This window comes from Scaptodrosophila lebanonensis, unplaced genomic scaffold, assembly GCF_003285725.1.
Source record: "Scaptodrosophila lebanonensis strain 11010-0011.00,11010-0021.00 unplaced genomic scaffold, SlebRS2 tig00001412-arrow-pilon, whole genome shotgun sequence".
Taxonomy (NCBI): Eukaryota; Metazoa; Arthropoda; class Insecta; order Diptera; family Drosophilidae; genus Scaptodrosophila; species Scaptodrosophila lebanonensis.
The window spans coordinates 11,499,138-11,628,605 of NW_022060739.1; the positions used below are offsets into that span (position 1 = coordinate 11,499,138).

At 41.4% G+C, this 129,468-nt stretch overlaps 17 protein-coding genes across 32 annotated transcripts; 9 read left to right on the forward strand and 8 right to left on the reverse strand.

The window, feature by feature from the left end:
* The first annotated feature begins 7,883 nt into the window (after positions 1-7,883).
* On the forward strand, positions 7,884-10,430 carry LOC115631591. Its single transcript, XM_030528392.1, has 3 exons — positions 7,884-9,590; positions 9,793-9,889; positions 9,950-10,430. Exons 1-3 carry the CDS (start codon positions 7,911-7,913, stop codon positions 10,342-10,344), a joined length of 2,172 nt encoding a protein of 723 aa, XP_030384252.1. The 5' UTR covers positions 7,884-7,910; the 3' UTR covers positions 10,345-10,430.
* Positions 10,431-11,605: 1,175 nt separating this feature from the next.
* Positions 11,606-12,764, reverse strand: LOC115631815. Its single transcript, XM_030528651.1, has 2 exons — positions 12,500-12,764; positions 11,606-12,446 (listed from the first exon to the last, which is right to left on the reverse strand). The coding sequence occupies exons 1-2, from the start codon at positions 12,702-12,704 to the stop codon at positions 11,824-11,826; spliced, it is 828 nt and encodes a 275-aa protein (XP_030384511.1). The 5' UTR covers positions 12,705-12,764; the 3' UTR covers positions 11,606-11,823.
* Positions 12,765-18,401: 5,637 nt separating this feature from the next.
* On the reverse strand, positions 18,402-20,094 carry LOC115631733 (uncharacterized protein At4g17910). Its single transcript, XM_030528572.1, has 2 exons — positions 19,286-20,094; positions 18,402-19,221 (listed from the first exon to the last, which is right to left on the reverse strand). The coding sequence occupies exons 1-2, from the start codon at positions 20,004-20,006 to the stop codon at positions 18,569-18,571; spliced, it is 1,374 nt and encodes a 457-aa protein (XP_030384432.1). The 5' UTR covers positions 20,007-20,094; the 3' UTR covers positions 18,402-18,568.
* A 222-nt stretch (positions 20,095-20,316) lies between these two features.
* Positions 20,317-22,307, reverse strand: LOC115631559 (EGF domain-specific O-linked N-acetylglucosamine transferase). The gene is made up of 3 exons (XM_030528350.1): positions 21,144-22,307; positions 20,854-21,071; positions 20,317-20,798 (listed from the first exon to the last, which is right to left on the reverse strand). The coding sequence occupies exons 1-3, from the start codon at positions 22,107-22,109 to the stop codon at positions 20,420-20,422; spliced, it is 1,563 nt and encodes a 520-aa protein (XP_030384210.1). The 5' UTR covers positions 22,110-22,307; the 3' UTR covers positions 20,317-20,419.
* A 315-nt stretch (positions 22,308-22,622) lies between these two features.
* Positions 22,623-29,589, forward strand: LOC115631411 (probable phosphorylase b kinase regulatory subunit beta). Of its 5 annotated transcripts, none has more exons than XM_030528133.1 (11): positions 22,623-22,751; positions 22,815-22,981; positions 23,274-23,822; positions 23,872-24,023; positions 24,081-24,629; positions 26,749-26,784; positions 27,160-27,264; positions 27,323-27,895; positions 28,001-28,617; positions 28,678-28,950; positions 29,020-29,589. In XM_030528133.1, the coding sequence occupies exons 1-11, from the start codon at positions 22,732-22,734 to the stop codon at positions 29,297-29,299; spliced, it is 3,321 nt and encodes a 1,106-aa protein (XP_030383993.1). In that variant the 5' UTR covers positions 22,623-22,731; the 3' UTR covers positions 29,300-29,589. The 5 variants fall into 5 exon arrangements, 4 of the variants coding, with proteins under 4 accessions (XP_030383993.1, XP_030383994.1, XP_030383995.1 ...); XM_030528134.1 differs by lacking the exon at positions 26,749-26,784 and adding an exon at positions 26,411-26,425 and having other exon boundaries at positions 22,732-22,751; positions 29,020-29,299; XM_030528135.1 differs by lacking the exon at positions 26,749-26,784 and having other exon boundaries at positions 22,732-22,751; positions 29,020-29,299.
* A 199-nt stretch (positions 29,590-29,788) lies between these two features.
* Positions 29,789-30,274, forward strand: LOC115631412. The gene has a single exon (XM_030528138.1). The coding sequence runs from the start codon at positions 29,797-29,799 to the stop codon at positions 30,160-30,162; it is 366 nt and encodes a 121-aa protein (XP_030383998.1). The 5' UTR covers positions 29,789-29,796; the 3' UTR covers positions 30,163-30,274.
* An 837-nt stretch (positions 30,275-31,111) lies between these two features.
* On the forward strand, positions 31,112-31,771 carry LOC115631380. Its single transcript, XM_030528102.1, has 2 exons — positions 31,112-31,162; positions 31,229-31,771. The coding sequence occupies exons 1-2, from the start codon at positions 31,112-31,114 to the stop codon at positions 31,769-31,771; spliced, it is 594 nt and encodes a 197-aa protein (XP_030383962.1).
* An 837-nt stretch (positions 31,772-32,608) lies between these two features.
* Positions 32,609-65,410, reverse strand: LOC115632019 (piezo-type mechanosensitive ion channel component). Of its 8 annotated transcripts, XM_030528962.1 has the most exons (31): positions 65,286-65,410; positions 50,196-50,442; positions 49,847-50,111; positions 49,484-49,773; positions 48,932-49,058; positions 48,731-48,850; positions 48,503-48,665; positions 46,647-46,898; positions 46,389-46,586; positions 45,767-46,326; positions 45,087-45,708; positions 44,479-44,971; positions 43,624-44,422; positions 43,373-43,530; positions 42,887-43,180; positions 42,430-42,812; positions 41,942-42,197; positions 40,580-40,725; positions 39,467-39,835; positions 39,278-39,354; positions 38,619-38,888; positions 37,833-37,868; positions 37,006-37,179; positions 36,411-36,549; positions 35,985-36,349; positions 35,773-35,925; positions 35,566-35,710; positions 34,302-35,235; positions 33,766-34,240; positions 33,554-33,695; positions 32,609-33,483 (listed from the first exon to the last, which is right to left on the reverse strand). In XM_030528962.1, exons 2-31 carry the CDS (start codon positions 50,257-50,259, stop codon positions 33,283-33,285), a joined length of 8,670 nt encoding a protein of 2,889 aa, XP_030384822.1. In that variant the 5' UTR covers positions 50,260-50,442; positions 65,286-65,410; the 3' UTR covers positions 32,609-33,282. The 8 variants fall into 8 exon arrangements, with proteins under 8 accessions (XP_030384822.1, XP_030384817.1, XP_030384820.1 ...); XM_030528956.1 differs by lacking the exons at positions 41,942-42,197; positions 42,430-42,812; positions 42,887-43,180; positions 65,286-65,410 and adding exons at positions 41,119-41,184; positions 47,495-47,551 and having other exon boundaries at positions 33,283-33,483; positions 50,196-50,259; XM_030528957.1 differs by lacking the exons at positions 37,006-37,179; positions 41,942-42,197; positions 42,430-42,812; positions 42,887-43,180; positions 65,286-65,410 and adding exons at positions 41,119-41,184; positions 47,992-48,219 and having other exon boundaries at positions 32,610-33,483; positions 50,196-50,259.
* A 584-nt stretch (positions 65,411-65,994) lies between these two features.
* LOC115631183 (acyl-CoA-binding protein homolog) lies at positions 65,995-66,684 on the forward strand. The gene is made up of 3 exons (XM_030527873.1): positions 65,995-66,123; positions 66,187-66,301; positions 66,389-66,684. The coding sequence occupies exons 1-3, from the start codon at positions 66,109-66,111 to the stop codon at positions 66,529-66,531; spliced, it is 273 nt and encodes a 90-aa protein (XP_030383733.1). The 5' UTR covers positions 65,995-66,108; the 3' UTR covers positions 66,532-66,684.
* A 2-nt stretch (positions 66,685-66,686) lies between these two features.
* Positions 66,687-68,538, reverse strand: LOC115631182 (rabenosyn-5). Its single transcript, XM_030527872.1, has 3 exons — positions 67,768-68,538; positions 67,104-67,711; positions 66,687-67,048 (listed from the first exon to the last, which is right to left on the reverse strand). Exons 1-3 carry the CDS (start codon positions 68,420-68,422, stop codon positions 66,812-66,814), a joined length of 1,500 nt encoding a protein of 499 aa, XP_030383732.1. The 5' UTR covers positions 68,423-68,538; the 3' UTR covers positions 66,687-66,811.
* A 727-nt stretch (positions 68,539-69,265) lies between these two features.
* LOC115631947 (nascent polypeptide-associated complex subunit alpha, muscle-specific form) lies at positions 69,266-95,230 on the forward strand. 2 transcript variants are annotated; one of them, XM_030528801.1, is made up of 9 exons: positions 69,266-69,526; positions 89,055-92,536; positions 92,606-92,720; positions 92,781-93,257; positions 93,325-93,743; positions 93,807-94,343; positions 94,412-94,647; positions 94,722-94,859; positions 94,963-95,230. In XM_030528801.1, exons 1-9 carry the CDS (start codon positions 69,322-69,324, stop codon positions 95,051-95,053), a joined length of 5,700 nt encoding a protein of 1,899 aa, XP_030384661.1. In that variant the 5' UTR covers positions 69,266-69,321; the 3' UTR covers positions 95,054-95,230. The 2 variants fall into 2 exon arrangements, with proteins under 2 accessions (XP_030384661.1, XP_030384662.1); XM_030528802.1 differs by having other exon boundaries at positions 94,722-95,230.
* On the reverse strand, positions 69,632-84,068 carry LOC115631949. The gene is made up of 9 exons (XM_030528803.1): positions 84,041-84,068; positions 74,873-76,284; positions 74,587-74,804; positions 74,288-74,440; positions 73,602-73,731; positions 71,305-71,514; positions 70,485-70,980; positions 70,267-70,429; positions 69,632-70,203 (listed from the first exon to the last, which is right to left on the reverse strand). The coding sequence occupies exons 2-9, from the start codon at positions 76,155-76,157 to the stop codon at positions 69,736-69,738; spliced, it is 3,123 nt and encodes a 1,040-aa protein (XP_030384663.1). The 5' UTR covers positions 76,158-76,284; positions 84,041-84,068; the 3' UTR covers positions 69,632-69,735.
* A 195-nt stretch (positions 95,231-95,425) lies between the features above and the next one.
* LOC115631979 (UPF0518 protein GG24907) lies at positions 95,426-101,326 on the forward strand. Of its 4 annotated transcripts, none has more exons than XM_030528880.1 (7): positions 95,426-95,742; positions 96,022-96,959; positions 97,018-97,414; positions 97,993-99,022; positions 99,079-99,636; positions 100,108-100,146; positions 100,423-101,326. In XM_030528880.1, exons 2-7 carry the CDS (start codon positions 96,202-96,204, stop codon positions 100,857-100,859), a joined length of 3,219 nt encoding a protein of 1,072 aa, XP_030384740.1. In that variant the 5' UTR covers positions 95,426-95,742; positions 96,022-96,201; the 3' UTR covers positions 100,860-101,326. The 4 variants fall into 4 exon arrangements, with proteins under 4 accessions (XP_030384740.1, XP_030384741.1, XP_030384742.1 ...); XM_030528881.1 differs by having other exon boundaries at positions 98,020-99,022; XM_030528882.1 differs by lacking the exon at positions 100,108-100,146.
* Positions 101,327-101,493: 167 nt separating this feature from the next.
* LOC115631980 (cysteine desulfurase, mitochondrial) lies at positions 101,494-103,159 on the forward strand. The gene is made up of 2 exons (XM_030528884.1): positions 101,494-101,747; positions 101,808-103,159. Exons 1-2 carry the CDS (start codon positions 101,621-101,623, stop codon positions 103,064-103,066), a joined length of 1,386 nt encoding a protein of 461 aa, XP_030384744.1. The 5' UTR covers positions 101,494-101,620; the 3' UTR covers positions 103,067-103,159.
* Positions 103,160-104,259, reverse strand: LOC115631981 (very-long-chain (3R)-3-hydroxyacyl-CoA dehydratase hpo-8). The gene has a single exon (XM_030528885.1). It carries the CDS (start codon positions 104,127-104,129, stop codon positions 103,407-103,409), a length of 723 nt encoding a protein of 240 aa, XP_030384745.1. The 5' UTR covers positions 104,130-104,259; the 3' UTR covers positions 103,160-103,406.
* A 6,716-nt stretch (positions 104,260-110,975) lies between these two features.
* On the forward strand, positions 110,976-112,475 carry LOC115631872 (opsin Rh5). Its single transcript, XM_030528720.1, has 3 exons — positions 110,976-111,298; positions 111,357-111,703; positions 111,760-112,475. Exons 1-3 carry the CDS (start codon positions 111,039-111,041, stop codon positions 112,320-112,322), a joined length of 1,170 nt encoding a protein of 389 aa, XP_030384580.1. The 5' UTR covers positions 110,976-111,038; the 3' UTR covers positions 112,323-112,475.
* A 6,223-nt stretch (positions 112,476-118,698) lies between these two features.
* Positions 118,699-126,489, reverse strand: LOC115631469 (WD repeat-containing protein 81). Its single transcript, XM_030528222.1, has 5 exons — positions 126,275-126,489; positions 124,301-126,085; positions 121,310-123,834; positions 119,372-120,959; positions 118,699-119,309 (listed from the first exon to the last, which is right to left on the reverse strand). The coding sequence occupies exons 2-5, from the start codon at positions 125,992-125,994 to the stop codon at positions 119,075-119,077; spliced, it is 6,042 nt and encodes a 2,013-aa protein (XP_030384082.1). The 5' UTR covers positions 125,995-126,085; positions 126,275-126,489; the 3' UTR covers positions 118,699-119,074.
* Between the last annotated feature and the right edge of the window lie 2,979 nt (positions 126,490-129,468).

Consider the following 129,468-nt stretch of genomic DNA (forward strand, 5'->3'; position numbering starts at 1 on the left):
TGTTGCCATTGAGAATTTTAATAACCGCAGCGCGCCCGTGAATGAGGGAGAACGAGCTTTGGCAAGCGATAAATTATTATGCCACCCACTGGCTAAAAAACGCATTGACAATTCCTACCCGTCGCGCGATTTGTAATACACATTATCATTTTTGTTGACGATTGCGCTTTTTGCGCTCACACTCCCATCCTGAGACTTGGCGATGGGGGGCGTGCCCAGTGGGCGGTTGCGCTGACTTCATGTTTGATATATGGCTGAAATTTAAACTTTAAAAGGGCACAAATTGGAGTGGATGGGAATTGTCTGTACTTTTGCTGAGTGGACAATGCGACGGCGTCATAATGCAATTGTATAATATTCCTAAAAGCTGCTACAATGTCTCAAGTGGACTCGAGAGCAAAGTGCAAAAGCATTACAAAAATTGCAAAAGCCAAATAAACACAAAAACCCAAATGGGCAATAACCCCAATGGCCGTGCACACATTTGGTCAGCAGCTCGGACAACAATCGGCCAAATGGTGTGAACGAGCGTTTTAGCTAATTGAAATGCCAGGACGAATTGACCAGAGAATGAGAGCGCTGGCGATGTTTGCCAAAAGCATAGCTATCGTTATTTTGAAGCACATTGCTTTAACAGTTGCTTTTTGCAGCTAATATGCATTCTAAACTGATGTTTCTTAAGATGTTTAGGTACAGTTTCTGAAATAAAATTGTCAACAAATATACCTTCAAACCAACATCTAGTATTCAGATTTCTCATCTCAGAGTTCTCCCAGCTCTTTCATTACAGATACTTCCAATTTAAGCCACTCATGCTTTAGAATCACTAAATTTATTAAAAGTTTTTCTGCATTCTTGTGAGCGTGATTAGCACAAACATTGCTCACGCAGCTAGCTCTAGTCGGAATGTGTTTGTGTGTGCCTCAAGCTATGCAAATAAAAACTAAAGGAAAAATCTTCAATAAATACAAATAGAGACGGCAATGATAAAGAGAGAGAAACGCTTCGCAACTAGGAATCCCCGCCAGCCTTAAGCAGTCACGTTTCAGCGGCAGGGATTTAGTTGAAGCTCAAGCAGGCAGCCGTGGCTGCCACCTGTGGCGCATGTTGCACAAACCGGGGCCTTGGCACGTCCCAGGTGCAAATGAAGATTTATAAAATGGCAAATTGATTTAACGTGCAAGTGTTTTTTAATTTGCCAACAGCCAGAAGCCGCGCCTGTCATCGCCACTTAATAAAACTTTTATGCCTCCTTTGGGCATTCACACTCACACACTCACACACACCCGTCAGGGCTTGTGGCATGCGGTCGCGTCAATTTCACCCCTGAGACGTAATTTGAGGGCTCAACTAACTATGTGTGTGTGTGAGTGTGTGTGTGTGTGCTCATCAACAGGTAATTGCCGGTCACCTTTTTATGACAACTTGTGGATTGTTAAGCTTCGCAGTCGCATCCAGTTGCATAATTCATGAGAATACAGAAGAGTGTTTGTTGCTGTCTTTATTGGCGTTTCTTCCTATATGGCATACGTACGAGTATATAGTATAGTCTATATATATTGTTTTGTATTATTACAGCCACTTATTGCACAGAAGCCACCCTCCAATTTCGTTGCCAATTTCGGCGGCTTAACGGCACGAAATTTGAATACGCAAACATTTTTAAGCGTCACGTTTTTCCCAATCGAGTCGCGCGTTCCTTCATTTTCTTTTAGATTTCTCGTTTGGTAATATAATACGAACATTTTTCTTCAACTTTTCAGCCATAATGTGGCACAATTGCAGCAAACAAATTCAATTAAATGTAATCGTATCTTTGCTATCGGCATGACTGAGTAGCGTCTTGAAAAGAAGCGCTAACGAACAAAAAAAAAATTGAAATAGAAATTGAATAAATAGCTAAATAAACACAATTCCAAAAATGCTAATTTCTTTTTTGCCTTGTCAGTTTTGTTATTGTTTCTATTGCAAGCGAATGTTCTAAGTTTCAGCTTTTTATTTTCCATTTTGCAGCTCATTTTAATGTCTAGGCACGTGCCACGGAAATCCTTTTAATGTGGCGCTTCACTTCCATTTTTTTAAAGTCGTTCCAAAAACAAAAGGGAAACAATAACTAAAGCTTTTTAAGCACGCTTTTTAGACTGACAGTTATTTTTGTTAGTTAAAGTTTTGTTCATAATTTTATTTACTTAAGTTAGCGTCAGAGTTCAATTTGGGAAAAAAAGACTACAAGTATTGAGAGGATAGAGACTTTTTGAGGCTTCTTCTTCTGAGGCAATGCTTTGGTTATGGATCAATGCAGCACTCTCCACTCCTACAATATTAAGGACCAGCTTGTGCCCATGTCATTCTGCCCATAGCTGTCCATTTTCTGCTCCCTTTAGCGAACTGTTTTTTCCTATAGCTGAATATATAGTTTAATTAAATGCATTCCTTTTGAAGATCTATTTACAATGTACGTGAAAAAAGTGCAGGAAATCGCCGCAAATACGCCTTTAATGAATTTTAGCTGCCAGTCAAAGCAAATCTCAGTCATTATGCAGCATAACTGAATTAGAAGCGGAAAAACTTTCCAATTGACGTCAGATTCAATTAATTACAATATGAGCGCATTAAGCGGCTACCAGCACACTATCGGCTCCCAGTTTGTCTCTCCAACCAGCTTAAAAGCAGAGAAACGTTTTCAATTTCGCGCCACAACATCCGCAACAGCAGCAGCAGCAGGACCAGAAAACGAAGCAATATGTAAAGAAATTCAATTAAACTCAAGTGTGCTGCATATTGTGGGGCGTAAGACAAAGAGCCGTGGCAGCGGCATTCACACCTCATCAACATCAACATCAGCATCACCAACGGTAGCTTCTGCAGTAGAGATGTGCGCGTGAAGAGTCATTCACTCACGAGGGAGTTGCTGTATTTCACAAAACTATTTTCTGTTTTCAAGGGAGAATTCGCTAAAGTTGATAAAAGAAATATTTGTTTGCTACTTATTTAATACATTTTTAGTGACATTTTCATTTAATATTTAATGAGCATTAGAAAACTAGTTTATTTATTTAAGTTATTGGGACTTATAGATCCACCAGTTGTGTAAATCTTCTGAGAAATATTATCAGAATTCAGCAGTTGAGTGTACAGAGAAAATATTCCCAATCGAATAAGTATTTGCAGCATCTAATTAATTAATAGATTCACCATTTGTGTAAGTCCTCCGGGTAATATTTTCCGAATTCAGCAGTTGAGTGAACGGAGAAAATATTCCTATTCGATTAAGTATTTGCAGCATCTAATTAATTAATAGATTCACCATTTGTGTATTTGCAGTATCTAATTAATTTTTTTTGTCGAATCGTGCAGCAAAGTCCTAAGGATCCTAAATGACTTGACAAATGACAGCTTTTATAGACTTTATAGCACTTTCTTAAAAGCCTTCGTCAAGTTTTTAAGCTTTAAGAGAAAATATATTGAGCTAATGAGGCACATCATTAATTGATTTCCTTCATGTTATAATTATATTAGATTATTTATCTAAAAATGTTCCATGTTTCTAAGATGGGCTAAAAAATTTAAATAACAAATATTTATATATAAATTGATCAGCCAGTTTGCCTTTGAAAATTGTCGTGAGTTATAGTTTTATTTATGTCAAGTCGAAATGTGGTAAGCTCTGCAGAAATTCGTGGTACTCTACAGTTTTTCACGCACACACACAGCTCTAATCTGCACCCTTACCCGCTTACAAGGAGAGACACCGCAGGGCAATCTGCGGCAGCAGTCGAATGTTATTAAAGGGAAAGTTTGTTTGCCCTAACGCCATAGCGTTTAACCCCCTGCTCGCACTCCCGGAAGGACTGTGATATCTGTGCCTCAGGTTAGTAGCATTATTAAACTGCCGCTGCCTTAAAAGAGGGCGTTCGGCCAACAGTCAATAAAGACGGGCTCACAGCCTTACCCGCTGATTAAGAGCTCGGCAAACAAATCAGTTGGCTGGCTGGTTGCCTATTTGTTCAGTCTGTGTCTAAACAGCGCACTCGACTGTTTTTTAAACTGTTTGCCGAGCGCGAGCGTTACGCGATCTGGGATATGGGATACGGTGTACTTGTATTGGAGGCCTGCTCATGTGGTCTGAAGCTTGTAGCCATGACGTGTAATTAACATTTCAATTTGATGCTCAGCCGCTTCAGTTGTTTGCCCATTCGACATCATCGGGCAAATGTATCTCTTGTGGTTCGCTGCGTCCCCGAATGCTGCTCCGGCAATAAATAAATTGTGTTTCGGGCCCTTCTTCTCTTCTTTGTTGACATATGCAAATTTTTTGGCTGCACGCGTACAAGAACATTTTACGAGATTTCTGCCATGTATCGCGTCTGCTGTAAATATTTGAATAGCGGGGTAATGGTTATATTCCAGCCACTAAAGTGGTTGTCAGGCTCGGTTGTTTAAATGAGTTTTTGATACTCGCATTTAAAAGTCCGAATAGAGTTCTGCATACAGCAAATCTACTATATCTACGATTTGACAGGTCGTCGATAGTATCATCTCTCTTAATCACTAGTTTAAGACCATTGGACTACAATTTTACAGCACGAGCTGATGCGACGCTATTGCCAGTATATTAAGAAAAGTGTTCAGTTTTGGCAAGAAGCGATAAATCTAGTAAATACTAAAGGTATATACATATTATTATTTTTATTTTATGTAATAAATCAACAAAAATCAGCTAAATTTTTAATGTTTGAATCATATGGAAATGTTATTGTTAAACGACTTCAAAAAAGCAGGAGGCGTTCAATTCTTCTGTATTTTTTTTTAACATTTTTTAAACGCTTAGGAAAACCAGACTGCTCGCCAAGTTAAGAGCCTAGCGACGGAAATAAAACGTCCACTATGCACATTTTGTGTCGTCTCTAATATGCTTGTTTCCTAATTCCTCTAAATGAATATTAAAGATCTTCGCGACGTTGTTAAGTATTCTTATGTATTTATCAAATAAAATGTTAAAATAAATAAACTCTAACATTCCTGGCACATCATATAGTTTGGAAAATACGCATTAGTGTGCTTTGCAAGGAATTACAAAAATTTTCGTCCCGTTGCCAAATCTCTATTTATTTATATAAAGCTAATAGATCAGCTTTGTCTCAAAATATATATCCGCCAAGTAAATACCAGTCAGATGGAAAAACTGACATTTTAGCGTTGCACTATAATTCTGGAATATGTCTATCAAATAATTTCGTCACGCTGCGAGTGCTATGTAACTCCCTTTTTCGAGGTTTCAATAAAATTACAAACATTGTGCCTTTGATTATGAATTAATAGATTTATTTTGATATCCCATATAGTATTGGTAATTTAAAATCACACAAAAGAATAGTTGTCATTAATAATACAATTTTTTATAGCGTTGCACAATAATTAAGGAATATGTCTATCAAATAATTTCGTCACTCCCTTTTTTCTCGTTTCCATAAAATTACAAACATTGTGCAATTGCTTATGAATTAATTGATTTATTTTGATATCCAATATGGTATTGGTAATTTAAAATCACACAAAAGAATAGTTGTCATTAATAATACAATTTTTTATAGCGTTGCACAATAATTAAGGAATATGTCTATCAAATAATTTCGTCACTCCCTTTTTTCTCGTTTCCATAAAATTACAAACATTGTGCAATTGCTTATGAATTAATTGATTTATTTTGATATCCAATATGGTATTGGTAATTTAAAATCACACAAAAGAATAGTTTTCCTTAATAGTACAATATGATATTATCAATAGCTTTAAGATATGAATTGATATGGTGTTGCTATGATATTCTTTAGGTTTTATAGTCAACATTAAAACTACAAATCCGCACTAAGCCATGGAAACTCCGGTTGGTATGTGCGTCAAATGAATCGTCTGTATTTCCAGATGCCTAGAGTCCATGTAGTGCTCAGTATTCCGAGACCTCTGCCATTTCCTCTGCGAAGCACCCAGTCGAAGGACACGGAATTCCGTCGGCGAAACGGCCAGGAATGGAAAGCGCGCCCTTTCCGAGCCATGGCAGCAGCTCTGCGTGCCGCACCCCCGGAACGTGTTGTGGTTTGTGTTTGGCGCCAATCGCAGGACCCGGGCTTTTATAGCCGCCATTGGGCGAAAGCTTCCGCCAAAGTTTCGTGTTGAGTTTTCGCCCGTCGAGTTGAGTTTCGAGCGCTCTGACAAGGGCAAGATACAAATGTTGCTGCCTAATTGGATGTAAGTACATATATATGTACTGAACGACCCCCATATAGCACACATTACTAGACTGGGTAAGCAGGTAGAGCTATATGCATATATATGTACACATGTATATACTCACACGCTTTCATATTTATATATCCATGGGCTGCCATTGTATTTTGTCTGACCTTACCCATAAAAACAAGGATATAGTTTATCATCCATTGGCAACAAGGAGGAGCCAAATCTTGAATCGATTCCGCCAGTCTCTTCAGCTGCAAATGAACAATGTCTGTGGAAGAAAAATAAAATTTAAATAAAATTAGATGCCAGCTCTTCCATCGTCTGACTGTCTGTCTATGTGCCCATGCGCCTGCCTAAGCCTTTGAGCAGCGTCCTGTTTCTGCGCTCTTGTTGTGTAAGTGATTAAAGCCATTAACGAAATTATCAAGGATTATAAAGATTTGTCCACATTTCGATGCGCAGCCACGCCAACGTTGAGGAAGACAATGCAATATACCGTAATCCACGGGCTTCAATTAATGGAGTGTCGACAACGGCCTTCCCCCTCCATGCCGGAGGCATTATGCCAAAGGGGTTGACGGGCCCACCACCCCGCACAATGGCACATGGGACCGTTTTCTGGTGGGCGCTAAAAACCGTAAAGTTGGAAGACAATGCAATGCATTAAAAGCCGCTTGAAACTCTTTAGCAAGGACGGAGTTGACTTCCTGCTGGGAAGTTAGATTTTTATTAAGAATATACTTTGAATTGCGACTAGTTTCGATGGCAGCATAGAATGGGAGAATGTCGACATTAACAAATGTTTTCAAGAAGTATACAACTCACAATTTTTATTAACTAATTAGATCAAATCATTTCTCAGCTTCGAGATCTTTTTAAAACAAAGATCACAGAGCTTGCAGATCCTGTTGCTTATCCTGTTAACTTTCTTTTATAGGTTTCTACAATGACTTAATAAACACAAATCAGTACCTTCTACGCCGCAAACTGGGCCTTGTAAAAAGCTGAGAAGAGCTTTAAAGAGACAATGTTGGTTTAAAAAAAAAGTATGAGAGTGCCAAGAAAGTTGTTGGTCTTATAAATAAGAAGTGTTCAAGCCTAGAGACTTATAGTAAGAAAGTTATAAGATATTATTGTAATATTTAAAAGCCTCATTTCGACAATGTTGTTTATGAATACATTTATCCTTACTTATTTTTCAAAGTAGAACTCAAATCATATTAGTCCTTTAAGTAAAAAAAAAAAAAATATAGTACACAATATATAGTATTGTAGTGTATTTCAAGCTTTTTTCATTCACTACCCACAATATTTTGACGAGTTTAGTGAACTCTTTGCTGCTTCAGAACAACCCAGTGGGGTCAGCAATTGCGCTGTCAGCCGTGAATGTGAAAAATGAATAGAGTTTGTGACCAAATCTGGTAATGTGAATGAAAATCATGAAAAATATCTGATAAGAGCGCCGTAAAGTGCCCCGAATAATTTATCACAATCAATGTATTTGTGCCCGCTGGCTAGTCGGGAAAGAAGTAAAATGTTGTTGGCAAGGGCAGTGGAAATTATTCCAGACAAATACGAATATTTATTTCATTGCAAGAGAAAACTGTCATAAGTACAAACAAAGCCAAAACAACCACAATCATACAATAACTTTATTTTATACGAAGATAATGGAAGCTGAACAGCCAACAGTGCCTACAGAAGGTGTTGTGTCTGAAGAGCCAAGAACAGAAGCGGTATTGGAAGAGCAACATAAAGAAGAAGATGGAGGAAATGACTCCAAAAAGAAAGAGAAAAGAGTTTCATTTGAACCAAAAGATGAAGACACAGTTGAAGAGGCTAATAAAGAAACTAATCAGGAACCGAAAGATGGAGTCCAGCCAAAAGATGAAGAACCGTCTACAGTAACGAAAGCTGTGATGTTTGAAGAGGCAGAAGCACAGGGGGCCGATGAGATGTCAGTGGATACAGTCTTAGATGCAGTGTCAGAGGTAGGCTCAAGAAATGAGGAACAGGATGCTGAAGAAAAAGAAAAAGAAGAGATACCAGAAACTTCAGAAGAGCACGAAGGAGTTGAGAATGTAGAAAGAAAACTAACGGTTGAAGAAATCGAAGCCATAGAACGTCAGAAACGCAAGCAGAGGCTACAAGAAAACCAGCGAACAAGAGAAAGAATCATCAAGGCGTTCGATGCCTACAAGCAAGAGGCTAATGAAGCTCTCACAACAAGTACATCCAAGGAAGTATTTCAATCAAACGTTAATTCACTGCTTCAGGGCACATATGATGAAATGATGTTGGACGAACTTGAAGATGCTGAATCGGTTTTATCGCTCGCCTCATTAGTCTCAATTCCCTCCAACGCAGTGACTCACAAGGACGAATTTTTAGATAATTTTGGGGAAATGATTCACGTTTCGGACATATCGTTGGATGTGGAGTCCGAGGAAGAACCTGTTCTATTGACACCCGTATTAAGCAAACGGCGTACTGAAGAAGATGGCCAATTTGTGGACCCGTTAACCGGTGAGCCAGATTCCGAATCAGAGGAAGAGGAAATAGAAACTGGACCCGAGCTAGACAAAGTAGACATACCAGAAGAGGAGCAGGAACTAGAATCAAGCGATTTGGCAGATTTCGAATCGGCGATAATCCTCCCAGCTGTTACGTTCGCGGACGAAGCCGATACTTTTGATGTATTGAAAGGGTTGCAAGAAACGATTCCCATAGAGGATAGGGAATCGGGGCCCACATATGATGAACATGCCAGGAAACTCAAGACTGAAAGGATTGTAAGAGATTTTATTCATAATATGATAAATCGTGTGGTCAATCATGTGGAATATATGGATCCACGTGAAGTATTATCAAAAAGCCTAAGCATACCGAAGCTATATAGCGATCTGGAGAGAGTACTTAGTGAATATATATCGGAAAGGATGTTTAATGAGTGCATTGGTTCAAAAGTCGTCGAATTCTTCAGACGCGCCAAAATGTTTCGCGCCCTTTCTGCCCTTCATCCCGAAACAAAAGTGCAGGAGCGAGAGAGATATCGTAAAGCCCTTCTCCAGCTCGACCACTTGAAGAAAATCGAAAAGTCTACCAAACACCAGTGCAGTTATCTGATGGCCAGCGTTTGGATGGATATCACGAGTAACCAAACAATTTGCTTCGATACGGACGACCGTTTTTCCGAGGTGGTACGAAAAACATTGCTGCGCAAGGACTCGGAGCATCTAAAGCGGGTCATTGATGTGGAACTGCGCCGCATGATAAATGTACGGAATCAAATCAGCGATGTGCGCATCAAGCTAATAAGCAGAAAACACACGGAGGGTCGCCTTCATGAGGTGAGCTGTCTTTTAAAATCCAAATATATATGATTACTAAAAGCTGGGGCTATCAAAATTAGTATGTAGACTTGTCTTATCTATGTATTTGCAAAGCGAGTTCATCACAAATCATATACATATAGTCATATTTTTCATAGCATTTATATTTCCTGACTGACTCACCTATTTAACTGATCTTTCTGTACTCTTATTTATGTAGCGCTCGGCCAAATTTGATCAAATTACCGAAGATCTAACCATGAATCACTTCCTTGCCGTGTATCGCGAAGTTCAGACTATGGATGAACTGGCAGAGGGTAAGTCGCATGGCACTTTCAACACCTAATCTAAGCCATATAATATATTCACGAATCTAGAACAAAACCTCGAGATTACAAGGCTACACAGTCAGGTTAATAAGGAGCTCCACATGCTGATGCATATGCGCGAGAAAACGGACATGATCAAGGAAACGCTTGGGCACGATAAACTCAATTTACAGAAAAAGATATGCGAAAAGGAGGCAATGCGTAAGCAATTATATAGGGCCGAGATGGAACATGGAAATAATAAAAAAATTAAAATGGAAATACATCATCAGGGCGGCTTACTGTTCAATCCTAAGCTGATGTACGATTATGATAAGACCATGGACTATGTGAACGGAAAACGCGCCTCTGTGCAGAAATTGAAGAGAGTTATGAGACACTTGGAACAGAGGATCCGTAATGTCGAAGCCAAACTCCCAATTGAACCAACCAGGAAAGTTTGATTTTATAGTTCTTTGATCTGTTGGCTTTCCACGTTGAAATTCATTGAGATTACTTGTTACATAAAATCAAAATAAACCCTAAAACACATAACACTAAGTTATACTCAGTATGAATATTTATTATTATACTCTGTACATGAAATGTACAGAAGTATATTAGGTTTGCGGGAGCTGAAAGTGTAACAGGCACAAGGAGGCGTGGCAGACCCCATAAAGTATATATATTCTTGATCAGCATGACGAGACGAGTCGATCTAGCCCTGTATGTCTGTCCGTCTGTCCGTATGAACACCTGGATCTCAGAGACTATAAGAGCTAGAGACACCAAATTTTGCACAAAGATGCCTTATGTGTGTACGCTGTGCAAGTTTGTTTTATTTTTTTGATTTTTCCCCCCACTTCCCCCCTATGGGGGTTTTACCGATTTTCCATTCGTATAATCGCCTATATCTCGGAGACTATAAGACCTGGGTACACCAAATTTTAGTCCAAGATGCCTTATGTGAATACGCAGAAAATGTATGTTTTGGAATCTCCCTCCCTCCCCCCTCTCCCCCGCAAATCGTAACTCCCGTAATTCTTGGAATTTCGAACTCAAAACTCGAACTTGGCAAATACCTCCATTTAGTTATTATAAGTCCGCAGATGTTGTTGTTATTACTGCTTTGCTCAGGCAAAGGAGACATACACAGACACACACAAACACACACATACACGCATAATTATTCTACACATATGTACAGAGTATATCAAAGTCGGGATACACGACTTTAGCTTCTCTACTTGTTTTAAATTGTGATATTGCTTAGTATTGTAAGGGGCAATCATTTCTAGAGGCTATTAAATGACAAACTAGCTATCTTTCTAGATAGCTTATTTACAAACTCATTATCTGGAAACCTCATTGTGTTGAAGGTTTCCAAATATGATGTGTTTCTAAGCATCTAACTCCTCTTTGGAACCTTCTTCTGTGACAGGTAAAATATCAATTACATAAAAAGAATACGGATTTGTCTGCAACGTGTGTTCGAAGAAGATGCTTCTGGTTGCATCCCAACTGCGCGGCTTCTACAGAAGATGATCTTGCGATAACATTCTTTGCCAAACCCAATAGTTAGAAGCACAATCGAATTAATTTCGGAATTTATCTGAATAAAAATGTACAGGAAGCATTAACAAATGTTTTCATTTTAAGTCGATTTAATAAACTAAAATAGAATCCAAAAAAACATTACTAAAAATCTATTCAGCAGGCGGTTGATTAAAACTGGAACTACATAACGTTTGTTGAGATATATTCTAAATATGATTTTGACATTAATACTTGAATTGGCACTTGGCAGTCAGCAAATCAAATGAATCACATATATTAATTAATGCACCCGTCCTATACTTGTATACTATAAATACAGAGAATTTCGTTGAGCTGCTGTCTTTCCAACATTAAAAACATAAAAACAAAACAAAACTGCTTCCTCCCTAGCAGTGCGACAGAGATTCAAAGGGCATGATGTAACCGTTGGGCATGACCAGGAAGATGATAACCGGACTTCCCTCCTTTTCGCAAGGTGCCTTCGATGAGTCCGAGTCCTTGTACACCTCGTACACCTTGCAGCCATTGTCCTGGCACACCATGCGCGTCCACAGCCAGCGCTGTCCGTCGGCTCTTGGCTCGCAACGGGAAGTCACTTTGCTCTTCAGCCGGCGAACAGCCATCGAGCACATGGAGAGCGAACGCTTCATGCGGTCCGTGAACGAAGGTCCGCCACCATCGGACCGTTTGGTCTTAGGACACATATCCACTGGATTTGCAAAGTCCACGCGCGGCGTACGCTGACGAGGAGGTGGCGAGCACTTCGTAACCGATGGCTTCAGGCAAGGCGGCTTTGTATTACAGACGCTCAGCGTGGAGGAACCACAGCCCCGTGAGACGCAGGGCACGGCACATTTTGGCTTGGACTTGGGCGTGCAGCCAGAAGACTTATCCTTGGCGCAAAAGAGACTGCAAACCGAACAGCTGCTGGTCGCCTGCGCAGAACAGGCCGGTGGAGGACAGCCCACCGATGTGACCGAACTACAATTTCCCGTTTCATTCGAAGGAGCTGTGATTTGCGGAATAAATGCATTAAATGGTTGGAGCTGCTTCACCTCTTACCCAGCTTGGCCAGATCGAGCATACGCAGGATTTTAGTGGCACCTGCATAGTAGAGAATGCGATCAAGCGCCGACATGAGTGCTTCGTCCGGATACGGACCCAATGCATCATAAACGAGGGGTTGTTGCAATTTTCTGAATACGGCCACGGGTTGGGGGGAAGTGCTGCATCCACAGCAGATTTCCTGGTTGGGACAACAACTCATTGCAGTTTTATATGTCTCTGTTTTGAGGTTTTTTCCTAAAATATTTAATAGCTTGCTGGAAGTAATGAACATTAAATGCTCTGTGAATGCTTAGGCTCCTAAGATTTATTTACATTTCCATTCAAAGTCGTCCTATCCCATGTACAAATACAGCGACCAAGTAGATCCCCTCAAGTGCTTAGTCCTTAGTCCTTCTAGTATTTACTTTTAACACCTCCCCTCATCGGTGCACAGTGACACAAATCGAAAAAACCTCCAGTTTTGGTTAAAATGGCGCCCCTTTAGTCATTTATAACAAAACTCTTTAAGCCTAAATCGCATATAACTCTCGCAAATTGTTGGAATTACAATTCAAAACGATAGCAAGAAAATATGTTTTCAAACATAACTTTAATTGAATTCTAATAGCTATTGGAGAAATTGCTCCAACTACTCCAACAACTATCAACGAAAGTAAATTAAGTAAAAATATTGCGGAAATAAATTGTGAAATTTCTGGTAAATTAAATAAAAATATTGTGGGCGCCCTCCTCTGCGATTCTCATACCAAGTACCTAAGCGCTGGCTAATCGAGAATTAAATTGTGTGAAATTAAATTGTGAAATTTCAAAAAAAATTAAATTAAATAAAAATATTGCGGCCGCCCTCCTCTGCGATTCTCATACCAAGTACCTAAGCGCTGACAAATCGAGAATTTATTTGTGAAATTAAAAAAATTAAATAATAAAATTGTGGATTTAAATTGTGAAATTGCTGATAAATTAAATCAAATAAAAATATTGTGGACGCCCTCCTCTGCGATTCTCATACCAAGTACCTAAGCGTTGACAAATCGAGAATTTAATTGTGAAATAAAAAAAAATTAAATAATAAATTGTGGATTTCAATTGTGAAATTGCTGATAAATTAAATAAAATTATTGTGGCCGCCCTCCTCTGCGATTCTCATACTAAGTACATAAGCGCTGGCTAACCGAGAATTAAATTGTAAAATTTCTGAAAAATTAAATAATAAAATTGTGGATTTAAATTGTGAAATTTCTGATAAATTATCATCATTTTGTAAAGTTGACGTTGAATATCGAGCCACTGTGGCGAAGCTAGCCGGCAGATGTCAAAGGTGCGATATCCGACTTAACGCCGAGCGATGCTGCTCGACAAAAGATAAAATTTCTATTAAGGAAATGACAAAAATTGCTCGTATTGTGCCTGAAAGGCGAGGCTCGGCACAAGGATATTTAACTTAATGACGCAAACAAAGGCGCCGGGCGCAAATGACCAGCGTTGAATTTTTTTTAGCTTAGCCATTCGTTTAGCTTCTGCTCTTTGCCCCCTTGTCCTTGTCTCTGTGCCCCTTCCTTTTCTCCTTTTCATGATGTAATTACGAGGACAGTTTCCGCTTCTCGGCGCTGATTTGAACTATTATGTCTACATTCTCTCTGGTTAGTCTATTCTTTGCGCTTCCTGTTTGCGCATTTGATGCGCTTTTAATGCCATATCCTGACCTGACCTGAGCTGAACTGAACAATTTATCTGATTTCGGCAGCAGAAATGTAATTTCCGCACGCAACCCTTCCATCCATCCAACAATAAATAGAGTTGATGGTCGAAGTCAACGCGCACACACACATACGTTCCAAACTTCGTTTCGCATCGATATATATCGTATGTATACGTATATGTGTATGTCGTGCGTCGCATAATCATATTCATTAAGGCATGTGACGTGTGCTCCTGCGATTTGGTGGCAAAGGATAGAGCTGTGCGTGAAATAAATGAAGTTGTCTCCACTCACGCGTTCACGATGGCACGAAGTCGTTAATTTGTTACGAAAGTTAGACGAAGTTTGTTTCCTTTATTTGACTTACATCGTGAACTACGCACTATATTTCCCCTAAATAGTCTTTTCAGTGCTTAATAATGCTTATCTACTACTTAAGCATCATTTTTCTAAGGCATGGTTATTACTTTAAAATCCTCAAATGGGCTTTCTTCGGCAAGATATATACTATATAAATATATGCTGTTATTCTTCGATTGTTGTATTCGTAAGTACTATCAATTATTCTGGAGTAGAAACGTAGCCAGATATGTAGTAAGACTATATATGCTTGATCGTGAGTGAATTTTTGTCACGCGGGCATTTCTAGTTGAGGATAGCTTCGAATGTGACGCCCACCTGTTCTCACATGGGGTTGCTTTCTGGTTTTCCACGCTCGCCGCCTGCCGTTTACTTTGATGACAGATTATTTTCATTAGCAAAGCAACGCTGACGCTGTCCATTTGGGGGTCTCACGTGCCACTCGCGCCACAAAGACGATGGAAAAACGAAAAATTATTAACGTTAATTATTATTTTCATGCTGGCCGCTATTATGTAAAACATGACAAAGTACACGACTGCCGCCCCACACGAAGTGGAGCGGGGGCTGCGGTCACCCTCGCAGATGTTGCTCCGGGTCCTTACAATTGGTGTCCTCAATTTCCTGACTTTGTAGTTAGATTTTTGCCTGCCAAATCGGATTTCATTCATTGCAGCTGCAAAGCTTTGATAAAAAAAATAAACGAATGGAAAAATGTGCATATGTTCGAGAGTTTGTTTCGTTGTGGTTGATGAGCTGTCATATCTGTAAGTGTGTGTGTGTGTGCGTGTGTGTGTGTGTGAGTGTGTGGAGTCACAATCACTGTGAAGAGGCTTACGGCAGACCCAGGGGAAATCGCTTAAGCCGTTCATAATGAATATTACGACTGTATGTTTGGGTTTGTGGAATGAGTGCCTTTGGCACAACAATTTGCCAGTTGCTTTTTTTTGTTGTGCAAAAATCATTACATATATGCACCCACACACATAGTAAGCTGTATGAGCTTTCTTTTTTGCATTTCCAATTTATTTGAAAGAGTTCACAAAATTTACATCCCATATAAGTATAGTATGCATAGGAGAAGAATTCTCTATGTTTATTTAGTAATTATTTAATAAAAATAAAGGATTTTTCTCTTCCATACTTAGAGCAAGTTTATTACAAACCTATATAGCCATACTAAATAGATATGTCATAGTAAACAATAATTGGGTAATTATAATTAAATCTCGTTATTATAAACCTCTCGATATTCTAAAGTTGCTTCAAAATCGGTGCAGTCTATTATATAGCTGACATAGAAACAAATGCTGCAGAAATCAAGCCTTAGTACACAAAACTTTGATGCTTTAGCGTCGGTTCCTAATATAAAGTTTTAATAAAATCAATGAATCAATATAATATAGCTACCATAGGAATAATTGCAATGACAAAGTTTATTTTAGTTGAATAGCTGTAGCAAGGAAAAAGGTGGATATTTACAAAGTTGTCCAGTTAACAAAAACAAGTCATTATCTCACACGCAGTTCATTTCCTCTATAGAAATAACAGCTGCTTCGTCAACAACATACAAAGCTGTTTGGTTAAAAATATAGTATGTAGGTAGCTGGCTACTATCAGTTATGATGGCATAACGTGGCCTCAAGCGATCTACTCAAAAGCTTAAGCGCCATGGCAGCGGGAAGCACCTCAAACAATCCCACAAATGTTTGGCACTAAGTATTCCCGTTTGCTTTTATCGAGAAAATTGCGCAATTTTCATGCAATCAATGCGAAGCCAAAGAGTGATGGAAAGTGGGGGGAAACTACAAGTGCTCTCTGGGCAACACACACAATCGCTGCGTTGCCATGCAAGGACGTCGACAATGTCTGTCGATTGTGCTGCCTGTTAAATCGTGTGGAAGCTGATATGATTATGCGTACCCATAGTTACACTCTTTGTTGATGTACACCGAGAATTCCTTGTCCAGTCCCGCTCCGGCTCCCGCACTCGCTCCCGTTGCTGTTGCCATGCCATTTACTTGTATGCGAGAATGCAGGCAGCAATTAGCGTTGGGAGCTCTAAAGCTGCAGCCCACAACAATCCTATTAAGTGATTTAAAAAACATAAGCATCGTACTTAGTGCTCCACAGCTGCAAACTTAAAGGCACAGCATTAAGAAGATTAATTCCGCAAAGCTGTTGTTATTTTTTTCCACATACAGCCCCCAACCATACGCTCACAAATCTCAGATAACATTATGCATCATTGTGTCGCACACACAAACGCACACACACACAAGTTTGACAAATCTTTGGCAGGCAGAACAAAAAAATAACAAAAAAATTGGAACAATTTCACATTTTGAGTTGAAATGTGAAACCCCCAATCGATTTGCCAAAAGCTACAGTGCTGGAATCATTAAATAAAAAAGTTTGCGCACACACACTCTCCCACATGTGTGTGCGTCCCATTTTACAACAAAACAAATGCACACAAGGAGTTTGATAAAGTCGAGCAAAAGAAGTCCGCAAACACGAAAAGCAACAACAAGGAGAAAAAATCGCAATAAAAATCTTACAAAAGCAACATCCCTCGGCCCGCCTATCGACGCATTTAATAAAGCCCAAATGGAATGACTTCGTTTTTTGCTTCATTCTCAGATTCAGAAGCGTAACCGCAACACGTTAACGGTTTCGGTTTCACTTTGTGATTTACAACAATAACAACAACCGTTGTGGACGGACTGACTTTGTCTAACCGCCCTTGTCGGTTGAGTTTCTTGTATCCTAACTGTGCATTGCTCTCTGGGCGCGCTCATGTGTGAAAAGGTGGCTGTGCACACACTGAGAGAAATTGGCGACCAGACGTCAAACTGTAAGAACTTTTATGTGAGGATAAACATGAAATGTCTCTCTTGGCTGCTCAAAATTAATTGCAGAATTCGCTCTCATGTTAAATTTAGCAAACCCAATTTTTTCTCTCTGTGTACATACGTAAGTTGTTGCGAGCGCGCCGTCCTCATCATCATCATCATCATTTGTATCACAATCATTATTGCTGTCGCAGCCTTAGTACAAAGCTTTTAGGGAAGCCTCTCCCCAGACGCTGGCAAATGCACTTGACGCCTCGAAGTATGCAATGAAAAATGCTCTAAATGTGAATTCTATCGTCTCCCGAAAGCATCTCCGAGCAATGACCCCTTAGCCAGCCAGCTTCTGCACATTTCCATTTCATTAATTTCATTTAACAAACTCAAAAGCCAACTGAAGAAGAAGATAACGGTTAGTGGCAAAGGGAGGGGCAAAATGACGTGCGCCGAGCCTGATTCTCTGATTGTGTGATTGTCGTCTAAGCAACCAACGTGGTCGAGGCATATTTCAAGTGTTATCAGGCGGACAGCATCATGCATATATTAAGCCTAAATTGGCTTGGAATTTTGTCCTTCAACCCTCAGCTTTCAACACAGCTAATAGAAATGTTTGGCAGTTAATTTACCGTTATGAAGTTGCACATTATTAACGTTTGCCCAATCAGAGGCAGAGAGGGAAAGTCAGAAAGTCAAGGCAACCGGTTGCTCCACGAACAGCGCTTTTTATTTTAGAAAAACGTGGGTGATGCATAAACTAACCAAAAAGGAACTTTTTAGCCCGAGTAAGCGAATAAATAAAGAATAAATGAATATCGTTGCCCTTATTTTATTTTCTATTTTATATTAGCTTTTATTTTTTTTTTATTATAATAATTTAACTAATGGACAATTTTACTTAAAGAAATTTTATTATTTAAAATAATAATCTTCTTGGTGATATTTCTAAACTAATTCAACTGATTTTAAATATTCAGAATTGGCAAATTGAAACTTAACACTAACAATCCTTTATGATTTAAAAAATTTATCTTATTAAATACGAAATTTATTTACAAGTTCTAAGAAACAACTTTTGTGTTTTTTATGTAATAGAGTGTAAAATGGAAATATCACATTACCAGCAACTGCAACGGCAGCTGCTGTTTCGCATACTCAAGCGATTCGTATGCCCCTGCGATAAAGGACAAAAGAAACGCACGAACTGCTCAGCATATAAATGGTCATTATAAGAACACTCTCGAAACGGTTGCGCTCGTCCGGCTTTAGCGTCATGTTGACAAATCCTGTGAGCAAATTGGAGAGCATAAAATGCAAGAGTCCATTCATATTGAGCGCCTCCACGAACATCGGTAGCTGAATTTGTTGTGTCTTTGTGGGCGCCTCGGCATCGCCAATGAGCTGCTGCTGTGCCTCCTGGTTGGACGGCTTCAATGCCAACTCGTACAGCAACATGTAGATTAGAAGCAAAGAGGCGCAAGTGGCAAAAACCCAGATGTTGTAGCCAGCGCTGAAGGTAACGCGGGCAATTCCCAGTACATGGGCGCTGACGAAAACCAAACACCAACTAGAAATGGACATTATCAGCATTTGGCAGAGCTTGCGTCGCATCTCCACGTAGCTAAGCGTCTGTTTGGATGTGTACCATTTGGCAAAGTAAATACTGAAGATATAAAGACCAATGCATCCGGGTAAGGCACTAAGACCCTCACGGTTAGCGGTTAGCAAATTCTCGCGCCCTGCACTCTCAGACATGACAAAGTTTGAAAGCCCCATTTGCAGACCTAACTCCTGCAGAAAGAGAATGCCTGTTAAGATAAAATCAAACGTTAAACAAGTGATTCCCAATTTTGTAGTGCTTCTAAAACTTACCTAACGACAAAGGGAGCAGCTGCCAATCTGAGCGCACAGCCAAGGTGCAGAGCGATCCAAATAGCTTAGTGAAGCCCAGCATGAAGAAGGCATTTAGGTGCGTGCCATACTCGTGCTCATCCTGATTATAGTTGATCAATGATATAATCAAGGTGCGTCCCAGGCCCAGCACCAGCAGCGGCGCCACCACCTTGGGCAGTCGACCCAAGTCCCTTAAGTTTCGAGCCCGATGAGAAACCAAACCCATGTTCCACACAAACACACCAATTCCCAAGTCCATCACCGAAGCACCAAAGTAACGACTTTTGCGACACGCGTGCGGAAAGAGGGGAAAGTCCACAGCCAAGATAGCAGCACAGACCCCAATATAGGCGTTCGAACGCAACAAAGTAAACACCACCGGCCGCTTGCCCACATCGAACGTACGGTTATCCAATTCCTGCCAGAAACGCGTACGCCACACCCTATACAGAATCAGCACAATGGACACCACGCAGAACCAATCATTGAATTTAACATTGACAGTCGAATTCAAAACATTCGGCAAAATAACGAGCAGTCCCTCCACGAGAAAGCGTCGGTTGGGTGGCATCTTCTGACAGTACAGATAACCCAGTGTGAAGCCCAGCAAGCTGGTCAGGGTGTACATAAAACTATGCACACTCTCCTCTATAGTGTTCCACGGTTTCCTATCCAAGCTAACCGTCAAGTATTCCGGCATGTTGAGCGGACAAGCCGGTTGCTCTATAAACGCTTGAAATACGTAGAACGGTGATGACAGCCAACAAAATTTTGTCGACGACGAGACGTAGGCATCATAGCTGGCTTGGGCATCCGAGTCCATGGTAGTTAATATAATTTTTCACCTAATCTACAATGGTTTTAATGCGGCAATTGGAAACACAAACCGTCTATAAAAAAAACCCGCATATGAACAGTAACAGCTGTTGGCAGTGTTGCCAGACCAATGTACCATTATACGTTAGCAAGCAGTGCAAATGCAAGCAGTTTATAAACAAACTCCACCCACATATCGCGCTCATTGCATACTATTAAATAGTTCATTTTAGTTTATTCGAAAAGCAAATACTACTATGTATTATTATAAATAAATGCATTGATCACATAACTAAACTAAAGCTCTTCGTGCGGATTCATGGTTGGAGTTGGCTGAGGGAATTCCTTATGCAATCTCACCTGTGCAGCAGCCTCCGCCACAAGACGACCAAATTCCACAGCATCGAAACGATAATTTGTAAACTTGGCATGCGCCCCACCCTCTGGATGGTGGCCTTCGTCGTTTGGATATACCAAGTGCCGATGCTTCCACGTAATGTAATGCACGCCACGCAGACGTGCGAGATCTTTGTAGCAATTGGGGTCTTCGCAGTTGTACAATTCAAAAATGCAAGCCCAATTGGGCAAAAACAACAGATGCGTCAGTCCGGCGCCATGCATGCCAATGAGTATGTCAGAATTCCGAGTGATGGCCAATTGCTCGGTAAAGGAGAGACTGTGCGGATACAAACATTTAAGAGCCAGACATATGTAAATTAATTTATACGCACCGCTCGTATGAGACGCGTTGTACAACATAATCCTCGTTGGTATCGAGCTTCGCCAAAAGCTCCTGTTCATTGAGTACTTGACGGTATTTTGTGCGACGCGACAAATACGTTATGCGTAGCTTACGTTGAGGTAGTGGGGCCTGGAATGGGATCTGTAGGCGGTGCAGAATGAACTCAGAAAAGGCTCGAAACAGACCACTGTTTGAGCAGCCTTGTATCTGTAAGACAATAAAAATGTACATATGTACATATGTATATAGATATGATTTGTCTGTAGCTATTTAGCTTACAATTGGCGTGTTGTAGAACAGTCCGAAGATCATGCGTGGCAGCAATGGCAGTACAACGTTACGAAAGCACACACGCTTCCCCTGCACATCGCTCAATGTCCAGACTGGGCGCTGTGTAAATGCCTTGAATGTGTCGCGAAATGGCGAATCATATGGATAGGTCTCCCATATCAATATTTGCACATCTGTATTGAAGGCGGCAGGATGCGATTGATTCACAAACAGCGAGGCATACAAATTGAAAAAGTCGCAGAAATGATGATACATATTGTAAGTGGCATCGATTTTCATCACAAAAGTGGGCGTATCTACAACCAAATCGCAAGCATCGCTGCCCAGCACCGGATAAGGAAGCACATCAAAATTGCGAAGCTCTGGCGCCCAAGACTGCAGCGCGCCCATATGTTCCTGCTCCGCACTAAGGCGTGTGCGGTTAAGCTCACAGTGGCCCAGCAGCTGCCCAGGACTCAACACGTCCATATGGTATCGAATGCGCTCCTTACGATTAGCCACATCCCGCAAATCGAACAGCAAGTTGCGGCCCCGACAGAAGCGCAAATACTTGGTGCACTCCAACGACGAATCGGTGACAAATTTGGGCACGCACTGTGGTGTAAGCTCGACCAGTTGTTGTTGTATATAGCCAAAGTCGGTCTGGTAGTAGAAGGTCTGCACTTGCGCGTCTTTGCTCTGCACCCAGCCTGTGTGATCGCCTGGACAGTGTGGCGTCTGGAAACGGGCCTCAGCGCTGCAGTTGCGCTCATGGCCCCAACAGGCATGCTTTTTCGTCACTGTTGCATTGATGGGCAATTGCGTGCGAAGTTTGGGAAATGTGTTTAGGAAACGTATCAAATGGTCGCTCGGCAGATTAGGCAGCAGTGTATGTTTCACTTCCGCCTCCCTTTGGGCCAAAGATGGCATCAGCAGGGCGTTGAGTATTAATACTAATAAGTGCAATTGTTGCATTGTTTCAGCTTTAAGTACTTCGTTGCAGTTTTTCACTTTCTAAATGCATCTTCCAAGCTTTTCCATCTACATTTCACGGCCAACCATAGCATTGGCTTTGCCTTGCTTTGCTCAGAGCGATGATCTCACTTCTCAGCGAGTAGTTAATGTGATTATTAAGTTTATTATTTAGCGGCTACAAGCTTTATTGTGAGCTGTCCATCAAGCCAGCCACGCCGCTCCATGGCCAAACAAAAAATCAAACTAACAAAACCTGCTTTGAAACAGCTGATTGGTCCAATGTGACCAAATCTCCTATGCTGGCAAAGCAAGGTGCAAATGTTAGGCGCGAAAATATTTATTTTCAAAATAAAATGTAATGGCGCATAGCTTACAAAATAAAAACCAATGAATCTTATTAAGTGTATATAAACTGTTTCTGTTAATATTTCAATTGAACATTAAATTAAACATGAGAACATGGATGCCCCTGCAACATCTGGCTGTGCGCCCGCATCCAATCTGGTCACACAGCTCTTCGCGTTTGACTTCTGAAGGGTATATTTTTTATTGCTGCATATATGTACATTTTTCACTTGTGGCTCGAAATTAATTGATTAGTGTTGACTTGCAGCGCAGAAAAATGCGTAATGCGCCGAAATCGTTCGTATTACAACCCCCACCGCTCTGTTTTCTATTACTTTATTGCCTTTTCGTGTTTCTTAGACTCGGTCTGATGGTTACAACTCCGGGTGGAAGCGCCGTGCCTGCGGAAGGGGGTGTCGCTACGAGTGGACGCCAGAACAGTTTGGAGGACATAAATCTGGATCAGTTCCTGAAGACGTCCAACTATGAGGATACCGTCAAACAATTGGACATTTATTATGGCATTGGTACGTATCTGATATCGCAAATAATATAAACTGCATGTTTTTATATAACCTTGAGGCGCCTCTGTGGCCAGCCAATTAAGCAAATTCTTGTCACACACACACACATGACTTGACTAAATTGGGTGCTATTTTTAAATTGTTCAACGATTTAGCGTCCCTTCTTCAAAAAACACTTTGCAGAGCCGGCACCGTTTGTTTATTTGCAATTGACAACAAGTGCCGATTGCGTGCCATTGACTCTAGATTGTTTACTGTTCTTTATTTAATCACACACTCACTTTCCTTTGCACAGTTAAACGGCAACTGCTACGCTATCAGAGTCCCATTACGGGCCTCTTCCCCGTGATGAGCACCGATCAAGAAGTTGGCTCGGTCCGTGACAGTGTCTATTGCGCCGCCGCCGTTTGGAGTCTTTATCAAGCCTACAGACGCATTGACGATGATCGCGGCAAGTCCTATGAACTGGGCCAAAGCACAGTCAAGTGTATGCGCGGAATTTTAGAGTGTTGGGTTAAACAAGCCTCACGTGTGGAGCTCTTCAAGCAGCGCCAATCGAATCAGCATGCTTTACACTCCAAGTTCCAGCTGCACACTGGCGAGGAAATCTATTCTGACGAGCTGTACAATCACTTACAAATAGACGTCGTCTCGCTTTATATACTGTTCCTGGTCCAGATGATTACCTCCGGCCTGCAGATCGTTTATACCCACGATGAGGTAGCATTTGTGCAGAATTTGGTTTACTATGTGGAGCGTGCCTATCGTACGCCAGACTTTGGCATGTGGGAGCGCGGCTCGAAATACAACAACGGCACACCCGAGATACACGCCTCCTCCATTGGTAACTAGTACGTTGATTGTTAAAATCATTTACTAACCAAGTATTCTAGGCATGGCCAAATCTGCATTGGAGGCCATCAATGGCTGCAATTTGTTCGGCGAGAAGGGCGCCTCCTGGAGCGTGGTTTATGTGGACATCGATGCGCATAATCGCAATCGCAGCATCTTCGAAACTATGCTGCCACGCGAATCCAGCTCGAAGGTATGTGAAAGCCAATCAACCGAGATTGAATGTACAACAATTGTATTTCCATTGCAGGGGGTCGATGCTTCTTTGCTGCTAACACTCTCGTTTCCGGCATTTGCCTCGCACGAGGATCGGCTAGTAGAGCAGACCAAGCTCAATGTTGTCAATCGTTTGCGAAGCAAGAAAGGCTTTAAACGCTTCACACGGGACGGTTTTCTTAGCAAAACAGAGGACAAGACACGTCGCTATTATCACTCAGGCGAGCTTAAGGAGTTCGAGGGTCTCGAGTGCGAATGGCCGCTGTTTTTTATCGCCATGATTATTGATGGTGTATTCAAGAACAACAACGAACAGATTGAGGAGTTCCAAAACGATTTACGTCGCTGCCTCCACACTGACATCAACGGAGATCCCGTCGTCACGATGTATTATGCACCCGATGGCGAGGGCTCCTATATGCGTGCCCCCTCACAGTCTTTGTTCCTATGGGGCCAGTCGTTCTTCATTATTGCACAGCTACTGACGGCTGGTCTTCTACACATCAATGAGCTGGACCCGATACGTCGCTATTTGCCGAGTTATAATCGGCCCAGACGTGCTGGTCGCTATTCAGCGTTTCAGGTAAGTGGATTGTTGCAAGCAGCCTTGAAGGCTATTTAGTGGGGGCTGTGAAGGGACTTTGCGGGCTTTCTGAGCGGGCTGGCTTTTAACCCCTTGCCGAAGCTATTGCATGTGTGTGCGTGTGTAATTGGTATAAATATTGTGACGTTTTTAGTTTTCATTTTATACTTTCTTTATAATAATTGGTTAAATGGAAGAATTGGCTTACATATACATATAAACCTATACATAAGTACACATTAATTTTGTATCTATTTTGTCCATTTCTCTGGCTGCTCTCCACTCGACTACTACCACTATATATCGTACTACTACCATCTCTACTCGATAAACCCAAACTATATACTCAAAATTAAAAACTCCATTACCCATAATTACTCCATAAACATAATTGGTTTGACAGGGCAAAGCATTCGATGATAAACACAAAGTAAGTAGCAGTCCTTCAAATAAACACACACGACATACACACACAAATACAAATAGAAATACATATGTATATGCAAAATTTTATTATCAAAATTGAATACTATTTAGTCAAAATTATAAAAATAAGCGTTGAAATGATTGCATTTTGTTAAAAAAAAATGATTGTTTCTTCAAAATGAAAAACACAAACTATTTTCAATTAGCATTTTGCTTTAATTTAATTATTTCAATATCAAATCTATCCTTTTAAATTATGTTTTATTCATATATGGCACTATATACTACGTACACACACATACTTAGTTTTTATAAACACAATTACTTTTCGTTGCCATGTCTTTACTGTGTGCCGCTCAATTGAATGAGTTCAAGGTTTAATTTAAGAAGACTTTTCCATATCATGATAACGCTACAAGCTATGCGAATGAATTTCTTGTAAAAACAAAGAAGAAGTCCAATTCGTCGTCAAATATACATAGGTGATTTAACTTTATACAGCAGTTGAAAGTTCAGTGGAAAGTACTAAAGCTAAGACTATACATATATGTAAACCCGAATAATAATGGCAGGAACACAATCTCTCTTAGATATACCTATTGAATCTTCAAAGTGGAGCCATTAAAACAAACTTCTCTTATCCATATGTAGATTTTATTTATCACAAACTATGTATGGCTTCATTATTTTATTTAGCTGTCATATTAAAGGTCGGAGTATTAGTTTTAGTGTAACCTTTTTCTTTACTTGTATTACGAAATCGTAATATACAACTTTTAAATAATATTTCCTTATAAAGCTCAACTATATTCCAAAGCTGCATTGCAATCTGAGCATTTTTTTTTCTAGAAATATTTGCTACATCATATTCTACAAATTCATTATAATCGGTGCACAATTTCTGTCATAGGAAGGACCTGTTTAAAAATTAGTCTTGGTACGGAAAACGACTTCGTAATTAAATTAGATATTTATAACAAAAAAGTATACATATATGAATCATAAATAAATAACTAATAATAATAAAATGGTAAGACTTGATATTTCTTTATTTCTTAATCAAGTATCATTCATTTATGGTCATATGCTTCCCAGGACACAGAAAACTTGCAACTTACTTTGTTGAGCGGCACGGTATATTGAATTATTTGTATATACCATCTACATAAATATATTTTATGAAAATATCTACATGTTTTGTTGAAAAGCACTTAAACCAAAAGTATTTTCTTTATTCTTTTCGGTTCTCCCTTTCTGTCCAAATACATACGTATACTACTCGATTCGATTTATTGACTGCATATAATCGTACTTTGTTTAAAACGATATATCTACTATATACACACGCTCTGTAGGCTAAGCCGGGCACTGTAAGTAATTTGCCACCAGTCTAACGCTATTGATGTATTCATGTATTGATGTATAAATGTATTGATGTGGCTAACAGCAAGCAATTTGTAGAACAACTTAGAATTATATTTTATGTTTTTGGGCTTAGTCGTATTTGCTAAAGCTTTGATGCCCGCATGTGCTGACTGGTTGGCTGTTTATCGTAGTTGCTGCGCTTAACGCTGGGATGGGGCCGGGGGGGAAATGCTATATCCTACTAAACAAACATTATTCTTTTATGCTTAAAACTAACAGAGAACTATGCAAAAACCAAATAACTTATATAATATGTCAATACACAAAGAAACCACGCATACCGCTAATACTGGACGCCAAGAAGGTAATTAGTGGGTTGGGCGTGGGTAAATCTATTCATTTTAAACATATTCTGATTAAATGATTAATATTATTTTTAATTTAACGGCATAGTAATAGTTCATTCAGTAGCATACCTAGTCTGTATATAAATCTCTTTCTCTTACCCATTACTACCCTTTTTGGCATGTTGAAGCTCCTTCACCCCTTCAGTTTACTCCACATCCACCTTTCCCTATACCACCAACTTGTTATACTTTCTGTGTGTTCGCATTTTGGCATTTGATTAGTGATATATAATTATTATTATGTGATTAAATGAATGTACCCTAACATGTTGCATTAGCCCCATTTTGTTGGGTGTTAAGTCAAAACTAATATTGTGATTGCGACCTTACAGGGCACAGCAACTGATTTGGTTGTGCAGATCGTTTTGATTGCAGAATCGATGCGACTGCAGGCCATGATGGCCACCTATGGCATTCAAACCCAAACCCCACACGAGGTAAGACTCAACTGCAGTCTAAACTGGCGGTAATTTATACCCTTTTCTTGCCTTACAGGTGGAACCGGTGCAAATTTGGAGCTCTACGGAACTCATCAAGGTCTATCAGCATCTGGGTGTGAACAATAAGGTCGGCCTATCCGGTCGTCCTTCGCGTCCCGTCGGCTCCTTGGGCACCAGCAAGGTCTATCGCATTTGTGGCATGACCGTCCTTTGCTATCCACTGATTTTCGAAGTCTCTGACTTTTATTTGTACCGCGACATGGCGCTACTGATTGACGACATCAAGACGGAGCTGCAGTTTGTGGGCAAGTATTGGCGTCTGTCGGGTCGACCCACCGTCTGTTTGCTTATACGCGAGGAGCATATGCGCGATCCGCAATTCAAAGAGATGCTGGATCTGCTGGCCATGCTGAAGAAGGGCTACTGCGACGGCATGAAGGTGCGCATCGGACGACTGCAGAACTTAATTAGCAGCTCGTGCATCGAGCATTTGGATTTCATGAATCAGAGCGATCTGACGGATAACGAAAACGCCTTTTCCCAAATCAATCATGAATACATTGGCTATCAATCGCTGACAGATGTGCCCAAGGCGCTCACCTATGTGGAGGAGAAGGTCTCCGTGGCGGTAAGTTGATTTCCAATCTAAGTAAGCGACTCCAATGGATTAATCTGAGATTAGGGTCTGCCTGTTTGTCCTTCAACGGAACTCAAAATTCTATTTATATTGCAGCACTACAACCAGAAGCCCACACCGGACATCATCGAAGCGCTGCGCAGCACTGAGTCCATCTATTGCCTTTGCCAGCTTTGGGGTATTCTGTTGAATCGCGAAGGTCCCAATTTCGAGATAAATGGGTTGAATGTCAGCACGGCGCTGACGCAGCTCTACCATCGCGCTGGTTCATTGCGCTATTGGCGTGCCGTGCGGTATTGTTCGTCGCTGCTGCACCACATCGTCGACTCGATTAGTCCCTTCATCACCACCGTGCTGGTGAATGGCAAAGAACTTACCGTGGGCATCATTGGGCAGAAGGAGACTGTCTTCGATAAGCCGATGACGCCGGCAGAAATTCAGAATGTCATGTACACGAGCGTGCAGCCCTACGATGTCATTCAGGCAGTGCTGCAACAGGAAGTGGTGCTGTATTGTGGCCGATTGATAGCCACCAATCCGTCCATGTTCCGCGGCATTCTAAAGATACGCATAGGTTGGGTGCTGGAGGCAATGCGCATCTATTTACAAATCTCTGGTCAGCAAAGCATCGATGTTGACAATCTCTCGCCCTTTCAAGTGCGTATTCTCCTTCAGAAGGTGCTCACCGTCAGCGAGTGGGCCCTGGAAGAAAAGTAGGTGCTCTACAATTAGTTCAATCAGTCAAAAGTTAATCCAATTTGCTTGCCCCACAGACTCACAACTCTGCAGCGGCGCCGACTTGAGGGCTGCCTCTGTCGTGTGCCCAGACACTTCTACAATAAAATCTGGGAAATTCTGCAACGCACACCGCAGGGAATTCTGACACAAGGCCATCATCTGCCCGCAACGCCCACACTGACGAGCATGAGTCGCGGAGAACTGTCCTTCAATTTGTTGGTCGAGGAGACGCTCATCTGTATTGATAAGCCGGAACGTCGGCAAATTACAGTCGAGCTGCTCTGCATAGTGGCGACCATTTTAAATCGGTAAGTGAGAACTTTACGGCCTTTATAAAGTTATATTTTTAATCTATATATTTATTTATTTTATTTTAGCAATCCGGAACTGCACTTTAAGCAGGCTTTGGACCTGGACGGCATACTCGCCGAGGCTTTCTCGATGTACTGCAAGGACAACAACATACAGCTTCAGGCGCAACCGGCGACTCACGAGGACATGACAACATTCTATTCGTTGCCCTACTCTGAGACCACCGGCTACTTGGCCCGGGCCGCTGTCAACAAGGTGCTGCAAGGCGGCATTTTCTCCACAACCGACGAGGACGTCCAGTTCGACGGCGACCATTTGCACGACGACACCTGTAAAGTGTCTTAAAGAACACTAATGAGTATTACGCTTAACTTGTGTACATACATAGCTGCAATAACCAAATAGCGATCTAGCTGAAATTATGTTTGTTAGCCCACCTTTACTTGCTGCCAGAATCTTAAAGTATAGCTCGAATTTGCGGCTGAGAGAGAGTCTGTTTTCATTTGCTTCCCCAATTATTGTACTTTAATTATTTAATTTTATCATTTCGCTCTCTGTCGAGTTTGTAATTTATAATTAACTGTTATATATATGTTTTGTTGACAAAATGAAGAAACAAAAACAATTATTACAAATCCCCCCGCGCTGTTGCTTTGTTAATGGGTCATGTGCAGTGGGGTGGAAACCCCTGGAAATTGCGACTGCACTTGCAACCTAGCCGTGAACTCAGTTTATGCAATGCCGACAAAGACATATCGATTGCCAGCTTACATCATTGGCATTGCTATAAAATGCCTGTGCACGCGCCATTCTAGGCTTAGTCGTAGTCGAACCTTTCCAGAATGCGCGCCTCCGTCGTACCCGAGTGGATGACCAACGAAATGGCGCGTCTGACCGTCAAACTGGAGCGCTACAAGCCTGCAGGCAGAGGCTACAATCGCATGCAGTCTATACGCCTGTCCAAGAGCGTCACCCACATGCTGAACAATCCGCTGCCCAACAGCGTCCCTTCAATCCCCCAGGATGACAGCCGCGGAGAACAGACAGCGACACGCACACGAGGAGTGCTCAGCCGCAGCGAATCCCAGTGGGAAGAAGTCTATCCCACAATCAAGTTCAGTCGCCAGCACAGCAACGAGAGTGCCAGCAGCATCGATAGCGATAGCAAATTCACGCACTATCGCAACTGTTCTACCCGCATTACCTAAAAATCCACTGAAAAACCGTGTGGCCCTATATATTTCTAGATGCCCTTCAATTTTGCAATATTTGTACATTATAAATTAATAAATAAATATTAGAGTTTTATTATTGTCCGTAGATCAGTGTAGCTTCTATTAGGAATGTTCATAAATCACGACGTAATCCCGATACGCGAAATAATCATATACGTGTTTTCCTTTCTACAATTGGGGCTTATCCCCATCGTGAGTACATCGTGTCACGATGCACCACTGTAGCTCGCATATCCCACAGCTAAGAACTGACCTATTCCAACATAATGATGATTTGGATTCCATATACTTTTAGATTCTTGTTTTTGAAAGATAAGGAAAACTGCAATCAGACAGACAAATTATTTGCTCAGAAATGCCTTTAATTGTACAATAGAATTTCATTATTGTAGTTCTATTTCACATTCTTTTCAATTGTGTGAGCATTAGTTACAAGTCTAGGCACTAATTTAGCATTACAACTTAACACTGTCATTGTTTTGAACCCGACCTCCCCACCTTTAATCCTATTAGACGCCGTGGGCTCACAATTGTAACCGCAAAGGCCAGTTAATGGTTAGAGATTAAGTCTTTAAGCAAGACTTACAAATGAATAAACCGACAATTTATAGAACAAATGGGACTTAATTTTACAGTAGATAGTATCTGAATTCTAATCAAAATTGTTTTGAAGTATCTGTACACAAGTTATAATAAGTCTGTAGCAATAATCAACGATTTCATATTATCCCCTTTGGCTACGGAGTATAGTCGTATAGGTATATGAACCCTGTAGCCAGCCACTTGAGATTAGTGAGAACTTCAAAATGATCAGATAATTGTGTCAATTAAAATGCTTATCAATTATGTATATTGAACCTGTTGGAGAGACTATAAAAGAGTCGGCGTTTCGGGGTCTGCACACATTTCTGAAGTCAACAAAATGAAGTTAACTTTATCCGCATTGCTAGTTGGACTGTGCTTGGCAGCTGTTGTAAGTTTTTGGATGGAAAATAGTTCTACCTATTTACGATTATATTAACTATCTTATTACTTGAAGGCCCAAGCGGGTACAATCCTTGGACCTGAACCTTTCGAGTATGTCGGAGAGGATTTTGCTTCGGGTATTGTTGATCCCGAGACTGAAGGACTATTCTATGGCATGTATTGGATTCTAAAGGGTTCTCTAAAAACGGTTCTTGGCATGAGGTGCACCGTAAAGGAAGTTGGCAACGTTGTAAATGCCTCCAATACATTCCTAACCAAGACCGAGACATGTGGCGGTGATGTTTCAGCGCAAGTCAAGGCTCTTATTGGTACGGTCAATAAGATTGTGAGCACATCTAAGGGCTTCAGCACCATCAACACCACATATTGTTTGAAAGAAAGTGATAACCATTCTGGTTGGAAGTGCTTCTGGAAAATGCTGGCTTCCTCGATAACTCTTACCAACGAACTCAAAAATGCCGTTAGCCAGATTGTGAAATTGCCAACAACGGGTGCTGGAACCAGCACTTGTCTCAATTCCGCTGTCTTCGAGCTGAGCTTCTATTATACCCAGTTCCCGGCCCAAGTCAAGGCTTGCAAATCCATCAAGTCTTAGGCAATAATAAAAAAGAGCTATGAATACTATGAATACTTGTTTTAATTAGATATACAAGTATGTAACCAAAAGGTAGAGTCAAAGAAATGGCTAACAAAAAATTGACTCACGTTTATTTTCACATTCACGAAATTCACGAAGTGGTTTGGCATTTCACATTTTGAGTTCGCCAACGTCCACCAATCCAATCAGCTATCAGTAGAATGAAAAGAAAAAACAGATGTATATAGATTTGTGTATTATTAATATGGATTTTTTATTTGTTATGCTAATAATGAAACACTAAAAAAATAGGTACACTTTATATACGATTATTCGTTTCTTGGTACAAAAATTCTTTTTAATTACCGTATTATTTTGGTTTTCTTTTCTCTTCGTTTTCTTTTAAATATAAAATAGCACGTAAGGTTTAGTTGGCAAATCGCAAATATTAGAGACTGCCTATTGGAGATATTTGTTGTGTTGTGTGATTTGGGTTTGATATGAATTGCCTACTGTTTTCGATTTGTTTCACATTCGTTGAGAAAAAAAGCAATCAATTGTCAATATACTCTTGCGCACAATATAACTTTTGTTGGCTATAAAAATATACATATGTGATATGCTTATAGAACTAAAGTCGATGCTCGCTTGCAACAAATACATGTTTCATTACATGACTGATACAAATTTATAACAAATATTTAGTATATAAATAATATCGATTTGTTAACGACACACTCAAAGGCAACACAATTAATTAGAAGCTAAGACGTTAATTATTATCATTGATTGATTATTATTGTTATTATTCGTTTGTAAATATAAAAAAGGTATCTATTTAGGTTTTGCTTACAAAATTATTCATTATTTTTATGCACACGGTAGTTATTATTTATTATACGTTACATATTTGCCATTGTAAAATGCTAAAAAATCCCTGAATATGAGTTCTCATTATTATTACAATAATTTTTTTATTAGTTTACAATATTTAAGTATTTAGTTAAGCATTTACTTAAACATTCATGGTAATTAAACTAATTTAACTTACAAACAGCGCTTAAACTTTTACACTTTCAACACTTTTGTTTTGTTTTTAGATTTTCGTTTTCCTTTTACTTAAGTCTAAATAAATTATTTATTATTATTAATTAGGCAATATAACATGCGAATATGTTACTCTTCTACTATTCTTCTTTTTCTTATATATATAAAAAATAGTTGGTGTAGACCATTGACTTTTACACTTCACACTCGGCAGTACTTTCGACAAAAATTTAACGATGTGTGTGTGTGTGAGTAAGTGTTTTGTTTGTTGTTCGTATTGTTTATTTTGTGATGTGTGTGTGTGTGTTTGTTTGTGTTTTTTCTATTTTGGAGGTTATCTAGATTTAATTCCGTCTAACTAATATTGTATTGTACATATAAAAAAGTTTTAAAAAAGACTATGAAACCTACGCCAACTCAATACGTACCTAATACGTAAACAATAAATTCTATTTCGCTAAAGATTGTATATAAGATCTATGCTATTGTGGTTGTTGTTGCTGTTGTTGCTGTTCATGTCGACGAACACTCATTCGACTGGGTATGGAATCCGTATCGCCATCGTCGTCAACATACTCCTCCTTCGGCCGAGTCCATTTGATTAAAGTCTCCGGTGAACGATACAGGAAAAGTAATTTGGCAAATAGATCCTCCTCCAATGCAAACTCCAAGGCCTCGCGCACCTATAAACAAAGTCAAATTAAGTAAATTTAAAGATCTCTAAATACTTAATTAGCCACAACAACGACTTACCAAATAAATATCAAGGCAGAGCTGCAGCACCCGATCTACGTATGGTAAGTCTTCGAACATGATTTTACGGTTTTGACCCCCAATGAAGGATTTCATGAAGCGCGAGGCCAATAACACGAATGTGGTGTAGAGACCGATGATACTGTAAGCGAATGAATCGTGAAATGAAATTATAGATTCAATTATATAATGAAAGGGCGAATAAGACTCACCCGCCCGCTGTGAGGAAACTGAATGTCGATGGGAACTTCTTGTCATTAAAGGTGTACATAACGATGCCGGAAGTACAGTTGCTGTACGCAAACTTGCTCAGGTAGTTGGTGTAGAAGGTGTCGTTACAAAAGTCTCGTATCTCCCACCAAAGGCCGTTTGTCTCTTTGTCGCGATGGATTTTAATCACGAGTGGTCGCCGATCCTGTTGCTTCTCGCCGAGCACACTCACAACATTGGCATCGCCCGAGTTGAGGACTTTTATGAATTTCGGTATCATGTTTGGCAGCACCACTTCGGTGGCTGGAGCGGTGCCATTATCGTAATGCGATTCGTTCAGCATGTGGATGAGTGCGGCGCGTCCCTCGAAGGCATCATCTAGCTCTATGATGTGCTCATCGCCGACTGTCTCCTTCAAACCCTTGGCGGGTGCCTTGCGGGTAAGAGAGTAGGAGAAACGCGCCTTCAACGTGTGGTCTGCAAGCATAGAAACAGAAAGAGTTAGATCGCTAATAGAACTATAATAGCGATGACTTACTATTCTTCAGGTCGTTTAGCAAACGCAGCCTGTCCGGCGGCGCTATATTCCAGAGAGATGGCGAGTTACCGGCCAACTTGACGGCAGCCACATCGGTGGCATCGTAGCCGGTTATAAATGTGACAGCCTGTTTGTCTTTGAGGTAAGCATTGGTCATGTCGGCGTACCTTTTGGAGTCGATTTCGTAAATGCTGTCGTAGTTATTTGTTGTATAGATGGGATCGTAGGGTCCGATGCGTATGGATAGGGACACCTGATGGGGCACATTGGATGTGCCGACGGCATTGCCCAAAGCGAACAGGCACAGTGGTCCCCAAATACAGATAACAATCAGAAACACCACAGTGCCGCCCATTAGGAGTTTCGAAACGGCCGCCTTCTTCTGTGCCCGCATCGCAGGAAAGTCGGTCTCTATTTGTCGTGTGCAGCGAATCAAATAAATATTTGAAAATATATCCTCCATTTTGAGCCAATCGAAGAGTGTCATTGTGCTGTCAATGCACACCCAATCCAAGATTGTGCGCAGCTCGTAAAGAAAGGGTATTTGCATGTACACCTTGAAGGCAATCATGTTGACCAGCGAGAAGCCTTTGGTGAAGAAGTTGCCCAGAATTCTTTTCGGATAGCCCGACTTGATTTGATAGGAACTCAACAGCATGTAGAAGCATTTGATCACATAGAAGATAATGGGCGGGGCCAATGAGTTGAATGTCCGTTCCGTCACAGCCGGCACCACAAAGAACATCCAGATATGTATGCCAATAACAGAGAAGAAATGGAATATTATCTTGTTCACCAGTGCCTTGCGCAGATATAGCGAACGATCGATCACAATCAGTAGGAACTGCACGAGCAACATTATAAGAAAAGGCACAGGAACTTTATTCTCTGCCAAATAGGTTTGCACGCCTCCATCGCTCTCTGTTTGTTGGGTCTGCAAGAAAATAAAAGTTACATTTAAATGAATTGAACGTTTTAGCCGTTGGAACACATCCCCTTCCACGGTTCTACAAATTAAGTAATTTTTAACGCTATAAATGGTTTGAAATAAACTTGCTATGCAAATAGATTCGACGAGCCTACACACCAACTTTGGTGTCCCTAGCTGTTATGTTTTCAAAGTTCTCGAGGCTCAGACATGCAGACTAACGAACAAACGAACGGAGAGGCATTTCTATATCACATCTTCTCGCCATGCTGATCATCTACTTCCCCTATTCACCCTTTCATCTGAACCTTTCAAAGTTGTGGCTTTATCACTTACACCAAAAGCCGTGAAGCCGAACAGCAGCACAAAGAAGTTTACGAAGTCGCACAGAAACATTAGCGCATAAACATCGGTGGCCAATCGGGACTTATGAACCAAACTGAAGAAGAACTTGTGCAGCGACGAGGTATACTTGGTGCGTCTGCAACGAAAAGAATTGGTATAATTTATACCTATAAAGGGTCATTAGGGTTCGCTACTCACTTCAATTGATTGATGCCGGACTTGCTATATTCTGGCGAGCCGGGCAGCGAGGCTTGGCTCACTTGCAGGCTCATCTTCTGGCCCACATCGTCACGTTCGTTCATTTGCCGTGAGTCTTGGTTGGACAAGTTATCGCTGTCTTCGCGTTCATCGCTGCGTAAGCATCGTGAAGAGTTAGAATTCTATATTTGTTGGCAACTTTAACAACTTACATGCTAGCTGTGGGCTTCAGCTGCATATCTGGGACATCCTTGTAGCCGGACTTCCACAATCCCTGCGACTTCAGCAGATAACGATGCAGGAAAAGCACTAACAGCAATATAAGATCGTAGACTGCGTAATGGGTTTTCATTTCGACGCCAAAGACTTTGGCTGCGGACAACGGCTGGTTGGGCAGGGAACTGCTGTAGTGTGCCCAGATGAGCTTGAACTGGAATATGCATTTGATCAAAACAATCGCCTGCGTGTAGGCTATGAGCGTAACCCAGAAAGTTTTCGTCGGACGTGGCAGAGAGAGCGTGCCCCAGAGGAAGACCATAATTGGCAGCGGCAAAGAGATGAGACTCGCATTAACCACCTGCGAAAGTGAAGAGCGGCTAGTATGGTTTAGGAATTTTGTAAAAAGATTTCGTACGCACCTGATTGATGAACACCACTATGTAGCAGATGAGATCTGTATTGGCCAGCAGGGCGTACCACGAGGATATCAGCACTTCCACAATGATATGATGATCGCGCTGCGCAAAGTTCTCCTCCTCCAGATTGAATTCGCCGGCACTGTAAATAGGTAAGGCATTGTAGTGGCAGAAATTGCAAGATCCAGGCGTAGTCCTGATCGGTGGGTATGCAAATGCATGCCAAGTGCTAACTTGTGCGCTGCATGCTCGTCAACTATATATATTACATGCGTGAGTGCGGGACTTGCAACAAAATTAGAACTCATACCAGTACACAAAAAAAGAGACAAACACATATTTTGCTGAAGAACAACAACATCAAAAGTACATACTATTTAATAAGTAAATCATAAGTCGTAAGTAAGTAGAAATACAAATTAGTCTATAGAGAAGAGAGTGAGAAAAGTGATCAGAGATATTGTAGAGAGTTACGGATTGGAGTTAGCAATGAGGATAACGAATATGTATGCATGTTTTGTGATGAGTGGAACTTTAGCAACGACACAACAATTATGGAGCAGCACTACTTGCAACAGATGGCTGTTTCTTTCTATACCTGTCCACCTGCTCGTAGGACCAGTGTTTGCTCAATGAACCACCGGTGCCACCGGTGGTGATTGTGGTGGTGGTGGCATGATGGTACTGCTGCTGACTGCCACTACCGCTGCCTCGTTCCATAGATGGCGCTTTTATGCGTATTTCAGGCAGGCCGCATTCCGATTTACGACCACTGCCCCCCATTCAAGTGGTGCAGAGATTCGGAGTATACGGCATACATATATGTATATGGGTGTCATAGAAATGGGTGTGGATGTGTGTATACGGGTGGGGATGACAAATTGCAGTATATAAAGATATAATGTTTGAGGTTACAGAGAAAAAATTCACGAATTTCAAGCCGTGGTCAGGCAGGCAAACAATTTGCACACAAATTCAGTAAATTATTCTTAATGTTTTACAAATAATACTAAATTCGTCGCCTAAAATTAAACAAAAAATCTATAAAGTTGTGTGCAAATTATTTGTCTCGCTGAACAAAGCATTAAAATATGGTCAGACAGGCAAATAATTTGTCCAATTGATTTCTTCGATCAAAACTAATAGGATTCTGTACAACAATATTATATTCTAATACGAAAAAAACTGTTTGGGAATTGTGTTGTCTGCCTGGCCATAGCATTAGTATAAATACTGTAGTAGTACGATTTAGATTACGAGTAGAGTAGAGTAGTAGACACGCACACACACATAAATGTATACAATTGTGTTCGTTCACAGAGTTCGATTTTAGTTTTTAGTTAGTTAGGATATTTGTCTTCAAATTTTTAGTACAAAATAGGCAATTTTTATAGGCACATGAAGTAAAAATGTTGAACTACTTACCCTTTGACTGGTGGCGATGAATTGATTGATTGTTTTCTAAAAACAAAAATTCGTATGATCAAATGCGCGCAGATATGCAAAATGTAAGAAAAAGAAATTAGTAAGGATTTTGTTCACATATATACTCGTATATAAACATTTGGCTTTCATATCGATTCGGTAGCAACATTTTTAAATTTTTTTGGCATTATTTAAAAATTTTCAATTAAATTTCTTCTTTTTTTTAAATGTGTAATGGAAATGAAAATTCGATAAATGAAAATCAAGTCAATTGTGTGAAATTTAAGACTAATGTGCAATGTGAGTTTTTCTATATAAAATTTTATGTATATAGGAGAGTTCCCAGTTACTTATTAAAATGTGATTTTTTTATTTTAAGTTTTTCTTTTTAACATTTTTTTTTAACAATTCATTTGGCATATCCTATAAGATGCGTTCCAAAGTAAATAGGGCATTTGATACTATTCCATTTTTCTAGATTACAGATTTATTGGAAAGATACAAGCGTTCCAATCTTTCAGTCAATAAATGATAAAATCCAAGATGATGATGGATAGCAAAACCTATACACAAGGCTTGTACCGACTTTCTGGAAGACAACCCCCTCTACGATCTCTAATTAAACACTTGTTTCGCAAGCTTTACGATCACCAATTCAATCTTTGGAGACTGTTTTGTTTCTGTTGTAAGCTTTCCATTTACTTTAAAACGCATCTATATTCATAATTGATAGGAAACGCCAAAATACCAATTTAAAGGATTGATCGAAATATTCGGATTTTTTACCTAGAAGTTGCCGCATCAACAGTATCTACTGGAATTTCGATGATATCTTCAATAGCGTGTGGTGGTTGAGCTATTGGCAGTGTACTTGTTGTTGTTGTTGTTGTTGTTGGTGGTGGTGGTTCTTGAGGTGAGAGCGGTGTGGTTGTTGTATTTGTGGTGGTGGTAGTGGTGATAGGTGTGGTGTATTCATTGGTGAAGTTATTTGTTGGTGTTGCTGCCGTTTGCCGGCGCGGTGTGGATGATGAAGCCGGCTGGCCGCCATTTTCATCGCTTTTGTTAACCGAACGAATCAACAACGTGATGGAAGATGAAGTGGATTGGTTTTGGATTCGATTTTGATTGTTGTAGGTGTTGGTTCAGTTTTTTGTTTTGGTTTTGGTTTTGGAAGCAGTATTTCAAACAAGTAACACAAAAGGTAAAATATGCAAATAAGAAGAGAGAAAAAAATAAATGTATTCAGTTGAAACGCAACGGAAACGCTTAAAAAACAAAATTCAAAAATTGTTTATAAAAAATTAATTGTAAAACAAAAATACAATAAATATTTGTAATGCTAGAACTCAGGATTGAAGTTCAAAAGAAATATTTCAAAAATAAATCAAAGAACTCAACGCAAGCGGCGCACACGCTAGAGCGGCGCACGCAATGCCATTAAATACCTCTCGAGATTCGATTTGAGGAAGTGGAACATGGCCGCAGCGCTGGAGAGGCCCAGGCGGTTCAGCGAACTCGATTCCTGCAATTGAAAACAAATACAGTTATTTATTATAATTATATAATTATCCAATCGATAACTATTTTAAGTTTGAATTGAAAGTCAAATTTTAAAGCAGAACTTCAATTCTCACCTTTAGCGTTTTCTTCTCAGTGGCCAAGATACGATTGACGAAGCGATAGTTTCTGGAGAAACGATTTAGACGTATGGTGAGTGTAACCAGAAAGCCTTCCAGCAGGCGAATAATGGGATTTGTGTCGAAGTCCTCGTCCGAGTCCTTGGCTGTCACTTCGCCACTGTCAACTTCCATTTTTGATCGGCTGTCGGACGTTTCCTTGGAGGTTGCCTCCCTAACAACGGAAGCGGCCTGCAACTGTGGCGGAATTACTGGCACATCCTCTCTGGCTGGCGCCGCTGAGGTTGCTGCCGCCATAGCTTCATCTTTCTCTTTGGAAATGCCTCTGCTCGTCGATGGGAAGTCCACGGGCGCATCTTTCGATTTCTGTATAAACAATTGCAATGGATTCTCAGTAAATCGGGAAACGATAAGCGCTTTAAAGGACACGTATGCATAAAGAAAACGAAGCATAACAATTGCGTATCAAAAAATATTATATATATAAATATATAGGTATACAAGTATAAGTAAGTGTGCTGCCGACATCTTGTAGTTGTTTGCGGCGCTTAGCAAAACTGGTGTGACATATAAATTACAGAAACACTTGGTGGTGCGCCAATTAAAATTGTACGAGTAATTGAATTGAGTTTTATGTATTTGTCTGCTTTGGGGAGCAATCCGCTCCACACTCACGACTGAAAATTTGGTATCGGGGTCAGAATCCGCATCAACCATGGGCAAGCTGCGCCCATAGTCGAGCGGTTCGGAGAGCGTAGAGGTGCGGACGCCCGCACCGGATGCCATGCCCATGTTACACTCAATGGTGTCATCGTCCTCGTCCGTCATGCCACCAGCATCGTCGAGCTTCAGGACTATGCGGGAGCCGGGTGCCGAGGCATAAGAGCGCTCTCGCATATAGAAATGCCGACGATATTCGGCATCGTTCAAGTCCTTCCAAACCTTGGGTGTTAGTATTGTAGTATTTTTTGTGTGTTTTGTTTTTGTTTTGGGAGGAATATTTGGGCAATTTAAGAGGTTACAATGTTTCAAATAAACATGCCAAATGCATGCTCAGAAATCGAGAGATAGAGGGCTATAGCTAGAGGCTAGTATGCGCCACCAACTTACATCGTATAGAGTTTTCCTGCGCTGCATTTTCATCTCGCTCTCGGTGAGGTTCTCCTCCTCCAGGAAGTCAATCTCATCGTGTATCAGATCCAGCTCGAACTTATCATCCATCTCCTCGAACATATAATAATCGCCGGCTCGCGTGGCTTTTGATTGGTTGAATAAATAAAAAAACACAATTAGGACACTGTCTAAATCAGATCGAATATTTGTTTTGTAGCATAGATAGTGATTGCAACAACATATAGAGGGTTATAGTATATGATATCTATGTATGTATATATTATGGCACTAAAGTGATTGTTTTTCGTTAAGGATTATTGATTTGCAAAATTTACAGAGTACACAAGACTGGGCACAAGACATAACCGCAACGTTACAAGACTATATAGTACATGCATTATGGCTTTGAATATATACTTGTATATGGAAATGTACATATATATATACTAGATTATTTTACATAGTCGGTATTGGACAAATACGTTAATGATTGGCTGATTTATGAACAAATTAAGTATTTTAAATAAAAACATTACCATGTGGATGCAATTTAATTTCCTTCCTTCTGCGTACTGTTGGTGCAGGAAGTGGATAACCATGTTCTATAATAAAAGGAACAATAACGAAAACGAAAGAAAAAATAAATCATAATGCATAATTTAATCAACATAACGAGTTCTCAAATTTTAAATCAATATCGTAAGCAACGCCGAAGCTCACTTCAGTTTTTTCAAAAATCAATTTTCTTTTTCCAGCACCGATTTTGTTCACTGATGATGGCCGAGAGACCAATTCACAAAGATGGTAAACGAACGAAGCTATCAAAGATATTTACAGAGCCAACTTATCGAAATGAAAAAATTTCACATACAAGCTTTTATTATTTTAGAGAAAAGGTTTTATGTTTTGTTTTATTATTGTTTGTTTGTTGTTTTTTTTTTTTGGTTTTGGAAAAAAGTAAGGCATAAGAGATGTAGCAAAATAAATTTAGAACCGCAGCGTTGAGAACTTGACGGTTTCTAGTTACACCAAGAGAAGAAAATTTAACTTATTAGTCATATTTTACACTTGTAAGAGCGATCATTATAATGCTGACGCTTAGATATATAAATCATTGAAGTATGTACTATAGTTCATAAGAATGTACGAGTATATGTAATATATTCAGATATTGTTGACCCAACGAATCGTGTTATTTACATGGTACGTCAGAAAGCGGTTGCTTGAGGTCTGCTACACAAGACCTCAACAAATTTTATTTGCTCGATGCACGCACATTGAATAAGTTATTGTACAAAGTAGTTGTTTGAGAAAAATTAACTAGATATAGGTAGTAGTTTAAAAAATGTCATCCAATACATGGTCCATGCAGCAGTGTGGGTTCATAGAAGGCGCACATCAGCGACTCCATATAGTAGACCGTACCGACAGGCCCCCAGCTATGGGGTCGCTGTGAGGCGCGCATTGCGACCTCGTCCCGGGCTCCCGACAAATTGCTGGTCCGCCGTTGACGTGCCTGTGCCTCGTCCAGCGAATAGGAGGCGTTTCCCATGCTCATATGACGACGGTGCAACGATTTTTGGCGCAACGTGACGAGCTCAGCATCTTCCGAGGACTTTATAGAGTGGTAGACGAGTTATAATATGGAATTTGTTTTATTTATCACGAAGCTACAGCTGTTTTCGGATGCTCTTAAGTCGCCAAACCATGTTCAAACATTTTGTATACCCTGTACCCGCCGGGTAGAAGGTATATAAGAATCTAACATTCAACTCATTAGGTTTAACAAATTCTTTCTTTATGGTTTGGGGACGAAAAAGCATTAAAACAAAGTAGCCTTTGATTACCCCCATGGATGTCAGCTTCTTCTTTGCCTTCGGTGATCGTTTAATCGACACCGTTTCATTCCAGGATACTGCCGCATTTGTCGACGATTGGCGACGATGCTGTCGACGCAAATTGGGTGTCAGATTCGAGGATATGACCGAACTGCCAGCACTAACGCCACTGGTGGAAGCCAACGCCGTGGCATATGCCACTAGAGGTGGTGGCATCAATGTGCTTTGTGCACTTGTGGGGGGACGCAGCTCTTGGTTGCTCTTTTCCGATGGCGCCAGACCCAGCGAAATGCGCTTGGGTTCTAGAAAACCCTCCGTTAACAAGGTCGACAACCTATCCGTGCTGGGCGTTGTGGGCTTCAAAATAGTTGGTATATCTTTAAATTGTTCTGCTAGAGACAGCGCTAATCCACACTTACAGCTGTTACCATATCCTTGGGTAGCTCCCGGCATTGAACTCCTGCACCTGCCTCCCCCTCTTCATCCTCGTCGCTCAGGGATTGAACATCCGCATAGAAGGTTTGCTCATCGCAGTGTTCGCCATCGATCTCCTGCTCTATGATGACAGCCAAGTCGGCGCTGTCGGCGCTGCTGTTGCTGCTCATTAAAGAAGCGCGTGCTGGCGACGATGTGGACGACGACCGGCTAGTGGAGCTCTGCTCATCGGGCGTTTCGTAGCCCGAGCCTTGGCAGGACACAAAGCTATTGTTGTGCGCTAGTGGCACCACTTCTACTTCTGCCTCAGAGGGCGTGCGAGTCCCTTCAGAACAGCAGCGAAAAATTATAGGCAGGCACACGAGACCGACACGAAATGAAGTCGCAAATTTCCGTGAACAAAAAATCAAAGCGGAAATTGCAAAACGTGACAAAATCCGCGACAAAATCTCGATACCAAAACGCAAAAACAAAACGCGAAACTCGAAAAAAAAAAGAACCCACAACAAACACTTACCATCGAAATGGGTCTGTTTGTCCAGCGGACGCAACAATTTCTGCTGCGTGGCACGAATGCGTTCCATCTTCCGCTTAATCTTGTGGAGCACCTGCTTTTCGTGATCGTGCCGATGGGCTATTTGCTTCTGCCGCAGGCTCTCAATTATGTCCGCACCTCTGTGTCAATATTTAAGAAAAATGTGATATAATCAATCAATCAATCAATCATGCTTTCATCTTCATATTTCGATATATGTTAGAGCAACCTACCTAGAAGCCAGTATGTTATTTGCCTTGGTGTCCGTGATGATGTGACAGAAGTAGTGGGACTTGAAAATGCGCAGCTGGAAGATAATGAACGCGAAGCATATCGTGTCCCAAAGCAATACAATCTGATGAGTTATCTTCGGACACTCGCCGGTGGGTAGTGGTTCCGTCTCCTCTGGTAGCAGCATATCTTTGGCCACGTTACTGGTGCAGGTGATGCCAAGCATATGAACCAGCCAGCAGCAGTGCGTGGTAAGTGGCTTCATGAACAAACAGCCGGCCATTTGGAAGCTCGTCTTGATCAATATGTTGGCCACGTTGAAGGCCAGCAGCCATTTCCAGCGACTGATTATGGTTTTGATGGGTCGCAAGTAGAAATCAGAGCCTTGCCACAGAAACACAAAGGCGCCAATTAGGTAGCCCAGAGCCAACAGATCCGCAATATTCGTTCCAGCCAAAAAGACGACGGCTAGTGTAAACCAATAGAAGCCACAGAGCACACCATTCTTCAGTATGTCCGAATAGTTGCGTATGTACGAACAGAAGTCGTGCGTGGGGTTATCGAAGGGCACGCGCCCCAGGTTGGCAATGTCTGCAATGACACTGCGATTGCTGCCACCCGGATAGTCGTCGTTTGAAGCAAAACGCAGCTCGATGCAGAAAATGCTTTTCTGGCGATTCAAAATGATCAGCACTATGAAGTCAAATATCAGCTTGGGTACATGGTTGTAGTGCAGAGCTCCCGGCAGCATCGTCCAGCGTTGTATGTTCTCGGCTATGTCCGCGCCATCCCAGGGATAAACTGAAAAACAAAACCATTCTACAATAAGCTCTATTTCCAACGTTAAGAATACTTACCCATACACAGCTTGGGCGGCAAACCCACCAACACAATGTACTGCAGCAATATGGATATTGCGAAAAAGGCCTGAAACACACCCCAGACTTTAGCCAACTGCGACCGCCGCAACAGCAGCATAACTATAAGGCAGATGGCATAGGCCACGGCCACAATGTCCTGGCGATAGGTTATCGTAGATACCAGGGCTATCAGCGAAATCTCCATGCCAAACTTGTAGAAGCCATAATTCAGCAAATACTTGGCCAAGCCCACCAGATCCTTCTCAGCATCGGGACGCGCTATTTGCGGGAATAGCACCTTCGGTATGTCGGCGGTGCTGGTGCCAGTTTTGACTCGCATTTGCAGCTGACGCAGCGAGATGAATGCCTGCAGTGTTACAATGACCATATAAATGATGTAAGTTCGCAACAGACTCATCAGTCCGCCGTGCTGCTTGTCGGCCTTGCTCAGGCCTACCCATTCGGCGTTGTTTGCCGTCAGATTGTCAGACTGGAAAAGACAAGATTAGAGGGAATTTATCAAGCTAGTGAAACTATTTATCATTTCAACTGGTTAGCGTCTACGCACACTCCTAATGCACGATATTAAAGTAATTTTTACTCACGCATACGACGCTGTAGTCCGAATGATCCAAGTATTCGATCTGATAGATCATTTTTGACAGCACAATAATGGTGACAATGAACGAAATAAGACGGCTGATGAAAATTTGCACCGATTTGCGTGATGTGGCACCGAGCACACAGAACCCAACGAAGACAATGTGCAGCACGCAGACTTCGCTGACGCTGCACACGAAGCCCGCTATGTAGACGGCCTTCATGATGTGCAACTCCAGAAAGCGCCAAAACACATCCTTGAAATTCTTGAATATGTACTCCGACTTGTTTTTGATTTTGCGAAATGATATGCGCACGAGATCGCGCACAGAGGTCTCGAAGTCGGTGGCTTCGGGTCCTCCGACAGAACGACGCAAGGAGCCGCCGCTACCGCGACGCTTTCCCTGCGTATTGCTGGCCGTCGTCGTCGTGGGTTCGAGAGCGGTTGTCTCTGTGGGAGGCGCTGCAATTTTCTGCTGAGCTCCAGGCTGTTGCTGCAGCGAAGCAATAAAGCGTTTGTGGAAATAATGCACCTGAATGACAGTGAGTATTACAATGATAGTGGGTGAGACGAGGTGAAGGAACAAATCCTTCGTTTGATAGCGCTTTAGGCCGATATCGGTTTGTCTGAAAGAAATGCAGAGATTAGTACGCTCATGGAGATCGTGGCTGGTGAATTACATACAGCGTCTTGGACACGTTGAAATAGTCGTTCCAATACAGATCGAACTTGTCGAACTGATAAGTGTAGATCAATATTAATATGGACATGGCGTAAAAGATCAGGAACAGCCAAAAGCCGTACATAATCTTAACCCACGCCTTGGACGATGATTGAAAGACGAGCAAGAAGAATAGGAACAGAGCCATGTAGCAAATTCGAAACCCGGTCATGTCCTCGCCCGTAATGGCGCACAGGAAGATAACCAATATAAGCAACCAAATCCACAGTCGGACCAGCAAATTCTTTATCACGTCGCCGGCTTTCTTTAGGAACTTTGAGGTCTTCTTGCCATCGTTGATGAGGTAACTGGAGCCTGCCGAACCAACAGTTATTTGCAATGGAGCTATAATATCCGCCAAAGTGCTGTCCCTTCGCCTATCACGCTTCTCCTTGAAGAATTGACGCGACGTCACCCAAAACATCAGCACAAAGGCGGTCTTTACTATCAAAGGCACACAAGGACGCATGTGATTCTCAATTGGCCGCTCGAAGCCAATCTGTTGCAGATTTATTCCGGCGGTCTGCAAATGGAAAGCATGAAAATTATCAAAAATATCCATTAATTGCACAGACTAGGACTTACGGATACTTTTGTTGGCAGCTCATTGTTATTCAGATCCATGCCATAGATATATTGCGCCACCAGCAGAACCTCTGCATACAAGACAATGAATGGACTGGAACGCATCATGGCTTTGCGTTGATTTGGTATCATCCACAGAACATTGGCCCACAACAGGAGCACAAACGTTAACCAACTGTGATAGACTATGGACCAGGCCTAAAATCCAAATAGCAATGAATTAATACAATGATGTAGACAGCTTACAAGACAACTTACCATCATGAGTATATTCGTAAAAATATAGCTATTCTGATATATAAAACCTCCCACGCTGATAAACCCATAGGATATCTGATCGAGTATAGAGGCTGTGGTATTTTCCAGCTCCGATCGTTGCTCCAGTGAGTCCAATTGAATGACATTCCCCCGGGAGGTGGCGGGTACTGCCGTCGAGGATACCACTCCCGTGCCCGCTGACGATTCCAGTGGCTGTGGAGTACGAGCCTTGCGCGTATTTTGACGAACAAGCTATTATTGTGGCAAATGAGATACACACACACACATAATTTAGTACAATATTCGATTGATTGGGGTTAAACAGAAATGGAACGCGTTACATAGGTACTATATTGCACGATACGTAGTATTTATATACAGTTCAAAAATATTATGGCCGCTACATGTGTGGATTAACAAGCCACTAAATGGTGTACCGACTAACTTTGGGACTAAGGCAAAGGTGGGGTTATGTACAATTGTAGCTTCACACGCACACACTTACTCGCACACCATTTAAACTAGCTAGTTAGTAATTTTAGTTAAACAGCACAAACGGTTGATCTTGTTATAGAGTTCCAATATCAATATCTAAGAGATTAGTTACAACTTTAGAATGTTTTCAAAGTTAGACATTTACAGATACATTGACAAACGGTTAGACACTAGCTATTGGTACAAGCAATATAGAATGTATGTTAATAAACAGATAGACAAATTTATGTATAGTATGTGGCGTAAGTAGGAAAAGGTAGATAGAGTCTAAATATCAAATGATCTCTAATGATTAGTAGGAAGTTTTAGGTAGTATTTATAATTTAGAGATGAGTGGGAGTTAGTTTACGTACAGGCGTCGTCTCAGTCGGTTCATTAAACGTTGAACGTTGTTCACGGCGTAAAGAAACCTAAAGCAGAAGTAAAAAGAGCATAAACAAAAATCAAACAAATAATAAGTTAAGAAAAAAATAAGCAAAAAACAAAAATTAGAGCGAGGGAATTTAAAGACCCAACTAAAATATTGATTATGTTTGCACAGGAGTTACTTGGATGTACATACATATAGGCATTTCTTTCGTATAATACAAATCCATGTTGTTATAAGAGTTGATGTTATAATACAACCTTTTAGTATAAATACAAAGCGCACACTCATCTATTCATCTATCGTTGATATTCTCTTATACATATATTTGCTGACCCCGACTGTAGGTTAAGAGCAAAGTGATCTAGAATTCAGCTTATATACTCAAACACCACAGTGGTGGTGTCCAATCATCTCAATCAGCCACGACATACATATGTACATACACCCACACACACACTCCCTCACTCGTAACGCGCTTACACTCAAACGTTGCGGTCTGTTTGTGATTGTGGAGGTTGACGTCGCACCGCCGCTCTCCTTGCGGCAGACGACGCCACCAACACCGGGACCGCCACCGCCACCACCACCACCACTTCGTGTTGTGTGTGATGTGAGGAGCGACAATTGGCGACTGACTTTGTTGTTGGTGTTGCTGCTGCTATTGCTCTCTAGTTGCTGTCCAAAAGCGGTGGCAGGTTTCGATTCCAACTGAACAGTGGTGGTTAAGTGGCCAGCATGTGGTGTGGAGTGGAGTGTGTTTTGTGGAATGGGTGGTTGTTGTTAGTGAGTTGTTGTTGTGTTATTATTATTATTGTTAGTTATCAAAGTTAAATGTTTGTAAGAATGTGTGTGTTAAAGTTCAATTCAAAGAAGCAGCAGCAATAATTCCAATGGGGCAAAAGTAAGAGCAGAAAACGGTGTTAGTTGCAAAGATCAGGGGATCCCGTGGGCATATTTTAAAGATATCTGGGTCAGAACTGCAGAAACTTACCCGCGGCTTGATTAAATGCTTTGTCGTCAAAGCCAACGCAAAGTAGGCGAACAACAAAGCAAACGGATTGAGATACGAGTCCAGGGTCAAAGTGTTATTATACAGCATAACTCGAATGTCTGACGCGCAATACGATTCGATGAGTGGTTCCAAGCCGATAAGACTAGAAACACATAGTTGATTATAATTAGGCTTGTGACAAATGACGAATACTCGTAGATGACTTACCGAGCCGCCAGGCTAGTGTGATTAAGATGGGTCTGCATCCAGGGTGTTTGATATGAAACAATGCAGAGGGCGTGCACCACAATGATGGCCATGACGAAACGCAGCAACAACGCAAAACCACTGCGGCGAGAGAGTTACACAGGAAGGGTGAAGGAAGTTGATAGATTGATTGATTATTCATGTTCAATGTGAAGTACATACCGTTGCAGCGTTTGGAACGTTGCCCAATATGTGCCCGCCAGCAGGAAAATTAGAAAATAAAAGCCACCCGGTACCGAAGGGCGCAGCACCGCGGCAAAAAACAACGTGGCCAGGCAAAAGAGTGGCGCTGTAAAAAAAACAACGAATTATTCAATTAGCACATGCGCCCAAAATACATATTTAAAGAACACATGACTAGAAGGTAATTAAACCAGTGTTAAGGCAAAACATACAAATTAAACATGGCCATGTCAAGGTCGGTTCGTCTGCAGTGAAAGGAACTATATAGCTGTGGTCTAATCGTAAATATTGTCGCCAAGCAATGATAGTATAGTGAAGGCTGATATTGAGGAGCCTATCATGATTGGACAAGCCTAACATCAATCATCAAGCCGTGATAATGCAGTGTAACAGACTGATAATGCAGTGCATAATAAGTAAGGAGATAGATGAGGCTTCCCTCCTGCTTTCTTTCACTCTCACAAAATTCTACTCATATATTACTATTTGAAAACTACTATACTATATAATGTAACGTGACGTTAAGCTTACATATTTTAATCAGTCCATCAAAGTGCATCCGCTGACTTATCATCGAGACGCGTTTGCGTTGTAGCGGCGTCGATGCTGTCGCCTGCACATCAGCACCATTGGCAGCTGATGTTGCTGCGTCTATTGCTGCATCCTCCGCCGCTGCGGGCACAGCCTCGACAATCTCACCATTTTCTAGTTGCTCGGCAGCAATAGTTTGCGCCGCCAGACGTTTCACTGACAAATAGGTGCTCAGCGATGTGACGAAAACGAGCACCTCCGGCGCCAGCCATTCAATAATAGCCATGGGCCTGCAAAGGCGCACACAAGAGATTAAGTTAAAGAAATGTAACACATCCACATTCTGATAGGTTGGGGACTTACCTTAGGTCTATGAAGCTCATGAAGCCGATGTGTCGCAGCAGCTGCTCGCTAAACGAGCAATTGTATATGGGTAGGGTGGTGCTGACCGCCAGAATCTGCAGCGCGATGTGGCCTAGAAGGACCAGTGTGCTAAGAGCCAGCAAGATGATGAAGAATGCTGTCACCGAGCCCTTGAAGTTTCGACGCGTCGCCAGTGGTATGAAGGGCGACATGAAGAACATTAGCAGGTACACGAACGATATGCCCACGGGTCGCATGAGCGACGCTGCATAGAGAAGACGAGAACACGGAAAGGATAAAGAGGATATGCAACAGTTTCGTTGGACGGCTTATTGTGTTGTGAACTCACCCAAGACCAGCACCGCTGGCACAACGACACGCTGCAGCACCAGGCAGGCATAGCTGAACGCCATCTCAATGGATGCTTACAGCAGCAGCAACAGCAACACAGGTTGGGGTCGACTGCCTTGGCCGACCACTTGGCTGCCGACGTCGTCCTCGTCTTCTTCCTCCTCCTATCACGTTGTACGTTTCATTCATGAAATTTGTAGTTGCAATTTGTTCCTTTGGCCACCGCTGTGCGACGCAGTGCAGCGCTACAGAGGGCGAACGGGAGATAGGAAGCGGAAAATAAATTAGAAATTATATGAGATGCTGCGAGCTTAGTTTAGCAGGCGCGCCCGAGCACAGCATGACGCAAATAACAGCCAAGGACTCAGCGCCTGTCGCAAAGACATGCTGCACAGACACACCGCACAGACTTTCCGCACCGCAATGCACAGTACGGCGATATTATTTTTCTAATGTTAAACTTAAACAGAAAACTACTTAAGAGGAATGGAGTCCCAACCCATAACATTACCATTTAAATCTTAACGTTACACTAGGTTTTTATTGGAAAATCGCCGATTTTCCAATTATAAAGAACACATCCTTTCATTTGAATGCATTTAAATTCAAATGATATCAGATGAGTCCAATTGTGAGACTTGTATTTGGAATGGGAATAATGGGATAAAGTGTAGCTTCGCCTGTCAATCTTTTTTAAATAGTTGAAAGCTTAGTTTCAGTTTGCACAGCAGTTGATTTGTAAATATTTCTTATAAAGGACATAGATCATAAGTTTTCATCTCAAATTCTCAATTCGGAGGTAGCTTGGAGTCGAAAACCGCAGCTATACTTGAACTTTCTATGAGTGTATATAGTAAGTTTCATACAGTAATAATAATTATATTCTGAAATCCTTTTTTCGTTCGGGAGCTACATTATCTAAGCCAAGGACAGAATCTGCATATATTATTACCACCGTGCATTGTTTGCACCATGGATGGAAAACGGAAAAAGACGAACAGGCACGATTGTCCGGCGGAAACCTGTCTTGAGTTAACACAGTCAAGTGAAGTCAAACGCGAGCTCTGAATGAACAAGTGCCGCGCGGACTAGAGGTATGTGCGTGACAAAAAAAGTCGCATTCATTGTTTCTGTCTATCATGATGAAACGCAAAGTTCAATATAATTGTGTATCTATTATAAAATATATCAAATTCTATTATATTCCTACATTTACTTTCATGGCTTTTCATATTTGTATTATGAACTATGATGATCACTTCTTGCTTGAAACTATTAAGGGAATTTAATTTACTTTGAAGAATATTTACCGATTTGTAGAATTCAATTTAATATTAAACCTAGTTCGTTTTTGTTTGCTTTACATGGCTACTTTACTTTGCAGGAATTATTTTATATGAATCGCTACACTTTTTCGACTTCATTACATCCTTTTACCTCTTTGTCAACACACATCTCTAGCAAGGACAGGCATTGTGGGAGGAACTGTTGCCGCCAGCAAAGACAAGTTTAAGCATGACAGACAACCACGACTATTTGCTTTTTTATGGCCTCAAATTAAACGGGAAAACTAATTTACGGAAATAAACATTGACACACTTTTAATTACAGTTAAGGGCAGACACAAAAAATAGCCAAAACGGACGGGCTTTAATTTTGCAGGTGATTGCGAGAGTTGGGCCCGCCTTAGTTTTTTTTTCGGCTCCGCCACACCATAAGCAAGCAACATGCAAGTGGCAACAACTTGGGAGCGCATTTATGTGGGTGGAGTCACTCCCTGAAAGCCAGTAGCCCCCAAACAATAGCCACAGACGGCGCCAAAGTTGCCGGCACACGCCATTCTGGGTTGGGTTAGTTTCAATTTTTCTTTCCGCTTTTCCTTTGTGAGCGCCCTTTGACATGCCTCTGCTCGTGGTGGAGGACTGGCGTTCGGGGTCACCATTTTATGTACTGGGGGTGGCACAAGCTAGATAAATACTTGATTGATATTCAATTGCCACAACGTTACGTTAGTTATTTGCAACCATTCTAATGCACAAACGGACATTTTATTGGTGTAATAATCCCGTTGACAGTGCAACGAACATTGAAGCGTAATCTAACGAAACCATATACATAGCTATTATTAGATAATGTACCACTTCCAGCCTGACTCAGATTCCAAGGTTCAGAGACATGTTACAAATATTTGCATATTCTTAAAAGTGCAGTTTTATTTAGAAATGAATGACGATTTTGATGCTCTCATGATTGTATGTAAATTGCTTGATGACTAACCTTAAGTTTAAGGTGCATATGAAATATGTCTAAAAAGACGAATAAATGCGTAACTGTAGATCAAAGGCATTTAAACTGAACCGTAACAACAGCAATAACAACATAACAACCATCAATGGGTGCTAATTTCGCACAACAAAGCAACAACTATGACGTAATCCGGCATGTAGAAATGTTAAATATTTCATTTTCTCATTTTTGCGCTTAGCGTACAGGAAAAATAAAAATGCTGGTATTTCTCGCATGTTTGTAAGTACTCGTGTGTATGGATATACAAGTATATAAACAACACAAACGCCAGTCGAGGGATTGCGAATGGCTCTCACATTAGGCGGCTAAGCACACGCTCTGTGAGCTTTTATATGCAAAGTAGGGGGCGGCGAAATCGGAATGACGAAGCATCACAGGCACCGGCACCGGCACCGCCATTCAAACACATCAGCATAATACGGCTAATAGGAGCGCACACACTTGCACATCTAAAAAAAAAAAGCAGATGTACCATAAACGATTGTATGTGCAGACCAAGAGGAAGACGGACCGACAGACGGGCAGAGATATGGGGATCAACAGGCAGGGTGCCAAACCTCAAGTGCCGTCGTCAGAGCAAATAGCGTGGGGCTCGACCAGGAAACTACTTGTACATAGTCAGAATAGTAGGAATATAAAAAGTAGTAGCTGTGATGATAATGATGGCAATGACGATGGTGGAAGCTAAAAGCAAATGTCTAGTCGAAGGGCGCTTTTATGTTTCAATAAACGTCAAACACAGGGCAGTCCATATGCTCGGAAGAATGGAAGATTTGCTTTTTCAACAGACAAACTTGCCTCCTAAAAGCAACAAAAGTTAAGTTATAAACAAAAGTTTTACGAATAAAACAGCTCAACATTTTATAAAGAAATCATTAAACTTTCAAATAAAATAGAAATTATACGTAACCCATTTACAGAGTTGAAGTTTCCCTAATTCAACATATCACAAATAATTGACTTCACACTTAAAACAATTATTTCATTTCTATAACAACTTATAGAACTTATTTCACAATACGTTATACGCTTGGCATGAATTTAACAGATTCATTCGATTCGAGTTAGATGGACAGATGAGGTTTTGCGAAACTAGCCGCCATTCCATTTGGCACGTGTTGCGTTTGAAACAATTCATTGATGGGCCCATTCCCAAAATTTGAATTTAAAAATAAACTCACGAATTCGCCGCAATATGTAATAACAATGGCAAAATCTAAAAAGGCAGTCAGTCTGCCCGAAATGCCAATGAATATGGAATTCCAAAGCAGACCTTAATGCGTGTCAATCGCTACTAATTCATTATATATGCACGGGTCTGTGTCGCTACTTCTCAGCAATATTGAGACACACACGAGACGTCAGTCAGTCAGTCAGTTGGGGCGGCCGCAGCTGTTGTCTATCTACTTGCCTCCTTGCCCCCAGCTATGGGATAACATTGGCCTCCATTGGCCTGTTGCTGCTTCGATTCCAATTCAATGTTTATTATGATTGTCTTTCGTTTGGGGATTCGTTTGCGTTTTGGCGCATAAAACATAAGTGGAATTTCTATATCTGTATTATTATTCCTTCGATTTCTGCAGTTTACTTGGCACACATTTCACATATTGCATCCGCCCCCACCTCCCCAGCTGCTGTATCCCATTCTCTGAGATGAAAACGAATTGAATCGCACTTTGAATAAATATACATTTCTTTGTCATGGCAATCCGCCGATAAATCGGCGGAATATATGCAGTATACAAGTCTATAAATTAAATTATTCTGTTCAATTCAGTCCATCAAGTTCAAACAAAATGTATTTGTTTGTTGTTCGAAAGAAACCTACTTTCCTCAGAAAGTGTCTTGATAATTATTTTAAAATGAATTTCAAAATCGTTTCGTTCGTAATTCACACAAAAGTGGACCATATCGAAAGTAATGAGTAATATCAGAAAGTTTAAAAGCTAAAGTCGACATACTAGGTACTCCTATGCTCGAAAAACGGCGAGTACGACCAGCAAGTCTAGTCCTGAGAATAGATTCCATACGTGAAGGAGAAAAGAATAGCATTTATTTAAAGAACTGCCTACTTTTATGATTCTTTTCATAAATATAGTACATCGATGGTTAATATTCCAATTCATTATGCAGTCCACCCATTAAAAATATATCTTAATTCCCCTCCAAAGGTTGTTGAGACAAGCAGTCTGTATCTCTATTCCACACACACACACCAGACTTACATCCCGACCCCCTCTCCCTCTCTTTGTCGACATAACTGAGCTCATTAGCATCTTCATTGCCATGTCCAGTAGTCACTTGAACTTTGGGGCGCAATCTTCAGTAGACCTCAGCGATATTTGCAATTTTAATTTAACTGCACTTGACAAAGTTCCCTCTTGGTCGGACCTCGCTTTTATGAGTGGTTTCTAAATGCTTAACTCATTGAATACTCGCAGAGTATTAAAGCTTATTACTGCACCCAGTCAGTCATTGGGTCTTGCTCGGCGTGTCTGTTGGCCATTAATTTCACATTAATTACAACGCTAAGGAGTAGTCGGCTTTGGTTTTTAGTGTCCGTTTTAAAACCCCGTAATCCATGGATTTACAGGGCCGTATAGGGGATAGGTGGGTGGAGTGGAGTGGAGCGAAGTGGAGGAGAGGGGAAGTACAGCTGTTGTGTGTGCAGCAATTTATAGTGGCAGTGTTGGTTCCGGATTTTTCAATTCCCTACCAGAATGTAAGTAGCTGTGTGTTTGTGGTTCGTGATGGCATGGCACACACATGTCACACAATTTTCCATAGTCGTTTCACTTACTTACTTATTTTTTAATCTGCTTTGGCTTTATGACGTCACGTTCGACAGAAGAAAAGAATACAAGTATAATAAGTATGTATGTAGAAGCATTGCTTTAACACACAATGCAGTTTTTGTTAACCCTTGCAAGGGTCCTCTGATCATTCAGGTAATTCCTTCCAGTCTAAGAAGCACGAAAGCGAAAAATTAGTTTAAGAAATGTGACCAAAACGGCAGCATAAATGCGCAACAGTAAGTATAAATTTAACTTTAAATCATGTAATACCAAGTAATTCCCCCTCTTTCTGTTTCTGCGTTCGATCAAATGTGAGGGCATCGATTTGACAAAAAGTTTACATTTCCACAAACTCAATGACGATTTCAGAACTTATTTCTTGACGAACTAGTATCATTCATTTACTTAACAAGTTTCTAAACAACTATAAAAGGTTATGTACAGAAAATCTCAGCCACAGAAGTAAGTAAATCATTATACAAGTACAACACTCTAATATATTTATATTTTCACTATTTCACGATTTTCCACTATCATTCCAAACTAAATTCCGTGCGCTGCCGGAAAGGGGTCACTATTTCACGATTTTCCACTATCATTCTAAACTAAATTCCGTGCGCTGCCGGAAAGGGGTCAGCTTCAGTTCAAATAGTTACGCTTTAATTGATGAAAGAGTTCATAAATGTGACATTACTTTCGTTTTCAATGATCTTGATATCATTAATTATCAAGCATTTGACCCGCATTTGTGCCACGGGTTAATTAAAAACTATAGCAACGCCAATGGGCGAATGGTTAAAGTTTGGAAACTGAATATTTATGTGTAATAAATCCGAAATGAACAATTTGCTTTTGTGACCCTTTAATATGTTGCTTGACTCGAGCTACAAATTGGCCAGCTGCTCGTTAATGCCTGTAACTTGCACTTTGAGTGCAATTTAAAACGACCAGCTTTTCTATAAATATTTGCTTTTTGTTTCGCTTGGGAAATTAATTTGAAAATGCTCAGTCAGACCCTATGCCAGCGACTCACTGGGCCACTGCCTGACGACTTATGGACGCAACGAAACGGCTATTGGTCTTGCCCTACATTCTCTTTGTAGACCATGGCTACTACACATCTGTTGGTTACTGGCGACGGCCAACCTCCGCTGATGGTGCATCTTTATATAAAATGCAATCAAAACTAAGAAGGTAATGCTTCGAAATTACAAAATAAACTCTGAAGCATTTGTTTCTGGCTACTATTGATTCTTACTTTAATATTTTGGTAGATTTTGGCAGAACTAAATACTCGAACCCGACTAGCCAGGAAGAGCAACGAAGCATAGTTTATTGAAGGTTTATGTTACGTTTCAAAGTTTTCTTTATTCTTATTTTAAATTCCTGCACAGACTGAAGAAAAACCTTCCATGTACTCAATAATAAAGTAAATCACAAAAGACTCTAATTATATTGCAAGTAGTTTAGTCAGAATTATATTTTAAAATTGCACATATCTTTCAATCCTTTGCCCACTGTACCCCTTTATGTATGTCAGTTTGTGGGCAACAATGTCTGGCCATTGCAAATATCATAAAACTTGTAGCAGCAGCACCAGCAGCATTTTGTATTTATGTGACCTGTCCTGCAATATTACCCATACGCCATGTGTGCCACTGTGGTAACTTGATGCTGAGCTTGCTTGGGCTACATAGATATTTTTAATGCGTTTCTGGCCGACTCCTGGCGTTGGCAGTCCATTAACAACCCACAGCGCACTTGCATTACAATAGACAAGCAATTTAGTCGATGCAGTGCGTTCGAGTCACTCCCTGCACTCAGCCAAGAGTTCCCCAACTAGCGATGCAAATCAAATCGATGTTGGTTGCGAAATAGACGTGGCCTTTATTAATTCTAAGCTGGCAGTGCTAATTGCTTGGGATTACTATTGCTTTCTATATTTTCTTGTTCTTGGTGTTAGATAAAAGGATAAAAGATGAAGTGCTCTGCAGATTGAAGCTCTTCTTCATGCTTTCAAGTCGTTAAATGGACCTTCTCCATAACCCGATAACGGGTTGGAGGACCAGTCAAGAAGAAGAAATGGAGCTTCTTGCCTTCTACAGAGAGCGGCAAACAAGACTCTTTCATTTGCTTTCAAAGTTTGCCAAATACATCTAATATATAGCACTCTTCAAACGATCGGCAAATATTTGGTTACATCCCTAATATGTAGCTAGAAAAGTGCAGCGCTTTTAAGCTGATATTCCGACCTCATGCTGTCAGTTTCATGGCTTGTTTATAGCCATTCTAAAAACCGCAACAAATGCTGCGCAAAAGCCGCGCATTCAACTTTTACCCCACGTGTTGACCGCGGCTTCTATTTTGTTTTTTAATTTATTAAAAGGACACGTAACGCACATGCAAACGACTCTGCTGCTGCCGCGAGTATGAAGTGTGCAATGTGTGTGTGTGTGTGTGTGTGTGTGTGTGGATGTCCTGATGTGCGGGGTATGTGTGTGTGTGTGTGTAAATGTAGCAATTACTCCACCTTAAAATGTCATCGCGACATGCCTGCCTGCTAGCCTGGCTGAGGGGGGGCCGACCAGCTAACTGACATTTAATGGGGCCTAATAGTTGGCCGCTTGACAAATGAGGGGCAGAATGTAGTGTCCACCCGCCTATTCTGGCAATCCTTTTAGTGCTCTTCAATTTCATTTGGCGGCCCATTGCGCGTCATAAAACTGTTCCACTACTTTCATTTTAGCCTTTAATGTCATTACCATTGCCAAAAAAAAAGAGATAGTGGCAAAACGAAACGAAATGAAAAGTGCCCGTGTCTCTGTCTCCTGTGGCAGCAACTGTTATTAGACGTGCTATGTAATTTGTTGTATTTGCAGACATATAGCCATGGTTATTGCCTGTTAGCTGTTGGCTGTTGAACTTGCCAACTGCTACTCCTTGTTGTTGGTTGGATTCGTTGCTGATTACTCATGGAATGGAATTTTGCATGTTCACCACCACTGTGAGGCGACACGCAACAGTTTTCCCAATTTTCTCTTCGGTTCTTTTCCTCTTTTTAACTCTATAACTTTTACGAGGCACGCGTGCCCAATCCTCAATGAATTTGTACATATTATTTGCATGAAGCTAGTGCCAATGACGACCACCAGCTGTCATATGAGCCGTCAATGGGCTCCTAAACCACTTAGATATTTGTTTAAATATATTTAATAATATTTGCGCATAAAAGAATGTTGTGCGAATGTTGCATATTATCGCCTAAAATAAACATTCCAATGACCGCTACCTGGCTGAATAGGGTGTTTCCATTTATCTACCTTAAGTGAATAAACTCAAAAGTTTAGACAGCTTGTTCTTGGTTAGACAGATTTCCAAGCCATATTTTGTATAAAAATCATTTTCAGTCCACTTCAGTACCAACTGTACTTTCTGATAAATTACTTTTGCTTATCTTAGCAATATTTATAATTTTAAAAAGTGAATCAATCAATTAAAGCGTGACAATGCCTTATCCAACTGAATGGATAAGACAGTATTTTATATATACATTATATTTTATAAATAAAAGGTTCTAGAGGTTATAGAGATACTTCGTGGCCTAAAAAATGTGTCACCCTAATTATAATTTGGCTAATAACTGTCTTAAATATATATATATAGTATAACAACAACAATCAGCCCTAAACACCGGTGTTATTTTTAGATCAGTATACAAATGCCTACAATACTCTGAAAAAGAAGGCGCTACAGCATGCCTATAAACATTGAATGTTTATGTTTCTTCATACGCGCTATATAAATATATAGTATGTGTGCTGTAAACATTCCCGAAATTCTTAAATATAAGTATTACAATAAAGTACAATTATCAGTTTTTAAAAATTATAAATCAGAAAAGCTGTAAACGATATGCAATTAATTTGAAAGCAATTTCGTTTAGTTTACTTTGAAAAGTGAATCTCAAAGAGGTTTCTTTTAGCATAGAATGGTATTCTTTTTAACTAAAGTAACAAATTATTAATAACATTCCGGTGAAGACAAAAATGTTAATATATCTAGTTAACTATATTTATAGTTTTACGCACACACTTCGACTTGGCATTATATGTAGACTAAAAGGTCGTAAATTATTTTCAAAATAGCCAGACAAATACTACATGAGAATTATACAAATGTATATTCATTTTTCTAGACATTTGTTGATTATCTAGAATTTCTGAATTTCTAGATTTTTGCGAGGCGGCGAAGCGTTGCAAAAACGTCCAACGTTCAGCGCGTCACTGCACACATCTTATTGGCCATGGCCAGCAGGCTTAGTAGGCTGTTGCAACAACAACAACAACAGAAGCATCAACAGCTATAGGCGCATACAATAAAGCTACTATAAAAGATATATACATGTATTTGTATAAAATATTTGCACACATTGTGCGCAATGACGCGTCACAAGAAAAACTCAAAACACTCTCACGACCCTGGGGTGTGCGAAAGCCTCCATCTTCAATCGAGAATTCATGCATGAGGAATCATCAACAACAACACCAACTGAATAGGGGTTTAAATTTTGAATAATTTTGAACAATTTTATCACACTTAGTTTAGCTTTTATGGTCCCACACAGTTTTCGTGATAAGCTGTCGATTTCGACGTTGAATAAACTTTAAGGCGATAAACCATAACTTTATTTAATAATGAACGAATGAGCACCACAAGCCAACAATTTATACATGCGAGTATGTATTTAAACGAATATACCCTTCACTATCTTTCAGACAGGTTGTTTGCTATATAAAGTGGCCGCAATTTGTTTTTATCTATAGCAATTTATATATTTATCGTTTCTTTGAGAGATATATAAATTAGTAGACCATTCAAAGCTAATTTTCGCAACAACGTGGTGCCAATATCCTAATATGCTAATTGGTTACAAAACCTAACTCAGACTCGGACCATGATCTATTCATAGAAAACTCATCATTCATCACATCCCGGGGCTAGAAATAGAGCTGAAATGTGGATACAAGTCTTTATTGATGATGTGGAGACGCACTAAGGCAGGGGATTGGTAAATTCAGGGGAAAATCTAGTTAAAATGTGCAATTACTTTGTACAAATATTGTTTTCCACCTAATTCTACTCATATTATATTTTATAAATAACTTATATACAAACAATGGATTGCATTTACACTAAAAACCTATAATTGGGACGAACGTATGTTTTGATAAGTGTAACAAGCAGTACTTTCCGCCCCAAACACAAGAGAATACAAGTATAAGGTGATGTGAATGTGAAGGGAGTCATATCAAATGATAATACTATGATGATAATGATAATGACCAAACGCGAGTTCGATTTCGAATCTAGAAAAGTTGGAGATCAGTCTTCCAGAGCTTGAGCAGCGAGTCAATCGTTTGTTACTAAAATTAACATAGGTTTAGGGCACACAATATTTTCCAACTCTTAAATTTCTAAAATTCTGTTAATTCAGATTAACTCTCATATGCAAACATCGAAATTTAAATACAGTGACCAGAATTGTTGTTACATTATACTATATATGGCATAGAATTAACATTAAACCATTACCAAAAACGGGTTTTGCGGCCGGCAAATGTTTAACACAAAACAAGCTGTCTACAACAAATGATTCAATCCACATAATATACACATATGTATGTATATACATACATAGTACGTACATACGTATGTATGTACATATATATGTATGTATTTCCGCAAGCGATGACGATGACGCAACTACAATCACCGAACAGTAACAAGAAAAGTCAGCGCTGAAATGTTGAGGAATTTGTAGTCGAGAATTTGTTGAATTTTATGTTATTCTATTTTGCTTGAGAGAAGAGTCCGGAAAGTGCCGCCACAGGGTCGCAGGATAGCTGAGTAGCAGGTAACAAGTGCGGCTGCAACAACAGCCAACCAGAAGCTGAAGCAGCTGCATCGAGGTCCCTACCTGAATCCGAAGGCGAGCGGACGAGGATAGAGCCCGCAGCTGTGCTGGGCGAGAGGGTGCGGCGGCAGATAAACCAAAAATAGAGAACACTAAGTCAGACAACTTATAGAGACTTTTTTCTGTGCCTGTATGTGTGGTTTTATTTTTTCAACGCAACGCCAATGACGCTGCTCAATGGTTTGAATGTTTTTGGAAAATTCAATTTTATGATAATAATGTTCATTAATTTAGGAAGCGTCTGTTAATTAGTTAAATATCTGAAGCCCCTAATGGAATCGATGTACATATACTAACATAGTTTCAGATTTGTAATCAGTAACAAGTTTTTATGTACATACATCTGTCCTATAATACAAAAATGTCCACTAAATTTTAAGAGCTCTTTAAAAACAAAATTGCATATTGCTAGTTGCAATATTCTCCAAACCGATCGTTTCTGGCTATAATCTTATTTACAATTCATATATGTATGTATATATCACGACAAAACTTGGCATGGGGACAGCCCTTCTCCCTTGGGTAATTCGTACAAGAGTACCAAATAACTCTTTTAAAAACCTCACAATCTAAATCAAGGCTTAATAAGCCGCCGACGCAACGACAAATAGTTGCTATTTATGGTCGGTAAATTGAAAATCATCGAACAAACAATGGCAAATGTGCAACAAAAACAATGAGCTGAAAAATAACTGCAGCTGCTGCAGTTTTATTCTGCGGTTCCTGCCCCATGTGTGTGTCGCGAAAAGTTCGACCCACGCTTGAATAGGACCATCTCTCGTTTTTGTTCTCTCTTTTTAGTCTTGTTGCTGGGATGCTATTAAAAGCGAAATTTTTATGCCAAGCATTGCAGCATCTAGGTTGAAAGTAGGCCAAGTGTGGATTCTTCTTTTATGACTGACTGGTTGCGTTGGCGTTTGCTACTTTGGTAATTGAAATGCATTACTTGAATTATTTGCTGTCCTTGTATAATTATTATTGATTACCTGGGGAACTTAACCATTGATATACTAATATAAGCATTACTTAAAATAATTGCTCACTGTTTTTTTTTAACTAATCTACAACTATCATGAACCAATATCGGCGGTAGTTTAAAAACACAATCCAAGCTAGTGTTTTGGAAGTATTGAATAGAACTTCTGGTTGTCTATCAAAGTTAACTTAGAATATAGGCTTCATAAAGAATAAATGAGAACAGATGTAACGTTTACGTTCCTTAAGATGGTTTCATTCATGATATGACCAACTTTAAGTATGACGAGAAAGCAATCTATTCCCCGAAAAGTACTATTTAACAATTTTACTTGCCACAAACCAAACAAACTGCTTCGAATTAGTTAAATGCTTTAATGATAGCTTTACATATTTAGCTGAACTCTCTCGAATTAAATATAACAGATACACGAAAAAAGAATTCAACATTCCATCACATTGTTTAGTACAAAAGCCCTGTGGTGCACAAACCATACACACATAAAAAAAAATGCGAAATTTGTTTAAATAAGATAATGTTTTTCTTGTCTACACGAAGCACAGATGTTTCCCCCTGTATATGGGGCTTGCCATTAAATTATTAATCAATATTAAGTATATCGTACTTAGCTCGCATAAGTAAGGTTCGTCAAAATCAAACAGGTATATGTTCAATATTAAATTGAAATACTTTTAAACATATCTACACTTGTATATGTATTTATGAATTCATGGCACAAAAATGTTTGTGTTCAAAAGACAAACACACATTCTTTTTCGCTCTGCAAACAATGCTAAGCAAAAGCGAACAATTCAGATATACATACATATGTACATATATGTATAAAATTTAGTGCATAACATGCGCTTTGAGATGTGAGGCAAGGAAGGGGTTAAACGAGTGCCCTTATCGCCATTTATCGACTGAAATGCAAAGCAGCAACAAGCGAGAAAGTCAAGAAGGCCACGATACAATAAAAACTGAATCATCAAACCGCAACAGCCCCCACTTAAACAACAATCGCATAATGACAACAGCACCTGTATTTGTCACTCCAAATATTCCCCTAATGATGGCACGTAGCAAGCAGGCGCCAAGATCGGCCCCATTATAATGCCACACCAGGACCAAGAAGTGCTGATAAGCTTTTCAAGTACCTGACCGTGGCCAGCTAAAAATCAAATCTGATACTGGGTCAACTGTCGTCATAGTTATCAAATAATAAATATCAATATACAGACGGAGTGTTTGTAAGTACAGAGGAGACTTGATTATCAGAACCATCGGAAATTAAAAATTCGAAATTCGTACAACTTCTTTTAAAGGATTAAAAATATGCAAGAGATATATTATTTATAAAATATAATATCATTCTAAATCAATTGATGTAACGATCATCACAGAGTTCTGAATGATACAATACTCGCCTACAGTTCAAGGTAGTACTTTAAATAGAATTAAGATAACAAACAGCATTTTTATGAGGAAAACAGACAAACAGACACTTACTTTAAACAAAATAAAATTGTCAAATTAAATATGTATTTAAATAAGCTTACGGGTTGATTTATTCATGCATAAATAGTACGAGACACATACATATGAACAGCTGATTGGCATTTGTTTACATTTGTGTAATGTTCACTTTGCATAAACCGTTTGAATGAAAATAGTGTTGCCCCATAATTTACATTTATTTATAATCAGAATATTAGGCAGTGTTTTCCAATGTTCTCAATTTGCGACCGTACACTGTGCAGAAGATAAAAATTGAACGATTGCTCGGCACGGCTTTCTGTTTACTTTGCTTATCAGCAGGAGGCGAAGTGCAATGTAAACAATCGAAAGTTATTTGCGTTGCTCATCTAATGTGTGGCTAATTGCAACGAGGCACAATTAAATGCGTTAATGAACTTATAAATAGACACACAGACACACATTCAAAGCGTCTGGTGCCCCCATTTTCCTTCGGTTAAAACAAGTCAGAAGTTAAACAAAAGCCGCCAGCCACAAATACTTGAGAACAATAGGGAAAGAAAAGGCCAAAAAAAGAAAACCAAGAAACTTGTAAACTGACTGCAAAACAAAACCAAACGGACATGAAAGGAAGAGGTGTTGTTGCTGAATCAGATTCAGACTCAAAATCAGAATAAGAATCAGCGGCTTTGTTGTTGACGCGGCCAGTTGTATGTTTGTGTTTGTTTTTCACACATTCCTACTATAATACACACAGCCATTTCGTTGTTGTTGTTTAATCAGTCACCAGACTGCAATATACTACATGCTTTGGCTTCCGAACAGTGCAGTCCATCTGGCTATCTTGTCGCTAGTTCTGGAGTTTTTCGAATGCTGAATGCGGTAACGATTGGGATTTATAACGAATAAGAAAAGCTCATGAAGCTAATTGATCTAATTAGTTAATTAGTTTGTTAACCGCAATGAAAATGAAAGATTTAATTTGTAAAAATATGTAAATATTAGAATAATATTTTTATTAACAAATTTAGACTTAGTTTAGCCATTTATAGTTTCTTCGAATTGCTGATCTAGCCTTTTCTTCCGCCTACAAATGAGCAACACTGCTTCCGAATGCCATAACGATTCAACCGGCTAGCAATGAGACAGCCAAATAAAAGACTATTCAATAGCAAATCCCAAACGCTAAATATACAAACACATGAGTGTGTGTGTTTATGCGTAGGCTAGTAGCGCGCTAGAAAATAGAGCCGGCGCGGAACTGTCTGTGTAAAGGAATGCTATCGACCCCCTTGAGAACGGATTTTTTTGGCCTATCCTATTGATTTGCATACAAATGTCTACCGAGCCAATTATGTGGCCGGCCAACTTCGACTGTTTTGACCAAATTGCATTCTTGTTGACACTGCAATATCCACACACACACACACATTACGGCACACACCCACACAAAGCACTTCATTAGAAGAGTCTATTAGCGTGCAATAACAACAATATCGTCTGACTGACTACTATAGCTTATCATAGAACCATAATATTTGTATTGTATGTATGTCATACCACATTTGCATAAGCAACAAAATTGTAAGAAGCACAACAACACCAACACACGCGTTTCTTGTTGCGGCAAGACAGTAACGGCAATGACAATGCCACACACAAATAATTGCTTTTTATTTAAATAATTTTATTTGCAATTATTGCAAAACAATTTTAAGCGCTATTTGTAGTATTCGATTTGGTTTCGATTTTTACAGACGCCGTCGCGCGTAATTCCACGACCGTATGGTTTAACAGCAGTTTTAACACAAGAGTAAAAAGGCTTGAGTATCAGAAGGCCCGAAATGAATTCCACAAATGTGGAAGCACTTTTTTGTCACTATACTGTCATCCCGCTTACTCTACAGACAATAGGCCATCTGTTTAATTGCGTGCTCTGTTTATGTCTCTCATCAGATAGTCAAAAGAGAGCAATAATTCAAATGACATCCACAACAATTTCAAAGCACGAGTGGCTCGTTTTGTTCTATAGCAGACAAATTTTGTTAAATATAAATATAAAAAAATTATATAATAAATAAATACAAGTATTGCATAAAGGTTTTTTATAAACAGCATGAAAGAATCTATATATATATAGTATATTTACACGGACTCGTCTATGAAGAAAACAAAATCTGTGTTTGTTATTCACAATCTCCACAAATTTGTGAAACTATTTTCTAATGACACCTGCCTACCGCCAAGCAATGTTGCCACTGCTGAAAGCCTTCCAACACTTAATACTGACCTTATCGGAGCCGCTGTCATCACTAGAAGCACTTGAATTATCTTGGATTGAAAGTCACCCCACCCAGTAAAAGCAAAGAAGTAAAGGAGAATAATGGCCGAGTTGCAGGTAAATATAAAATATTATTATTGAAATACCATAAACATAAAAGAGACTAATACATTATTGCAGGAATTCAATGAAGCAGCGGAAAATGCAAAGAACTTAAACTCTACGCCTAGCGACAATGACCTGCTTGAGCTTTACAGTTTGTTCAAGCAGGCTACGGTCGGCGATTGTAACACAGGTGTGTATTCTCACATACATACATATGTACATATATATAAGTACCTAGTTTATGTATTAATAATCACTTGATTTAAAATGCTTATAGATAAGCCAGGTTTTCTGGATTTTAAAGGCAAGGCCAAATGGGAGGCATGGAATAGCCGCAAGGGGATGACAAACGCCGATGCCCAGACCGCCTATATAGCAAAAGTAAAGTCGCTGATTGCAGCTGTCGGACTGAAGGCTTAGGCTAACATAGGCTCCGGGCCGAGCAATATTTAATATGCATTTATGCTGCATAATCACATTTAACGCACAATTATGTACCAAAATTTTTACTCTGCTTTAGCTACTCAGCAAATACAAATACGCACTTTCGTTTAAACGAAAACTTGCACACTAGCTTATTGTAAAGTTGCAATAAATTGATTTATTTATGAAGACGCTGCTAAATGCCTCTTGAGCTTATCAGCTGTCATATAAAGGTATGTACTTATGCTACCATATACATTTATACAATGTACAAATACTAGGCCTCGGCTTCGGGTGTCAGGGCGTTTTGCGACCGGCGCTGACGCTCATAAACTTCACGTTGCAACTCGCGCAGATTGATTTCAAGTGTCTCCACCACTTCAAAGTTCATTTCCTGCCGTGCTTGCTTGATGTAGCCCTTAATTATGTTAATTTGTTCGACCAGAGGATCATCAACGCGCACGTTTGCGGCTGTTTGTGGTGCCGACCAATTGTTTAACGATTGCAGATCAGACTATAAATATTTCAGATGGTATTAAAGATTAATGTGTTTTTTTTAGTTAACTTACGCCCTGCGCAAAGCTACCGCTGTCTATCACTGCAGTTGTAGTTGCCGCATTGCCCAATCCGTAGCGCTCAAATGCCTCCATCGCCATGCGCTGCTCCGTCTGAATTCGCTGTTCAGTCTCCATGCGCTTGCGCTCCTGAATCTGTCGTATTTGCGCCTCATCTGGCAGTGGTGGCAGCGACAACATACGTTCCTTAATAGTTTGTATGCAACATAGGCGTACTGCTTTCTTCAAAGCTTCCTCGCGGCTGCCTGGCTCACTATGTATGGCCATAATACGTTTGCTACGCACATCAATAGCTTCAGCAGTCTGCCCAATCTTGCCACGCAGCGCACTTGCATCCGCAATGGTGAATATGGAGTCGCCTTCATACAGACTATTCACAATTTTCATATACATGTCCAGATCCGGCATCACCTCCTTTTGCAGCTGACGTATTTGATCATAGACCTGCACCAGCATAGGACGGCAGGTGCGGCTCTCGTGCATATCCTGGCGAGTGTCGAGTAGCCACAGACAATGGTGGCAAAGGCGAACGCCGCCCAACTGATCGTGTTGGACCTGTTGGATTGGATCACTGCGCGTGCTGGACAAGCTGGCTAGTTGCACTGTCGAAAATAATAAAATTAATAATTAAGTATTTAATTAAGCTACAGCGACATACTTGCATTCTCTAGCGGCAAGAATTTTGAGCAGTCGTTGCACATAATGCCTCCACAGAGCCGACAATGATGCTGTCGACGCGCTATGTGAAAGCTTTTCGCGCAATCAGGACACAATTTAACTGAACTGCCATCCAACCAAGCGACTGTTTGTTGCTCATGCTGTTTCCGCTGCATGGCATCTGTGGGCAGATCCTTTAGCAGCCGATGCAATCGAATGATAAGTTTGTTCGTCTCACTCGCATAGCGTTCCAGGCGAGGATTGCGCACTGATTGAAAATATTCAAAATGTGAGCACTCGGCGCCCACAGTCTGTTTGCCCATAAAATTGTAGACATTCATCCGTGTGCGGGCGTTGTTGGGATTGCGCTGCTCCCCATTGCCGCCTCGTGTAGCAGAGCTGGAACCTCCGCTGTACGATGACGTACCGCGGTCATCATTTAAATTGTTGAGGATTTTCTTTTTAGCTTTGGTAAATATGTCCTTGAACACGGACTTCAAGGCATCCTCTTCTTCGGCGTGGGCGCGTGAAAAGTGGTCTGTGAGGAAATCAATTGATTTCAGATCTTCACGGCAAATCGGGCACAGAAATCCCTCCAATATTTCGCAACTTGTGGTATCCTGATCATCATCGCTATCAAAAGGATTTGTCGACATATTGATTCTTTTCCGTTTTTGTGGGTGTTTTCTTTTTTATCTTCAGAATGAAAACAGCTGACAGCACAGTTGTCTGTTCCTTGGTACGGCCGTGGTAATTAATTAATTCTATTTTGTCGGAACTTTACTCTAAACCAGGCAAGTGTTTTAATTAAATGTATAAACAAATGCATTAGCTAATGTTAATAAACCTATAATTGTCTTTTACACACGCACAATCACAGTTAACAGCTGGTGTGTCATAAACAATCGATAAGCTTACTCGATGTTTTGCACTGAATCAACTAATCACAGTTGATACTTGAAATAATGTTTAAATGGTTTTTAATATAATCAGACTGTGTGCGTCAGTACATACACACATTCATAATCTTCAGAATGATTGTGCAAATATTTGAATTTATTTAAATCTATTTAACATCATGAATACCTGATGAAATTTTATTATATATCATTTAGTCTTAGATTCGCTGACTTTGACTAGCCTACTTCATCTCTTCTTTTTGCCTGTTTAAATGCAATTTGTATGCATTTCTTATATTTCTCCACTCTATACATGTAATCAGCTATAATTGCCATTGTGGGGAATTTACGTAAATTTAAAAATACTTTGTATGCACCAAGCAAAGGGTTATCCACCTCGTTCAAATTTTACTGATACGTGTTTTTTGCGATGAATTTTCAACTATCGATATAATAGCGCAAAGTTTATGGCGATAATGTGAGTGCTTTCGAAAAAAAGAAGCAGACGCTGGCTGCTGGCACCTATATTTTTTCAATTTTTGTTGTGCGTTTTTGACTACAATTTGTGCATTGTGTAATTGTCGCATTGACAAGCTTGCATTGCGCCCCACTCTGCATATTGTTTAAACGTGTAAGTTGAAGACGTGCGTGCCAAAATGTCTGAAAGATCCAAAGGTGACGTGTCGCGTGTAAACAACAATGCGACGCGTGTCGTTAAAAATCCACTTTTAAGTGCCTCCGTAACCGGACTCAGCTTCGACGACTTCCCCAACAAGCCACAACTTCTACCGGCGGCACCGCCAGTGGTGCACGCACCACTCCCGCCCACGCCTGTCCTTGTTGCTGGCATACTCAATCGTGGTAAGTGGGTCACACAAAAAGGGTGGCAAGGCTACCAGCTTCTATCACTTGTTGCTTTTGTTTCGTGTGCATTGCTGATAAGCGCGATAGTGACCTGAGCTTGAATTGACTTTTCGAAGATGACTTCATTTTAATTATTTTTTATTGGGCATTTATCAAAATTCGTTTCGTTTCGTTTTGGCACAGTAAACTTATCACTACTAGTAACATTACTCCATGCTGCGCGTGGAGTGCGACCGATAGGTCGGCAATTCCAGAGATATCTTTCGTCGCCGGCAACACCACACAATGCCAAAAATTATCAGCACGATGAGCAGCAACAATAGAATAGCTCCCAGTACGATAGCCGCAATGGCTGCTTCCGTGAGAACTATGTCACGAACATCAATATTAATTGTGCGTACATTCCCGGCCGCATCATGGGCGGAAACACTGACAGTGGGTTCACAGCAAGACGCCATATATGTCGCCTTTAGCTTCTCTGTGGTGCCGGCTGTAAAGTAGTTCCTATAAAAGAGTCCCTCAGAGGGCGTTGTTTGCATACGCAAAATGCCCGATTGCCAATCTTGAGCGGTAACATCTAATGTCCAGAAACGTTCGCCGCAGTTAATGGCATCGGCGGCCACATAGTCGCAGCGACTACCAAATTCCCAAGACAGGGAGGGGCCAGTAGTGTCCTAGAATAATGAGATAAGTTATAATTTTGTGAATAAAGACAACAAAAAAAGCGATTAACTCACCTGCGCATCAATACTAGATATAACTTTAAGGTTAACAGCCTGTGTTGTCCGTTCATTGCCGTTCACGGTAAATGTGATCCTATCAGTCGTACCTTGAGCTGTGCCAGCGGGCACCAGCACTGTTAAACGCACTGTCGTCGTCTCTTGTGGTTTCAAAAACAAACTGCAAATACTTGACTTATAAAATTGTGCTTTAAGCTTGACCTACTTATTCCTACCTCGATGGCGTCAGCTGCACCAAGAAACGTCGCTCATCCGTCACTTGTACGTTCTGATAAACAGTCTCGGCGCGCATATTAGTGACCTCGAAAAACAGCTGCGACATTTGGCCGGCAGCAACAAGCAGCTTTGACTGTGTACTGAGTTCTATCTTTGTGCCACAACGTTGCATCAACATGCCACTCAAACTACTCCTCTGGGTCATGCCGTAGCCAACGTTTGCTGCTGAAACCTGGGTCTGGTTCATAACAGGGCTAGCATCAAGGTGCACCTCCGCGTCGGAGAAGGTCTCCACTTCGGTTTTTGGTGATGGGGACTCTGAATTCTCTTCAGGTTTCCGTTCCTCTGGAAACTTCAACTTAGCATGTGTCATTTTTGAAAATTTAGCCATGCGCGAGGTAGATAATGCACCCGGCATGCGGTTATCATCGAAACGCGTTGGATAGGAATCATGTCCGTTTAGGTAGTAACTATCAAAGCGTTTAATGATATCGCCTGAAATAAAAATCCATAAATTAGTATTTACATTTAAGTGTCGTTCACATCCCCCCATCTACATCCCGTTCCGACCGCACTGTTGCTGTAATTGATTAAGAGATTGGCGTCAACCAATTCTATGACGCTCATTTTCAAATGCTGCCGCTTGCGAAAAGGTGACGCGGTTATCAGCATCGTTGCCTTGCAGTCCTTATCAATGTGCGTTTTTTAATAAATAACAATGTCGATTGTCAGTTCCGTTTATTGCGGCGAACGTGGTACGTGCTTTAATTTCTTAATTATTTATTGCTCTGCTCGCCGTGGTTCATTAATTAAACTTACCTAGAAAGACATCAGCTTTGCGTTCGGCGCGAATAAAAACACTATACACATTAGTGGGCTGCTCCGGTATTAGTTTCAGCGTGAAGGCCGTTGCCTTGCGCAACTTGTTGAGCGGTACGTAAGCATCTAATTCGTTCGCGTCAGCAACTTGGGCAGTATCTCTGTCTTCGGTGGCCGGTTTGAACTTAACAAGTTTCTTTAAATTGATTTCTACACGAAAACAAACGTATAAGTATGTATAAAAAAATTATCAATCGCTTCATAACAAATAAACCCAATTTGTGCCCATCTGCTTCTTGCTTGCCATTCACATTGAATACCACAGCTGTTTGTAACTGCCGTATGATATGTTGCAGGTGCTGCCAGACTGCAGCTTTTCTTTAAAACTGTCGCAGATTATTCATTATATACGTTTTTGTGCACCAAAGCTGCAATTTTTCTTTTGAAAACATTTAACATATTTTATTGGCATTAAAATTAGGAACTGCCGCGTGTTTATCAAAATATTGTAACTTTCATAACCAGTGCAGTTTTTTTTACACAAAGCTGGCAACGCTATCGATTTGTAATACGTAAAAGAAAAACAATTGTTTTTGTTGTGAGTCGAATTATAAACAATTAAACGCCACTACCGTGTAAATAGCCAGGTCGCGTTTTATGTCGCTGCCAAGTCCGTTTTAACCATCGACAATATGGCCAACAGAGTAGTTGAGCTTACGTGTGCGGCCACAGCATCAACAGTACCAATACTTTTGAACTTGGCCATGACAGTGTCGTCTAATTTTCGTGCGTCTGTGTGAATAATTTCGTTATTGCAACAATTCGCGAACTTTTGCAACTAATTCACATATTTTGACGTAATATTGCCTGTTAGTATACATAAACATAAAAATATATATTTGTGTTGTGTGCATCTAAATAACGATTTATGTTAACGTAAAATTTTCGTCTATTTCGGCTCTCCAATTATTCAAATGTAGGTAAATCATGACTGCCAACGTATTAGTTTAATAACCGTGATGACACATGGTTGAGGCTTTTACCGCGATGTGGTCACTACGAAATATAAGTTGATATACCAAAAAATGTGCATAGGTACATGCATACGTATACTATATGCGGCAGCAATTGATTTTTACAGAAATCCTGTGAATGCTATGCTTGTGTACATTACTAATGTGTAGCATTAGTGATAAGAATATTCACGCCAGTCGATGGCAAGTCGACCACGGAGCTTATGTATAGCGTTTTCCGAATAGATAAGGCGACTTCTCCCAGATTGCTCTACAGTTCTTAGTCATAATTGCCTTTTGTCTGGCTGGCGGCTATTTATATGAATTACTATAATCTTTATAGACGCTGACCTTTGCACATTGCGTATGATTTTTTAAATAAGTATGGCGAAATGTACATAATAACACGTCAACAATTGGTGGGTTAGTTGCCATTAAGAATTTGTGCTGCAAAGTTGAGAGTTGTGTTGTTGTGTAAAAGGATAGTAAACAGTGAAAAGTGCAGTGGTTTAAAGTGCAGACACATAACTTAAATACTTACGCGCAGGACAATACACAATTAAGTGGTGCATTTTGGATCGCTGGTCGTGTGGGAATATCAGTTAGAGAGTACGCCAAAGTGTGGTTAATTGGTAACTTATTTGATGCTTTTATTGTATATGTACCATTGGGGCTTGCGCTTAAAACTAAACATTTATTACTGAATGTAAAACGTAAACATAGATAAAAAATTATCCTTTTGTACTACAGTTAATGTTAAGAAATGCAGCCTAAAGTTGAGCATTAATCTAGCGTTTTGGTTAAAGGAAAGCAAAGGAGCTTTGGGGTTAAGTTTTCTATATACAATATCAGCGATATACATAAATACTTGTATAACGCCAATGAGTTTACACACACAAGACTGTTAGTTGCTTGAGCTTAGAGATAAATAAATTACAAATTACAGTAGACAATTGAGACATTTTTAAGACACTGGCTGTAAAGAAAGAGCAATACAGATTCGGAGTTATGTGGGTATTTGTTGGTGGATGTAACGAATGTGCCATAAATTAAATTATGCTTACATATGTTAGGTACGACTTAATGGCTAATTGTGTGGGGTTTATCCCTTAGTTTATTCGTTAACCCGAATGCTGACTTACTGGGGCCACGATCTGGGTCGATCAAAGCCCCATAAACTATGTATTTATGTATATACAACCCTGTTTGGTTAGTATGAGGGAAATATCAATTATAATAGCAATAGCCGAGGCTAGGTTTAATCCTCGATTCTCTTTCACTAACCACCATTGGGCGTTTCCAGCGTCGCACGCCGCATGGGCGCATCGATTTTCACATGCAGACTGGACAGTGTGGTGTCCACTGGCAGTTCAAGCTCCTTGGCACCCTGGTACGCATCGGCGATCAGTGTTAACTGTAAAGTAATGGAACAATTGGTTGAGTTTTATATACATACATACATATGTGTAGTTGCTGTTGTTGCATTACAAATGGCTTGGCGGCTGTCTAGTTTCCTTTCTATAAACAAATTTGCCCTTCACTTTTCTTTCCATAACCTAGTTTTGCACAACAACAACTACAGCAACAGCAACAACCAAAGATGCAACATCATCAGAGCCATCAGCAACAACAACAACAACAACGATAACTTTGCTCTTGAGCCGCCACTGCTGCTGTCATTTGTTTACACCTGCTGGCAGGTAATCCAAGTCGTCTGGCGTCTCACTTGGCTTGGCTGCTGCGCATGGCTATGGATACTTGGGCAACAAACATGGCATGGTATTTGTTTTTGTTATTGTTGTTGTTGTTGTTGTCGTCGTCGTCACTTTCAATTTCAACATGACGGACGCCTGGCGTTGCAGGCAATCTCTAACCATCTCTCTCGCACGTTTTTAATTACACTAATTACGGCAATCGGCGGCAACAGCCAACCGATTATATTTGTACTTTTTTCTCTTGTTTGTACCCACCGTATTGCCCGCAATGTGCTGACCATGCTCGGTGCTCACAATGTGTATGATTTCGCCACCCGAACGGATCGCTACCTCGCCCAGTATGCCGCCCACAGCCTCCTCGGTCTCGTTTTCGCTCGCCGCTCGCTCGCCATACCACAACAGGAAGAGCTGTAAAAAAACGATCAACAATTTGTTATGGGAAGTTGGGAAGCAATTCTGTGACTTCAAGGTTTGTTAAGAGATCCCCTGATAGTTATCACCCTCTTGCATATCGATTGATCCCCTAAAAAGAGTAACCCAGTTCTATTACTCACGCGTATGCGCTTCTTGAGCAGTGTTATGGCCGCATCCTGCACCAGTTCCGTGTGCGGGGGTATCTGGGCCGTTGATATGAAGACGGCGCTGTCGTAGGGCACAAGTTCGGCGGCGTGTAATACGCCCACAAAAGCATCTCCACCTTCGTGTTCCCTGGTGCTATTGAGGCCGGCAATAAATTCACGGGTATTGTTGAAACTGAAGGCAGCAGGTGCGCCTGTAAAGAAAACCGTTCACATGTTGTGGATTCAATGTGAGGGGCCGTTTTTGGCTTCAGAGACTCACCTGCGGCATTGAGCGTTACAAGCACTATTTTCACATTGATGTTCTTATCCTGCAACGCGTCGATGTAGAGCCGCTTGGCTTTGTCGAGTGAGGCGGCAGATGGGTCGACAATTACGGCCAGAGGCATGCGTATGTAGACGTCCTTGATGTAGTTTCGTAATTGATCCGCTGGCAGCAGCTCAGGCCTGGGACTGGACACATGGATATGCTTGGGCTGTTTGTGTGGCATTGTGGTCGTCGCAATTGTGGCCACAGGCGTAGGTGTCGTGGGAGCAGTCGTGGTGCTTGGCCAAGCAAAGCCGAAGCGTGCCTGCAGCAGCGGTTTAGCTGGAACAGGCGGTACGGTGGTCGGTGCCGCAGTGGTCGTTGTTGTTGTTGTGGTTGTAGTGCTGCTACTAGTGGACGTGGTGGTTCTTGTGGCTGCAGCTGTTGTGGCAATCGTTGTCGTCGAAGCTGGGGTCGTGGTTGTGCGCCGCTCCTCACTCTCTGAGTCTCTCTGCTCATCGTAGTAGTAATCGTCTTCGTTTGATTTTTTAAATGCCTTCGGCTTTTGTCGGAATGGCAGTTCCTGATGCTCTTGAATCTGTGCCTGAGGCACTGGTTGCTCAGCCTGATGATTATACAATTCGTCGCTGCTTTCCTTGGAAGTCTGTGTCTGTTGCTCTAATTCCGTTTCCGGTTCATCTTCTGCATAGTCGGAATTATCGTGTTCCATTGGCAGTTTGTTGCTGCTTTCCTTGAGTGGAAAGCGTTCGGCCTTAGCCTTGCGCACATATTCGGGTATCATGGTAGTTGTGGGCTTCGTCGTTGTCGCGGACTTTGTTGCCGTCTCCGCCTGCTTCTGTTCGCTCTGTCCCTTCTCCTCTTCCTCCTGCACTTCATAGTAATATTCCTGAGAATGCTTCTGGGGTTGCTTTTGTGTGGGCGCTTCGTCCGTCACCTCAGCCGCTGTATTCTCATCCTGCTCCACGGATTGCGCTGATGGCGCTTCTGTGGCGCTGGGCTTGACTGTGCTCAACGTGGTCTGCTCCATGGACGTCAGCCCATTATCCGTGTGTGCCGGCATGGCGCCATCATCTTCCAGACTGTTGCGATGCTTAGCCTCCGCTGTCAACTGCTCATTCAATTGGGCCGGTTCGTAGATATCTTCGCTGGCTGAACCCGCGCCATCCTGCGAGCTCCCTGCGTCATCCTGGTAATCGTCGTCGGCGCTCACCATATGAAGTGGCCCGACCAGCAACAGCAGCAGTAGGCCAATAGGCCAAAATATCGTTCGCAAAATCATTTCGACTCTGCGGCTTATTTATTTATCGGTATTCTTAGCTCTTTCAATTTGTTTCCTATGCTTCCAATTCAATGTCAATAGCTAGCGATATCCTGTGGCATATGTGCGTCAACGGCTTCAGTAGAATCTAAAAGCAACAAAAAGAAAATAAGTTATAATGCCGTCTATACTATATATAATTCTTATAAGAATCTGTAACATAATTGTTAATTAGCATTCTTTATTGAATGTGTATTTATTTCACTCTCCAAAGTAAGCTTTTTAACAAATAAATAGCAACTTGGGAAGAGATTTCAATTGTCGAATTTGTCCAAATATTTATGCACATTTTTGAATATAGATATTGAGTGTTGACAGTTTTTTTTTTTTGAATTAATTGGTTGTGTTTTTATTAGCATTTTCGCACCTTAATTGCTACAATTATGAGCCATGATTATTAGCGCTTTTTTCTCTCGCTTTTTTGTTAAATTTGTTTCGTTACCGTTAGACTATTTGACACAACACTTTTGCAAAGTGGAAAGTGAATGCGTTTATTATTCTGTTATTAAAATAATTTTAAATAATTATGGCACGTGTAACAAATTATTAAATATTTACACAAATGAATAATGAATAATTTCCTACGACACAATCTCCCAAAATTCCCCTGTTAGAATTATCCAATAATTTATTCTTTAAAGTCGTATAGAGAGGAATTTGTGTAAGCCAAATAGGTGAAGCTTTAGATTTAATAATGTACTAATCACATTTTATAAATAAATAACGCCACTATCTTCAATTTGAATTTAATTTGATTTAATTTTCCCCATATACCAACACTCTTCAGGAATTAGTGTGTAGGATTTCACGACTGGCGGTTTTCAGTCCGTTTCTTAACAGGTTCACGCTCGTTCTAAGTTGAATATTTTTATCTTTTAATCTATAAGGGAGTTCCCAGTGCAAAGAAACAAGCCTCGCTAGATCGTTGTGTCACGTTGTGCTGCTGATTTATGGTTTCATCGTGATCAACAGTTTAGTTACATTCTTTGAGAGAGTTTAACGAAAGATAGTGAAAGGCAGAAAGCGATGATTTATTAAATTTTGTCATAAATATTGAAAAGAAAATTAGAGTGGGTAGAAAAGAAATTTTGTCTTAAAGCTATATAGTTTATGGGTTTGTTATAGTTTGGTTCAACTGTTTGTATTTGAATATTGATTGTTTTAAGAAAATCAACGATATATGGTCAAGGTTTCTGTCATTTTTCAAACCAGCTGCCGCTGAAGAAAACGATGAATATCGGCAATGCCGTTGACATTAGCAAATGGTTGGTGCGAGTAGCGATAACAGCAAGTAAAACATTGCCAACTTCTTTTAATGACACGCGGGAAATACATAAATAAAAACGAATATACGAAATTGATGGACAAACAGTGGACGCTTAATAAAAATCAAATAAAATTTGATTACGCTATCAAAGAAAACATTGCCAACAGCCCATAATTGTTGATGATAAATAACTTTAAAAAATCAGTGCCCTATATAAACACCAAGTGCTCGATTCTGACCGATTCTGATCTGATTCTGATCATTTAAAAATATTTATTTATCTTTACATAAAACCGGTTTCTATTAGCTTTCATTATTATTCATAAGACTAGTGATACCTTGTGGCTAAAATGAGGTTGAAGATAAACCAAGTATTACGACAATAAATAATAATTTTAATATGTGCAAATTATCTGCATAGACCGTGCACTGTAGTCATAAGTTAGGCTTACGGCTTTACTTAGTGTGACTTTTTAAAATGCGATGAAAATTGTTTAAGCCAGAGTTGGCAAACACGCCATCAACGCAGTCGCAGTCGCGGCGCTGTTCACTTAATTTATAACATTTAATTAACTAAACGCAATTAGCACTTGAATTGTGGCAGCCGCTCTTGGCCAGTGTACAAACAAAATAATAATAATAATAATAAAAAAGCGTAAAAGTGCAAAACGCGTCATGCGAACATTTTGTTTTTGTTTAGTTTTTTAATGCATTTTGTGCCGATTTGTAGAAGGCAGGCAGGTAGGTAGTTGGCGGTTGGCGGTTGCTTGGCTGCCTTGTTTGAATAACAAATTAACAACAAATCAATTTTCAATGATTGATTTCTTGGCAGGTGGAGTTTTTGTCTCGTGATGTGCTGCCTACCAGCCTCCGAAGGCAGCAGCCATTAATTATCGGGTTGTAAGGGAATTTAGTGGTTGGGAGACCATTGAATACCCTATTTGGTCAAGGAATAAATAATATTTGCCACTAGAGCTCATTCAAACTGCTCTAAAAGCAACCCGAGCTCAATTGAACTTGGAAAACAACTTGACTAGAACATCTAAAAAAACAGCAGCAGTTAAGGGTCTCCTGCTACTAAAGGTAGGCGGCGATCTGCCTTGCCTTCTTTTGTCGACTGCATGTGCTGTTAAGTATGCAAAATATCTTGTTCGCTTCTTTTTTATTAAGCGGTCAAGAGATAAAAAAAAAACAAGGCACCGAGTCGAACCCAAAACAAAATGAAATGTTGCACCTTTTTTACTGGCTGGCATTAAAAACAAACAAAAAACATTTAATAAATTAAGTTAAAATATTCTGCGTCATTTTGTATTTTTCTTGTTTGTTTTTTGTTGGCATCAAGTTTTTATTTTGGTATTCGGCAGCTGCACACGCTCTCGCATGTTTTGGAATTCAAAAATTGATTTGTTCGTTTTCGTGCGTCGTTGCAAGGTCAATGCGCATTTTATAAGCCGGTTCGTTTGGCCATTGGTAGGTGTGTGGTCGAACCGTCTATATTCGAAGTATACACAAGTATATGAGAGAAATGCAGTTCAGAGATTCACTCAATTAGAGTTGGATATCAGCTAAGCTTCTGCTGCTGCTTCAGCTTCGCAATTCCGCACCGAGATACCATCGCTTTCATATAACGAAACTGACACGTTCGATGGTTTCATTTAGTTCTTTGGCCTGTGTGGCTTATCAAATGGAATTCTCGATTATAAATACGCATAAGCCATTCACAAGTTGTCAGTATTCATTATGAAATGTTCTATAGGTTCATGATCGCCGCGGCACGTTTTAACTCACCACAGACATAGGCACGTGCAGAGATATGCGTGTATGGATTTGATTTAACAATTTTTCAATATCTATTATCAATTCAAAGTTTAGTTCACACATTTACTCTAACCATCATTTCTGCTGAACACCGATTAAATATTTAAGCGAGAAAAAATTGATCGATAAGATGGATATTTTCAAAAGATTATTTGCTTCAAATGTGAACTATAAATCTTCTTTCTACTAATTTTAATTATCTTGCAGGATTTTAGATTTGTTCTTTCATACTATAGTTCATATTAAGGGAGGAAATTCTTAAAGATCTAAGCAATGCCTTTAATTAATTATTTAAAGATATAGTTCTCTGCATATATCTAAGAGGTAAATGAAATGTTTACAAATATTAATGACTCGATATATGCTGACATTGCGTTTTACCAGAAAGTTCCAAACCCACATAGCGAAAGCATTCCAAGCTAAATTAAGAAATACACACAGTAACAACAAAATAAACATGAAAATAGTGCCATTTACTCATCAATTTGAAGCTTCTGCGTTCACAAACTAAAGATAAATATAGCACACTTAAAAGCAGATTGATAAATAGTTATAGTTTTGAGCTAAGCAACAGCAATAATATACATTTTGATAGCCTCTTTATGCATGTAAGACCGGGTATATTAGAACTAAGTAGAACTCGGCGAAATACTAGCGATTAGCAATCAATTAGAGGTATTAACGGGAACTAGTTATGACAAGCAATAATAATAGCAATAGCGCTCAAAGTTCTCATCAATTATCAATGAATAAATTACTCGTTGGAATTCAATACTTAAATTTCTTTTTAGAAATTTCTCAAATGCTAAATTTAAAATGTTTACGTTTTTATTTTTTTGTAATCTTGGCATTCTTATAAATACATTTTGTTGTTTCTCGACTGAACACGTAGTTGGCTGACGTCTGCCGTCCGTCCGCTTACCCTCAAGCAACACTTGTGCAGACATGAATAACTGAAGTTAAAACAAAAAAACAAACAAACAAACAAATAAACGAACAACAAAAATGTTAACATTTAACATTTCGAGTGCGAGCCAAGACGGCGGACACGACGCCACAGTTCAGCGCGCTTACGTGATTGCCGCGTGAGTGGATCGAGTGAGTGAAATATGATTTTTTATAGGCAATTTAATTTAAATTTTAATTAAAGAAACAACAATGCACATCGCCTGAAAGCAAGTGCCCGTCTCATCAATCAAACAGCCTGCGACCGCAGCTCATTTATTTTATTGAAAGCTTTAGAAATTCTCGAGGAGAATTTGCAACTATTTAGAGGCAGCTGCTGCATCTACATTGTTGTTGTACAAGTAGATGTAGTTGTGAGGCTTAAGTTAAGAACAAAAATGGAATGAAATGAAAACGCGTAAGCATTTATTTCTCGCTATGATTTTCATATCAGTTTTTTATGGCTCGACAAATTAATGAAAATAATTGCAAGAATTATAAATTCAAATTGCGTTCACGAAAGTGGTTTTTGTGCTGATGCTGCCATCAGTTCACAGTTATTTGATTTTGGCATGCAATACTAGCAACAGCAACAACAACAACAACAACAAATAGTTGGCTGGCTCTGTGGCTGACTGTCCCTTTAAAGCTGTGTGGCCCACGCACGTCATTGAGTTAAACATTTTTCTTGACATTGAAAGCGTTTTGAAAAATCGTTTGGTGGTTATTGTTGGCTTTTCAGCACGTAGCGAACTTTACTTTACTTTTTCGCTTGACATATTTATTGTGTTTTTATTTTAATTTTTATTGTTGTTGTTGTTGTCGTCCGCACATTTTCTTTTGTTGTTTGTGTAAACATTTGATTTATATGCAACCATTTTTTGCGCTCAACTTAGCCGAATGCCTTGGCGACCACTTTATACAACGTGTGAGTGTGTCTCTGTATGTATGTGTGTTAGTGTGTGTGTGTGTGTGGATGTGTGTTTTGGCATTTAAGAAACACATTGTATGAGCTTCTTTTTCTGGCTCTGCCAGCTACACAAATCTATTAATCTTTCCACTTGCCTTGTTTAAATCAAATTTCCTTCTGCTTTATTTAGTTTTTTTATTGGTAACGGACGCCACAGTTGCCTGTTGTTAATGTATTTATAACTCGAAATCAATATTCGCTATTCGCAACTGACTGGACTTTGCTTAAAACAAAGGACTTAGGCAACGAACTTGATCAATTATTTCAATCGCGTATTCTCAATAAATTTTCAACACCATTTTTCACACTCACTGCACAATTCTGTGCATTGTTTATCAATATGCACACACACATGCATAAGTGTGTGTGTGTGTGTTTGTATGTGTGTTGGTATGTAAGTAACACACTCTGTGCACCTTGCCAGCAAAAAAAGCAACACTCCGCACAGGCGGCTGGCGGGCGGACGGCTAGCTTCAAAATTTTGTTTCAATTTAACTTTGTTTTTGTTGCTGTTGCGCGCGCTCTCAATGTTTAGTATATTGATTAACCCGTTTAAATGCTTTTCAGCTTAGATGCTGTTGCGTTAACGCGTTGCGCGTGTATTGGTCTCGCTCTCTATGTAAAGATGTGTGTGTGTGTGTGTGAATTTTTAGCACGCGTAGCTGTTTTTCAACACTTGTGGCCGCGACGACGTCTCAAATGAAACTGAAAGCAGAAACCGCGCGCCACACTAAAAACTCAACTCAGCTCAGCTCAGCTGAGCGCAGCGTCGGGCTTGAAGCTCGCGCGTCGGTAACGCCGACGCTAACGTCGGCATCGCTGCTGGCGGCTGCGCTAACTTGTCTTCAGACCAACGGCCCAATGATAAACTTCAGTTAGCACACAAAATATTTGAATAGCATAGAAAATAATAATTGAAAACTATGTTTCACACAACTACAAAGTTCTGGCAAACATCAGCCAGTAAAGCAAATAATTATCAAGCTATTAACATAAAAAAAACCGAACGCCAAAAATCATGTACAAGGCGGCGAGTTATGAGCGTCTCTGTGGATGTGTGTGTGTGTGTGTGCGTGTGGAGGAAGTTCGTCTACCCAGCGTTAAAATGGAGCGTGAAATGAAATTAATGTGTTTTGTACGACACTGCGGGCTGTGCGTATTGATGGCATCAATAAAAACTCAAAAAATATAAACATGCGGAAATGTACAGGCAACGAAAAAAACAACAAAGCAAGCATGGCTTGTGTTTTAAATTAAATTAACTTATAATATGACTGACTTGGCCCCCCTCCACGCCTCTAATGACTAATTAGTCAGCGGTTGACTTTCTTTGTTGCAAGCTCTGCAAAAATTTACCCCACTCCCGTTCTACGAAAACGACGGCTTTGTTTCTAAACTGTGTGTGCTTTTCAAGGTTCTTTTGGCAATTCCAATTACCTACCTGAGCTTCAATGAAACACCATCAATGAATAATGACGCTCTCTCAGAATTACTAAAATAGTTAGTATTTGTTCGAGCCTTTTTTGTAAGCCTACAAGTTATGATTACTAAATAAAGCTGGTGAAGCTTCTCTGTCTGTCATCAATAGATCGACCCTAGGACAGTTTACAACCAACTCACAACTAACTATAGAACTTAGAGTTCTGTAACAATTATTATTCTTTTTGCTTTTTCCTTTTAAATTCGTTTTTAAACCGATTCTACAATATAGATATAGATCAAAACTTGAAGCCCTCTTCTCTTATTATAAAACAAAAAATTGAATTAATTTTAGGGCGGTAGATGCTCGATTCCCAAAAAAAGAGAGAATAAAAGCGAAGTCCAGGAGAATGACTTTTTCGACTTTTTAATATTCGTGTAAACGCCAATGCCGGATTCAATTTGCATTCCAGCATCCAAGTGTGGACGACGTGGTTGGAGCGAAAGATTTACACAAACCCACAATTCTGATTTATTATCTTTCGCCAGTCTGTGAATTTTGATGAACATTAATCAGTTTTCGGCGGGAATACCCATAGCTAGAGCTGAACATATCAGACAATTCGGTCTTACCTATGTCTGTACTCTGTACGCTGTTATGAGACCGTAGTATTCGCGATTATTTTGCACATAAATTCGTGTTATTTGCTTTACGTGCGCTTGGCATAACTTCCTCAAATGTTTTATGTATATTTGTTTGTTGAGTTGTGATTGCAAAAACTATATGAATTGTTCTTAAGGTCTGGAGCGAATAAACCCTCTCTTATAGGTGCATATAAATGTTTATTTAAAGAAATATCAGACAAGTCGTCTTTCCGCACACTTGTTCGCTGCCTTTTGCAGCTGTCCGTCCGCCCCATTGAGAATTTATGCGGCTCACGTAATAATCATGCATTTACCGCTTTCGTTATAATTATGCAATCAATTTGTTATTGCTGCCCGATGTATGTTTGTATGTACTCGTATATATGCACATAAGTATGTGTGTATCATTTTTTATTTGCACTTTATTTTGGCAAAGCAAATTAACACTTGAGCGCTGAGTAAACAAAAAGAAAAAACCCTTTTATATTATTCATTATTTGGCAATACGGTGGCACCAAACTTTTCGCTTTCGTTTCGTTTCACTTGTCAGCCACTTTTCTGTTACATTCGCACATGCGAGTGTACTGAGAGGGCCTTTTATGGATTGAATAAAAACAAGTTACCTTTTGATGGCAATATCCTTTAATTGTCTTGAATTGAATTTATTAATCTCTTATCTATTGCTAAGAACAAGTTACCGTTTAATGGCAATATTCTTTAACTGCCTGTCACTTTCATATTACATTTATTTTCGATTTGAATTAACTGAAAACAAATTACCGAAAATTCTTTCAGTTGAATGTCCTTTTAGGCAGCGTTCACACAATTCGTGGGGCGTTTAGCGCGCAACTAAAATAAAATGCATTAATTACAAGCTTTTTGTAGCCTCACAAAAGTCGCAATTTGCTGACGCGATCCCTGAATATTATATATATGTGTGTATGTATGTTTGTTTGTCTGTGGGTGCCTCATAAATTGTTTAAATATTTAACAATTGGCTGCAAATGCCAGGCACACAAAACAACAACAACAACAACCACACATTGCGTTTATGGCAGATGGAAAGAAAAATAAAACAAAACAAACCGACATTCCCAGAAATATTGTTGTTGTTGTTGTTAGGTTTGATAAGATAATATTCAAGTAGAATCGTTTGGAAATACCCCCAACCAGATGGTGCGTATACGCCTAGTATGCGTCAAATATCCACCGGATACGGCCAAGGGCCTTTTGATACCTAGTGGGTGGCTGGATATTGTGGGAATTACCTCGTATTGTAGGCCTCGAAATATTTTACAAACATTTCACTTGAACTTCTGCTCCTCGCAGGTACCTGAATGAAAAAGGCCTGTTCGTTGCCTAAGTCTTTTGTTTGCCTGCGTGCCTGCCTATCTGGCTTGCTGCCTGCCTGCATTTGCCGTTTCTACTGTTTGCTTTGAACTTTATTTAACGCAAAAAAATATATCAAAACAAAAATCGTGCATATTATTTTTATCATTTTGCCGCTGGCAGACAAACCGTCGTCAGCGTTGCCGTCGCTGCCGCCATCGCTATCGTGCCACGCATTTCATTTAGATTTATTTTTATGTATTTCATTTCTCTTTTGCTTTCGGTTTGGCTGGCTTGGACCTTTTATAGCCGCAGGGTTCAATGCCAAAAATTCAAATGCGGCTCGCACATTGTTGCTGCTGTTTTTTTACATACATATGTGTATACTCTACAACTACAAAGGGTTAAAATGTTCACAAAAGAGAGTGGCAGCCATCTTACCCCTTAACAATTCAATTTATGTGGAGGAATGGTTTTGAAACTTGATATCTCATTTAAAACGCATTAATTCTTCCCTTATCTTTAATATGAAAACATTTTAAATTAACACAATGAAAAAATACATCTTTTGGGCATATTTCAAACAAAACTAAAACGCGTAGACATCACAAAGCTCTGTCTGTCTGAAATTAATTCCAAATTAAGAGAGAGGGAGCAATAATGAAAAGTATTCACACAATATTGCTCATTATTCAAAGATTCTTTCAAAGAATTTAAGAAATAGTTAAATATTAAACCTCAAATGATTTGATGAATATTCAGTGATTGGCAAAGCGCGTTAAGGGTATCCTTTAGTCGCATTCCCTCCACTCTTACTGCTGAGCGTGTTTTAAATTTATTGAACGCTTCATTTTTGGCATGCGACCTGCACGAGCCTTTTCAGCATTTTGGCTTAGTACTGACCCTTGGGAAAAAATCAAATCCAAATTGTGAACTTTAAGGAACGTCTTCAGCTTTTAGAGGCAGTAGATCCGTACTTTTGTGGAAATCTCTGAAATATAATCAAGTTACCACAGTTCCAGGCCGTTGACTAATAGGAAGAAACATTTTCATACTTTGGTAGAGAGAGAAATTGCCCGACTTTAGGGATAATCTCTTAAATATTATCTAGTTCTGTCTTAAGGAGAGAATCGTTGGCAAATAATTTTATAACGCCTTAGTAGAATTATATATTTTTTGGAAAATAAGAACGGTGCTTATATTTATTGAATCGCAATTGCTAATCAATTGTTTAGTCTTTCTACTAAACTAAACACTTTTGAAACCGAAAATTGTAATAATTGCGGGAATATGATTTCACTTCTCTTTGAAATTTCACATACTGCTGTCGAAATCAACGCGAATCTCCCGAACAGCTGCAGTTTTTTAAACAATTGCCGATCATCTTTGGTTTCAGAATTCACAATCTAGTGTTTATAGTCGAAGTAATTCGCAAAAAGGAAGATCAGTTGCTTTGAGCTGTGTACTCAGCTTGTTGGCTTCAACATTGGAATTTTTGTGGCATGCGACGGACAAATGTGTGTGTTTGTGGGTCCTGCAAATGATTTCATCTCTTGAGTTGATGCTCATGTGGGCCTTAATTGTTTTATTTGAGTGCCATTGTGTGAGGAGGCACTTGGCTGGCAGCCAGCCACACAGCAGCGATGTGCCGAGCTCTAAAGTGTTTATGCTGCCAGTTTCTTCCCTGTGCTTTGTTATGGTGTCATACCACGCCACATTCTTCACTTTTATGTGCCTCTCAATTGTGTCTGAGTGCCTGAATATCGGAATATCTGAGTGTATAGTATGAATGTTGTTCTACTTTTGTGCCTATCGCTCGAACTCGAACTCACATCGCGCTTAGACAGCCTAAATGGGTATTTGTTTTAACAATTTGTCAAATGCGTCATTGCCGTTTGTGTGTAAATATTTAATGCACAAATATAACAAAACAGAAACAGAAACAAAAACAACAACAGCAACTCTGAACTAAAAAAAAACTGGAAATTTTCGCTGTTATTCAATGACTAGTCCAAGTCTATTGAACGAACCTACCCCAGCAAATCGTTCTCCATGTATTACACAGTCTGTAACTAATCTATCGACTCGGTTTGCTTTGGACACTTGTCGCTATTGTTGTTGTTGACAGACATTATGTAAATGATAAGAGACGCATAACTGTTGACTCCAAATGTATTTATTCCCCTTCGAGTACTTCACACCAACGCCACAGCAAAACAAACGCCAAAAATAATAATAAAGTTAACAAAAATAAAAAAGGCATAAAATGTACGAACCGCAAAGTTTGTCTTTGAGATTTTGCTTTGAGACCGACAAAGAGTAATGTCTTCTTTATGGGCCCATGTATTGACAATAAATTAGCATAACATTTGTCGATAAACGACTTTGATCGATCTTGTGAATAATTAGCACTGTCCATGTACCCATAAAGCCAGCAAACTGAACAATAAAGCAGAACTTATGATACAGATATGACTTATAATGGGAATTGATTTAAAAACAAAAAAGTGGTAAAAGAAAACTCAAAACTACTTTAAAGAAAACTATTATTATTTGTTGTAAATATATTTTAATATTCAGAGCTTTTCCATTGCACCCAAATTGCATTCATTAGGCTGGATAAATTTTGTTCTAAACTAGACTCTTTTGAAACATTTCCAAGAAAATCTGTGACTTGCATTCCATTTCTGGCCTTCAGTTATCCAATGAATTATTAATTAAAATTAAATATTCCTTTTCCATTTACGTATTTCTATGGAAATGTTTTCTTAGGTTTTGATGTTAAGTCTATTAAAGTCTCTGACAACTATAAATTGAGGCCGAATGGGAAATGAAAACCCCACATTAGGAAAAGATTATGCGTTGTTATTGTAACTTTGTGTAAAAAAGCAATTAATTTCCAGTATATCGCTAATCCATTCGGAACGATGTGCCAAGCCCATCAGCTCTTAATACGACAACAGCCACTGTCTTGTTTTATTCACATTCTACAGCCGAATCGAAATATTCCAAGCTCTACTGTCGCTATCTACTGAGATGTGAGATGTTTTAAAAATACTAGCTTTTAATTCATATAATATTATGGATGTTGGTCTCTACAGCATTAACACAAATCCAGAAAGCATTCTTTATTATGTTACCACTTATTTTACACACATGCATCAACTGATGGAGCAAAAGAGTTAAGACAACCATTGAGTGTGCAGTTCAAAGCGCATCACGTTTCAAGATCGAGGTGAATTCTTCAATGCATTTCATGGCTTGTCACGTTTAGACCGCACTTGGCATGTTCTGGCTTTCTTTCTGGAGGTGTTGGTGGTGTAGTTGGTGGCCGGGGAGGGAGTTATTTAAATGTCATGACATTTACATTTGGCTAATGTCAGATTTTAACTTTTTGCGGTCATCATCTATCCACGATGGCCGCCACTCACTTTTTAATTTTTGCTCTAGCATACAAAAAATGAACAAAAAAAAAAGAAACAAATCATTTGGTATTCTAATTAAAGAAGCAACGCCAAGCAGCCAAGCTAACAACATTAACAACAATAACAATAAGCACAGCAACAAAAATAAAAACTACGTGGCTGACCTGTTTGGTTTGGTGGTGGCGGAGGTTGTGATGGTTGATGTGGTTGTGTTTGTGTTTGTGGTTGGTGCTCGATCGTTGGCTTGTTTAATATAATAAAATTGTTAGATCATAAAAATAAAAACTGAAAGATCCAATTCAGATACACACAGACACACATGCATGCCAAATGATAATGATGCTGAATGAGCGGCCAACCAGTTCCGAGCGGTTCCGTTGTTAATTGTCAGTCCGTCACTCTGTCCGTCCGGCCTTTTTTTTATGGATTTGCATATTTTACAACAATTTGTTTGCTCGCTGCTCAATCTGCAATTAAAAGAACCTGTGCTGATTTCCAGCCGTAAACCGCAACCGCAATCACAGCCGCAACCACACCCACAAAGCAAAACTTTCGAGCAATGTAAATGAGGGGGCAATACCTGGTTCAAGCGCACCGAACAGTTAGGTACATGTTTATAGAGCAAAACTAGTTTGGGGCTTTAAAACGTGGTCGTTAGAAATGCACAAATATATATAGATATGTATTTATATTAATCTGAAATGAAAAACACCTTTCATCCTTGACATTAACACAACAACACAGAACAATTAAGCCCTTGGTTTATTCCTATCTTATCACCACAAATGCAGAAATCAAACAAATGTTTGTAGAGTTATCCTCCATTTAGGATTATAACTTATCATTTATTATGATTACTTTTTTTAACACATTAACACAATTCGGCGATATCTTATTCATCCAACAATGTTCGAACATCGTTCTATTGCTTGGATACAAATAATAGCTTAAGGCCTTTCTGCTATAGCTACTGAAATATATGTGGTTGGATTTTATTTCTCATTGTTAATCAATAAATAAATCTATATTGGTACTTACAGAGCCCAAGACCTTGGTGACCGTCGGCCAATCATCGGCCATTGATGAAACCGAGAATCTAGACGAAATCAATTTGAACGCCTCCAACGACGAAGAGCTCGTTGCCGACAGCAATGCCAATCCTTTGCTAGACCAGATTCCTTCAAACGATTCGTTGCTCAGTCAGGCAGCCTCTTCGTTTACCGCGCTCCCAGCCGTAGCCTCCAACGTTTTCTCAACATTCTCCAAACGCATCTACTCGGGCAGCAGCAGTCGTGAGCGTACGCCGCTTTCGGAAACGGATGACAGCTCTCTACAGCCACAGCTGGAAATCCAACCGCATTACCTACAACAGGCTAATTATAATCAGCAATTGACTGACGGCTCAGCGCCCGCGTTCTACGCGCCACCACCGCCAGCATCGGAGGCTTTGGCGCCGCCCAAATTCTATACGCCCGCAGAACTGCCTGCACTTCCAACGCCTAGCGCCGTACCGCCACCCTCTGTAGGAGGTCAAAATACATATCGTTTTACGGCAAAGAAAAAGTTATACGCGCCAATACCGGGTCTCTCTGAGCAGAAGGCATCGGTCCAGGTTCAACAACAGCCATTACCAATACAGACGCCTTCGTATCCGCAGCCGCATCAACTGCTAGGCGAAACCACTGCAGTTGCTTTCCAGGATCCAAAGCCAGCAGAGGAGCGCAAGCCAGGAGGCGGCCTTTTCTCGCTAACTAGCCTCGTGCCGACGGGTGTTTTGCAGAACATCTCCGGTCTAGTGCAATCGGCCACTGGTAGTTTTGTTCAGCAGCCCCCCAAAAGTAACGAGATCAACTATATTGCCCCTGATCCCACAGCTGTAAGCTACTTAACGCCAGCCACAGCGGCATCTACTGAAACTACAGTGCCGACGTTCTTTACGCCATCGTCGGTTGTGACTGGAAACTACTTCGTGCCCGAAGCAGTACCCCCTCCAGCACCTACGACTCAGACGACAACAAGTGCCCCGCCACCGTCTATAGGTGGTTTCTTTGCACCAACTCCTGCATCACTCTTCGGAGAAAAGGAGCCGGCGACAGCCACTGCAGAGCCACCAGCTGTTGCTGGCCTGTTTCCTGGAAACTCTGTTGCACCAATACCGACCATACCGACGAATATAGTTTCTCCAATAGCATTACCTGCAGCCGTAGAACCTCCACCAACATTAAGTGCGGCTCAGCCACCACCACCAGCCGCAGGACCGTCGTCATACCGTTTGCAAAAAGGAACACGACTGTACAAAAGTCCGTTAACAAGCCAAGAGGTTACGCCTGCCACATTCACTCCTTTTCAGACCTTTGCACCTCAGTCGTTTCCACCGGCGGCTCCCTCTACTTTATTCAATCCTTTTGAACCCCCCAAACCGGACTTAACAGCATCGGAGCTTAGAAGAACCACCCCAGCTCCGCCCGTAACAACAACAAGCCAACAAACAGAGGCGCTGACCGCAGCTCCACTGCCTTCAAGCGCATCTTTTGCACCTCAGCCGTTTCCAACTGCGGCTGCCTCTACCTTATTCAATCCTTTTGAACAAGCAAAATCTGACATAACTGGATCTGATTCTGGGACTATCGTACCTGCTCCGTTTGTGGTACCAAACCAACAAACCGAGGGAATCCACGCAGCTCAACTACTTCAACCGCTTCCACCAGCGGCTTCCTCCACTGTATTTAATTCTTTTGAACCAGCAAAATCCGATATAACAGGATCTGAGTCTAATACAGCCGGTCTAGCTCCGCCTACGCCATTTGAAACAGAACTAAACCAACAAACTCTACGGCCTTCAATCTCTTTAAGCGGGCCTTTACCAGCGCCTCTTTTTGATCCAGCAACATCAACGTCATCTGCAGATCCGGAGGATAACGTTTCTGCGTTTGTTTCATCTGCAATTTCCCAATCCGACAAAGAAGTTTCGTTCATATCAGAAGCTGCGACTATCCCTGGAATTGCTGCACCACCATCACTACCGTCAACAGCTTTCGGAGGTTCAGTTCAAGAAGTTCCATTATTTGCTTCACCAACAACATCATTACCAAGTCAGCCAAGTGGAGTTTTAGGCGTACCTCTCTTCTATCCACCATCTACTTCAGCATCTATAGCCGAGTCTAAAGAGGAAGCTCCGCCATTTTCTCCGACAGCCCCTGCCCTCGGCCTATTAGAAACAGCAAATTCGATCAACGAGCCACTTGAAGGAACGGATCAAGTCTCTTCAAGAGCTGAGGTAGCAACAAACGACGAACCTGCAGCAGCATTATTCAACGCAGCACCACCAGAAAAGAGCACAACCTCTAAGGTCTCTCTAACAACTCAAACAACAACTACATTCTTCAATCCTTTTGTGAAGCCATCGCCACTGGAAACATCCGAAGTAAAGCCGGAATATACAGGCGGATTTATAGGATTCGTGGCACCAGACGCACAACTACAGTCACAACAATCGAGCGACACCTCGCCGCTTAAAGCACAGACCATCGAGCCAGTTATACCCGAAGCAGTACAGCCTCCACCAGTGGGACCACCTCCCAGGCAAAGCGACTCAGCACGGTCTCAAGCTAACCCATTCCGCAGAGGCAGCGAGACAATCCCTCCCAATCTAGCTACTGCTGCAACAGTTCAACCTTCGGCGCTTCTGAACTTCTTCACTCCAGCACCGAGTGACGGTAACTCAGCCAACGACTTCAACTTTTTCGCATCACCACAGCAAGCAGACCAAGGAGACAAGACTGAGCCAGCAGCCAACAATTTCTTTCCCGAGCTACCGCCTCCCATTTTACCGAAGGAGCCACCACAAGCAGCTGCGTGTGAGGCAACTATTGCCGCAATCGCACCGCCGCCAATTGGCTTCGATCAACTGCTGACTCAGCAAACTGAGCAAGCTCAGAACACGCCCGAAATTGGATTAGAAAATTCAAATTTAAACTCTTTCTCCGGCTATTTTGGGGGCCCGGGCCAGGTGCTGCCCCAAATACAGCAGCCGCAACCATTCCAAGCTGCGGACTCAGCCACGTTCTTTGACAACCTAGAAGTTCCAGATAAAGGACCAGTAGGTCAACCCCAAGGGGATATCAACCCAGGCGGCCCCAACGAGGATCAACGCATACAAAACTTTTTCAACAATCCACCGTTGCAGGAGCAACCCGCAGGACCAGGCGATCTGAAGTACGACATTGTGCACAGTGGCTTGGGAGTGAAAAATCTGGAAGCCCGTTCACAAACACCTATTTCGAATCTGGTGGAGCCGCCTTCATCGGCCTGCTCCGAATTTTCCGAGCTGAGTGGAACGCCACAGCGCCAGCCACCACAGCAACCAATAATTCAACAGCAGGAAGTAACTCCTTCTACACAGGTAACTTCCACCTCTGCAGATCTGTTGCAACAACACTACGCCGAGTTGCCGGAGGAGATCCTCAAGGAACTAAGAATGGCGAAGAACGAGAAGGGTCAGGCGACACCACCAATTAATATTGTAAGAGCAATTCAAATCCTTGTCTATATCATATATGTGATTTGAATCATTATAATATATATTTTACAGACTTACACGCCCGTGGTTCGTCATTGGTTCTACAAGAGAAGTGTAGGCACCAAATTCATTTGGACCCCATTCAGCCATTATGATTCGGCATTGTTGGAAACTAGTCTGAATAGCGGTAGGTGCTTCTCATTGGCTAAGCTATAGCAAGAATTAAGTTTTTCTTTTTGCCACACAGACGACTCTACCATTATAGTGGCTGTTGAGGGTGGACGCTATGATGTGAACATCAAGGAACGCACCAAGACGCCCGTTTACTGGGATGGCAAGGCCATCGAGGTGCGTCGCTGCTCATGGTTCTACAAGGGTGTCGACTCCAAATATGTGCCCTATGAAGAGGCCACCGCCCAGCTGCTGGAAACAGAATACAAGCGTGCCGCAGAGACTGGGGAATGGCATCAGAAGATCATCCTCTCGGCCGGCGAGCAGGTTGTTTTCCACGGACCCACAGTCATCGTACACTTCCATCCACAGCAGAACGCTGATACCTGGGGCGGCAGCACACAAAGTACGATGCGACCACGCGTCGTTAAAAGAGATCTGGATGATTTTGTCATCGAGCAGGGCGAGTCACAACGCGTCGATCATTTGCTGTTCATGGTGCATGGCATCGGATCAGCTTGCGATCTAAAAATGCGCACAGTCGAGGAAGTGGGTAAGTAAAAATTTAAAAAGCTATTGCCTTAAAATCAAAGCCTAATGCCAAAATATATCTGGTGCAGTGGACGATTTCCGTAACATTGCGCAACAATTGGTGCAGTCACACTACAAGAACTCCACCGATATGGGGTTGGTGGGACGTGTGGAGGTGCTGCCCATCTCCTGGCACGGTCATCTGCATTCTGAGGAGCTGGGCATCGATGAGAAACTCAAATCCATCACCCTAGAGTCCATTCCTAGGCTACGAAACTTCACCAACGACACGCTGCTTGATGTTCTTTTCTACACCAGTCCCACATACTGTCAGAAGATCATGAACACGGTGGCCACATCTTTAAATGAAGTGTATATTAAATACCGCGCCCGACATCCCGAATTTAATGGCGGCGTCTCGTTGGCTGGCCACAGTCTGGGCTCCTTGATACTCTTTGATTTGTTGTGTCATCAAGAGCCGCTTAAAGAGAGTGAGGAGGAAAATATGGTAAGAAATGGTGTGATACCTTGTCTTGTTTCTGATGATATGCTAACACTGCTGTACATCTAGGAGAATCCTGATCAGCTGCCTGTGAAAGGTAGTGCCTACAACCAGGTGCAGCTGCCTGCTCACCCCAACGATATGCTCTCCAAACAGGTCAGCTATGCCATGGGACCTGCCGGTACTGGTCAGCCTGTTATTAACTATACGCAGCTTATATTTCATCCGAAAAAATTCTTTGCCTTGGGCTCTCCCATTGGCATGTTTGTTACCATACGAGGCATTGATAAGCTGGGTCTAGACTTCCGCCTACCCACCTGTCCGGGTTTCTATAACATATTCCATCCGTTTGATCCGGTGGCCTATCGCATTGAGGCGCTAGTCAATCCAGATATGAATGGCATACGACCCGTACTCATACCACATCACAAGGGACGCAAACGCATGCATTTGGAGCTGAAGGAGACGATGTCGCGGGTGGGCGCTGACATAAAGCAAAGATTTATGGACACATTCAAGACCACATTAGACAGCGTGAACTTCCTAGCCACCGTCACAAAGGCAAAGAAAGAGGCCGAAGAGACGCTCGAAAAGGAAATAAGTCCGGTGGGTTTAGCATAGACAATTAACTGCTATAACTTTTTTAATGAAATGGCAAATTTCCAAATTATTAGATCTTTCAAAAACAAATCGAGGATCGTGAAGATTCCTCCGTTGCTACAACTTCAACGCAAGCACGCAATCGCACCGATTCCAATTCGACAACGGCCTCAGATCCCGAGTTTATCGAACTAGACTTCCCGCTTGGCAAACTGAACGATTCGAAACGCGTGGATTATGTGTTGCAGGAGGCGCCCCTGGAGTTTATAAATGAATATATTTTCGCTTTGAGCAGTCACGTCTGCTATTGGTGAGTACTATAATAAAATGTAATACTATGTACAATAAAATGCTCTTTGTTAATATTAAACCTTTGATTTGCAGGGAATCTGATGACACCATTCTGTTTGTTATGAAGGAAATTTACGCTGGACTAGGCATTAGCACAGATAGTCAGGTGCCACAGCAGTCAATGACCATTGAAAGGCCCAGCAATAGTGTTAGTCAGTCGCTGATGCCCTTGTGAGTTGATTAATTTGTCGGGCCCCCTCCCCAAAATTCACCTGTTGAACACTATTACATAGAAATATTTAGAAACAATTTATTTAGCTCTGTTATTTACTAGAAAATTCATACAAAGAATTTTTACTATGTGCAACTCTAACTTGGTTAATGGTATTATCAATGTAAGAAGCCGAATTGTCCCTTCTGAGTAATTTCGGAACGCGAAGCGCATTACAAAAATTTATATTTACCAACTGCAAATGGATGTTATGCTACTTTTGTAATTTTGCGTTTGTAATTGACTTTTTTCATATATGTATATGTACACTAACAATAGTATGTATGTTTGTGACAAACTTATATTTAATAAATAAATATTTTAAAATGCACAGCAGTGTTTCGGAAACAAATGAAATAAAACGACTGTGTTTCAAAATATAGCGTTGCCACTGCGATGAAACATCGAACACATCGTATGTCGTCACGAGCACATCGGTGGAAACGTTAATTTGGCTTTTCTCACATCCCCAACGCGTAATTCATTCATTACTTTCTATTTCCGTTTCTATTATTATTTATTATTATTATTGTACACATTAATTATGCATTAATAAAGTGCAAAGGCTATGCGAATGAGTTATTAAGTGTGCAACAAGAGGCAAGAAGTTCAATTTTTGTCGCCTCGAAACATAAATGCGCACAAGTACTGTTGGACGGGGAGTGGGAGTGTGAATGTGTGTGTGTCATCACGAACAAAAAATAATTGCAGTGCCAAAATAATTCAATTCATTTAAAATGCATTGCAAATGCATAAAGACGTGTTGGGACACAGAACCCACACACACACCTAAAATTTAGACGATGTGCTGAACGCCAACGACGAACAAATCATCAAATCCAAGTGAGTAAGCAATGCCAGTACCCTACAACGGAGCACCAGAGCGTTCCACTGGCTGCCTTTGCGAGCGCCAACTACACTTGCTAAACATGACCAAATATGCAAACACATACATATGCATTTATGTATGTACGTATATAGTATATATACGTATGTATGTATGTATGTATATATTGTATGTGTTGTAACTGTGTCACAAAGGCAGCTGCTGCTGCTTCTGCTGCTGTTGGCTATAGCTGGGATGGTGCGCTTATCTTAACATTATGTTTTTTGTTTTTCCAGCTTTTAGATATTTGTACATTTTGATGTATTATTTAAGTAAAGCAGCACTGGAATACTCAGCACAGCAAACAGCGACTAAACCAATACATGTGAACGCATGCCAAATCACTGATACGCATACATTATAGCGCACTTATCAGTCCGTCGTCTTAGTAATTATACAAAAAATATTATTTTAAAATGAGTTGGCTGCGCACCAGTCCATTGCGTCAGAGTCTGACGCGCAGCGGTGGAGGCGGAATACTCACGACGCATTCCTCGTTAGGAGCTGCTGGTAGCACAGGTGGAGGTAGCAGCAGCAGTGGAGCTTTGCGTCAACGTCCCATAGATGCTGCTACGGACTGTGATCCGCGGGCCTGCTATGATAGCTTTTGCAAACACTGGCAACAGGCCTACGAAATAATACAACATGCCGCACCTCCTGAACGACCACCAACGCATGATGATGTGCTCGGCGTGGTGTCGCATTTGGACTATATGGTCACACTGCTGCTGGTGGAGCTACATCATTGCAACAAGGTGTCGCTGCCGGCGACCGACGGCAGTACAGCACCGCCCGCGCCCTGTCTGGAGTTCCTGCTAAGCGAGAATTTGCTAGACAAGCTCTACGAGTGGTCGTGCGCGACCGGCCGCTATGCGAATGCCGTCCGTCTGGAGCAGCTGAAGCTGTACGAGCTGCTCGTCAGTCATTCGCGTCATCAACTGCTGTGTCACGAGCCCTTTCTGCGGCCACTGCTCAAAATACTGGCCTCTAGCCAGGGGGAAATCTTTCCGCCCGACCTGGAAAAACGATTGGTGATATTGCTGAATCAGCTGTGTGTGGTTCTCATGCAGAACGTCCACCTGCTGGATCTCTTCTTCTTCTCGGCGCAAACACAGGTGCAGGAGCAGATACAAAATGGCAGCGTGCCGCAACCAAAAAGCGGCACCACAACCAAGTAAGTGACGAATATATCTTGAATTATGTGTACTTATATAGCTCTTCTTCCTTGTCAGCTTCATCATCTTCTCGCTGCTCATACCGTATGTGCATCGCGAGGGTAGTCTGGGCCATCAGGCACGCGATGCGCTGCTCCTTTGCATGTCGCTATCGCAGAAGAACTCCAACATAGGCACCTATATCGCACAATACTCGTCTATCTGCCCATTGCTGGTTACGGGCTTGGGCGGCCTCTATTCGCGCCTCCCTAACTCGATTGAGATATCCTCCATCGATTGGCATCGCATCACACCGGACGATGTCACTGATATTCCCGAGCTGACGCTGTTCATGAATGCCTTGGAGTTCTGCAATGCCGTCGTTCAGGTTGCCCACGAAATGATCAAACAACAGCTGCTGGACTTTATGTATCAGGGATTTATAGTGCCTGTGCTGGGACCGGCCATTCTGCAGGTGAGATTGATGTCTGAGATTGAAGCTCACGTAAGAACTTGTCTTCGATGCATTTCTGTGGTGTTGGTTGCAAAGCTCAACGTTGCGTTGTCCTCTTGTATTTTGTATTTATTTATGTACTCTACTTATGTGTTAATCTTACGTTTCTGTTCTATTCCGGAGTTGTGTCGAACTAGTTCAATAATGATTTCATTATCTGGGTATTAACGGCAGCTTAGTAAAGTTACAGTCGTGCGTGTTGAACTCTTTTATATAATGAGGCTATATATGATTTGTAATAAACTTGCTATACGTATAGATAAGACAAACCTACATGTCAGGTTTGAAGTCCCTAGCTTTTACGGTTTAAAAGGTATCGAGGTTCATACAGACAGGCGAGCGGGTCTGCAACATTTATTCGGCATGTTACACACATTTTGGCCCCATATAACAATATATACGTACACATTTATTTTGGAACGTACTGAACTAGAGCGCACAACTCTTGCTTTTTCTCTCTGTGTATGCTTTTGCCTTTTGCTGGAATAACCGCACACGCCTCGAAATCTCGAAACAATTTTTTACGTTCCATTTCACAGACACCACTGAAGGGTAAACATTTCCAGACCAATATCGATTCGCAAATCTCGGCCATGTCCTATCTGGATCTGATACTGCGCTCCATTACCGAGCCGGGTCTACTGCGTGCCTTTGTCAAATTCCTGTTGGACACTGAAAAGTTCGATGGAGAGCGTATTCTAGATGCGCTCGTGGAGCGTCTTAATTCGGCGGATGCCAATCTATGTATGGTTACAATGGCGCTCTTCGATACGCTTCTGGGTATGCACTGCGAGGATCTAATGCTGGAGCTAATGCTTAAATATATGCTGCCTGGAAAACATGTGCCCATCTCGCATCGTCACAAGATCAACAAAATAAATCCGTACCAGAACAGTGCTGAATTCTTTCTAGAGCTGACGCCAGATGTGATGAAGCGAGCGCGGGATTTGGCGCGACTCAAAAGCTCCGATGGAACGGAGTTGGAAACCGCTACAATAGCGCCCATGAGCAAAACGATAGGCGCCAATTGGAACTATTATGGCCTCCACACTGCCGACAGTCTGTATGCCAACGTACATGCGTACCTATTCGAAGCCCATTGGCGCATAGCGCAGTGCCAAAGGGATTGCAGGAATTGGGCGAATAGCTATCGGTATCAGAAATGCCCGCGCAACGGACAGCGCGGCAATCCACATGCGCTGGAACTGGCGAAGCAGTTCTTTAATGAGTTCGGACATGGCTTGACGCCTGCTCCAGCTACTACCTTGCTTTCTGCGAGCGATGCGGGTGAGAAGCAGCTGGACAGTCTGCAGTCCATCGGCGAATCAAGTGGCTACGAGTCGTTTAAATGGCGGCCTGCGGACGAAGATGCCGACCCTGGCGAGCAAGGTACGACAGCGACGACAACTGAAGCTGAGCTGGACAGCAGTGGTTACACAAATTATCATAGCAATGCGAGCAATGGGCGGCGCGAACCCTGGCGCGTCTCGTCCAGCACGCGCAACGATTTGATATTGACAGATCTGGATTTCTCCGAAGATTTGTTTGCTCAGGGCACCGTAAGCTTAGGTGCGTAAATTAAATATAATTCAATAGATTTAAAGCTAATATCCACATTTTCGCAGGTCCCTTTCTGAACGCTATTTGGAGCAAATTACAGACCTTCACCAGCAACACGCTATACGTCAATCTGCATCTGACTGGACTGATAACGAGGCTCGCCTGGTATCCGCTGCCTTTGATACACTCGCTGCTGCTGCGCGCGGACATTGCAATCACTTCGGACACGCCCTCATTCCATCAGGTGCTGCGAATCCTGAAGCAACAAATTGATGCCGAGCTGCCCGTCACCGAAGACTCCCTGGAGATAATCGATGTGGCCCGCTCCCATCTGATCGATCGCGAATATCGGCTAGTTAATGCGCGCAAAGGCAACGACAGCTCAGCGCTGGTTCATGCTGCAGCGCACCAGCTGCACCCTGCGCATCCCGCCCAGCAGCATTCCTCACAGCCGCGTTCAACATATGCATCGCTATCGGCGGCGACGCCCGTCCAAGCCACCCCCACTAGTGCCTACGATCCGTTCCGACGCAGCGATAGCAAACGACGCAGCATCAGCAAATCCATCACAAGCATGTTTAGCCGCAAAGCGACATCCACAGCCGCGCCCACTGGAATGTCGGGTGAGTCTTCTGACAGCGACTGTTTGAAACACACAGAGAGCTGCACAAATTTTTTTGTTTCTTTAAAAAGAAGCCAGCTAGTGAGAAACACGCGATATCGTCGGCGCTTCGACGTTTCAGCGTTTTTCATTTAGGCTGGAACTATGGAACATGTTGGTTTGGGTGTTAAACATCTACATACACACACACACACACACACACATTAAACACACTCCATTTAAATACACTATCGCATAAAAAGAAAACGCATCAACAGTTAGAGCTGTCAAACTATTAGTTATTTAAATTTGAAGACCATTCATTTACTTTAAAGATGGTTTAACAGCTCTATTAATCATATACATAAGTACTCTTTTTGTAATTGTGTTAAATGTATGCAGGCGTCGTTGCTGATAATAAATTTGATCTCCTTTTTTGTTTATTTATTTATTTATATCGAAACGAACAAATTTTCTACTACGAAAATCTTAGCTTCATCTGGCTTATCACAAATTTACGCATTCTTCACCGGTAAATATTTCACGCTTAAATTAAAAGTTGTATGGTTTATATTATATAGCTAGAGTTGTATCCAGTTAATTATTATAATACGCTAATCCTGTAACTTTGTATATATGCTGCTTCTAATTTTAATCCCACCACCTCTGCCTTTTTATCCACTAAACAAATTCGCCTACTTTTTTATTTCTTGCTGTGCTGTTAATTAGTTATGTTAACCCGTTTATAGAAGAAACTCTGAATGATTCTGTACTTAAAAACCATTTTATATTACACGCCAACTTACAGGCGCCGCCTCCTCGCTAGTGGGCGGAAACAACAGCAACTCGGACAACAGTGCGCGAGCACAGCAATTATTGACTGGCGGCGAGACATGTGAGACGAGTTTGACAACAACACTACCACAAGGCAACATACAGCGCACAGCTTCCTCGACTTCGCAAGCGAACTCCATGGGCGGTTCTACACAAACACTGTCCACGCACTCCAACCAAACTACGAGCACATTGCATGCGAACGATGGATTGAACAGCACGGCCAGCTTTAACTCTGAACCAGTTTCCTTGGATTCGGTGGCGTCGATGGGCATTATAGCGAATACAAGCGGCACGGAGCGCACACGTGATTTGGCACTGTGTGCCATACTCTTGGACGAGTGGCTTAAGGAATTGGCTGCAATAGCGCAGGAGCAGAGCGTGGTGCTGGTCACGGATGCCTTGCCTTGACAATGCCAATAATAATAACAATGTTTTCGGAATATTGCTGCTGAATTTGGATGTGCAAATTTATTTGACCAGTTAATTTTAAAAATTTTATTTGATGTTAAAATATTCTTATTATGTGAATGCATGCTTCTATGTATGTACATATGTATGTATCTATATTTTTTATGAACAATGCTAAATTTGAACAGATTAAACATAGATAATTCCCTCACGACACGTTCTCAAACAAACAGTTATCAGTAGAGTTAAGCTTAAAGTTTTAATGAAATGATAAAATATGGTAGCAGGTTATTACTTAGTGTTCAAATGTAAAAATTAATCTTAATAACGAGCAATATGCAGAGAAACCTTGATAGAGAATTGTATACATATGTCTATTTTTGCAATATATACATAGGATTGTGAACATTTTAAACAAACTTACAAGTATTAAATTGGTCCAATTGATTAAATGCACAAAAATCCAACGTTTTGTTAAATAATTTCGTTTTGTCTTTCTTTTTTGAACAGAATTAATTGGAAATCGATAAAACACAAAAATGTGAATTTATCGGTATTGTTATGTGTCACGGACTGTTACTTTCAAATATTTCATAACAGTTCGTAGCAATTAGAGGTGACTCGCGAATAGTACGTAACAAAATCACGCAACGTTTACTTTGCACATCTCTACTGGCCGTGTAATTGTGATAACATTGTGAAATATATAAGTACTCGAAAAAAGGCTCAGTAAAGACAGGAAATTATTTCAAATTAACAGAATGCAGAAAATCTTTGGCCGATTGCAGTCACGCGTGCTGCGTTCGAGCACCAATGGCGCGGCTTTCATAATACGCCAGGAATCTTCCTCGGCTACGCCGGCCCCTAAATTCGCCGCCACATCAAAAGGTATGTATATAAGCTAATCTAATTGGTGAATTGTTTTAGAATTTGAGATTTCTTTTGCAGAATTTCGTGCGCGGCAGGTACGCTTTAACATTAAAAACGATCACATGCAAGGGCGACCTCTGTATCTTGATGCGCAGGCCACAACACCCATGGATCCGCGCGTGCTGGATGCCATGATGCCCTTCTTAACCAACTTATTTGGAAATCCACATTCACGCACCCACGCTTACGGCTGGGAAACAGAGCAAGCCGTAGAAAAGGGACGTGAGCAAATAGCACAGTTGATTGGAGCCGATCCAAAAGAGATTATCTTCACTTCCGGCGCCACAGAGTCAAACAACATAGCCGTGAAGGGTGTAGCACGATTCTATGGTACGAAGAAGAAGCATGTGATTACAACGCAAACGGAACACAAGTGTGTGCTTGACTCATGCCGTGCCCTAGAGAACGAGGGCTATAAAGTGACATATTTGCCAGTGCAGGAGAATGGAATTGTTGATCTGAAGCAGCTGGAGGCGACTATAACGCCCGAGACTTCCCTGGTGTCCATCATGACAGTTAATAATGAGATTGGTGTGAAGCAGCCAGTTAAAGAGATTGGTGAGCTTTGCCGTGCACGCAAGGTATTTTTTCACACGGATGCTGCTCAGGCGGTGGGCAAAATACCGGTCGACGTCAACGCCATGAACATTGATTTGATGTCTATATCGGGCCACAAGATCTACGGACCCAAAGGCGTAGGCGCATTGTATGTGCGTCGACGGCCACGTGTTCGGCTCGAGCCTATCCAGAGTGGTGGCGGTCAAGAGCGTGGCTTGCGTAGCGGCACGGTCCCCGCTCCCTTGGCTGTTGGCATTGGAGCTGCGGCAGAGCTTGCCCGTCAAGAGATGGATTACGATAAGAAATGGGTGGACTTCCTATCTAACCGTTTGCTGAAGAGAATAACGAGTGCCTTACCACATGTCATACGAAACGGCGATCCAGAGCAGACCTACAGCGGCTGCTTGAATTTATCCTTTGCCTATGTAGAAGGCGAATCGCTGCTGATGGCACTGAAGGATGTGGCGCTCAGCAGCGGCTCAGCTTGCACGTCGGCATCGCTGGAACCATCCTATGTGCTGCGCGCTATTGGCACCGATGAGGACTTGGCACACAGCTCCATACGCTTCGGCATTGGACGTTTTACAACAGTTGAAGAAGTGGATTACACGGCAGACAAGTGCATCAAGCATGTGGAACGCCTGCGTGAGATGTCGCCGCTTTGGGAAATGGTGCAGGAGGGTATTGACATTAAGACCATACAGTGGTCGCAGCACTAGAAGTGCTCGTTCGCTCTTGCTGTGTGTTTATTTAAGCTTTCTAGAAGTGCATCAATAATAAATAAGTATTGCGTAGTGCATTGAAAAACGTTATTTACATATGTATGTATTTTATTTTATTTTGTACACAAAAACCGCTTACAAATTAACGCTTGGTGTCAAGTCGAATGTGTGAGTAAAAGGCAAAAGAAAATAGATACAGCGAGCCACGAATGGCGAACGGGGGTACAAAGGGCGCACACAAACAAATGTAATTTACATAATGAGCAGCTTGATTATGAAAACCATGTCGCAACCCGTCAGCTTTGCTGTTCACTGGTCGAAGTTCACCAATTGGTGATCAGTGCGCTTTCTTTTTTGGTGCCCCGCTTCCACCTCCTCCCAAGATCTTGCGGCGTTGGGCAAACATGTGCAAATACAGCTGCGGAAAGATGGGAATGTAGCCCAGCATGACGATCCACAGGAGCGCGAAATAGGAAAAGGTGGCATTCCATTTGTTGGGCATCACCACCGACCAAACACTGTGCTCCTTGGCATAGTTCTGGGCCCACCAGAAGCATAGCAGCTCGCCGGTCACGCCAATGGGGTAGAGAGCAATGAATGTGGTGTAGCGCAGGAACACAACCAAGTGGGGTACTACTTTAATAATATTTAGAGCATAGTATCCATAACGAATAATCTCTGTAACAGCCCAGGCGAAGAGCGCAATGGGCAGGCCGGGCGATACCTTGCCAGTTGGTGTAGCCATCACAACGCCAACCACAACCATCATGCGACTAAACACCTGAAAGGTCGTGACCACCGGATTTGATTTGACGAGCCCGAAAGCGGCATTAAGTATCTCCACAAACGCCGCATTCTGGAAGATAATAACAGCTACGCGCGTGTAATCCCAAAGCGTCACCTGCGCTCGGAACTGGGGGCCTTGCAGCACATAATAGTTGAGTAGCTGATAGAGAATGTAGCTCCACCCACCAACCTGTATTGCATTGTAAGCAAACAGGTAGATTTTTGCGAGCGACGATGGCTCCTTGTTCGATTTGGCTGCTACTTTTGCTGACATTTTTGCGACAAACAACGCGCGCGTGCGATCCGTTTGCGTTTGTACTTTCACCTTTTGGTTTAAGTTAGTTATACTGATTAACTAATCGCACGACGCTCACTTCGCTGCCAACACTAACGATCCGCGCTTTCACCTTCTTATTGTAATTGATTTGAATCGACCATCGATATACAATTGCTATTGATATACACACAGTGCGACCGTATTATTTTTCTATCGACACCAGTGTGATATCGTTTTCAACCAGTTGGAACTGCGACGTGGAGTGGATGTTGCTTAGGACAATCGGAATATTAATTAAAGAAATCTTAAATCTATTAAGCGTGAAAGCACATCTAGTTTTAAACAATAAAAAATGTTTAAGCCGACATACATATGTTTTAACGAAATTATATCTTAAACATTAATCATGAAAACCCTTAATAAGTACTGATAAGTCCTGAAATCCGTAAAGTCCGTAAATTTCCATCCGTAATATAGTAGTATCAAACACAGTACGATACAAAAACCTTGCCATTTAACAGCTACTAAAGTTATTACAAGTTTTTAAGCAAGATCACCGTAGGGTCACAGCTGCATCAAGTGTTTTCTGGCAACGCTAACGTTTAGTTAGTTTAAATTTAAACATCTCTTATCTTATTTTAACTAATTAAAATCAATATTTAAACATATAGCGTAATCTTGATTTATTATCGCAATTATAATATTAATTTCTTTGCCAGGCCGACAAATGCAATTAAAACCCTAACTGTTAGACTTTTGTGTAGAAACATTTAAATGTTTTTATTTCATAAAGTCAAAAAGTTTTTTTTTATAAAAGTGCTCTTCAACAAAAAAAAAACTATTTTCCAAAGAGGGAAAATTAATTGGAACGGCACCGTCATAGCCACTCTTTGGGTATGCTCATTTTGTGGAAGGGTAGGATTCTCCTTTGCTTATTCATATGTATATTTATCAATTTCAAGAACCAACCCATGCCAACCCATGTTATTCAATGATCAAAATAACGTACTAGAGCAGCTACAATAATTTAATTCGAAGAGCTAGTTCAATAGCTCCTTATGAAGACCCGGTTGTTCGAACTAGCTCGGTCCGGACTGTTCCAACTCACGCTAACGATTGTGTTGTGGGGTACAAAATTTCCCCACCATCACATATTGCGCTATTCAGCGATGGCTACAACCGTATATACATACATTTTCTAAATCTACACAATATGTAGTTGCTGTCGTTCGTTTGAAATGTAAGTCGTGTTTCCTGACAGCTCTTTAAGTTCGTGCAATGCATTGAATATAATTCTGTTATCAACACGTGCTCTCCGCCCACACAACACAAGATATAACGGCCTACAACCACGCCTACTTTACAAATTAATTTGCTGCCGCAGTTGCATTTAAAGCAAATTACTAACTCCCCTAAAAATCGAAAAGGCAAACACGACTCGCTACGCCACGCCAGAATCTAGGGGAGGAACAACGTAGATGGCCGCCAAAGTAACAGCAGCCAGTCAGGCAGGGCCAAGGCAGATAGATATACGGTTCTCTTCTCCAGCTGTTATCAGATGGCATTGCAATGGACAGTTGGCGTTACCGCCTTATCAACACAATTGTTATCGGTGGGTCGTTTGACGGGCGGAGCGGCAATTTGTTTTACCGTTTTTGGACTAGGTTTGGATTGGACCAGGGAAAAACATAGACCCCGCCAAAAGAGTTTCGCTTCCCTCTTTTTCACCAGGCGCCCAGTAAATTCAGGCAGGCGCTGACACAACAAAATCAGCACTGGTGGAGAAACGATGCACATTGCTGAGAAGGTGCGGCCACAATGTGTGTGCGAGCGAGACAGATGGTGTGCCAATAGCCAGGGGTTTGACGAGACTGCTCTTTTGCTGCTGCTGCCGAATAGATACCTGCATACAAACATACATATATATATGTATGTAGAAATGTGTGCACACACAAAGAAACATGGGCGTAGCGAAGGGATGCAGTTTCCCCCTACTACATAAATTTTGTATAACCTATTGGTTTGATTGTTATTGTTATTTGCTGGTGTTACAGTTTTCAAATACAATTGTTCTCACTTTTGTAGTTAACTTTAAATCGTTCTTATTCTGATGTGATGAGAACTCTTTTACATTATCAATGCGTAACCACTAAGCCATTCCACTTGAGCCCCCTTAAAAGAAATCTTTTCTACGCCTATGCGCCTACATGAGCGCGCATTTGTTTAAATGCTTTATTAAATTGCGACTACCGGAAGTATTTATTGAATAGGGCGTACAGTCGAGAAGAACGCCCCAGAGGCAGTGGCAATGACAATGACCGGAATTCCCCTTCCCCCAACACCGATTGTGGGTTTGACTTAGCATGGCTGAGCAGTGAAGTCATTTGTTATTTGTCAGTTGCGCACCATAGATGGCGCTTCAACAATTTTAGAATTGGCACACTACGCCGACGTTATTTTAAGTAAAGCCGAGCAAACAGAGTGCGCTCGGCTGAATACGCCCACAAAGGCGCCCGGACATGCCCCAAAGCCCAAAAGTACGAGTAACAGCTGTTGTTGTTTGTAGTGGTGGTGGTGGTGCTGCTGCAACAGAAAACAAGTGGCTGTTGGTTGGTAAAAATGTTGCTGGAAGCGACATGTTTGTTTGAATTTCTAACACAAACACACGCCCCAACATTTTGCGCAAATTTGAGTAGTCATTTTGTTTGCTCACATCACAGGCCAACAGAAACTAACGGAATGCCCGTGACGATTAGATGGCTGGGGCTAGAAAAACAGCAACAACAGCAACGCCAACCCAATGGCGTCACCAACAACCATCGCCATCAACCTCACCGTCAACCATCACAACTAATACTCGCAATAATAATCATCTGGTGGGTTGGCGGCCTGGCGGCGGTGACGGAAACTCGCCGGACATTTTGTTTTGTGCCCGTCATTTTGCTTATTGCAGAAATCGCTGATGGGAAAACAGCAATCCGGTGCAGGCTACGCTTGGGGCGTCGAAACTATAAGCATTATTAGCTTCGCAGGCCCCCCAAACTAGTCAAGAAACAAAGAAAAAAACCAACACCTATTATTGTGGGCGTTCAACACTTTCCCACATGCGTCTTAACAGGCAAACAGCACACGCGAGCTCGCACTGCCGCCGCACCACTAAAAGTTGCCCCAACGGCCAACACCAAAATCAGCAATCGGCACAAAGATAAAAGCCCCAACCAACTATTATTAACGAGCAAGAGTGTGTACAAGTGAGCTTGAAGAAGCAGCAGCGGCAAACCGGTTTCCATGCGTGTTGCTCCAAAGACGCCCCTTCCCCGAATGCCCCTCCAGAGCACTCACGTTTCGCGGTCAACGTGCGGTCAGTTTTTGATGATTGCCTTGGCTTTTTTATTCTCTGCCCGTGGCCCTACTGGCCTCACCAGCTACCAGGCGCATTATCTTTTCTGTAGAGTGTGCCGAAGAAATCAGTCACAAAGAAGGTGTACAAAATCTGAGGCAAATATTTTTGAACTTAGAATGTTATATTTTATTTTTGTACTTTTATATGAACCCCAGAACACATTTTGCACATTTTTAGAACATATTCTTTCCATAACTGGCTTTTAAAATTTAAAGCCTATTGAGTAATCAAACCAGCATACTTTAATATATCCCATAAATGATTTTATAGCTGAACTCACTCGAATTTTTAGCTAGAGCCGTAGGGCTTTCGATGAATGCACAAGCATTGTAAAACAAATCGAATGGCCCCATAAACAGTGACGTACAGTTTACTTAATGCTTTCTGGTATTTTGGCTGCGTGCCAACAACGCCCTTTCCCCCCTCTCCGACAACTGCGCGGTCACTCGAACAGTCGAGTCGACAACAGACCACGCCCTGGCCAAGTTAAGTGCTTTGGCTGGTTTCTGGGCAGTTTTTGATTTGTGCGGCCAACGGAATGCGCTCACTGCTTGCCAACTTGTGGGCGCCTGTTCCCGGAACTGAGTTGTGGGGCCTGACTGACCGCACAATTAAAACGGGACGGACACACGAGACGTGAACTGCTGCAAAACGCTCGTCACACCAGCTGCCAAATGTGGGCCTCCACTCTAACTGTGTTGATGATTGCAGTTAGCAGCCAGCGGCGGAAATGATAATTATCGCACGAATAACCTTAACCTTAGCTTCCAAAAAAGCTCAAATCACAACCTGTGCTATGAGGCGCCCAAAAATGTTCAGTTGGTAACTGTGGCCGAAATGCGTGCCCCCAACCTGCCTCACTCTCGTCCTCCACCTCGCTCGCTCTCTCGCTCTGCTTCTCTGGCCCAACAAAATTTGACAGCACAAAGTTCATTTAACTAGGCATTGTATATATGCATATAATACGTGTATATATACATACATACATATGTATGCATATGTATGCTTATAGAAGGGCATGTGTGTAGTGGAACTTGTTCGAACGCATCATCATTCAACATTATCTGTCGGCGATAAACAAACAGCCCCATCGACACAGAGACAGCCAAGCCAACCACAGTTCGAAGCTCACTCCACTTGTGTTTGCGGGTGTGCGTGTGTGTGTGTTCGTTCGTTCGTTAAACATTCGCAAATAATACGTTGACGGTGACCTTCTAGTCATTGCCAAAATGTTTGCGATTCTAAATTTCGCAACAAGTATGAAGCCCAAAATCCTTGAGTTTCAAGGTGCGTCCTTCATTTGGCAATGAAACGCTCTGAAATTACGGTCAAGGCAAAAGCTCATCCAGCTGAAGGTGAACAAGTCCGCAAACCAGACCCGGACGCGCGTCATTCTCGACGTCGCGACGTCAGCGACACACTCATTTGACGCTTACTTCTCATCCACTGGCTCTATGGGGTTTACAAGCTGTAGGGTATATGGCACACATTAAGTCCGTTGGGTGGCGCTATAAAGGGTTTGTTTATAAAAATAAAAGGAGAGAGTAAACATTTTATTGGTGAAACATTAATTTAATATAGTAGTGTGTGCACTCTTTAGATTATTTTAAATACTACAAGTAGCTTTACAAAAAATCTAATTACAATCACATTGGGAATTTTTAACAGTTTTCAATGCAATACAATACAATCTAAATAACAATTGCTTACAATGATGCTGTAAATACTATTACAAATAATATTATAAGATAACCTTTAACAATACCTCATCGTTAAGTCTTGCTTCGGTTCAACTATATGTATGCATGTGAACATCAGCTCAAGTGTAGAGCATTCAAGCTCCGCCTCTGCGTCACAGCCGCATATGGTGGTGTATTCGTGCGCATGTGTGTGTATACACACACGTGCCCGATACAAATCAACGCTACACATCGTGCTGTTATTGTTATTGTTGTTTCTGTTTGTTGTTTTGTTGTTGCGTCTTGTACTCTCGCAAAGGCTTAATAAAAAAATCACATTTCGTCGTTGTTTCTCTGCGCTTTTCGACAAAGCGCCTTGCTCTTGGGTTCTTGTTCTGGCCGCCTAATGAAAATGTTGCTGTTGTTTGGTTTTTTGTTGTTGATAGATGGCACTGCCACTGCTACTGCCGCAATATGTTTGTTGTACAAAAGCTAACAAAGGCGCACACTGGGTTGGAAGTCCAGCAATATGGAAGAAAACCAAACCAGGGAGTGAAGCGATATAATAAACATTTTTACGATATGTTTATGGCTATACTTGTAATCCACAATAAATATAATTACTTTAATGATACAACATTGAGGCGAATCAATTCAATTATTTTATTTAAGAAATTTATTTAATAATTTGAAGAATATATATAGCAGAATACAAGAACATATTGCAAGTTATAAATAAAAACCAACAATTTAAAACTAACTTAGCTACTTATAGACGCAATGTTTATTATAAAATTAATGTTAAATTGCATTCCTATGCTGTTGGCTGAAGCTACTTTAAATATTCGATAGTATTTTGTGTTTATAAAAATTGATCAGAATTGCAGCCCAGTGTGCGCTGCAAAACACAACAGCTGCAAAAATCGCGTCGGCGTCGGCGTTGTCGCTGTCAGTCGCGCTCGTCAACACTTCGTCGTGAAGGTGGGTCATTGTGAAATGACAGCGCCGAACCAACCAGGCGACCAGCAAGCATCTGTAGCGGACCGTAATCATTGGCTGCGACTGCGACAGATAGCTGCGCAACTAGCTTGTTGTTTCGCTCGCACGCGTTGCTAGCTGAGCTTACTGAGAGCCGGGGCGCTATTTCGCTGTTGAAAGAAACAGGTCGAAATACGTGGAAGACCCGCGCAAACGAGAATAATCGTTGTTGTGCAACGGCACCGAATTCAGACACCACTCGACGACAGTCATACTCGCTGGTTGTCTCACTTGCTCTCGCTGTAAACGACAGCGGACACGTTCTCTGCTCTGCTGCTCCCCTGCTACTTAGTGTCATATTTCGCACAAAGTTCGTTCGTATTTTTCTGCTACAATTTACGATTTCTACTCGAGGGGCGAAACCGTTCGAAATCAGCGGCAGTGTCTGGGAATTTGTGTGTAAGAAATGCTAAAAATGTTGATAGTGTTGAGAATTAGAAACACAGGGCCTGGGCGGATTTCCTTGTTTCCCCTCTCCATCGTCAAGTCTGGAGGTGGGGGTTTCTATGGTTTGTTGGCCAGCAAATTCCTGAGCAGCTAATCCGTGGCCAAGGAATGTCTTAGGCCCGACTTAGTCCAATTAATCCGTCAAAGATATGCTCGCACCCACCGTCTTAAAATATTTACGCACTGCCACTAATCACATTAATTAAATTCTCATGCGACCGGAAACCACTATAAAAAAGGTGGCGCCGTGCTAACCAGGGTCAGGCAAAGGTGAAGCGTCAATCGGAGAGAACCGTTGCCGAAAAATGTACGGAACTAGTCCCATAGTGTAGCTTCAATATGTATCTGAACGGTCAGATCGCGGTCGCTGGTCCGCAGCCCTTTGTGAGTTTCCTGAACGAGAGCACCAACGATGGCAGCGGACCTGTGCTGCACATGGGACACGATTATCCGCCGGAACTACAACACATGATACACGCCCATTGGCGGGGATTTCGTATGCCGCCCATATATTATAGAGCCTTCGTCTATATCGCCTTCTTTGTGCTAATGATACTGAATATATTTGGTAATGGTCTGGTTATCTGGATATTCTCCACGTGAGTTTTTGGAGGCCACCACTCTACCAGTAGTGATGTGTTGATGTTCCTTTGACAGCTCCAAGTCTCTGCGCACTCCCTCCAACCTGCTAATACTTAATCTGGCCATCTTCGATCTCTTCATGTGCACCAACATGCCGCACTATTTGATCAACGGCGCCTTGGGATATATAGCTGGTGGTGATCTGGGCTGCGATATCTATGCTCTGAACGGTGGCATATCGGGAATGGGTGCCTCCATAACGAATGCATTTATTGCCTTCGATCGTTATAAGACCATCTCGAATCCCATTGACGGTCGCTTGGGTTACGGACAAATTATAATGTTGATTATATTGTCCTGGTTCTGGGCCACGCCGTTTTCAGTGTTCCCCTTGTTCCAGATATGGGGGCGTTACATACCAGGTATCTAACCATATACTTATTTAAGTAATTCATGCTAGAATAATGCCTCGTCTCAGAGGGCTTTCTTACCACCTGCAGCTTCGATTATCTCACAGACAGCGAGGAGAATCGCTACTTCGTTCGCGCCATTTTCATTTGGTCCTACGCCATACCGATGGCCTTGATACTTACCTCCTATTACAAGCTTTTCACGCACGTGCGAACTCACGAACGCATGTTGGCCGATCAGGCCAAGAAAATGAATGTCAAATCGTTGGCGGCTAATGCCAACGATAGCATGAGTGTGGAATTACGGATTGCGAAGGCGGCTCTGATTATCTATATGCTGTTTATACTGGCATGGACGCCCTATTCGGTGGTCACGCTAATCGGCTGTTTTGGCGAGCAACAATTAATAACGCCCTTCATTTCCATGTTGCCTGGTATGACAGCCAAATCGGTATCCTGTCTGGATCCATGGGTCTACGCCACAAGTCATCCAAAGTATCGCTTGGAGCTGGAGCGTCGCCTGCCTTGGCTGGGAATTCGCGAGCGGCAGGTCAGTACGGGCTCCACGGCTGGCCAGGAGAGTGTAGCGAGCGTGAGCGGCGAAACTTTGGCGATGAGTGTACAAAATTAAGGCATTTGACATTAAACTGATATGCGATGCGAATGACGAGATTACGCATATTTTTAAGCTGCAATGAACTACAAAAAAGTTCCAAAAATAAAACAAAAAAGTTGGCATTGAAAATAATAAAGTTTCTGTTGATAGTAAAATACCGTCAAAAAATGATGGTCCATTTTCTAGTTTTTAGGACAACTTAGTGTATTTTATTTGGAAACGGCGTCCACATCCCTTTCGCGGAGGCGCCTTGTACTTATATTTTTAAAAAATAATTATACTTTACATACCCATTTTTCAAAATCCAATACAGATAGTACAGATAATACAGATACAGATATTAGTATACAGGGTAAAAAGGTATACTAATACAGAAAACATATAGTAGGGTCAATCCGATTTGATCTATATCTGAAACTTCTAAATACATGTGTTGTGCGAAAACAAAAACATATGTATTGCATAAAGATGGACAATAATAATTATATAAATATTAAAAACTTTATTGATCCCGCATTCATAAAACAAGTATACAGGGTAAAAAGGTATACTAATACAGAAAACATATAGTAGGGTCAATCCGATTTGATCTATATCTGAAACTTCTAAATACATGTGTTGTGTGAAAACAAATACATATGTATTGCATAAAGATAGACAATAATAATTATATAAATATTAAAAACTTTATTGATCCCGCATTCATAAAACAATTTATGTTACTTCTGAATTGTTCATTGTAACTTTGATTAACTGATTGAATTTTGAATCTCAAAGACAAATAACGAACTAAAGGGCCAGCAATAATAATAAATCATTTGAATAAATTCTATTCCACTCCTATTGGTAGCTCTTTATTTGCTCAAGAAAGCAGTGTTGTGCGATTAATTCTTAAGAGCAAATAATGAGCGGCGGCATCTGCATACGAAAATCAGCACAGCCTCCATCGCTTTAAAATGCAAATAACAGCACCTCACTCCCGGCACCCCATTCTCTCTTTTCATTCGACAGAGGCAACGTGTCTGCGTCTGCGCTGGCCAGACGAACGCAACACGGCCGGGCCGAGTTGAAAAGTTGCGCTTCTTTGTTGCTTGTGCACATCCAACCAATCCGCGTGTCCAAAATCAGCGTTCAACCGTTGTTCCACACGAGCACCAGGCGAACAGCGCCCGCAGGCTGTTGCATACAACATTTCTACACAAAAGTTGAAATCGTGATTGGCTGAGTGGTGGCTACAGCGACGATTGGTGTGTTTGTGTGGGTGAATTGGCGCTGCCCTCATGAGCAGAAGTGTGTAAGAGAGCGAGCACAACATTAGCTGAGTTTACTCGTTTTGTTGTCGAGTGTCTGACAGGGAGGGGGAGGCGTGCATTGTCAGTAGATAAAGGACGTGGCAACCGGGAGGACTTCAAACACTTTATGCGCTCTTTGTGAGATTAGTTCCCGCAACATTGTTGCAGTCAACAGAGCAGCTGCAAATTAGATGGTGTGCCTGGTTGGTTGGTTGGTTAGGTCTGTCGGGCGGCGCTTCTTCTTTCTTTCTCTTTATTCTTTAAAATACGACAACAAACATTTATACTAGGTCTGCATGAGCTTTAGCAGCATGCTGCGCACACCACGATTAGATTTCCAATGAAAACTCAATAGAAATATTGTTAGAAATGGGCTAGCAAACAGGTGCGAGCGAGATGAATATACAGATGCAGCAAAACTCACGATTGTTGAGAGTGTGTGTGAGTGTATGTGAATTGGTATGTGGGATTAGAGAAGATGCTATTGTCGTTGCATTCATTTGATAAAATTGCTTGGATAATCCAATTTGCTGGCACAATGAGAATTGACATTAAATATAGACCGAACCCCGCCCAGTCCCACCACCAACATCCAACATACTCAGCCATTGCAGCTGAAAGGCAATTCAACTAATTGGCATTGGAATTGGAATTGTTGTCGTCATAGCGTTTGTTCTCAACGCTCTCATACAGCCCACACAACCAGCCAGCCAGTGGTGGTAATAATAATAATAACGAATAACGAACGAAACGGTTTCTCGTAGCTGTTTAGTGGATGATTAAACTGAATTTAATCGTTTGCGAACAGGCGCACAGCATTCGACTGCACGCCGGGCGCTTTATTGTTGTGTGCGCTCGCTTTTCAAAACGAAATTTAAACAAGGGAAAACGACATTTTCTTCTGTATCGAAGACACGATACTCTCACTTATAAAAATTAGGTGATCAAAAATGCCTAAAATTGCGCTTTAGTATCGTATTTAGTTACTATGTAAATAGTTAAATAATTACAAAATATTTTTACAAAATTTAAATATTTTTTAAAAATATCGTACAAGATTTTTTATATAAAACATCAAACTAATGTTATTTTTCACTATTTTATTTAAATTTCTTAAAGTCAAAAGTCAAATATTATCTCCACAACTTTAAGTGCAGATCGTGAAAGTATAAACTTTCAAACAACGCTAAATAAGAGAACATCTTATAAAAATCGAAACATCTCATTTAGGAAGGGTTAAAATGTATATAATAACGTATACAGTCATATTTTCTAATTAGAGTATATTATGAAATCATTCACAAATGCACATAATCATCTTTTAGGGAGGGTATTGAAATCTTAAATTGCTCTGGTTTCTGTTTCGTTTCGTTTTGCAGTTATTTTGTCTCCCTTGCACATCCAAGCCCAGTTGAAAATGTGCTGTGTTGACGAATTCTCTTTTAATGATACATTCCATACTTTAAGAATATTTTTTTATATATAGATATGTACGTACGTAAACCAATTCAACAAAACCCAGACTTAAATTAGTTTAGTTAATTATCCCGAATCTACTAATTTTTTTAGTGAAACTTGAATGATAATAAAAAAACGTTTAACTAATGAATTTGCTTAATATGCAGTTTACCCAGTTTGGTTTAATATAGACATTTTGATTTTTCAATATTTTCAATATCTTCATATAGTTAACCAATGAAGTCGCAACAGGGCATTGTAGGAAGTTCTCTTCTCGACCATTATGCGCATTCCACTCTTGATTGTTGGGGTGTCCGCTCTTTGATATTTAAAATTGAAGCTGATTTTTTAAAATAGTGGTGGCTGCCCGTCCGCATAAATTCGCAAGCAGCCAACCCATTTGTCGTCTTGCTATCATTTTGGCAATCCTAATAATGCCAATTCAGAGGGTGGGCGCTGTTAACTGGCAGCAAACGCGCGCTCGTTATTAACATGAAGAAATCCAATATAACAGCTCTCTCGCACTTCTGTGGCTCTGTTAGCATTTGAACGTTAAAAATTCGATTTTATAGAATGCAAGCAACGCCCCACAAAGAGCCAAATAGGCAGACAGGCTGACAAACAGACATTACGATGTTGCTTGACTGTGCAGTCTGCTAATTACGCACACATCCATACACATGCAGGCATTCATACACAAATACGAGTTCGTATGTATTGTTACTACAGCTGCTGTTGTATCTGCAGTAACAGACCAGCAGCGGGCTAACAGACCAGCTGCTAAACATTCTGCGAGCCTCTTAGTTATTATGTCAGATCGGTGTTTGTGCGACTATAAAAAATACGTACACGGCCACTGACAATTTATTGACTCCCCCTGGGTGGGTGTGAGTTATAAAATTGATGGTATAAACTGTCACAATTTATAAATATGGTCGAGTGCTCGCTGCGAACGCGAGTGCTGGTCCATCTTTCCTGTTCGCCTAGTGAACAGTTTCGGCTGTATGTTGGTAACATTGTCGCTAGTCCACCTCTACCACCTGCAGAACAAAACAGTGTACCAACACCTGGGCACAATCGAGCGACAACTCTTGCGTTGTTGGAGTTTTCAAGATTGTTGGCAACGCTTCGATGTTAAGCTCTACCGCTACCAACTTATTTGTTAATATTTTTAATCAAAAAATTAATTTATATTCTTCAAATCTGATTTGTACCTTATAAATATTAATGATATTCATACAGAATATAATGGAATATAAAAGAGGAAGAAAGGGCTCAATATTAAGACTTCAATACACTAAAGTACATACATATATATGTTGGTTTACTGAAATTAAAGTAATCAACTGCTGTCAGGAATCTTAATGTTATTTGACAACCGCCTGTTGAGCCGTTCCCAACTTAGACTCGTTGGGTTGCAGTTCTCTTGCGCTCTGACAACCCTGGCTACTGCTTGCTCTCGCCCGTCTCACGCGCTTCTCTTCATTCGCATAACAATGCCGTCTGCTTTTTACGCTGCTAGCCTGTTCGGGTAACTAAGTGAAATAGCATGCAAGCCATTCTTCGGAAATTTCGAATTCTCCACATATTTTTGTGTCGCGTATTTGGATCGTGACAAACACGGAATGGAATGGGAATGAATAGCGCGGGTGGCATGCTTGAGAAATGGCGGAGGGGCGCTGGAAAGGTCATCTACATAAATAAATGAATTTACGCTAAAACTTTTTCATATATTTTTGGAAAAATTATCAAACAATACATATGTACATGCATATATATGTACAAGTGTAAGTACCTACGTTGTATGTATTTATATTTCATGTTGAATTTAAATATAAACACACATGCATGTTTATATGTATATGCACATATATGTATGTATTTATTTATACGAAAATTGAAATATTGATAAGCATGTGTGTGTACTTACATACATACATACATAGCTACCAATATTAAAACTATTAAAATTATTGTTCAGTAAAAAAAAAAATTGAAGTCTTCTGTATATTGTTGTGTTATATGTTAGCAGCTCGTCTCTAGCAACATGCGACAAAACAATATTGAACGCAAGTAAAATGCGTTAAATTAACAAGAGATAATGTTATAACGAGCAAGCCCGACAGTGGAGTACCCTGTACCCAAAAAATCATTTCTCGCTGAGATAGAAGGGAAATGAAAAAAAAACTAAATGATTGCTGAGGTTTGATGCACGGGTGGGTCTTGCTAATATATTTATTTTAATCAACTGATTTAAATGAAATTTAAAATAGATGCGCAAATCCTAGTACATATACATACATACATAGTATGTACTACTTCCTGCCTGATGGTTACATATTCACAAAACTAATATGCCCTTTTCACTTTCGAGTACAGGGAATAAAAAACCCCTGCATTTTATCATGTACATACATAGATACATATGTATTGTACATACGTACTACGCACTGTTGCTGGCAACTCCTTAAATTGGCAGTGCTCATCCAAGTCCAAGATGCACCGTCCTCGACTAGCTAGCCCCCATTTCTCGTTGATGGAGGTGGGTTGGTTGGTTGGATGGCTGTTTGGGCTCCAGCTTAGACGCACTATTGTCCTCTGTAAATCCTCATTGTAACAAGCGCCCAGAATCAATGTCTTCCGCAAACACTTTGCATTCAGTACGCAGAGTCAGAAAGTGCATGCTGCAAAATAAAAAATAAATAAATAAAACAACAACAACACAACAAAAAATTCGATGCAAAAAGTTGTCGTAAAGAGGTAATGGAGGCGGCGGCGGCGAGGGCAGCACGTCTCCGCAGCGTCGCCCAAAAATAAATGCAATGCGGTCGCCATGTTTATTCCTCCACAAACATACGCACACACACACACACACACTCATACACACTACAGAAGTTGCGTCGCAACTCGTCGTTGATTAACCCAAGCATCCAGCGTCTTAACGCCAGAAATACCAACAACAAATACACATTCGCTCGCCAAGGAAATGTGTAAGAAGGAGACGGAATTTGTGCAAAGAAAAGAAAAAACGAAGATGATTTTACGGTGTAACGTACATATGTATGTACATACATATGTTTGTGTGTATTAAGTGTGTAAGTGATATAAAAACGATTATTCGCGATTAAGTTGTCGTATTTTGTTAACATGTTAAATGACATTGCTTTACATACTATAGAAATAATCAGCGCAACGGCTTGGCATAACACTTTGAAGTTAAGATATCTAAAGTAAAATAAAAAAAATCGAAAAAAAATATGTATGCACACAATTTTTAATCAGAAAACTCTCTGGAATACTTTGCCTCCTAAATGTTAACAAATCAAAACAAGAACTGTAACTGTTGTAATTGGAATTGCAAAGAAATGTAATCGCATTATATATTATTACATGCATACATACATATATACAGATGTACGTACATACTATGTACATATGTATGTATATGTATACAAACTGAGAGCTGGTTTAGTTATTGTGTTTATGACCCAAATAAAGTAGAAACCATTTTGTTTTAATATCAATAATTATATTTTGCTTTATTTATACCTTTTCCAACTTAAAGCTAAAGAACGCTACATACATGCGCCAGCAGTTAATAATCTATGGATATATAGTAAGCATAAATACGAACGTAGGTATTGGAATGATTTGAATACATTTTAATATAATATACATACATTGTCCAGGTTAAGCCTTATTCTTTATATCGTGTATAGATTTGTGTGAGTATATACTATAATTTCGTTTGTTACATACAAATAATATTTGGTGCGATATATTGAAATCAAATACTAAAACAAAAAGTCAACAAAAGGTCACAGGTGCGGTAGATAATTAATCTTATAATATATTATTAAAGATGTGGAGACATACATACATATTTTGTATATGTATGTTTGTTTTACAGTTTCAGCGCTACCTTCTGATACTTTTCCTCTGGTTGGCAAATGAAACTGTTGAGATTTCTTGGGGTTCATCAAGCTCGTTCTTTAAAGTCTTCCTTCAGAGTCTTTCCTAGCAGAGTAGTGTTATGTTGCCGCTTTCATTGCCGGCCAGAAAGACGTGATTCAACGGCAGTACAGCCAGGGATGTTAGCACGCCACGAAAGGATTCGGCACGCAGTTTGGTGATTGTGTTAATGGAATGCGAATTGGCAATATCCGCGTAGACGCCCACCCGATTTCCGGTGGTGGCGTAAATGAGCGTCGAAGAGCATGTTTGAAGAAAATGCGCCGGCTCAGGGGGTGGTCTGAAAAAGTCAATGAGTTGGGGTAATTAAGTCAATCGAATAATGGGTTGGATAAGTTGTACTTGAGTTGGTAATGTAGAATTCCGTCCGGCACATGCCAGACGGCCAGACTGTGGTCCAAGGCGGAGCTGACCAGCTGCTGATCATTGGGCGCGGCCAGCTGTAAGAGATCACACTCGATGGGCCGCCAGGAGTTGAGGACCATGCCGGTGCGTGTGTCGAGCATCACAATGCCGCCGGAGGAGAGTCCGGCAGCCAACCAATTGCCGGATGGTGCCACCGCAACACAACGTACCGTGGCATTGGGCAACGTTGCGTTGCAGACGCGCCACTCGTTCACGTACTGCATGGTGCGGGCATCGATGATCTTCACCGTAGACTCGGCTGTGCCTGCCACTACCAATGGGGAGTGCGAGGGCAGGCATTTGACAACCGTAATGGCATTGTGACGCGGCGCATCCAATATGCCCAGAGGTCGACCTATAAAGGGATCCCACAAATGCACGCCCGAATCGCAGGACACCACATACCGCAAAGACTCCAGAAAGCTTAGTGAGTGTATGGACTTCTTATGGCCCGTGTAGGTGAACTGGCAACCACTAGCTTTACGGCCATCGCCTTCGCTGCGCAGCGACCACAGCTTCACGGTCTTGTCCTTCGAGGCCGAAATGAAGCTGTTTTCATTGTCCAGTGCATAGATGGCGCGCACCGAGTTTGTATGCCCTACAAACGATTGCAGACGTATCTGCTTCACATTTAAGGTGTGATTATCCTTGTCGCTGCGCGTGATTTCGTGTCGCCAGTAGGCCAACCAGTTGCCCTTTAGATGCCGCGTGCTCGGCAGCTGATCGAACTTATACGCCACCATGTCGAGCACTTCCATGGGCCCCAACGCTCCGTGGCTATTGCTGGCGACCTCCAGACGATTGCCAACGATTTGTGTGCCAAAGCTGTTGGCCACCTCGCAGGGAGCATCTGTGGTGTCCGCATCGCTTATGCTGGCGGTGGCCAGGAGCGTTGCATCCTTCGAACCCTCGGGCTGTTCGTACTCATGGCACAGACTCAGCACAAAATCCAGATTTACGTTCAGAGTTCGCTGCATGATGGCCTCGCCAAGAAATCTCAGAAAAGCCAAATAGGCTGTGTGCGCCAATTCTGGTCCGAAGACGTCACGCAGCTCTTCCACAGCACGCTCTTTTTCGCCCTCAGTTCCCAGTATCAAGTTAGCCAGATTGCTGGTAAAGTTCTCGGGCAGCCCATAAGCTTTGTTGAATATCAAGAAGAAGGGACAGAGTAGTGGTTGGCAGAGATGCTCCTTCGACATATCGGAGCCTATGCGAACGCTCAATGCGTAAATGGCGTCCAGGAATTTCCGAGCCAGCAGCGAACGTCCCAAATACCCGCTGGGCATGAGCAGATTCGTCGAACTGAGTAGCCGCAGAATGGGCAGCAAGATGGCATCTAGCAGAGTGTCTTGCAGATGTTCCATTATGCTGGCGTCCGTCAGGCACGGCACCATGTACTTAAATAGCTGCAGCGAACTGATGATCGCACCTTCTAGACTGCCCGTTATACGTTTGGAGCAGAGCGCAATTAGCTCGCTGATGTGCGGAAAGTATTGGAGTAGGAGAAAGGGCTCACCAAAGAGCGCTAGTAGGAAGGTAATGGGTAGAAAGGTAAGCTAATTTTTAATGATTTGTAACTAAGCCTAACCTAGTCCTAATCTTAGCTCTGCAGAGCAAATTTATAATTCATAGCTAATGTTTAAAGCGTTAACTAATAACTCCTCTTCAATCAGTTTTCGGCATAAATAGCTGATCAAATAATATTAAATGGAGAAACTAATATCTGATTTTTACAAAGCCCTCCTCTGCGCTTCTCAAAAGGAGCACTTAATCGAAGCCAGTTTTTGCACCCAAAGCTGGTTTACTAAGTCATTTTTTCAATTGAATTAAAAATCCTCCTCTGCGATTCTCATGCGAAGCACCATAAGAACTCACCTGCAATGGAGACGAGGCACTCGAGGACGCGGGACGCACTCCGATCGCCAACCACACGCGCCTGGGCTATGCTGAAGTAATTTAGGTTCCCGGATTCGTCTGCATCGGGCGACTCGGGCAGGAGATTCTCTTGACCCACATAGCAGAGGGAGAGCATTTTGAGGAGGTTTCTTGTGATATAGCGGGACGTGAGGGCGGGGCCCAGTCGATGGGAGAGCCAAACTAAACTTTCGGCACTCATTTCGCTGATACGATTATTCTGCAACGCCTTGGCTTCGGACATTTTTGAGATAACTGAAGCCTGCAATGAATCGCAGGCTTCTGTGGACGGCATCTTTTCCTGTTCCACAGCTTGCTCTGCCGCTTGGGTGATCAGCTCAAAGGAATCAACGCTCTTACGCGAGCCAATGTCACAGTCGATGGCGCTTAGTTGGAAACTGCGTCGGAAAGCGCCTTCGGGTATCTCAATGGTGGGAGAGCGTGGACTCAGATGGAGGGCTAGTGGTTGCTGGGACTCCGCTGTTTGGCTTTTAAGTGATAATTTATCGGGTTCTTCTAATGATGACTGAGAGAGTTTAGAGCCGTAGATGATCTCATTGATGACCAGCTTGTCCGGATCGCTTTCGTACTCCTTTGCCTCCTCGGCCGTGGTGGTAGCGCTGCCACCACGCATATCAAATGAATCTATGGACTTGTTCTCTGCGGTGCCGGAGTTCGATATATGATCGGAGGCGGCATCTTCCTCAAAGCTAAAAACCTCTTCTATGTCTGGCTTAATCAGCACCGGCGAGCTCTCAGGCTCCACCTCTCTTTCGTCCGCCGCTGCATAGCTTAGATTCTTGCTGGTGCGCCGACTATCGCTATTCTGCTCCGCGTCGTTGTGGTAATGGAAGCCATTGCCCTGCTCCGGCTCCTTGTAGCCACCCACAGCTTCGATAAGTGGGGCTATAAAGTGTTGCAGAAAACATTTCAGGCCGAAGCGCACGATTAGTCGCAACAGGAAGCTGTGATGATAGAGCTTTACGGACTTGCGTGACTTGAAGGAGCTGCTGGTGGAGAAACGTAGACCGGCGGTTAAGTGGCCAGACCCACCGGCGCCCAGTGCAGAAGCTACCGTCACGCCCGTCGTAGAACCAACACGAACGGAAGTCATGCCGCGTTCGAAACACTCGACATCGTAGAGTTTCATGATGGGTTGCAGTAAATGCTGCTGGGTCTGTGCAATGCCCAGAGCCTGAGCCATCGGGTCGAACAGATTCCAGGCCGTCAGTATGGAGGTGCGTTCGTCCTTGAGCAGATCTATAATATGTGGCAGCAGCAGCTCGATGGGCGCGAACTGTTCGTACGCTACGGGCTCCAGGAGACGACGCAGATGCGCATAACAGGACATGACCTTGCATTCGGCTATTTTGCGTTGGAAGAGGACACGTTGTCGATCAATATCCGTATAGCGAGCGCACTCCTTGCCATTGCAGCTAAAGTGCGTGTGAAGCTCGAGGAGAGTGGAGTCGAAGTCAAAGGCGTGCAGAGCACGTACCAGACCGTAAATGGCATAGAAGTGTGTGGGAAAGGGCAGCAGGCAGTTGGCAAACATCGGTTCAAGCAGCTGAGCGGCATTTGTGGGCTGCGGCAGAACTCCCAATTGCTGCGGCTGCTCCTCAGTTAGTTGGAGCAGCAAACGAACCACAAAACGCACACACTTCGGCAGCTCCTGGCGATGCAAGTTGGCGACGGTGCGACAGGCCTGTAGACGGGCCTCGAAGCTGGCGCTTTGTCCGTTCCCCGTAAGCAACGGACGCAGACGTTGCATGGCAAACAGCTCGACAATGAGGCAGCCTAGCACTTGCAGTTCGCGCTGCCGACGTCCCGCCAGAAGCTGCTGGAGGCAGCGTTGTCGGCGTGTTCCGGAAGCTAAGAGGTTTTTGCATTTGCTTGATGCTTCCGCATCGGCGCCGGCAAATAGCTGATTGGTGAACGATTCCGCTGAATTGTCTTCGAAGAGCAAATCGCTTGAGATCATTTTCTCCTCCGGATTAGGCGTGGCCTGCTGTTGCGGAAACGTGCGTGCATAAAAAGTCTCGAGGGTCTCGAGACTTTGCAGCAGCACCGTTGGATTATAGTGCTCGGGTAGCTCAATAAAGTTGGTTGTGGCATAGAAGCTCGAGGTGCTGGAACTGCTGTTGGTTGTTGATTCATCGGAGGGACGCAACGACATGCGTGGCGTGCTTTTATCCGAACCATTGCCATTGCTTAAATGCAGATTATCTGTGCTTTTGGCCAAGCGCCGCGATTCAGGCGCCTGCAATCTGTGCGAGGACTTTGGGGAACGCGACGACGATGATGGGCCATACAGTTGAGCCAATCGGGGTGCTGCCTTATTGAACCAGGGCGCGGAGCAACGCTTCGGCGGATGTGCCTGCGTGAAAAGCTGCACAATTCCACGCTGACTGAGATTGCGGTGCTGATCAACCATGCTGAGACAGACGTTTTTCGACTTGATAGCCGCCTTGCCACTCAGCTTGTAGCTGTAAGTGAAGAAGAGAGTTAAGTTAATTAAACTAAAGTAGTTTAATATTATAGTTAATTAATCTAATTAATATTCTATTACTAGCCCTTCTTTATGGAAATGATTCATACTTTGCATTAAATTCAGAAGTATTTAGTAAGTCATTTCCACTTTCGGGGCTATGTTTTACAAAAACCTTTCAAGTTGTAGTTATTTTTCTTTAACAATCGTTAATTATATATGTACCTGTATATGTAAATGAAAATGTTTCTTACGGATACAGATTTTGCAGCACCTCTGCTCATTGAAATATATAACCAGTTTTAAGAAACCCTTAAGAGCTTATTTAATTATATTTTCAATTATATGAAAAACACAGCCCTCCTCTGCGCTTCTCAAACTAAGCACCTAAGCAAAGGCATTTTAAAGCGAAATTTCAGCTATCCATCTACTGCACTGAAAGAAGATTCTTAGGCACTACTCACCCAAAATTCAGATCTATCCAATGGTGGAGTCGCTCGCTGACATATTGGGACTCCAGGGCCTCACGATGCTTGCATATGAAGTCCTCCGGGCAAGTTGCCCATGTGGGCAGTTCCAGATCTGGCAGATCCTCGTGAATGCTTTTGAATATGAGCGGATCCGAATAGAACTCTGGAATACACTCATCGGGCGTCCATTCCTGCAGACGTTGTATGGACACAGGATACTCGGCCGGTACCCAAATGGGCCGCACATGCGCACAGAGAATAGACTGCGGTGTACGGCGAGCCATGTAGACGAAATATGTGATCTCTGAGAGGAAGTCGGAGACATGATGGGCAACCTGCTGTGCACCATCAACTGGAATGGGCAGTCCACTGCCGTCGGAAGTCGGAGCATGCTGGCTGCCATGCGCGTACATGAGATCCAAATGTATATCTCCCTTATTGAGGCGATACTTGCTCTTTGTCAGGTCGCGCCAGTTGGCGCCATTGCGAGCTGTAAAATCGGTTACCCACGGCATGATGTGATGGTGGGCGGCATTGTGAACGCTGCGTCCCGACGCATTGTTCAGGATGGTGAGGTAATCGAAGTTTGAGAGCTGGCCGTTGCACCACAGCTCGCAATATTCGCGCAATGTGAACTGCGCCGGATCGTAGGCCAGCTTGAGATCGAACATAGTTGTGGTGCTGCTGGAGTGCAGATCCTCAGCGAGTGCCATCTGCTCCGGCGGTTCTGGCGAGAGTGGCGACATGTCCTGGGCCGAGGCAGCGGCATCATGCAGCATATTGCAGAGCAGGCGTGGTTGAACCTGCAGCCACAAATTGTCGCGTAAGAGAATGTGCTGCAGACGCAGATCTCCCAGGAAGAGGCCGATCGTCTGAAAGTGTTTGGCAAGCTGCAAGATTTGGTAGATTACGAAGAGCGTCTTGTTGTAGCCCTTTCCCAATATGGCCGGACTGTAGGTGATGCAGTCGTAAAGGCTGCACTCCAATGCTGGCGGATAGTAGAATACGCTGAAGTGTGTGGATGTTTCTATTGCAACAAGCGCTGGCAGCACATTCGGGTGACAATCGCTGCCACTATTTATTTCAGCGCTATCGGGCGACACTGCCGTGGAGCCGGGGGCAACACGATCCAGCTGACAATGCAGCACGGGGCAGGCATAGATCCTTTGTATGAGCTCTTTGAGCACAGCATCGTGTGGCAGTAAGCCCTGTTGTGTGGGGGAATGCAGCAACTGCTTCCCGCTTGTCGTTGTAGGCCGACACAGCTTGACATGAGCGCCCGTATATTGCTTATAAGCCGCCTCCCACAGCTGCTTGAAGTTGCGGTTCGCCACATGTGCCACCGCTTGGGAATATGTGAGTGGAAACTCGGACTGTGCGTCCGACTCGCTCGCTATGCACTGCGGCAGTGAGTAAGCCTTTAGTTGGGGCTGCTTGCGGTACGTTTGCACCAAAATGCGCGTCCAGGGGTGTTCGAGGGGGCCTGTCGGATGTGCCCGCCTATCCAATTGGGGCCATGCCGTAAAAGGTATTAGTTTTCGTTGACGCTCCAAAGCCTGCAGCCAGGCCTTATCCACTATCAACTGATAACGTCCAGCGCCCTCGCCATGGCTGTCAATGCCGCCGCCTGACTCACACACATGCTGAGCATTAATCCCAATTTCCTGCCAAATGCCCAGATCGCCCATTCTGCCAATGCTCTTCAAATTGTCACTAAAATTGGGGGCGCAAACTTGACCCCTATTGCACAGCTAATGCCAAATGGCTGCATAGGAGAGTCTGAAAGTAATAAAATGTAAACGATTAATTAAACTTAATCAGAAAAGGTAGAAACAAAGAAAGGTGCAAACATATGTATGTACATACATACAAATGTATGTATGTACGTAAATAATTCCAACTGCTGTATTAGTAACACTGCTGTTACCGTTTTTAACTTTTATACGCCCCCGGGTGTTCAATAATTACCCAAATTTATGGTTACTCTTCTTCCACCTCCAAAAGGAATCTAAAACGCTGGGTCTCGTGACGACCTGTTCCCGTTTTATGCGCACCTCACATTTTCTTTAATATTTTGCAGTGTGCGTAGCTCTGGCATGCGGGCTTTTGTGCGCTTTTCACTATTATCGGTTGTTTGTATTTTAATATATAAGTATTATGTATTAAATTAACAAAAACAATTTGCGACCCAAGTAAATAGCATTGTCCGTTCACAATAGCCAACACACTGTACAGCTGGCACAGCTGATTAGCAGCTGGTTGATGTGGTTGCTGTATTTGCCAACTGCAAATTGTGTTCCACAAACACAATCACTCAATGGAATGCGATCCACAAACCTTTGTACGTTTGTGGATAGTCTGTTTTTAAATGTATTCATTAAAACTCATAATTAAACTAATAAGCATTATAAAATGTAACGCATTTCGGAAATTGTATAGACTATTTTAAAATCAATTTCATTTCAGTTTGATGGTCGTTATATATGTATATAGCTAGTATGTTATTAATCATTTTCTCATCCACAGGGGATCGTGTTTTGAAGCTTTATATTCGTACAATTTATTCACTTCTTTAGCTTTTGCTTATATTCGAATTTTCGTGGGTATGTAAATATAAAGCCAACTCTTGTACACATAAGTATACACTTTATTAGCTTCCCTGCTCGCCAAATATGGTTGCGTTTTTCAATTTTTCTATTCCAAAAGGTAGTAAGTACCCACAATATACGCCGAATTAAATGACTGTGGAGACTTGTCGAAGTCTACAACAGCTTCTTAGGCAGCTTCCACAGCCTTCCCACAACTGCTCTCCTTTGTATCAGTGCTGCGATAAGGCCTTGTCACTGCTCTCTATGCTTCCTGCTCCTCAATTTGTTTATCTTGGGTCGGCATTTGAAAGAGCGCTCGCACAATTAACACCTACAGGTCTCTGTACACATATTTATGTACATATATACATATTTATGCCGACAAAAAAGGTCAAGATGTGCCATTATAGAGTATTTAGCTGAACTTTAAATCAGATTTTTCTTTCTCTGTGTGTGGTAAGATATTTGCCTTACTTTTTTGTTGCCGCCTGCAATACTGATGACCAACCACATACAAACGCTTTATAGGTTCCATAAATGGAAGAGAAATTTGTACCTTTTTCTTGATATTCTTAAAAGTGACCGATTTAATTTATTTATGAAAATACCTACCTACCTAATTGTTAATTATATTTAGCAATTATTTGTATAACAAAGAAAATAACATCATAAAAACGCTATAAAAACTGCAGTTATATCCAAAATAGACTCATAAATTGTAGGTTTAAAGAGCGAATTCTCGTCAGTCAGATTATATATCATAATTATACGGCTGCCGGAAGGTTGACTTGCGTTCCGGGGAATTTTCCGGTATAAAAATGAGTTAACGTATTCATTTAAATTGGCGCAAAATATTTGTGAAGCTCATGAGTCGAGGAAGGCCCGTCGTCCAAACGGGCTTCTGAGAGATACATACTTGTATGTATAAAAAAAATAAGCACATTCGCTTGTAATTGCAACAATTAAATGTTTTTACACTTTTAATATGTATGTATGTGCATATATTTAAATATGTCAGATCTTCCAGTTGGGAACTGAAAAACAAATTAGTGAATACTAATTATGGACACGAAAACAATTCCTGTTCACACCTGACGAGCGCCGTTTGGATGCAAAGTTGAAGCAACTTTTGGTAATTAAGTTATTAAACAATAAATGGCGTTCGATATCGTGGATGACACACCTCCGAGTGCCTTTCCCTTTCGCAGCATTGAAATGAGCGTGCTCCTCCAATAAGTCGGCGTGTGCCCCGCTCGAGTAATTTTAGAAATCAGTCACATGTTGGCCATTTGTTTAGTGTTTCTTTACTTAAGTTTATAAAGATTGCTAAATATACGCAGATTTATATCTAAATTGACGCGTTGGATATATACTTGTAGTTGCTAGAAATCTGAGGGCGCGCAATCTTATCAGAAGCCTTGTCCGGTACAAAAGTCGGATCAAAAAATTTTCCCCGCGCACCATAAAGATATCGGCCAATAAATAGCAAAGCAGTTGTAAAATTCCAGATAAATATTCCAGACAGCAGAGACCGCATTTGGTGTTGGTTGACAAAACAATTAAAAATAATAAAACCAAACTTCACCCAAAAGCCAGCAGCTCGACAGCCTTCGGTCGAGAGATCGATAAACTCTCTAGACTCAAAAAACACTTGCCAAACTCGTACTTGAGTCCCCCTAAGTGGTTCAAGTTCTTTTCCAACTTCAAGACTCTGGCCGATGCCGATGCCGATGCTGATGCTGAAGCTAATGCCTCGTGCCGCATACTACTATATATGTATATTGGCAGCATTTGCCACCGCTTGCGGTTTCTCTGTGGCGCGACCCTCAACGTGTCAAAAGTAATTTCAGTTTGTTTACTCAGTTTAGTTGTAGTACTATTTGCTTTTTATTCGGCAATTATATAAGCGCTCAACTAGTCTCTAACTGTTGCTACAAAAACAACTGCTGATTTACTGTCTAGCCAATAATTAGTTTTGGCATTCGCGGTTTCATTTGAAAATAAATACATTCTGTCTGCCGCCTAGGTTGTGTCAAAAATACTTTCGTATCTGCACTTCTGTGTGAATTGAACCAGCAAACTTATAATTTAAGAAACATTTTAAATTCTTTTTAATTAAGTGATATTTATCTAAGGAGTAAAGAAGACTCTCTCTTACAGTTTTTTTAATTCGGTAGGAATTGAGAATTGAAGCAAATCAATCGTACTCGTACTCTTAAAGGTCAACAAATGCAGAAAAATGCATTCTAAAGCTTAATATATATAGTACTACTTGTATATCTTTCCTTCCCCAGTTTGTTGCCCGCTCGCGAACTTAATTGAAATGCATTGCTGGAGCTTGTCATTGTAAAATGTCTAAGGAGGCGCCTCACAGCGAGGCAGCGGGATTGTTGGACAGACGGACAGACGGTCTGTCCGTCCGGACATGCTATGCAACAACTCATAATTTCTCTTATAAATAATTCATATCATTTATCTGTGTACTTTAAAGCCGGCCAGGCCTATGTGTGTGCCCCGCAGCTACGAGTTGTCCTGAAACTCGTAGTTTGAATTTCAAAGAAAAAACTGCACGCA

Coding starts and splice junctions, on each gene's coding strand:
- LOC115631380 (XM_030528102.1), top strand. CDS start 31,112: ATGAAGTTAACTTTATCCGCATTGCTAGTTGGACTGTGCTTGGCAGCT. Junction 31,163..31,228: donor GACTGTGCTTGGCAGCTGTT/GTAAGTTTTTGG, acceptor TATTACTTGAAG/GCCCAAGCGGGTACAATCCT.
- LOC115631182 (XM_030527872.1), bottom strand. CDS start 68,422: ATGTCGACAAATCCTTTTGATAGCGATGATGATCAGGATACCACAAGT. Junction 67,712..67,767: donor CTTGCCGCTAGAGAATGCAA/GTATGTCGCTGT, acceptor TATTTTCGACAG/TGCAACTAGCCAGCTTGTCC. Junction 67,049..67,103: donor GCGGTAGCTTTGCGCAGGGC/GTAAGTTAACTA, acceptor AAATATTTATAG/TCTGATCTGCAATCGTTAAA.
- LOC115631949 (XM_030528803.1), bottom strand. CDS start 76,157: ATGATTTTGCGAACGATATTTTGGCCTATTGGCCTACTGCTGCTGTTG. Junction 74,805..74,872: donor TGTAACGCTCAATGCCGCAG/GTGAGTCTCTGA, acceptor TTTTCTTTACAG/GCGCACCTGCTGCCTTCAGT. Junction 70,204..70,266: donor TATCTAGTATTGATGCGCAG/GTGAGTTAATCG, acceptor TCATTATTCTAG/GACACTACTGGCCCCTCCCT.
- LOC115631591 (XM_030528392.1), top strand. CDS start 7,911: ATGGAAGCTGAACAGCCAACAGTGCCTACAGAAGGTGTTGTGTCTGAA. Junction 9,591..9,792: donor CGGAGGGTCGCCTTCATGAG/GTGAGCTGTCTT, acceptor TTATTTATGTAG/CGCTCGGCCAAATTTGATCA. Junction 9,890..9,949: donor TATGGATGAACTGGCAGAGG/GTAAGTCGCATG, acceptor TCACGAATCTAG/AACAAAACCTCGAGATTACA.
- LOC115631412 (XM_030528138.1), top strand. CDS start 29,797: ATGCGCGCCTCCGTCGTACCCGAGTGGATGACCAACGAAATGGCGCGT.
- LOC115631183 (XM_030527873.1), top strand. Junction 66,302..66,388: donor GGTCGGCGATTGTAACACAG/GTGTGTATTCTC, acceptor AAATGCTTATAG/ATAAGCCAGGTTTTCTGGAT.
- LOC115631980 (XM_030528884.1), top strand. CDS start 101,621: ATGCAGAAAATCTTTGGCCGATTGCAGTCACGCGTGCTGCGTTCGAGC. Junction 101,748..101,807: donor ATTCGCCGCCACATCAAAAG/GTATGTATATAA, acceptor TTTCTTTTGCAG/AATTTCGTGCGCGGCAGGTA.
- LOC115631979 (XM_030528880.1), top strand. CDS start 96,202: ATGAGTTGGCTGCGCACCAGTCCATTGCGTCAGAGTCTGACGCGCAGC. Junction 99,637..100,107: donor CGCGCCCACTGGAATGTCGG/GTGAGTCTTCTG, acceptor CGAAAATCTTAG/CTTCATCTGGCTTATCACAA. Junction 100,147..100,422: donor AATTTACGCATTCTTCACCG/GTAAATATTTCA, acceptor GCCAACTTACAG/GCGCCGCCTCCTCGCTAGTG.
- LOC115631559 (XM_030528350.1), bottom strand. CDS start 22,109: ATGCAACAATTGCACTTATTAGTATTAATACTCAACGCCCTGCTGATG. Junction 21,072..21,143: donor TGTTCTACAACACGCCAATT/GTAAGCTAAATA, acceptor ATTGTCTTACAG/ATACAAGGCTGCTCAAACAG. Junction 20,799..20,853: donor CAACGCGTCTCATACGAGCG/GTGCGTATAAAT, acceptor GTATCCGCACAG/TCTCTCCTTTACCGAGCAAT.
- LOC115631469 (XM_030528222.1), bottom strand. CDS start 125,994: ATGGGCGATCTGGGCATTTGGCAGGAAATTGGGATTAATGCTCAGCAT. Junction 123,835..124,300: donor TGGATAGATCTGAATTTTGG/GTGAGTAGTGCC, acceptor CTTCACTTACAG/CTACAAGCTGAGTGGCAAGG. Junction 120,960..121,309: donor GTGCCTCGTCTCCATTGCAG/GTGAGTTCTTAT, acceptor CCTTCCTACTAG/CGCTCTTTGGTGAGCCCTTT.
- LOC115631411 (XM_030528133.1), top strand. CDS start 22,732: ATGCGTAATGCGCCGAAATC. Junction 22,982..23,273: donor GGACATTTATTATGGCATTG/GTACGTATCTGA, acceptor TCCTTTGCACAG/TTAAACGGCAACTGCTACGC. Junction 24,024..24,080: donor CACGCGAATCCAGCTCGAAG/GTATGTGAAAGC, acceptor TTTCCATTGCAG/GGGGTCGATGCTTCTTTGCT.
- LOC115631872 (XM_030528720.1), top strand. CDS start 111,039: ATGTATCTGAACGGTCAGATCGCGGTCGCTGGTCCGCAGCCCTTTGTG. Junction 111,299..111,356: donor GTTATCTGGATATTCTCCAC/GTGAGTTTTTGG, acceptor TTCCTTTGACAG/CTCCAAGTCTCTGCGCACTC. Junction 111,704..111,759: donor ATGGGGGCGTTACATACCAG/GTATCTAACCAT, acceptor GCCTCGTCTCAG/AGGGCTTTCTTACCACCTGC.
- LOC115631981 (XM_030528885.1), bottom strand. CDS start 104,129: ATGTCAGCAAAAGTAGCAGCCAAATCGAACAAGGAGCCATCGTCGCTC.
- LOC115631947 (XM_030528801.1), top strand. CDS start 69,322: ATGTCTGAAAGATCCAAAGGTGACGTGTCGCGTGTAAACAACAATGCG. Junction 93,258..93,324: donor GCGCACAGTCGAGGAAGTGG/GTAAGTAAAAAT, acceptor TATCTGGTGCAG/TGGACGATTTCCGTAACATT. Junction 94,344..94,411: donor TCGAAAAGGAAATAAGTCCG/GTGGGTTTAGCA, acceptor CCAAATTATTAG/ATCTTTCAAAAACAAATCGA.
- LOC115631733 (XM_030528572.1), bottom strand. CDS start 20,006: ATGCCGGAATACTTGACGGTTAGCTTGGATAGGAAACCGTGGAACACT. Junction 19,222..19,285: donor GCTGCTCCCTTTGTCGTTAG/GTAAGTTTTAGA, acceptor TTATCTTAACAG/GCATTCTCTTTCTGCAGGAG.
- LOC115632019 (XM_030528962.1), bottom strand. CDS start 50,259: ATGGCGTTCAGCTATGCCTGCCTGGTGCTGCAGCGTGTCGTTGTGCCA. Junction 46,899..48,502: donor AGCATTTAATCAAGCCGCGG/GTAAGTTTCTGC, acceptor CCACAATAATAG/CTTGTTCGTCAAAATACGCG. Junction 35,711..35,772: donor TCCGGCATCAATCAATTGAA/GTGAGTAGCGAA, acceptor TTTTCGTTGCAG/ACGCACCAAGTATACCTCGT.
- LOC115631815 (XM_030528651.1), bottom strand. CDS start 12,704: ATGAGTTGTTGTCCCAACCAGGAAATCTGCTGTGGATGCAGCACTTCC. Junction 12,447..12,499: donor GCTCGATCTGGCCAAGCTGG/GTAAGAGGTGAA, acceptor CGCAAATCACAG/CTCCTTCGAATGAAACGGGA.